Source organism: Ranitomeya imitator, chromosome 7 (genome assembly GCF_032444005.1).
Source record: "Ranitomeya imitator isolate aRanImi1 chromosome 7, aRanImi1.pri, whole genome shotgun sequence".
NCBI lineage: Eukaryota > Metazoa > Chordata > Amphibia > Anura > Dendrobatidae > Ranitomeya > Ranitomeya imitator.
In genome coordinates this window covers 220585881-220726436 of record NC_091288.1, presented here as the reverse complement: position 1 = coordinate 220726436, position 140556 = coordinate 220585881, and the positions used below count along the sequence as shown (strand labels likewise).

The following is a 140556-nucleotide window of genomic DNA, read 5'->3' as shown; positions in this document are numbered from 1 at the left end:
CTGGGTCCATAAAAAAAATGAAGGATTCAATGGCTAATCTGTCGAATCTTGTAGGTTTTCAACGTGGCTGGAAGTTTGAAGGAGACCGAACTGGACTACATGGAGGTGAGTGTTGTGTGGGCATTTGGTAGATCACTGGTCTACAATTCCTTCAGCCATACAGATGGACCTTGTTAGGATCGGGATGAGCGTTATACTGAAGAGGTCCTGAATCGACGTGTTTCTGTAGGGCCCGTCGGAGTGTATGGGTTCTTGAATGGTTTCTACAGGGATGTAGGACTGGCTAGTCACTGAATTATTTCTTGGTGCTCCGAATATATAGAGATGAGACTGAGGACTTGTTGGTTCCTCAGAATACGAGTAGATTCTATACTAAACCTTAAAATATATTTTGGAAATCTAATATCCAGGTCTAGTTCTTGATGGGATGTGATCGGTTCTTGAAGCTTCAAGAGCAGACTAGATACTTTGGAGGCAGACATGAAATTGTGACCACGCGGATGATCTAAAGAGGAATGTAACTGGCATTTAGAGATAAATGACTACTCCCTAGTGAAATATGGAGCCGATATGTTAGTCACTCTACAAGGCTGCAGGACTGGTTTGCTATGTCTGGTTGATAATGGACCCATATTTTGGATAACTGAAGAACAGGATCTACTGGCAGACAGAACTGGGAAAGTATCATTACTGGACCAGATTTGGATGTGTATGGAAAGTTGGGCTTTGACCTTCTACTGTAAGGTTTTCTATGAAATGAGTCACATGTGCTCGATTGTCCGATATACTCCAGAATATATCACGAGGTGAAGAAAGGTGATTCCGGCAGCTAAATAGGAAAGGGTTCTTTACAGTTGAGCAGTGAGACTGTGGAATACCGACCACAAGAGGTTGTAATGGCCGACACTATAACAGCTTTATACCAGGGCCGGATGATGTCCTAAACAGACAATACACTTAACGTTGGGGGTTATAGTTAAATTAGTGACAAAATGTACAATTGGTGGAGAGCGGGAGACCTTGATGGACGGGGAGCTGTTCTCAACCTATGTAAGGAGGTCTTTCAGAATTCATGTGAAAAGAGGGTTCCTCCAATAGGTTGTCTCCTCCTATACAATGGCTGGCATAGTTTAGACTGTCTGGACAGGGATGAATAGAAGGCTCCAATAGGTTGTGTCCTCAAAAAAAAATGGCTTATGTAGGTTTGATCGTGACGTCCATCAGAATGGGCATGAAATGGAGCTCCTTTGAAAAGTTGTGTCCTCCATAAAAAGGCTCATTTGGGATTGATCGTGAATAAGGTGAAGAGAGGGTTCCTCCAATTGGTCGTGTCCTCCATAAAATGACTGACAGTAAATTCTGAGGTCCTTCAAGATGAGTGTAAGTGTGTTCTGTGGTGCAACATTCCAGACTAATGATGATAAGTAATGAATGATACAACCTATGTTCTTTCAGATGTACCTCAACATGGGAGAGGAGTTTGGTTCTGAGCGGTTGCAGGTAGGTGACCCTGACCGGCCTGTAATCCGTTGATGATCGTGGTGGGTAGAGGGCGTGATTTAGGATGTAGGTTTCTGTATTCTCTGTAGCTCCATATTTCCTATTACTGACATTTCATGTATCTTGCTCCCTTCTGTATGCTAACTCAGTTCCTGGACATTTTAATCAGAGACTGGCATGACTCCGGCAACTGTGGAAGAGACGCAGCTCGGTTTTATATCAGTCGGGAAATCGAGGTATGAAAATCCATGAAGGCATCCTCCAAACATCTCAGTCCATACAGTATGAGCTCTGCCATGGTGACATTGGACTTTTCGGGGCATTGGCCTTGGTGGCAGCTCATGCCGTGTGGTCCATGAGGACTGATGGACATCTTAGACTATTGACCAAGACAACCACCAAATAGCTCACCGTAGCCCAATGCTACAGACTTTTATATTCCGTCTCCTGCTTTTCCCTCCCTGTTTTCGGAATATGAGATTTGATTTATCTAAGTTCTTATATCCATGTTAGAAACTCCAGAAAGGCCATAGCTACCCCAAAGTTTTATGGGGTCTGAAGAGCAGTCACACTCGTTGCTTCCTACTGCCGCATCCAGGAAAAGGAATTACTGGAGAAAGCCAAGGAAGACTTCAAGGTGAGGTCCTTCGACGTGGTGGTGATGGTGACCTTACTGGGGAGATTGGAAACTGATCCATGATGGAGGGAGATAAGAAATTTTGCTTGTGAGAAATGCCCCCAAATTATAGGCCATAATGCTTTTCTATCAAAAACTTTGCAGAAGCCTGTCCTGCGTTAGAGGAGTTCCATTCTGCAGAGTGCGGGATGGTGGATGAACACTGGGTTAGGGGGAGGTTACATCATGAGGACGGTGTCACGTTTTTAGCCTGTAACGTGATGGTTTTAATGTCTTATCCTAAGTCCTGATCCTAGAGTTAGTTCATGTATTATGATCACCCCTTACCTACCACCTGTAACATCTTCCTGACAGATATGGACGAGGATTTCCAGGAGAATCTGAGAATGTACGTGGCAGATGTGGTGCGGGGAGTGTGGCATCGGATTAAGATGAATGCGAGGGGAGACGTTCTGACCTGCAGCCACATTCCCTCCATGTTACAGGTAAAGTTGGAATTTTATGATTTCTCCATAATGTATCCCCAACATATTACTATCATCATGGAGAACAGGGTGGTGACAGCAGGGGTGAGGCAGAAAGGAGGGCAGTGACAGATGGAAAGTGGCAAAAGGAGCAGGCGGTGCCAGCAGGGGTGTGGCAAATGGCAGGGCTATGCCAGCAGGGGTGTGGCTGAGGGGCAGGGCTGCGTTATCTTGGGTGTGGCTGATGGGCAGGTCTACATGAACAGGGGTGTGGCTAAGGGGCAGGGCTGTGTCAGCAGGGGTGTGGCTGAGCGGCAGGGCTACATAAACTGGGGTGTGGCTGAGGGGCAGGGCTACATCAGCAGGGGTGTGGCTGAGGGGCAGGGCTACATAAACTGGGGTGTGGCTGAGGGGCAGGGCTACATCAGCAGGGGTGTGGCTGAGGGGCAGGGCTGCATAAACGGGTGTGACTGAGGGGCAGGGCTGCTTCAGAAGGGGTGTGGCTGAGGGGCAGGGTTGTGTCAGCAGGGGTGTTGCTGAGGGGCAGGGCTACATAAGCTGGGGTGTGGCTGAGGGGCAGGGCTGTGTCAGCAGGGGTGCGGCTGAGGGTTAGAGCTACATCAGCAGGGGTGGGCTGAGGGGGAAAAGCAGTGCAAGCAGAGGTGTGGCTGAGGGGCAGGGCTGTGTCAGCAGTGGTGTGGCTGAGGGACAGGGCTGTGTCAGTAGGGGTGCGGCTGAGGGTTAGAGCTACATCAGCATGGGTGGGCTGAGGGGGACAAGCAGTGCAAGCAGAGGTGTGGCTGAGGGGCAGGGCTGTGTCAGCAGGAGTGTGGCTAAGGGTAGGGTTGCGTCAGCAGGGGTGTGGCTGAGGGGCTGGGGTGTGGCTGAGGGGTAGGGCTGTGTCAGCAGGGGTGTGGCTGAGGGGCAGGGCTACATCAGCAGGGGTGTGGCTGAGGGGGACAGGCAGTGCAAGCAGAGGTGTGGCTGATGGGCAGGGCTGCGTAAGGGGATGTGGCTGAGGAGCAGGGCTGTGGTTCAGGGGTAGGGCTATATCAGCAGGGGTGTTATGGGGGTCCGCATTGATAGACAGCAGGGGTGTCATGGAGGGGTGAGTAGTGACAGCACTGCTGTCGAGTAGGGGCTATTTAACCATATCTATTATTGGACTATTGTGTTTCCAATTGACTATGTTTAACCCTCTAATGACCGTTTCTTATTTAGGTCTTTGTTGATGTTCTGGAGAAGCAGAACTATGGTTTCTCTACCCCAATGGAGGTGAGTGATGTCGTCTTTCATCTAGAATAAGCTGTGAAAAAAAGATGTCCCACCATGACATCAGACTGTCTGCTCCCGCTAATTATCAGGGGATCTTAGGGCCCATAAAACTCCTGTGCTGGAGGCCACAGGAGAGTGAGGAGAGCTGGTGGAAGAACCAGGGGAGTGGGCAGAGTTTTTCAGATGAGGAGATATGATGGAAGAGGCACAGAAGAGAGAGGAGCTTCCAAGGTAGGCAGAGCCGGAATTAGGGGCAGGCAGACCAGGCAGCTGTCTAGGATCCCCGCTCCTCCAGGGGTCTCCAGCTGAGCCAGTGGGGTGCCGCTAATAGCGGCACACCACACGGCCACTGAGGGACCAGGCGCCTCCCCTTATTGCTGATTTAACTTATCAGCATCTTAGACGCCCATACAATTGAAAGCAGTGATGGAGGAGAGAGTGTCCCTCTCACATCACTCCCTCTCTCCTTCTGACTCAGCGGGCGTGCAATGACATCACTTCATCGTGCGCCACACTGTGCCAGCAGTGGAGCTGATGAGACCGAAGCAGCCGAGCCTGGAGCAGCGCAGGGAACAAGGAGGAAGGGTGATCTTTCATCTTCATATTATGGGTGTGTCCGTTACTTGAGACTTGTGGAGTAATGTGTCAAGGTGTTGGGGAGACCACGATCAATATCCAACTAGCCAGTCTTTATAACACCATCCACACCATCCTTCCTTGCTGTATCTGTCGTTCATTTTTCACCTCACAGATGTTTTATGCCATCAAAAACCAAAAGGTCCTTGAAAGCATCAAAGATGAACTCCAGGAATTCCTGAAGAATCAGGTGAGTCACGTGTAAAACTGCGAAACACGCGTCACTGGTGGAGACCTCAGTTTGGGTGAAGCCATGTGAGATGTCGGGCATGTAGGTCCTAAGCCTGGAGGTTGTGATCATGGAAAGTAGACCTTGGTGATGAATCTCATCTTGTGTTCCTCTCTTCTTTACATAGCCGTATCACCTCCTGCCATCAACCATGAGGACCCTGGTCTCGGAGAAGTCGGCAGAACTTGCAGCAAAGTTCAAAGACTCTCTCCTAGGTCCCAACCTGTCTCATCACAGCGAGCTTCAGGCAGAGCTGGCGTCCCATCTTCAGGAGGAGCAGGAGAAGTTTTGCTCCGGTTACACCACTCGTTTCACATGCAACGCTGTCACGTTGGGCGTCACTGCCGGTCTTGGGATATATGGGGTGGTTGGGGCAGCTGCAGCCAGGGGGACTGTCGTCATGGCTCAGCCGGCGGTGGCAGCAGTGGAGAGGACGGTGGCTACGGAGGTAGCATCAACGACAGTCTCTCTGCTGAAGACGGGGTTTTCTGCACTCGTGGCCAGGTTCTTCCGTTGACCCTACAATACGGCCTTTTGTTTATTGCAGTGTCACAGGTTCCTCCACTCTGGGGCAAGATCCTAATAATAAAAATCTGCACGAATCCCAGAAGACCCCGCTATCATGAGAGTGCGTGACTTTAGGACTGGTAAATCAATTGACCCCATCTATTACATGGACAAAGACGAGGGCCGTCTCCCTTGCGAATCCCCTTAATAGGAGCTGCCCTTCCCGGATGGCCAGATTGGTATACTTTACCCCATATTTGCATCCTGGAGAAGCTTATTTAACATTTCTGGAATAGTTGTATCCCTCCGGCCCATTTTCCAGCCCTCCGTGTCTTTATCCTGCTGAGATACCCGGGGTCTGAATCTTTCCAGAATCATTGGATTCTCAGACGTTTTGGGCCTTTGCAGAGAATTGCTGACATGTGGGGATCTCATCCTTTTTGGGAGGCAGTTGCCATTTATGAGTAAGACAAAAACCCAAGAGTTCGGGAGGAAGGTCGTCACACAGTGGGCTATTAAACGGCAACAACATTTACTGATCATGTAGGAGCCTAAGATGCACATATGTGAGGGGTCCTGGAGGAATTGGACCCCCGAGGCTGATACACTTCTATGGTGAGCTAGGTTCATTTTGTTACTGAGGGGTCTTGTGCTCGTCATACAGATGACCCTATAACATGGCGCATTACTGGGCATGGGACTTTAATTACATCCGGAGCTGTAATCACAATTCTGCTGATTTCCGCAGCTGTTCTGTAAAGTATACTCTTGGAAGAGAACATAAAAGCACTGAATGCAACTCTGGCAGTAACTGGAGGATAAAATCCGATACGAACTGGGCAAAAAAACGTAAAATAAATGTGTAGAATTAACCAGGAGTGTGGGTCCTGTTACTTCTGTGACAATTGTTTGTGAAATTCATCAAATAAAAGATCCAAACTTGACAGAGCGACCCTTGTGGATTCTTACTGAGCCCCTCTGCTGATGATGCCTCCCCTCCCCCGCCCCACATACTGTAGGTTCTCATTCTCATGTGTTCGAGGTCCCCAGAGCTGGAGGCGAAACATCCCCAGAGGTGAAATACGCCAGATCTGCAATAATAAGAAGATCGGGGTTCACCCCTCCCCATTATTCCACCAGATTACACAGTCCTGAGATGTGACGTTCTCCGGCCAAATCAGAATTCTGGCCATAAAGACAAAAAAACAGAATGAAGTAATATCCTGCACCCTAACGGAAGTCTGAACTGCAGCCAGAGAATCACCTGTGTCATTACTGGAACATACCAATGGTGACAGCACAGAAGAAGCACCTCAGAAACGTGCTAAACTACAGTACTCCAGAGCTGCACTCACTATTCTACTGGTGCAGTCACTGTGTACATACATTACATTACTGATCCTGAGTTACCTCCTGTATTATACTCCAGATCTGCGCTCACTATTCTGCTGGTGCAGTCACTGTGTACATACATTACATTACTGATCCTGAGTTACCTCCTGTATTATACTCCAGAGCTGCACTCACTATTCTACTGGTGCAGTCACTGTGTACATACATTACTGATCCTGAGTTACCTCCTGTATTATACCCCAGAGCTGCACTCACTATTCTACTGGTGCAGTCACTGTGTACATACATTACATTACTGATCCTGAGTTACATCCTGTATTATACCCCAGAGCAGCACTCACTATTCTGCTGGTGCAGTCACTGTGTACATACATTACATTACTGATCCTGAGTTACATCCTGTATTATACTCCAGAGCTGCACTCACTATTCTACTGGTGCAGTCACTGTGTACATACATTACATTACTGATCCTGAGTTACATCCTGTATTATACTCCAGAGCTGCACTCACTATTCTACTGGTGCAGTCACTGTGTACATACATTACATTACTGATCCTGAGTTACCTCCTGTATTATACTCCAGATCTGCGCTCACTATTCTGCTGGTGTAGTCACTGTGTACATACATTACATTACTGATCCTGAGTTACCTCCTGTATTATACTCCAGAGCTGCACTCACTATTCTACTGGTGCAGTCACTGTGTACATACATTACTGATCCTGAGTTACCTCCTGTATTATACCCCAGAGCTGCACTCACTATTCTACTGGTGCAGTCACTGTGTACATACATTACATTACTGATCCTGAGTTACATCCTGTATTATACCCCAGAGCAGCACTCACTATTCTGCTGGTGCAGTCACTGTGTACATACATTACATTACTGATCCTGAGTTACATCCTGTATTATACTCCAGAGCTGCACTCACTATTCTACTGGTGCAGTCACTGTGTACATACATTACATTACTGATCCTGAGTTACCTCCTGTATTATACTCCAGATCTGCGCTCACTATTCTGCTGGTGCAGTCACTGTGTACATACATTACATTACTGATCCTGAGTTACCTCCTGTATTATACCCCAGATCTGCGCTCACTATTCTGCTGGTGCAGTCACTGTGTACATACATTACATTACTGATCCTGAGTTACCTCCTGTATTATACTCCAGAGCTGCACTCACTATTCTGCTGGTGCAGTCACTGTGTACATACATTATATTACTGATCCTGAGTTACATCCTGTATTATACCCCAGAGCTGCACTCACTATTCTGCTGGTGCAGTCACTGTGTACATACATTACTGATCCTGAGTTACATCCTGTATTATACTCCAGAGCTGCACTCACTATTCTGCTGGTGCAGTCACTGTGTATATACATTACATTACTGATCCTGAGTTACATCCTGTATTATACCCCGGAGCTGCACTCACTATTCTGCTGGTGCAGTCACTGTGTATATACATTACATTACTGATCCTGAGTTACATCCTGTATTATACCCCAGAGCTGCACTCACTATTCTGCTGGTGCAGTCACTGTATACATACATTACATTACTGATCCTGAGTTACCTCCTGTATTATACCCCAGAGCTGCACTCACTATTCTGCTGGTGCAGTCACTGTGTACATACATTACTGATCCTGAGTTACATCCTGTATTATACCCCAGAGCTGCACTCACTATTCTGCTGGTGCAGTCACTGTGTACATACATTACATTACTGATCCTGAATTACATCCTGTATTATACCCCAGAGCTGCGCTCACTATTCTACTGGTGCAGTCACTGTGTACATACATTACATTACTGATCCTGAGTTACATCCTGTATTATACTCCAGAGCTGCACTCACTATTCTGCTGGTGCAGTCACTGTGTACATACATTACATTACTGATCCTGAGTTACATCCTGTATTATACCCCAGAGCTGCACTCACTATTCTGCTGGTGCAGTCACTGTGTACATACATTACTGATTCTGAGTTACATCCTGTATTATACTCCAGAGCTGCAACCACTATTCTGCTGGTGCAGTCACTGTGTACATACATTACATTACTGATCCTGAGTTACCTTTTTTATTATACCCCAGAGCTGCACTCACTATTCTGCTGATGCAGTCACTGTGTACATACATTACATTACTGATCCTGAGTTACCTCCTGTATTATACCCCAGAGCTGCACTCACTATCCTGCTGGTGCAGTCACTATGTACATACATTACATTACTGATCCTGAGTTACCTCCTGTATTATACCCCAGAGCTGCACTCACTATTCTGCTGGTGCAGTCACTGTGTACATACATTACATTACTGATCCTGAGTTACATCGTGTATTATAATCCAGAGCTGCACTCACTGTTCTGCTGGTGCAGTCACTGTGTACATACATTACATTACTGATCCTGAGTTACATCCTGTATTATAATCCAGAGCTGCACTCACTGTTCTGCTGGTGCATTCACTGTGTACATACATTACATTACTAATTCTGAGTTACATCCTGTATTATACCCCAGAGCTGCACTCACTGTTCTGCTGGCGCAGTCACTGTGGACATACATTACATTACTGATCCTGAGTTACATCCTGTATTATACTCCAGAGCTGCACTCACTATTCTGCTGGTGCAGTCACTGTGCACATACATTACATTACTGATCCTGAGTTACCTCCTGTATTATACCCCAGAGCTGCACTCACTATTCTGCTGGTGCAGTCACTGTGTACATACATTACATTACTGATCCTGAGTTACCTCCTGTATTATACCCTAGAGCTGCGCTCACTGTTCTGCTGGTGCAGTCACTGTGTACATACATTACATTACTGATCCTGAGTTACATCCTGTATGATACTCCAGAGCTTCACTCACTATTCTGCTGGTGCAGTCACTGTGTACATACATTACATTACTAATTCTGAGTTACATCCTGTATTATACCCCAGAGCTGCACTCACTGTTCTGCTGGCGCAGTCACTGTGGACATACATTACATTACTGATCCTGAGTTACATCCTGTATTATACTCCAGAGCTGCACTCACTATTCTGCTGGTGCAGTCACTGTGCACATACATTACATTACTGATCCTGAGTTACCTCCTGTATTATACCCCAGAGCTGCACTCACTATTCTGCTGGTGCAGTCACTGTGTACATACATTACATTACTGATCCTGAGTTACCTCCTGTATTATACCCTAGAGCTGCGCTCACTGTTCTGCTGGTGCAGTCACTGTGTACATACATTACATTACTGATCCTGAGTTACATCCTGTATTATACCCCAGAGCTGCACTCACTATTCTGCTAGTGCAGTCACTGTGTACATACATTAAATTACTGATCCTGAGTTACATCCTGTATGATACTCCAGAGCTTCACTCACTATTCTGCTGGTGCAGTCACTATGTGCATACATTAAATTACTGATCCTGAGTTACACCCTGTATTATACCCCAGAGCTGCACTCACTATTCTGCTGGTGCAGTCACTGTGTACATACATTACATTACTGATCCTGAGTTACATCCTGTATTATACTCCACAGCTTGCACTGACATAGTATCGACTGTACATTATACTACATGGTTGACTATGGGCTGTGCATTATACTATATGGAGAAAAATGGGCTGTGCATTATACTATATGGAGAACTATGGGCTGTGCATTATACTATATGGAGGACTATGGGCTGTGCATTATACTATATGGAGGACTATGGGCTGTGCATAATACTAAATTGAGAACAATAGGCTGTGCATTATACTATATGGAGAACTATGGGCTGTGCTTTATATTACATTGAGGACTATGGGCTGGGCATAATACTATATTGAGAACAATGGGCTGTGCATTATACTATATGGAGAACTATGGGCTGTGCATTATACTATATGGAGGACTATGGGCTGTGCATTATACTATATAGAGGACTATGGGCTGTGCGTTACACTATATGGAGGACTATGGGCTGTGCATAATACTATATGGAGAACTATGGGCTGTGCATTATACTATATGGAGGACTATGGGCTTTGCATTATACTATATGGAGGACTATGGGCTGTGCATAATACTATATTGAGAACAATGGGCTGTGCATTATACTATATGGAGGACTATGGGCTGTGCATTACACTATATGGAGGACTATGGGCTGTGCATTATACTATTTGGAGAACTATGGGCTGTGCATTATACTATATGGAGAACTAGGGGCTGTGCATTATACTATATGGAGAACTAGGGGCTGTGCATTATACTATATGGAGGACTATGGGCTGTGCATTATACTATATGGAGGACTATGGGCTGTGCATTATACTATATGGAGAACTAGGGGCTGTGCATTATACTATATGGAGAACTAGGGGCTGTGCATTATACTATACTAGATTGTGGCCCGATTCTAACGCATCGGGTATTCTAGAATATGCATGTCCCCGTAGTATATGGACAATGATGATTCCAGAATTCGCGGCAGATTGTGCCCGTCGCTGATTGGTCGAGGCAACCTTTATGACATCATCATCGCCATAGCAACGATTATGACCTCTACGTCGATACTGTGCCCGTCGCTGATTGGTCGAGGCGAATTCGCGGCAGACTGTGCCCGTCGCTGATTGGTCAAGGCAACCTTTATGACATCATCATCGCCATGGCAACCATTATGACATCTACGTCGATACTGTGCCCGTCGCTGATTGGTCGAGGCAAATTCGCGGCAGACTGTGCCCGTCGCTGATTGGTCGAGGCAACCTTTATGACATCATCATCGCCATGCTGTGCCCGTTGCTGATTGGTCGAGGCCTGGCCTCGGGTATTCTAGAATATGCATGTCCCCGTAGTATATGGACAATGATGATTCCAGAATTCGTGGCAGACTGTGCCCGTCGCTGATTGGTCAAGGCAACCTTTATGACATCATCGTCGCCATGCTGTGCCGAATCAGAAACGTGGGATTTCTTCGTCCTTTATGACATCATCGTCGCTGTGCCCGTTGCTGATTGGTCGAGGCCTGGTGGCCTCGACCAATCAGAGACGCGGGATTTCTACGTCGATGCTGTGCTGGTCTCTGATTGGTCGAGGCCTGGCGGCCTCGACCAATCAGAGAGCAGGGATTTCCAGGACAGACAGACAGACAGACCGACGGAAAAACCCTTAGACAATTGTATATATAGATGGAGGGCTATGGGTTGTGCATTATACTATATGGAGAACTATGGGCTGTGCATTATACTATATGGAGGACTATGGGCTGTGCATTTATACTATATGGAGGACTATGGGCTGTGCATTATACTATATGGAGGACTATGGGCTGTGCATTATACTTTATGGAGAATTATCGGCTGTGTATTGCACTATATGGAGTACTAAAGGCTGTGTATTGTACTATATGGAAAACTATGGGCTGTGCATTATACTGTATGGAGAACTAAGTGCTGTGCATTAAACTATATGGAGATCTATGGGCTGCGCATTAAACTATATCAAGAACTATGGGCTGTGCATTATACTATATGGAGGACTATGGGCTGTGCATTATACTATATGGAGGACTATGGGCTGTGCATAATACTAAATTGAGAACAATAGGCTGTGCATTATACTATATGGAGAACTATGGGCTGTGCTTTATATTACATTGAGGACTATGGGCTGGGCATAATACTATATTGAGAACAATGGGCTGTGCATTATACTATATGGAGAACTATGGGCTGTGCATTATACTATATGGAGGACTATGGGCTGTGCATTATACTATATGGAGGACTATGGGCTGTGCGTTACACTATATGGAGGACTATGGGCTGTGCATAATACTATATTGAGAACAATGGGCTGTGCATTATACTATATGGAGGACTATGGGCTTTGCATTATACTATATGGAGGACTATGGGCTGTGCATAATACTATATTGAGAACAATGGGCTGTGCATTATACTATATGGAGGACTATGGGCTGTGCATTACACTATATGGAGGACTATGGGCTGTGCATTATACTATATGGAGAACTATGGGCTGTGCATTATACTATATGGAGAACTAGGGGCTGTGCATTATACTATATGGAGAACTAGGGGCTGTGCATTATACTATACTAGATTGTGGCCCGATTCTAACGCATCGGGTATTCTAGAATATGCATGTCCCCGTAGTATATGGACAATGATGATTCCAGAATTCGCGGCAGATTGTGCCCGTCGCTGATTGGTCGAGGCAACCTTTATGACATCATCATCGCCATAGCAACGATTATGACCTCTACGTCGATACTGTGCCCGTCGCTGATTGGTCGAGGCGAATTTGCGGCAGACTGTGCCCGTCGCTGATTGGTCAAGGCAACCTTTATGACATCATCATCGCCATGGCAACCATTATGACATCTACGTCGATACTGTGCCCGTCGCTGATTGGTCGAGGCAAATTCGCGGCAGACTGTGCCCGTCGCTGATTGGTCGAGGCAACCTTTATGACATCATCGTCGCCATGCTGTGCCCGTTGCTGATTGGTCGAGGCCTGGCCTCGGGTATTCTAGAATATGCATGTCCCCGTAGTATATGGACAATGATGATTCCAGAATTCGTGGCAGACTGTGCCCGTCGCTGATTGGTCAAGGCAACCTTTATGACATCATCGTCGCCATGGCAACTATTATGACATCTACGTCGATACTGTGCCCGTCGCTGATTGGTTAAGGCAACCTTTATGACATCATCGTCGCCATGCTGTGCCGAATCAGAAACGTGGGATTTCTTCGTCCTTTATGACATCATCGTCGCTGTGCCCGTTGCTGATTGGTCGAGGCCTGGTGGCCTCGACCAATCAGAGACGCGGGATTTCTACGTCGATGCTGTGCTGGTCTCTGATTGGTCGAGGCCTGGCGGCCTCGACCAATCAGAGAGCAGGGATTTCCAGGACAGACAGACAGACAGACCGACGGAAAAACCCTTAGACAATTGTATATATAGATGGAGGGCTATGGGTTGTCCATTATACTATATGGAGAACTATGGGCTGTGCATTATACTATATGGAGGACTATGGGCTGTGCATTTATACTATATGGAGGACTATGGGCTGTGCATTATACTATATGGAGGACTATGGGCTGTGCATTATACTTTATGGAGAATTATGGGCTGTGTATTGCACTATATGGAGTACTAAAGGCTGTGTATTGTACTATATGGAAAACTATGGGCTGTGCATTATACTGTATGGAGAACTAAGTGCTGTGCATTAAACTATATGGAGATCTATGGGCTGCGCATTAAACTATATCAAGAACTATGGGCTGTGTATTGTACTATATGGAGAACTAGGGGCTGTGCATTATACTATAAGAAGGGCTATGGGCTGTGCATTATACTATATGGAGGACTATGGGCTGTGCGTTATACTATATGGAGGACTATGGGCTGTGCATTATACTATATGGAGGACCATGGGCTGTGCATTATACTATATGCAGAACTATGGGCTGTGAAATATACTATATGGAGAACTTGGGCTGTGCATTATACTATATGGAGAACAATTGGCTGTGCATTATACTATTTGGAGGACTATGGGCTGTGCGTTATACTATATAGAGGACTATGGGCTGTACATTATACTGTAAGGAGGACTATGGGCTATTCATTATACTATATGTAGAACTATGGGCTGTGCGTTATACTATATGGAGGACAATGGGCTGTGCATTATACTATATGGAGGACTATTGGCTGTGCATTATACTATATGGAGAACTATGGGCTGTGCATTATACTATATGGAGGACTATTGGCTGTGCATTATACTATATGGAGGACTATGGGATTTTCATTATACTATATGGAGGACTATGGGCTGTGCATTTTACAGTTTGGAGGACTATGGGATTTTCATTATACTATATGGAAGACTATGGGCTGTGCGTTATACTGTATGGAGGACTATGGGATTTTCATTATACTATATGGAGGACTATTGGCTGTGCATTATACTGTATGGAGGACTATGGGCTGTGCATTATACTGTATGGAGGACTATGGGATTTTCATTATACTATATGGAGAACTATGGGCTGTGCATTATACTATATGGAGAACTATGGGCTTTGCATTATAGTATATGGAGGACTATGGGCTGTGCATTATACTATATGGAGGACTATGGGCTGTGTTTTACACTGTATGGAGGACTATGGGCTGTGCATTATACTATATGGAGAACTATGGGCTGTGCATTATACTATATGGAGGACTATAGGCTGTGCATTATACTGTATGGAGGACTATGGGCTGTGCATTATACTATATGGAGGACTATGGGCTGTGCATTATACTGTATGGAGGACTATGGGCTGTGCATTATACTATATGGGGGACTATGGGCTGTGCATTATACTGTATGGAGGACTATGGGCTGTGCATTATACTATATGGAGGACTATGGGCTGTGCATTATACTATATGGAGGACTATGGGCTGTGCATTATACTGTATGGAGGACTATGGGCTGTGCATTATACTATATGGAGAACTATGGGCTGTGCATTATACTATATGGAGAACTATGGGCTGTGCATTATACTATATGGAGGACTATGGGCTGTGCATTATACTATATGGAGGACTATGGGCTGTGCATTATACTATATGGAGGACTATGGGCTGTGCATTATACTATATGGAGGACTATGGGAGTGCATTACACTGTATGGAGGACTATGGGCTGTGCATTATACTATATGGAGGACTATGGGCTGTGCATTATACTATATGGAGGACTATGGACTGTGCATTATATTGTATGGAGGACTATGGGCTGTGAATTATACTATATGGAGGACTATGGACTGTGCATTATACTGTATGGAGGACTATGGGCTGTGCATTATACTATATGGAGGACTATGGGCTGTGCGTTATACTATATGGAGGACTATGTGCTGTGTAAGTGAATTCTTTGGCATTGTCCTGTACCTATGCTTCTTATCTGTCCATCATGAATCGTGGTTTGTGGTAAAGGGGCCACTGAGACTCTTTCGCTTGGGGTCCATGAAAACCTGGAGTCGGCCCTGTGTGAGGGCTTGTGTTGTGTTTTGTGCAGATAATGCTGGAGCCCCCTGTTTGCTCCAGGACTGGGGTATAAATGCTGCACCCCCACAGTGAGGTCGCCGGGAGCTGCAGCCTGACGACACTTGGACTTGTGCTGTCGGCGGTGCTGTCGGTGTCAGTGTCGCTGCTGTCACTTCGTACAGTCTCAGACTTGGCCCCAATGTTTAGTCTGTTCCCAGACACTTGGATACAAACTCTAATTACATCATATTCTGCAGAACATTCCCCCAGCGCTCTGCGGTCTGCGCAGCATTATCTGCTTAACCGTGTGTCTGCCAGCGCCAACGGGATACTGTCTGCTGAGCCATGTATCTAATCCTATCCTGTGTGATACTGTGTGCTGAGCCGTGTATCTAATCCTATCCTGTGTGATACTGTGTGCTGAACCGTGTATCTAATCCTCTCCTGTGTGATACTGTCTGCTGAGCCGTGTATCTAATCCTATCCTGTGTGATACTGTGTGCTGAGCCGTGTATCTAATCCTATCCTGTGTGATACTGTGTGCTGAGCCGTGTATCTAATCCTCTCCTGTGTGATACTGACTGCTGAGTCGTGTATCTAATCCTATCCTGTGTGATACTGACTGCTGAGCCGTGTATCTAATCCTATCCTGTGTGATACTGACTGCTGAGCCATGTATCTAATCCTCTCCTGTGTGATACTGACTGCTGAGCCGTGTATCTAATCCTATCCTGTGTGATACTGACTGCTGAGCCGTGTATCTAATCCTCTCCTGTGTGATACTGACTGCTGAGCCGTGTATCTAATCCTCCTGTGTGATACTGACTGCTGAGCTGTGTATCTAATCCTATCCTGTGTGATACTGACTGCTGAGCCGTGTATCTAATCCTATCCTGTGTGATACTGTCTGCTGAGCCGTGTATCTAATCCTCTCCTGTGTGATACTGACTGCTGAGCCGTGTATCTAATCCTCTCCTGTGTGATACTGTCTGCTGAGTCATGTATCTAATCCTCTCCTGTGTGATACTGACTGCTGAGTCATGTATCTAATCCTATCCTGTGTGATACTGTCTGCTGAGCCATGTATCTAATCCTATCCTGTGTGATACTGACTGCTGAGCCGTGTATCTAATCCTCTCCTGTGTGATACTGACTGCTGAGTCATGTATCTAATCCTATCCTGTGTGATACTGACTGCTGAGCCATGTATCTAATCCTATCCTGTGTGATACTGACTGCTGAGCCGTGTATCTAATCCTATCCTGTGTGATTGGCTGCTGAGCCGTGTATCTAATCCTGTCTTGCAGTGGTCCCATGTTACACATCCTCTGGACTCAGTGTTGGCGGTACATCCAGCAGGTTTCTCAGTGCTGATGCTGAGGATACACTGAGATCGGATACAAGCATGAGAAGGAGGAAACGGAGGAAAATCGGAGCAGAATCCATAACCAGCGATTACTAACTCTAAAGAAAGGATTATTCCACAATCCTCCGTATACAGAGGTGGCTGTGATGTGTATCATGTACAAGAAGAGTCACGAGGAAGAGGATCAAGTGAGAACAGTAAATGAAGAGTCTTGAGAAGGAGGATCTGGTGAGGATCATCCATGAAGAGTCACAAAAAGGAGGATCAGGTGTGGATCATACATGAACAGTCAAGAGGAGAATTAAGTGAGAATCATACCTGAAGAGAGGCACGAAGAGGAGGCCATACATATAGAGTCACAAGGAGGACACGTGATGGCCTTACATGAACAGTTATGAGAAGAATGATCATGAGAGGACCATAAATGAAGCATAATGAGGGGGAGGATTGGCTGTAGATAATCCATGAGGAGTCACAAAAAGGAGGATCAGGTGCGTATCATACATAAAGCATTTGACAAAGTATCTCACACAATCCTTATTGAAAAAATGACTAAGTATGGAATGGACAAGGTAACTGTTAGGTGGATTCATAACTGGCTTAGTGATGGGACCGAAAGAGTGGTCGTAAATGGCTGCACATCCAGTTGGAAGAATGCCTCAAGTGGGGTACCACAGGGTTCTATCCTGGGCCCTGTATTGTTCAATATCAATGATTTAGATGAAGGAATTGAGGGTACACTGATAAAATTTGCTGATGACACAAAGCTAGGAGGGATAGCTAATACTAGAGAAGAGAGAGAGGATTCAAAAATATATAAATAAACTGGAGCAGTGGGCAGCAACTAACAGAATGGTTTTTAACAGGGAAAAATGCAAAGTACTACATCTGGGCAATAAAAATGAAAAAAAAAAACATATACAGAATGGGAGGAATAGGGCTAAGCAACAGCACATGTGAAAAAGACTTGGGTATACTAATAGATCACAGACTGAACATGAGTCAACAGTGTGATGCAGCAGCAAAAAAGGCAAATACAATTCTGGGTTGTATTAACAGAAGCATATGTGGCGCCCCAGGGTCCTGGTCATCACAGTGGCATTGCTTTCCTCACGGGAAGAGTGATGCTACGTTCGGTGACAAGAAAGGATAACTGTAACCAGGTACCACAAACATGCAACACATTCACACTCCAGGCCACCAGGGGGAGCTTTTGATCCTATTTACTAGGTGACTCCCCATATATATAACTGGTAGTCTGTAGGGAAAGTGAGTCTGTTCCAGACATCCGTCTGAGGAGGACAGAGGGTTTACAGAGCTGTGCATACCCTAAGACCTGCAGCTCCCGGAAAGAGACATTTTGAAGGCAGAATTGATTGCAGCGAGTGTGCAGGAGAGGAAGCACAGGAGAGGATACCAGAAGCGGATTAGCCTCGAGCAGGCTGCCTCCTTCTGAGGCGCAGAAACATTGGTAGCAGGAACACCGAGGTTGTGAGGACCTCCACGCCTTACATCAGAGACCGGCAGGACAGCTAATTGCACGTTACCTGTCCGCACCCACACCCAGGAGGCAAAGTGACACCCCACAGAGCCGGGTCATCTAAGAAACTCTATGAACAGGCTCAAGTCACCAATCCTACAGGTTTTGTCCTATCCTATCTGGGGGACAGAGAGAGAGATAACATCTGTGCGGACCTTATGTGAAGCTTAGCAGTAAGGGACTACAACACTACAGCGCAAAGGAAGGCTTCTATTCTCCACCTGGATAAGGGGACTCTCGACTTGCCTCCGAACCGGCCGGACTCTGCCTGGGAAAGACTAGAAGCAATGGGATAAAACTGAATCGGAGGAGGCACAGATTAGATATTAGAAAAAACTTTTTGACAGTGAGGGTGATCAATGAGTAGAACAGGCTGCCACAAGAGGTGGTGAGTTCTCCTTCAATGGAAGTCTTCAAACAGAGGCTGGATAGACATCTGTCTGGGATGATTTAGTGAATCCTGCTTTGAGCCGGGTCTTGGACCTGATGACCCAGGAGGTCCCTTCCAACTCTACCATTATAGCATTCTATGATAAAGTGTCATAAGGAGGAGGATCAGGTGAGGATTATAAGAAGCATCAAGAGTAGGAGGATTGGGAGAGATCAACCAAGAAGACTCACAAAAAAGTAGAATCAGGTGAAGATCATACATGAAGAACCAGGAAGAGGATCAGGTGAGGATCATACATGAAGAACCAGGAAGAGGATCAGCTGAGGATCATACATGAAGAGTAATGAAGCAAGGATCAGGTGAGGATCATATGTGAAGAATTAGAAGAGAAGGATCAAATGAGGATTATACATGAAGAGTTCGAGGAGGAAGATCAGTGAGGATCATACATGAAAAATTAGAAGAGAAGGATTGAGTGAGGATTATACATGAAGAATCACGATGAGGAGGATAAGGTGAGTATCCTACATGAAGAGTCACAACCAAGTGGCGGATCAGGTGAGGCTCAAACATGAAGAGTATTGAGGAGGAGGAGGATCAATGAGGATCATCCAAGAAGAGTCACTAGAAAGCGGATCAGGTACGGATCATATATAAAAAGTAATGAGTGCAAGGATCAGGTGAGCATCATACATTGAACAGTCACATGAACGAAGATCAGGTGAGGGTCATTCATGAAGAGTCATAACGAGCAAGAGGATTGGGTGAAGATCATACATGAAGAGTAATGGGGAGAAGGATCAGGTGAGGATCATACATGAAAAGTCCCAAAGAGGATCAGGTAAGAATTATAAAAGAAGAGTCATTAGGAGGATCGTGTGAGGAACATCCATGAAGAGTCACAAAAAGGAGGATCAGGTGCGGATCATCCATGAAGATTTATGAAGAAGATGAGGTGAGAGCCACACATGAATAGTCACGAGGGCGAGAATTAGGTTATGATGTCACATGAAGACTTTAACATTGCAGACACAACCAATGATAACAGAAAGTCACAGGCTGGAAGCTTCATACACATTTTACAAGTTGACCTCTCAACTCTTGGCTCCATGTACAAATCATAACGAAACACCATAAATCATCCACGACAGAACTGGCAGGCGCCCAGAAACTTTTAGATAGGAAACCACCAGGGATCGGGCATCGATGAGCGGGACAGGAAGATGTGAAGCCAAGGGAACAAGTCACAGAGTTCACAGCATCTTCTCCATAAGGTTTGGTCCTTTATTGATGACGTCAGGACATTTCTTGGCGTTTTGCCCTTAATGACCTCTGAATACAAATCAGAAGAAAACCAGGACAAACAACCAGAGCTAGAAACTTGTCCCATCATTTTCTGGTTTTGATGAATATTTCCAGCGTCTAATAATTCATCAACACAGATATGTATATTAAGGGTCATCCCCACGACCAGCTGTAGATGCAAGTATATATCCAAAATGCATGAAAAATATGAAGAGTTTGCAAAGACCTCAACCCTGTGGTAACTTCTTATGGTCTATCTCCATGGCCCCCAAGTCTTAGAGCTAGAATGATCTTTCTTTCTCCAGAGTTTCTGGTCCATTGTGTGTTGAATCTTCATATTTCTTCACAATTAGTGTGATTATCCATCTTGACACTAGTCATCATCTTCCCCTTTTCTTGAACTTTCTCCAATGCTACAGTCTTCTCCAATAAACGGTATCTCCTCGTAATGTCCCAGGAGAGGATGAGGCTTCTTGTGATGGAAATGTTCACGGTCTTGATTTTTTCCACCCATAGTAGATGTATCGTTACACATCTACTCTTTCTTCATCAAGCTCCTTGAGTGGAGGCTTTTTTGCCTTCATCTTAACCTGTTGAGTTTCCAACCCTTCCATCTTTCTTCTCCGCTATATTTTATATTTCAACTAGTGTTTTTTTTAAGGTTCTTTGGTCCTTTTGCACAAACCTCCATCATAAGGATCACATCCTACTTTATGGGAGCCAAACCACAGTCAGGTGAAAGGTTTTTGGACTCTTATATCTTGTAGGATGGGTGACTCTAAATATTGCATGGTAGGTGGGCAGGCCTCTGTATCGCTCTATCACCTCGCAATTAGAGGTCTGAATTGTTGGACCATTTGTGGTTATGCTATAGAGCTCTCCTTTGTCCACAGTTGCCTCCTCTGGCCCTGGTGGGATTTTTCTGTTTTTCTCTACTCTTTTCGTGGTTTGTGGTTCCCACCTTTCCTCACTATCTGCCTGGACCATCCTGTTATGAGTTGCTCCACGGTTCTTGATCGAGAGTGTCGGACCATTTTTAATATAGCTATGGAGTTATCCTTTGTCCCCAGTTGCCTCCTCTGGTCCCAGTAGGATTTTTCTATTTTTTCACCTTTTTCATGTTTTGTGGACCCCACCTTTCCTCACTATCAGCCTGGACTATCCTGATATCAACTGCTCCATGGTTGGTGGTCAGGAGGGTTGGACCATTTGGTGTTCTGCTATGGAGATCTCCTTTGTCCCCAGTTGCCTCCTCTGACCCTGGTGGGATTTTTCTATTCTTTCACCTCTTTATGAGTTCTTTTCTTGCTATCACCCTGGTCCATCCTGTCATGTGCCGCCCACGGTTGGGGTCAGAAGTATTGGACCATTTTTGATATTTCTATGGAGGTGTCCTTTGTCCCTAGTTGCCTCCACTAGCCTCAGTGAGATTATTCACTTATTTTGCCTCTTTTAACGTTTTACGGCCTCCACCTTTCCTTATTCGCAGCCCAGACCATCCTGTTATGTCCTGCCCACGGTTGGTGATCCGGAGTGTTGAACCATTTGTGGTATTGCTATGGAGTTCACCTTTGTCCCCAGTTGCCTCCTCTGGTCATGGAGGGATTTTTCTCAAATTTTTGCCTCTTTTCATGCTTTGTGGTCCCCACCATTCCTCGGACCATCCTGTCATGTGCTGCCCATGGTTCGTGATCCGTAGTGTTGGACCATTTGTGATATTGCTATGGTGTTCACCTTTGTCCTCAGTTGCCTCCTGTGGTCCTGAAGAGATTTTTCTTTAATTTTTGCCTCTTTTCATATTTTGTGGTCCCCACCTTTACTCAGACCATCCTGTTATGTGCTGCCCACGGTTGGTGATCCGTAGTGTTGGACCATTTGTGATATAGCTATGGTGTTCAACTTTGTCCTCAGTTGCCTCCTCTGGTCCTGGAGGGATTTCTCTCTAATTTTTGCCTCTTTTCATGTTTTGTGGTCCCCACTTTCCTCGGACCAGCCTATCATATGCTGCCCATGGTTTCTGGTCCGGAGTGTTGGACCATTTGTGGTATTGCTATGGTGTTCACCTTTGTCCCCAGTTGCCTCCTCTGGTCCTGGAGGGATTTCTCTCTAATTTTTGCCTCTTTTCATGTTTTGTGGTCCCCTCCTTTCCTTGGACCATCCTATCATGTGCTGCCCATGGTTTGTGGTCCGGAGTGTTGGACCATTTGTGGTATTGCTATGGTGTTCACCTTTGTCCCCAGTTGCCTCCTCTGGTCCTGGAGGGATTTCTCTCTAATTTTTGCCTCTTTTCATGTTTTGTGTTCCCCTCCTTTCCCAGGACCATCCTGTCATGTGCTGCTCACTGTTTGTGGTCTGGATTGTTGGACCATTTGTGGTATTGCTATGGTGTTCACCTTTGTCCTCAGTTGCCTCCTCTAGTCCTGGAGGGATTTTTCTCTTATTTTTCACCTCTTTTCATGTTTTGTGGTCCCCACCTTTCCTTGGGCCATCCTGTCATGTGCTGCCCATGATTTGTGGTCCGGATTGTTGGACCATTTGTGGTATTGCTATGGTGTTCACCTTTGTCCTCAGTTGCCTCCTCTAGTCCTGGAGGGATTTTTCTCTTATTTTTCACCTCTTTTCATGTTTTGTGGTCCCCACCTTTCCTTGGGCCATCCTGTCATGTGCTGCCCATGGTTTGTGGTCCGGATTGTTGGACCATTTGTGGTATTGCTATGGAGTTCACCTTTGTCCCCAGTTGCCTCCTGTGGTCCTGGAGGGATTTTTCTCTTATTTTTCACCTCTTTTCATGTTTTGTGGTCCCCACCTTTCCTTGGGCCATCCTGTCATGTGCTGCCCACAGTTTGCGATCCGGAGTGTTGGACCATTTGTAGTATTGCTATGGCTTTCACCTTTGTCCCCAGTTGCCTCCTCAGGTCCTGGGAGGATTTTTCTCAAATTTTTGCCTCTTTTCATGTTTTGTGGTCCTCACCTTTCCTCGCAATCAGTCCAGACCATCCTGTCATGTGCTGCCCATGGTTTGTGGTCCAGAGTGTTGGACTATTTGCGGTATTGCCATGGTGTTCACCTTGTGCCCAGTTGCCTCCTCTGCTCCCGGAGGGACTTTTCTCTTATTTTTCACCACTTTTCATGTTTTGTGGTCCCCACCTTTCCTCGGACCATCCTGTCATGTGCTGCCGAGGATGCACATGTACAGGGCTGGAAAGTGGCATCACAACCCCGCATCCTGTGCGCACCATTTTCACATCCCCCCTGTCTCAGTCCTCCCTTCACATCCCTGGAGCAGGGGAGGCTGTGGAAGGAGGGGGCCCAGGACCAGACGCACCATATAAATACAAGACCTTAAATAGCAGCCTCACACTACACGGGACACAGCGGACATGGAGGTAAGGGGGAGCGCCTCTGTGGGGGGCACCGGGGATGAATGTGGCTTAGGGGGCTCAGATGAGGCTGGCATGAAAATGGGGTCACCGCAGGACTTAATGGGTCGTGTGGGGGGGGACAATGCATCTTAAAGGGATAGTACATGTTGACCAGGACTTGTTGTGTTGCAGGCTGCGGGGCGCCTTGGACACTACATCATCCTCCTCCTGCTGGTGGTCCTCAGCTCGGTGGGGAGTCAGCAATCAGGAAAGCAGAACGGGGATCATTGTAAGTCATCCCTACATTGTAAGATGGCCGGAGACACAGACAGCGCACCGACTGATGCAGCAGAGCTGAATGTGTCATTTCATTCGTTACAGCTCCATTGTTGGTGCATTCATAGTCCCAGAGAGAACCCACTCCTCGAAAGGGCACTTACTTTGCTACTTTTGACAAACTTAACTCAACTACATCTGGCAAACTCTATCTCAGCTACTTCTGAACATTTCAGATCTGCTTAATCTAACAAATTCATTTCTGCAACATGTGACACACTCAGCTCTGCTATATCCGACACACTCGGCTCTGCTATATCTGACACACTCGGCCCTGCTACATCCGCACTTCTTTGTATAGTCGTACACAGGTGGTTGGCATCTGCTGTAGTGCCCACGGCGGTGTAGCAGAGCTGGGGTGTAGTGTGGGGGAATGGGATCTCACCATGACCTCATATTCCTCGCTCACATCTGCAGCCAGATTCCAGCAGATCCCTGCCTGACACTTCGCGTTCCCTACCTGCGCCCCTGTCTACCCCCCACCCCGGGAGACCCCGACTTTCCAGCTGGTTTCCTGCCCCGGCGCTCGCACCTGTTCTCAGTCATGGACTATTTATACCGTGAGGTCAGGGCCGGATTTCGAGGGATTCTCCAAGGATTCCACATTTCTCACAGAGATTCCCAGACATTTATAATCCGCTCACTGGATACAATGTAGCAATCACATCCGTTGTCTCCATCCCTCATTCTATGCTCCAGTCACCTCCAAATCTGCAGCAGTGTCTTCACTGTTGTATGGGCAGAGGCACCTTAAAGGGGTTGTCAGGTCTCGGAAGAAAAGGCTGCAGCTTTCTATGTGATTGCAGACTGTCACGATTCCTCTATAGAGGGCAATGACATGACAACTAGACGTCTGCAGACCTCTTCTAACGAGAGAAGCAGAAGAGTGAGTGCAGCTCTGGAGTATAATACAGGATGTAACTCAGGATCAGTAATGTATGTACACAGTGACTGCACCAGCAGAATAGTGAGTGCAGCTTTGGAGTATAATACAGGATGTAACTCAGGATCAGTAATGTAATGTATATTCACAGTGACTGCACCAGCAGAATAGTGAGTGCAGCTCTGGAGTATAATACAGGAGGTAACTCAGGATCAGTAATGTAATGTATGTACACAGTGACTGCACCAGCAGAATAGTGAGTGCAGCTCTGGAGTATAATACAGGATGTAACTCGGGATCAGTAATGTAATGTATGTACACAGTGACTGCACCAGCAGAATAGTGAGTGCAGCTCTGGAGTATAATACAGGATGTAACTCAGGATCAGTAATGTAATGTATATTCACAGTGACTGCACCAGCAGAATAGTGAGTGCAGCTCTGGAGTATAATACAGGAGGTAACTCAGGATCAGTAATGTAATGTATGTACACAGTGACTGCACCAGCAGAATAGTGAGTGCAGCTCTGGAGTATAATACAGGATGTAACTCAGGATCAGTAATGTAATGTATATTCACAGTGACTGCACCAGCAGAATAGTGAGTGCAGCTCTGGAGTATAATACAGGAGGTAACTCAGGATCAGTAATGTAATGTATGTACACAGTGACTGCACCAGCAGAATAGTGAGTGCAGCTCTGGAGCATAATACAGGATGTAACTCGGGATCAGTAATGTAATGTATGTACACAGTGACTGCACCAGCAGAATAGTGAGTGCAGCTCTGGAGTATAATACAGGATGTAACTCAGGATCAGTAATGTAATGTATATTCACAGTGACTGCACCAGCAGAATAGTGAGTGCAGCTCTGGGGTATAATACAGGATGTAACTCAGGATCAGTAATGTAATGTATGTACACAGTGACTGCACCAGCAGAATAGTGAGTGCAGCTCTGGAGTATAATACAGGAGGTAACTCAGGATCAGTAATGTAATGTATGGACACAGTGACTGCACCAGCAGAATAGTGAGTGCAGCTCTGGGGTATAATAGAGGATGTAACTCAGGATCAGTAATGTAATGTATGTACACAGTGACTGCACCAGCAGAATAGTGAGTGCAGCTCTGGAGTATAATACAGGATGTAACTCGGGATCAGTAATGTAATGTATGTACACAGTGACTGCACCAGCAGAATAGTGAGTGCAGCTCTGGAGTATAATACAGGATGTAACTCAGGATCAGTAATGTATGTACACAGTGACTGCACCAGCAGAATAGTGAGTGCAGCTCTGGGGTATAATACAGGATGTAACTCAGGATCAGTAATGTAATGTATGTACACAGTGACTGCACCAGCAGAATAGTGAGTGCAGCTCTGGAGTACAATACAGGATGTAACTCAGGATCAGTAATGTAATGTATGTACACAGTGACTGCACCAGCAGAATAGTGAGTGCAGCTGTGGGGTATAATACAGGAGATAACTCAGGATCAGTAATGTAATGTATGTACACAGTGACTGCACCAGCAGAATAGTGAGGGCAGCTCTGGGGTATAATACAGGATGTAACTCAGGATCAGTAATGTAATGTATGTACACAGTGACTGCACCAGCAGAATAGTGAGTGCAGCTCTGGGGTATAATACAGGATGTAACTCAGGATCAGTAATGTATGTACACAGTGACTGCACCAGCAGAATAGTGAGTGCAGCTCTGGGGTATAATACAGGATGTAACTCAGGATCAGTAATGTAATGTATGTACACAGTGACTGCACCAGCAGAATAGTGAGTGCAGCTCTGGAGTATAATACAGGATGTAACTCAGGATCAGTAATGTAATGTATGTACACAGTGACTGCACCAGCAGAATAGTGAGTGCAGCTCTGGGGTATAATACAGGAGATAACTCAGGATCAGTAATGTAATGTAGGTACACAGTGACTGCACCAGCAGAATAGTGAGGGCAGCTCTGGGGTATAATACAGGATGTAACTCAGGATCAGTAATGTAATGTATGTACACAGTGACTGCACCAGAAGAATAGTGAGTGCAGCTCTGGAGTATAATACAGGATGTAACTCAGGATCAGTAATGTAATGTATGTATACAGTGACTGCACCAGCAGAATAGTGAGTGCAGCTCTGGAGTATAATACAGGATGTAACTCAGAATCAGTAATGTAATGTATGTACACAGTGACTGCACCAGCAGAATAGTGAGTGCAGCTCTGGAGTATAATACAGTACGTAACTCAGGATCAGTAATGTAATGTATGTACACAGTGACTGCACCAGCAGAATAGTGAGTGCAGCTCTGGGGTATAATACAGGATGTAACTCAGGATCAGTAATGTAATGTATGTACACAGTGACTGCACCAGCAGAATAGTGAGTGCAGCTCTGGGGTATAATATAGGAAGTAACTCAGGATCAGTAATGTAATGTATGTACACAGTGACTACACCAGCAGAATAGTGAGTGCAGCTCTGGAGTATAATACAGGATGTAATTCAGGATCAGTAATGTAATGTATATATACGGTGACTGCACCAGCAGAATAGTGAGTGCAGCTCTGGAGGATAATACAGGATGTAACTCAGGATCAGTAATGTAATATATGTACACGGTGACTGCACCAGCAGAATAGTGAGTGCAGCTCTGGAGTGTAATACAGGAGGTAACTCAGGATCAGTAATGTAATGTATGTACACAGTGACTGCACCAGCAGAATAGTGAGTGCAGCTCTGGAGGTGACTGGAGGATAAGACACGATGTAACCGCAGAATAGTGAGTGCAGCTCTGGATGTGACTGATGTGTGACCCTGTGTCACCCTCCGATGTCGTTGCAGTGTGTTCCACCTCTGACCAGTATCCTGTAGATTGTGAAGATGTGTGTGAAAACGGAGACGAGGATAGCGGCCCATATGTCATCTACCCGGCCGGACCAGGCATCGCGGTGCCCGTGTACTGTGACATGAGCACGGACAGCGGAAAGTGGACGGTGGGTCCTGGCTCTGAGAGTTCTCCGGGTCTCGTCTGCTGGCTGTGCTGATACAATTCATCTGTTTTGGGCCCAGGTCATCCAGAGGAGGTTCAACGGCACGCTGGGCTTCTACCGGGGCTGGAATGACTATAAGATTGGCTTTGGGAGAGCGGACGGAGAGTATTGGCTGGGTGAGTGAATGTCCTCCTTTGACCACCTATGTGGCCACCAAGGTGGACAGGAGGGGGCCCCTGTGCTGGGCCAGTGTGGACCCCTCAATGTTTCATCATTTTCCACCATTATGTGCTGTTTGGGGGCCCTTGTACGTCTGCACTGGTTGCACCAGTAGTATGTCTATCACCAATATGGCCACCATTATGTGCCCTCGGTGGGCTCTGCCCATCCTTTCCAGACCACTGATTGGCAAATCTCCTTGTGTCTCAAGTGATCTCCCCAACCCAAAGTAAGTGTAAATCAGGAGCCTGGGAGCACCTTGGGGTGGTCCACAGAGGGATCAATCCTCCATTATACAGCTGTCGTCACGTAGGATGGGGTAACTCATCCTCCAGATTACTGCAGAGCATCGCTCCTCCGCAGAGCATCGCTCATTCCCACCATATCTCATCCCATAGGGCTACACTACATGTATCTCCTCACTCTCCGGAATAAGTATGAGCTGAGGATCGACCTGGGAGACTTCGAGAACAACATGACCTTCGCCAGGTACTCGGAGTTCTCCATCTCCCCATACAGCCTCAATCCAGAGGAGGACGGCTACACGCTGCACGTGGATGGCTTCAGTGACGGAGGGGCAGGTAACCAACGCAAGGAGTCATGGGTAATGGGGTGGTGTGCCTCCACTTCTGGGAGCAGTGGTAGAGGTGGTCTGTTACAACTTCTAGGGGCAGTGGTAGGGGTGGTCTGTACCCATTTCTCTAGGCAGAGGTACGAGTAGTCTGCACCTCCTTCAAGGGGCAGTGGTAAGGGTAGTCTGTACCAATTTCTAAGGGCAGAGGAATGGTGGACTGCATCCTTTCCTGGGGTAGTTGCAGGGGTAGTCTGTACCCATTTATAGAGGTAGTGATAGAGGTGGCTTCTAAGGGCAGTGATGGAGGTGGTCTGCACTCACTTTTAGGTGCAGTGGTAGGAGTAACATAGTTATTATTAATATTGTTAGTAGTCTTTACTCACTTTCAGGGTTAGTGGTAGCGGAGGTCTGCACTGACTTCTAGGAGCAGTTGAAGGAGTCATTTGTCCCAACTTCTAGGGGCAGTTGCAGGGGTAATCTGTACCCATTTATAGAGGTAGTGATAAAGGTGGCTTCTAAGGGCAGTGATGGAGGTGGTCTGCACTCACTTTTAGGTGCCGTTTTAGGAGTAGTCTTTACTTACTTTCAGGGTTAGTGGTAGCGGAGGTCTGCACTGACTTCTAGGAGCAGTTGCAGGAGTTATTTGTCCCCACTTCTAGGTGAAGTTGCAGGGTTAGTCTGCACTCTGTTCTGGGGCAGTGGTAGTGGTATTGTGAGCCCATGTTTGGGATAGGGTTATTCTGCACCAACTTCTAACCACCTTCCTCCTCATTATCTGCAGGTGATTCTCTGTCCTACCACAATGGAATGAAGTTCTCTACGTATGACAGTGACCGTGATGTCTATCTCCAGAACTGTGCTGCGCTCTTCACCAGTGGCTTCTGGTACAGAGCATGTCATCTGGCCAACTTGAATGGCGCTTATCTCCCTGGCGCTCACCTGTCCCTCGGTAGTGGCATCATCTGGTCTCAGTGGAGAGGTCTTTACTATTCTCTGAAGACCACGGAAATGAAGATAAGACGGCAGTGATGTCCTCCTGATTAGTGAAGATGATTACTGTTTCATCGTATGGATGATTAATAGAATCTTGTGATGCCAGGATAGTCATGTAATCCTTAATCTGTAACCTAAACCTAAAGTAAGACTTGACCCTTTCTACCTGTGCTTGGATGTTGTAGACCCCCAGCCGACTGATCTGCATGTGCCCAGCTGCTCAATCCTTGGTTTTCCAGTTACTGATCCTGTTACAGAGGTTTTTGTATCTCCAGAACTTGTAGTAAATGCTCAATAAACAGTGACACAATAAAATGTTCCTCATTGTAAGAGTTCATGTTCAAATTATCCATATCTCACAATGTCAGTATGTGGCAGACCATGATGTATGGCGGTGGAGCTGCCGATTCAGTCGTCGGTATATTGACGATGTCCCCAGCATTGACTTTATAAAGGGTTCTCCACTTTGAAGAATCATTCCTTGTTAGAAGGATAACTTGACCAAAAGCTGCTGGCAAAATGCCCCCCAGATCTTCTGTGACATGGTAGTATGTGTTGCATTTCACTTCATCACCACCAAAGGTTAAAATAAGTATTACACATAGATTCTTTACATCAATATCAAGAACCAAGAAACCGGTGCTACAGAGCGAGAGACACTTTATAAAACTGCTCTACAGTTTGAGCAAGAGATGAGGGACCTGAACAGAAGACCCTTTTAGTAAATCAGAAAGGCCTAAAACAGATTATGATCATCGTAGTTGGGTGGTAGAGCCACCACAGCAAGATCTGAAACATTTGTCCACACAGCAGCAAAACATGATGGCCACTCTTCATAATCATAGGGGTTGCGTAGGATTTAGGTGATCCTGTAGCCGGGTATGCTGCTGTGTAATGGGGCGACACAATGAAAGTGGAGACACGTTGTTCCGCTGCTTTCAGAGCGTTAGTCAGGGACTCGTTTTATGTAAAAAAAATTTACAAAAGCTTCCATCGAGGTTAACGTTATAAATCATGAATGTATGGTGCGAGGAGGATCCTCACCACCTAATTATGTAGGAAAAGAACAAGAAAAGGAGCCGCGGCTTCCCCGCTCCTTACACTAAGAGACGCGGGCCTGGAAATAAACCTGTGGGGTTCTGATACAGCATTATAGATCACACCCTGAGAATGTGGACCAGAAAAGAGCTTAAATAAGCCCATGTACAGGGTACGGTAAGCCGCCATATGTGCCGGAGTGCAGGGGCTGACTGGCACATAGGGTGCCAACCTCCGCTGTTAGGAAGGGTATATCAGGGTTTGGTAGGGTTTACTAGGGGTATATGCATATACCTTATTATTGTTTTTTGCAGTTTGCAGGTTTTGTAAGGGTTTTTTGTCTATTAAATTTTAATGGTTATTATTAAAAATGTCTGAGTCTCGCTCTATAGATGATGTCTCCTCCATCTCTCATCACACTGCTGCCTCCTGCTGGCTCAGCGTGACTAGAGCTGAGCTGTTTGTCTCCTTCAGGTCTTTCTGAAGAGGTTTGATGGCGGTGGTTGGGAAGACTGTAAGTTTACCTTTGGCCGAGCCTCTGGAGACTACTGGCTGGGTTACTGTTCCTTCCTTTCATTGGGTCATTGGCTTCACATTTCGAGGGGGACATGAAGTTGATTTCTACAGGTTTACTGACATTTTCCTCCAGACCCAGAAGAAGACCTACCGTACGTATCGCCATGGCAGACTTTAAGAGCGACACATGACATGTGACCTATGACTCCATCTCCCTCTCACCTCTGGCCACCAACCCTGAGGAGGACGGGAACAAGCTGGATACTGATGGGTTTAATGAGGGAGATTCAGAAGAAAGCCGCCATCTACTCATCATGGAGAACCCTTCGTTATCCTGAGGGAAGAATTTACAATTCCATTTGGGTCAGAGACTTTCCATATAAATCAGTAGCAGCCAAACTTGGGGCGGTTTCCTGTACTGTGGTACAACAAACGATAATGAAGATCTGCAATGTAGTAATATCTTACTTTACACAGACGAGAGGCCGCCATGTTTAGGTCACCAGTTGACCATCAGCTTAATCTGCAAAAATTCGGACTTGTAAGGCTTTTTTTTTATTGTTTCTATGACTTGTAGATTTGTGCCAATCAGACTTGCAGCCTACTGACCTCTCCTGAGATGTGACGTACATGTCCGTCACATGTGGAGTGCTGGGATGTGGAGCGGGCTGCATATATGAGGGTCTGCTGTGGTATACAGCCGGCACCTGCAGAAAGTGCTACAACCTCCGACCGCTGCAGTATGACGCCCTAGATGTTGCGATCAACAGGGACCATAGTATTTAAGTAGATAAACAATACAGAAGCAATGCAGCGTGTTCAACGTGACCGCAGGTGACATCAGGTTAAAATTTCTAAGAGGGACTAAGAAATGTAAAAAATGTGTTAAATAAAAGTATAAAAAATAGCATAAAAGTTCATGCTGGGAACGGGGAGGGTGGTCCTGGAAGGCCTGAAATAGAGATGGACAAATCGATTCTAACAAATGTATTTTGCTACAAATTTCGCCAAAACTTCATATTTGAACTATTCCAAATTTCGGGGGACTGAATTTGCAGAAAGATCTAGGCTGTGCCCAAAGTAACCTGCTGACCGGAGAGGAAGGATGGGAGCAGCGGGAGGCGGGCGAGGTGGCAGAGCAGGTATCGGAGGGCCAAGGAGAGGTGAATATCAAAAGGTTGTTGCTTTTTTTTTCTTTTGTAATTTATTACTTGCAAATTCATTTTTCTTCAAATTTATTGAATGCGAATTGGACAATTCAAGCTTTTCCCTGATGCCTAGAAGCTGGGCCCGGCAAGCCGCGGGAAGGCACCAGCTCATCCGCCATACTGTTTTAGTCCCAGTCCTGTTCGGATGTGCTTTGCTTCTGTTCCTTCTTCACAGTGATGTGATCCCTGCCCGTGATGTTCAGGGTATCACACCCCAGGTCTGTTTGGCCACCAAGAGGGGACTAGTTTAGCTGGGGCTGCATTTTGGGAGACATCTGCTGCGGGTGCCCAGTGAGTGGGCTACAGTGGAGACATCTACCAGCATTTTCCGCACTAGAGGGATAGAGAATGAATGACCCCTGGTGGCGAGACGAGGTCTGGTCCTGTGTCTTTCAGGGATCAGGCACTGTCCCCACGTAATCACATTTGAGGGGACACGACGCCGATCACTACACATTCATCTGTTCAGGTTTTCAGAACATTTTATTCCTGACCCAGAAGAAGACGTATCGTCTACTCATCGGCCTGGAGGACTTTCATAATGACTCACGACATGTGACCTATGAATTGACTTGTTTCTCAGCCCTGGTGAGGTATCCTGCAAGATCGACCGGTAGGTGATCGATTATCTGGTTGTAGCGAGATTATCTGACGTATCTTCATTTTTTTCATCTTTTTCTACAGTTGTCGACCTCGTGTTGGTGCCACCGATCACAGATGATTATCGGGAGTCTCATTTAGCAGGACTTCTTGTGAGGAGCTCATTTTCAGGGCTCCCTTCTAAAAGAGCACTCAAAATGGGAATAGTGTTAAAGCTTTTAACTGACGTAGTGCCAGAAATCCAAGATTAGCCCCTTGTGTTTGGTCTCCATCACCAGTTGTTGTAGCTACTAGTCGACTCATGAACCATCTTGATCAATTATCTCTGCAAAAAACAATGGATCCGAGATCACAAAAAGGGGTCGTGAATTAGTGGAGAGCAAATCTGCTGATATTCCAGCTCCGCAGATCAAACTTATGAGATGTAAATAAAATGAGACTTCTGCTCGGAGATCTCTCTAGGCACAAAAGCGTAGAAAAACCTGACCATTGTGCTCACCTGAGCCTCCAATTACCACCAGTCTACGGCAATAACTAGGCTTTGTGGTTGTGATGTCAGGCGGCTCATGTTGTCATGTCATGACTTGTGTCGTGATCTTAGAAGTCCAATCCATGCGGTTCTCCCATCACAGAGTGAAGATGGAGGAAGAGGAACCAATGTGTTGTGCAGAAGTAAAACAGAGGATGAAGGCTCAGCGAGGGGGCGGAAGCAGCGGAGTATGGTTTTATTGTTTTTCTTTTCCTCTTTCCCAGCTTTCTAGAAATTAATTTACACAAAATGAATCACAAAAAAAATCTGATTTTTTTGTAAAATTGAAGTAAATTTAATTCATTCATCTGTAGTCTAGAAATGTCCTCCTTCCAATCTTTCTTCCTCAGGACACTTTACAGGAATAGACCTTTTGAAAAGCCAAGACAGGCCTCAAGGTCTATGTTACCTTTTATCCACGTTGTGGTGGAGACCGAGCTGTTGAGGTGACGCCATGAGATGTGAGGGTCCTCGTCGGTCATCATATCTCCACTGGTTGTCTCCTCGTAAGTCTTTTTATGTTTCTCTGGAGCTTTCCGAGACTTGTTATTTTGACTGATCTTCCTCCTTACGTTTCTTTCTTTTGCAACTCGCACACATTCTTTACTTCCAGAAATTCTCATGGCCTGTAGTTAAAGCTTCTCCTTATTCCATTTTTCTTATGGAGTTTTCTTTGTGAGTTATTTATTCTCCTTTTTTTTTCTTTACTTCTGACATTTTGACTTCCTTTATCCAAGTACAAAAAAGTGCGTAAGGATGAAGTCTTGAAGTCTATTGTAAGCCCTCCTAGAAAGGCAGAGAGCCCCCATCGCACCTTTCCTTATCCTTCAGGACTACAAGGCCATAGCAAGGTTGACTATAACTGACTTCCTCTTGCCGAAGTTTAGGGAGAGGACCTCTTATTCCCAGCTTTCATCTGAGCTTCTTCCACCCCAGGGCTGGACAAGAACCTCAGTCTAGCCTGCGCTCCCATGAAGGAAGAACAATGGGTTGCAGGAAGGCGAGGGAACCTGATGGCCACACACCACTTATGGTTATTAGAGGGACATTTTGTAAGGGCACATGCACTGGCAATAACCTGCGCCTCTGTGCATTAAGGTCCATGTACCGGGAATCTGATCATCGGTTGTACTCATGGAGATAACTTGTGTCTTCTAATCCTTGAGTTGCCAGGGTTAGTAGCTCTGGTCGGTCAGGTTTTGTGGATTTCTCCTTGATGTTATCATTTCTTCTTCAGAACCACCACAACCTTGTAGCTGTGGATTGCAATGAACATGTCTGGATGTAACATGTGAACAGGAGTTTGTCCAGGAGCAGAACCTCAGAAAGTGAACTATAACCACAGTAATAAATCGTTACCCAACAGTCACGTTGTTGTCTATAAAACATCGAGATCTTACACTTGTGCTGATTCCACGATTTTATGTAACTCGTCTTAGATGTGTCTGAATCTGCTGAAAGTTTGCAACTTCTTTTCTACTTATCCGGATAAGATCGATGAGATGAGGTAAGAGATCTGCTTTGGGTTGTGAAATGGACCAAATTGAAGAAATATCAAGATGAGACCAAATTCAGGACCAAACTGATCGAAAACGAGGACTTAGGGGACCTAAAGAGACTGAACTCTGTGTGAAATGTGCAGATTTTCAGTCACTTTTGTAAGGAAATGTTGAGCGAATGGAAATGACACGTTTGCGGTTCATGTTCCAGAAACTAAAGAATTGGAGCTGCCGGCTGTAACCCAGGGGTCGGAGGCTTGGATCATCTCTATTAAAGTTGGTTTTAACACTGCATTTGATTCAGAACCAAATCGAATCTGTTTAAAACAAATTTTAGGAATCTCCCAGATTTTGATGGGGGTGAGCCATCCCTGTAATTGCACAAGCCCCTACTCTTCTCTCACTTCCGATAATTCTGGGCATTTATTTACCCTCTGCCAATTCTCCAACCTTCCAGGAAGTCCAGGATGAGGTAATATTGGATCTGACAATGACAACAACACGTGACCGCGTCCTTTATAAAGCCGAGGTCTGAGCACTGTCCACAGTCTGCAGGTATTCGCCACCATGAAGGTAAGAGCAGATCGGGGGAGGGGATCCTGTGAAACAATGTCACCTTCTGGAAGGTTCTAAGTCCTATCGTTGGCGACTCTCACATATCTCATTGTATTCTATCATCTTCCCCCATCAGAAGTTGCTGCTGATTGTCGTCGTCGTCCTCCTCCTGCATTCTGCTCATTCTGCGCCTTTGAACCAGGTTAATCGTGAGTACGGCATCACTTCTCTGCCCTGGTGATGAGACACTGATGGGAATTCTAAATCAATGGGTTTAGTGAGATTAGACAGAGATGTGGCTGCAGAAATTGATTACAATTTGGGAACCTCCGGACCGGGATCATGCCTCGCATGGTTGTTAGGTCATCTCTAAGGTTCCTTGGTTGTTCTGGGCTCAGGTATGACCAAATGGCCAGCAGAACATGGACCGGTGCTCAGGTCAGCCTTTATCGAGGGGTCTAACACACCTCCATTTATAATCCAGGTGTAGTCGGGCTCTGGACATTTCAGGCCTTCTCACTGGTAGCACTGACTCTGGAGTTCCCTACTCTTAGGACATGATATAGGACATCGTGTTTGATATGTGGCTGGCGATAGATGTTAGAGGAACGCCTGCCTTGTCCGGTAGGCCATAACCTCAGTATAATTTACAGGACGGCCCTGGCTGGAGATTCCCCACCGACTCTTTAACAGAAGAACATTTACTTACGAGGCACTTCTTGCTTAGATGCCACAGTAAAAGAGGCATAACATTATTTACACTATATTACAATGCGATTGATGGCTTCGGGGGCAGGAACGTGACCACAGTCCACCGCTCTCACACAATGAGCACAAGTCCAGGTGTGGGAGATGATAGCTCACAAATCAATCGGCCAGTCCTTCTTTCGCCAGAAGTCATTTGTAACCCTCTTACATGGCTGCTCCCTTTCAGTGACTGAAAGTTTACGGTAACTAAATGGACATTTCTATGGTGTAATGACAACGTTATATGAGCTCATCTTGTGCCCTCTCCTCCTAGTCAATATCTGCAGAGATACCTGCCACCCCCTCGACTGCTCGGATGTGTTTGCGCAGGGACTGACCTCGGACGGGGTGTACCTCATATACCTGGGCAGTGTGAGCTCCTCTCCTGTATCTGTGTATTGTGACATGAGCAGCGCTGGAGGACCCTGGACGGTAAGTAGCCGCTGTGACTTTGTGGTAGCACATTTCAGAGAGATGGTGCAGCATGAGAGAAGTCTTAGAAATGGTAATGGGAGGCTCAGGTTATGGAGGATGATAGTCTTAGATCATTGTGTGTCCCTATACTCTCATTGGATGCATGTAGTGGTGATGGAGGACCCTGGATGGTGAGTACCTGCTCCTCTGACATCATCTGACGCCCGTCCTACCAATGTCTGAGTCTCGCTCTATAGATGACATCTCCGCCATCTCTCATCACACAGATGCTCCCCGCTGGCTCAGTGTCTCTGGAGCTGAACTGTTCGTCTCCTTGCAGGTCTTCCAGAAGAGGTTTGATGGTGGTGTGGATTTCTACCGGGGTTGGGAAGACTATAAGTTTGGCTTTGGCCGAGCCTCCGGAGAATACTGGCTGGGTAACTGCTCCTTCCTCACTTTGGGGGCACTGGCTTCACATTTGGGGGCACAATGCTTATTACTTGTCAATCATGTATTTAGGTTTACAGAATATTTTCCTCCTGACCCAGAAGAAGACGTATGGTCTGCGCATCGACATGGAGGACTTTGAGAACAACACACGACATGTGACCTATGACTCCTTCTCCCTCTCACCTCTGGCCATCAACCCTGACGAGGACGGGTACAAGCTGGATATTGATGGCTTTAAGGAGGGAGATCCTGCAAAACGTGCTGGTATGTAATAGTGCCATACAGTGCATAATAATACTGCCATACAGTGCATAAATAATAATGCAATACAGTGCATAAATAATACTGTCATGCAGTGTATAAATAATACAGCTATACAGTGAATGAATAATAGTGCCAGACAGTGCATAAATAATACTGCAATATAGTGCATAAATAATACTGCCATACAGTGCAAAAATAATGCTGCCATATAGTGCATAAAATACTGCAATACAGTGCATAAATAATACTGTCATACAGTGCATAATAATACTGCAATACAGTGCATAAATAATACTGCTATACAGTGCATAATAATAATGTCATACAGTGCATAATAATACTGCAATACAGTGCATAAATAATACTGCAATATAGTGCATAAATAATACTGCTATACAGTGCATAATAATACTGTCATACAGTGCATAATAATACTGCAATACAGTGCATAAAATACTGCAATACAGCGCATAAATAATACTGCCATACAGTGCATAGTAATACTGCAATACAGTGCATAAATAATACTGCTATACAGTGCATAATAATACTGTCATACAGTACATAATAATACTACAATACAGTGCATAATAATACTGCAATACAGTGCATAAATAATACTGCTATACAGTGCATAATAATACTGTCATACAGTACATAATAATACTGCCATACAGTGCATAATAATACTGCAATACAGTGCATAAATAATACAGTGCATAAAATACTGCAGTACAGCACATAAATAATACTGCCATACAGTGCATAATAATACTGCAATACAGTGCATAAATAATACTGCTATACAGTGCATAATAATACTGCAATACAGTGCATAAATAATACTGCCATAGAGTGCATAATAATACTCTCATACAGTGCATAATAATACTGCAATACAGTGCATAAATAATACTACCATACAGTGCATAAATAATACTACCATACAGTGCATAAATAATACTGCTATACAGTGCATAATAATACTGCTATACAGTGCATAAAATACTGCAATACAGTGCATAAATAATACTACCATACAGTGCATAAATAATACTACCATACAGTGCATAATACTACTGTCATACAGTGCATAAATAATACTGCTATACAGTGCATAATAATACTGCCATACAGTGCATGAATAATAGTGCAATGCAGTGCCTAAATTACACTGCCATACAGTACACAAATAATACCGCCATACTGTGCATAAACAATAGCACCACACAGTAACTAAACATAAAAAGTAGTGTAGTATACAATCCAAAACAAATATTCATGCCATACGATGCCAGTATATAGTAATGGCGCCATTCAGGGTCCAAAGGAAAGAAAGATACTAAAGTTCTGCCCCAGGAAACGTATTCAGCTCAGTTTTCTAATTTCCAGGAAATTCTCTACCGAATCACAACCGGATGAACTTTTCTACCTACGACCGCGACCGAGACGTCTATGTCGGTAACTGTGCAGTGATGTATCACGGGGCCTTCTGGTACAACCACTGTCATGGCGCCAATCTGAATGGGAAATACCAGCAAGGCGTCACCGCGGAGTACGCCACCGGCGTTGTGTGGGCCACGTGGAAAGGAGCTTATTATTCATTAAAGAGGACTGAGATGAAGATCGCGCCCACTAAGTCAGAGCAACAGTGATGGCGGCACAAAGTCACATGATCTAAGTGAGGGAAACCACCAGAGAGTAGCGGATCACCGGCGCCAGTACAATGTACATACCTTCAATAATGCATGTAGTTATAGAACCGGACTTTATCATTACAAGGGTTTACCCACAAACAAGTTCATTTTAATCAAAAAACTCTTAACTTCTTACCGTTGAGTAGATGTGAATATTTTTCTTTATTTCCCTTAAAAAAATGTATTCTAGTGATTGGCTCCAAAGTCTCCACCAAATAAGGTTGTCTTTGAATCAGCTTTTGGTAGGGGTCCAATGTAGTATTAGAATTATGGTCAATCTGAGGATCTTCTGGTGATCGAATGGACCATGGACCAGTCCAATCCTGATCTTGCCCTCTAAGTACCTGAGTATGAGCCACATTGAACCAGATAATGGTTTGGTTTTGGGTATGGTGAAAGTTGGCAAGAGCCGACTGTTGGGTTGTTGAATGGGCAGGAATCAAGGAATGCCAAAATGTAGATAAATCCAGAAGCCAACTCGTTATAGGAGAGGGGGCTGGGTTTGTGTTTTCATTCAGAGAGAAATCTCTTCTAAGCAATAACCAGGACAAATGTCTGATCCATAGTCACGATGGAGATACAGATGATGATAATTGTGCTCGGATCTGTCATGGAGCCTCCTGGTACAACCAGTGTCACGGCACTAATCTAAATGGTTACTACCAGCATGGCATCACCGGTGGGTGAGATTCTGGCATCATACCTTACAGTGGACGGAGATGAAGATTGTGCCAACCTCTGGTGGTATCAGAAAACCATAACCATGATCTGTGACTACAACCAACCTCTACGTACATGACCCGACGAGACCGACCAACCGCCAGTCCTGATGTTCTTCTTCGTTAGAATGTAACAACTGGTGGAAATTCAAGCAGGAAGGAAACAATTAATTGTTATTGGACTTGTCGAAATGATCATAGTGAATGGACTCGTGAAGACCACAATCTAGATCGGGAGAATCCTCGGGATGTGGACGTTTCTGGTGTCTCATGTTGTGTTGTCTCGTGTATCTTGACTCATATTCAGAAATAATTATACACCGAGTGTAAATCAATTGTTCTCTATGTAATTGTCGCAGTAAAATAAATGTTAGGTTGTTACAAAAACCTTATTCCATCCGAAGTCCTGACATTCGCTCTTATTACTTCTCACATGTAGCTAAGATGTATCCTTCATTTTCAGGCCGAAAGTCAAGATCCTCAACTTCAAGCTGGGCAACCACATCAATGGTGGTACATGAGCAGTCTATTAGAGAGCGGTCCCACCAAGAGAACCCCTGTTAGCCTGTCCTATTAGGCCATGTGGATGACATATTGGGAACCTGTACGTGAAGCCCCCTTTATGAGCCAGAATAAGGAGTAGCTGAGGACAGGGTGGCTCCATGTCGACCAGACAAGACAATAATCATCCAGTAATCCAGTAATAATGCCCTCTCTAAAAGTAAGAAAACTCACCTAATTGGGGCTCTCGAGTCTTCTTCTCACCTCTACACAGAGAAGATGGCGCAATTCAGGACATCATTGTGCTGCCTGCACCGCCACGATGCCAACGTCTTGTAGACACACAGCGGCCTGCAGAACGGAGGGCACTATAGAGGGGCGTCTATGTCTCTATAACAGTCATGTTGCCATCACTACAGCTCACAGGTCCACCAGATCTTCAGCCATTTCTGAGGAGGACACAAAATGTCAAAAGAAAAATAAGTCATTTTTTTCTTGTTTTCTTCTGAAAGAATTGTGCACATTACACCATTGACTTGACCTATAGATGAGTGGACCTTGGATGGACCTTGGATGGATGGATGGATGGAGGATCTGACCATTATGTTAAGGGTCCAAGATTGGGCTGAATGTTTAAAAGTCTCCAAATCTTTTTATAAATAAATTAAAACCAGTTATACCCATGGGATGGGCTAACTAACCAATGTTTATGGGGGAGCTCTGACTGACCCTTGATAGTTTGGGCTTTTTTGTTTCCCAGGACATAAGTCGAAGAGATGTTGACCTGCAGGTTTCACCACTTTTTAGTTTGTAGGTGGAGAAATATCTTGGAAAAGCTTGTTTTTCCAGGCATTGGTTTCTTCTCCTCTAAGCAGGGGAAGAACTTTCTAGGTAAATCGTCCAATCAGATCATGCTGAGCAAATATTCACTCCTATGTTTCATCCTATATTATGATATATCCCTAGATAACAGTCCTAAGAGTCAGATATATAGATGTAGAGCAGCTCTGGGCACAGGGTGCTACAAGAAGTCAGGCGTTTATCTGCCAGGACTTAGGATGACGCTGACATCTTCAGATCAGGGCAACGTTCTAGAATGAAGACTAAGAAACATATTTCCTGTAAATGCACAAGCCCCGCTCTGTCTGCCCCTCTATAACTTCCTGAGAAGTCTGAAAGATTTCATTATCCTCTTCCTCGGCTCTGACCAGGAAGTCCACATCGGGTTAATATTGGGTCTGGCAGGCCGGTAATGACTTGTGACCTCGCCCTTTATAGAGAAGAGACCTGAACGCCATCTCTAGGGTGGAGATATTCCCGACCATGGAGGTAAGAACACAGTGGTGGTAGTGTCCGGTGATACAACGTTACCCGTGAGAGATGATTCCTGGTACGCTATGGGCTAATTATAAGTCCGGATATGAATAAACGATGTGACGAAGATCCTAATTATTGACAGATCAGATATATTACTGGCAACACTGACCTGTAATAACATTTATATACTTCTCCTCCAATCAGAAGCTGACGCTGAATTTCGCCTTTTTTTTGCTGCTGCAGAGCGGTTACGTGACCCCAGGATCTGCACTTCTGAACCAGAGTAGTTGTAAGTATAGCGCCACCCCTCTATTAAGGGGCATGGGAACATAGGAACTAGGTAAATCGGGGAAAATTATATTTTAAGGGATCATTTAAGAACCATGAGATCTGCAATTTTGCTGTAAGTAGAGATATTTTAATGATTGACTTTATAAAGAGTTTAGGGTGAAGTGTAATAACATCTTTAGATGCAATTGATCTACAGAGGCCTCTGACCGCGTCTTGTGTCCTCTCCTTCTAGTCGATACCTGCAGAGATACCTGCCACCCTCTTGACTGCTCGGATGTATTTGCTCAGGGTCTGACCTCAGACGGCGTGTACCTGATTTATCCTGGTGGTCTGAGCTCTCCCCCAGTACCTGTGTATTGTGACATGAGCAGCGATGGTGGACCCTGGACGGTGAGAAATAGGAGTGACGGGTAGTGGTAGACAGAGATGAGGAGGAGATGTAGGGTGGTGCAGCACTGAGGAGAGGACAGGAAAGTGGTAAGCAGAGATGAGGAGGAGATGTAGGGTGGTGCAGCACTGTGGAGAGGACAAGTAGGTGGTAGACAGAGATGAGGAGGAGATGTAGGGTGGTGCAGCACTGTGGAGAGGACAGGTAAGGAGGTAGACAGAGATGAGGAGGAGATGTAGGGCGGTGCAGCACTGTGAAGAGGACAAGTAGGTGGTAGACAGAGATGAAGAGGAGATGTAAAGCGGGGCAGCACTGTGGAGAGGACAGGTAAGGTGGTAGACAGAGATGAGGAGGAGATGTAGGGTGGTGCAGCACTGTGGAGAGGACAGGTAAGGTGGTAGGCAGAGATGAGCAGGAGATATAGGGTGGTGCAGCACTGAGGAGAGGACAGGAAAGTGGTAAGCAGAGATGAGGAGGAGATGTATGGTGGTGTAGCACTGTGGAGAGGACAGGTAAGGTGGTAGGCAGAGATGAGGAGGAGATATAGGGTGGTGCAGCACTGAGGAGAGGACAGGAAAGCGGTAAGCAGAGATGAGGAGGAGATGTAGGGTGGTGCAGCACTGTGGAGAGAACAGGTATGGTGGTAGACAGATGAGGAGGGAATGTAGGGTGGTGCAGCACTGTGGAGAAGACAGGTATGGTGGTAGACAGAGATGAGCAGGAGATGCAAACCGGTGCAGCACTGTGGAGAGAACAGGTAAGTGGTAAGCAGAGATGAGGAGGAGATGTAGGGTGGTGCAGCACTGTGGAGAGGGAGTGTAGGTGGCAGAGATGAGGAGGAGATGTAGCGCAGTGTAGCACTGTGGAGAGGATGAGAAGGTGGTAGACAGAGAAGAGGAGGAGATGTAGGGTTGAGCAGCACTGAGGAGAGGACGGGAAGGTGGTAGACAGAGATGAGGAGGAGATTTAGGGTGGAGCAGCACTGTGGAGAAGACAGGTAGGTGGTAGAGATGAGGAGATGTAGGTTGATGCAGCACTGTGGAGAGGACGGGTAGGTGGCAGAGATGAGGAGGAAATGTAGGGCGGTGTAGCACTGTGGAGAGGACGAGAAGGTGGTAGACAGAGATGAGGAGGAGATGAAGAGTGGTGCAGCACTGTGGAGAGGACGGGAAGGTGGTAGACAGAGATGAGGAGGAGATGTAGAGTGGTGCAGCACTGTAGAGAGGATGGGAAGGTGGTAGACAGAGATGATGAGGAGATGTAGGGCGGTGCAGCACTGTTGAGAGGACGGGAAGGTGGTAGACAGAGATGAGGAGGAGATGTAGGGTGGTGCAGCACTGTGGAGAGCACAGGTAGGGTGGTTGACAGATATGAGGAGGAGATTTAGGGTTGAGCAGCACTGTGGAGAGGACAGGTAGGTGGTAGAGATGAGGAGGAGAAGTAGGGCAGTGCAGCACTGTGGAGAGGACGGGAAGGTGGTAGACAGAGATGAGGAGGAGATGTAGGGTGGTGCAGCACTGTGGAGAGGATGAGAAGGTGGTAGACTGAGATGAGGAGGACATGTAGAGTGATGCAGCACTGTGGAGAGGATAGGTAGGTGGTAGACTGAGATGAGGAGGAGATGTAGGGCGGTGCAGCACCATGGAGAGGACGGGAAGGTGGTAGACAGAGATGAGGAGGAGATGTAGGGTGGTGCAGCACTGTGAAGAGGACGGGAAGGTGGTAGACTGAGATGAGGAGGACATGTAGAGTGATGCAGCACTGTGGAGAGGATAGGTAGGGTGGTAGACAGAGATGAGGAGGAGATGTAGGGTGGTGCAGCACTGTGGAGAGGACAGGAAAGTGGTAGACAGAGATGAGGAAGAGATGTAGGGTGGTGCAGCACTGTGGAGAGGACGGGAAGGTGGTAGACTGAGATGAGGAGGAGATGTAGGGTGGTGCAGCACTGTGGAGAGGACAGGAAAGTGGTAGACAGAGATGAGGAAGAGATGTAGGGTGGTGCAGCACTGTGGAGAGGACGGGAAGGTGGTAGACTGAGATGAGGAGGAGATGTAGGGTGGTGCAGCACTGTGGAGAGGACAGGAAAGTGGTAGACAGAGATGAGGAGGAGATGTAGGGTGGTGCAGCACTGTAGAGAGGACGGGTTGGGTGGTAGACAGATGTAGGGTGGTCCAGTTCACAGCTTTGTGGGTGAGAGTGATAAGTCTACATTGTTTTCTATAAGCATATATAAGCTGATGCACCAGACGAATTCTTGTCAGACTGTAGAAAACTTATTTATGAGAGAGATTGCAGGTTAAAAATAGTTTCAAACAACTAAGTCATGAATAGTGATGAGAGTTTGAGAATTCCATATGTTCAAGAAACATTAGTTAAGTTTCTTGCGTTTTCACATGTGGACCCATTAATGGTTGTCTCCTGCTCTCCAGGTGTTTCAGAAGAGGTTTGATGGGAGTGTTGACTTCTATCGTGGCTGGAAAGAATATAAGAAAGGGTTTGGGAATGCGAATGGAGAATATTGGCTGGGTAGGGTTTATAGTTTGTCTTTTATATATTCTTTTTACTTTTTAATCTTGTGATATGTATAACATCACAAATCCTCCTGCCATCATCTCCAGGTCTGCAGAACATTCACCTCCTCACCCAGAAGAGGTCCTATTATCTCCGGGTTGACCTAGTAGATTTTGACAATGATGCTCGGTATGGGATCTATGACACCTTCTCTTTGTCTCCGTTTGCCATTGATCAAGAGGAGGACGGATACAAGCTCTATATTGGTGCATTTAAAGATGGCGACCCCAACAAACCTATCGGTAAGAGGTTGACATCTTCAGTGGTTTTTAGGGTTCTTGGAAGTTCTTTGTTGTTTTTCTTTGGTACAGGTGAAAATTAAATCTTGTCTTCTACATCCCTGCCCAATACATCTTTACCCCTTTTGCTGCCTTCATTTTGATGATCTCTTTACAGTCTTATCCATTGAGGTCATTGTATTGTATAAGGAACAAAGCCTTAAAAAATGGGAAATATTATGTGAGGGTCACAAACTAAAAGATGGACGTAAGGTCAAGGCTGGTTTGAGTGTTGACCATAGATATTTTGCATTTCGTAATATTATCTTTGTCTACAATCTCAACAGGAGATTCACTGAAAACTCAGAACGAGATGAAGTTTTCCACTCATGACAATGACAGAGACAACAGTGCAGGTAACTGTGCAGCCAGTTTTCGTGGAGCCTCCTGGTACAACGCCTGTCACATGGCCAACCTCAATGGCCTATACCTGAAGGGCAAAAATGACCAAGATGCAAAGGGTATGACTTGGAAATCATGGAAGGGGCAACGCTACTCACTGAAGGCATGTGAGATGAAGCTTGCCATCAAAGTCTAAGTCCTGGATGTCTCATTCAGCTTCTAAAAATGAATCTCCACGAGGGCAGGAAAATTAGAAGAGTCAACAAAGACCTTGAAAAGCCACCAATGCAGTTGAATACCTTTACATCCATGGAACCAGACAGGTTTATGATCCTTGTGAAGAATATCCAAAACTCGTCTGCTTAATCTGCTTTAATTCTCCTACATGTGCCTACGGAATGGATAGATTTAGCTCTGTACTGTATCTGCAGGTCATGAGACTGTAAAATATCTGGGAAATCATGGTCAGCAAAGTCTTGGGAGGAAAATTTGGAGACTTAATTTACAAAACAAAGACTTTGATACTAACAAGCATAACAATATATAAAGAGTGGAATCAATAAAATACAATGTATTCAATAATAAAAGTAACAATTTAGCTTTTTCTCTCTTGTGTCCTGTATAAAAGTCTAATAAACATCAGTCTATAGATGAGACCTCCTATAATCTATAGATAAAGGTGTCCTTGTGGACATTACTGCAGATTTTGAGAGACCTTCATTACTTTAGCAAATGCAAGTAAACATTGTTAGTATCTAAGAGATGTCTATGCAGACCCATAGACGGGGGTGGAAGGTGGGGGGTAAATGGCTTTATCCTCGAGATCTTCTCATTGTTACACATGTGTCCCATAGGAAGCCCTGGACACATGATACTGGAGGAAGGTCTAGACACGTGCCACCATAGAAAGACATTGTAGTGACCAGTACAGGGTGGAGGCAGTGTAGAGACCGGCACAGGGTGGAGGCGGTGTGGAGAATGGCACAGGGTGGAGGCGGTGTGGAGAATGGCACAGGGTGGAGGCAGTGTAGAGACCGGCACAAAGTGGAGGCAGTGTAGAGACCGGCACAGGGTGGAGGCAGTGTGGAGACCGGCACAGGGTGGAGGCAGTGTAGAGACCGGCACAGGGTGGAGGCAGTGTAGAGACCGGCACAGGGTGGAGGCGGTGTGGAGAATGGCACAGGGTGGAGGCAGTGTAGAGACCGGCACAAAGTGGAGGCAGTGTAGAGACCGGCACAGGGTGGAGGCAGTGTAGAGACCGGCACAGGGTGGAGGCGGTGTGGAGAATGGCACAGGGTGGAGGCAGTGTAGAGACCGGCACAAAGTGGAGGCAGTGTAGAGACCGGCACAGGGTGGAGGCAGTGTTGAGACCGGCACAGGGTGGAGGCAGTGTAGTGACCAGCACAGGGTGGAGGCAGTGTAGAGACCGGCACAGGGTGGAGGCAGTGTAGAGACCGGCACAAAGTGGAGGTATTGTAGAGACTGGCACAGGGTGGAGGCAGTGTAGAGACCGGCACAGGGTGGAGGCAGTGTAGAGATCGGCACAGGGTGGAGGCAGTGTAGAGACCGGCACAGGATGGAGGCAATGTAGAGACCGGCACAGGGTGGAGGCAGTGTAATGACCAGCACAGGGTGGAGGCAGTGTAGAGACCGGCAGAGGGTGGAGGCGGTGTGGAGACTGGCACAGGGTGGAGGCAGTGTAGAGACCGGCACAGGGTGGAGGCAGTGTAGTGACCAGCACAGGGTGGAGGCAGTGTAGAGACAAGCAGAGGGTGGAGGCAGTGTAGAGACCGACACAGGGTGGAGGCAGTGTGGACACCGGCACAGGGTGGGGACAGTGTGGAGACCGGTACAGGGTGGATGCAGTGTAGTGGCTGGCACAGGATGTTGGCAGTGTAGAGACTGGCACAGGGTGGAGGCAGTGTGGACACTGGCACAAGGTGGAGGCAGTGTGGAGACCGGCACAGGGTGGAGGCAGTGTAGTGGCTGGCACAGGGTGGAGGCAGTGTAGAGACTGACACAGGGTGGAAGCAGTGTAGAGACCGACACAGGGTGGAGGCAGTGTAGAGACCGGCACAGGGTGGAGGCAGTGTGGAGACCGGCACAGGGTGGAGGCAGTGTAGAGAACGGCACAGGGTGGAGGCAGTGTGGAGACCGGCACAGGGTGGAGGCAGTGTAGAGAATGGCACAGGGTGGAGGCAGTGTACAGACCGGCACAGGGTGGAGGCAGTGTGGAGACCGGCACAGGGTGGAGGCAGTGTAGTAGCTGGCACAGGGTGGAGGCAGTGTAAAGACCGGCAGAGGGTGGAGGCAGTGTAGAGACCGGCAGAGGGTGGAGGCAGTGTAGAAACCGGCACAGGGTAGAGGCAGTGTGGACACCGGCATAGGGTGGATGCAGTGTGGAGACCGGCACAGAGAGGAGGCAGTTTAGTGGCTGGCACAGGGTGGAGGCATTGTAGAGACCGGCAGAGGGTGGAGGCAGTGTATAGAGCGGCACAGGGTGGAGGCAGTGTAGAGAACGGTACAGGGTGGAGGCAGTGTAGTGTACAGCACAGGGCGGAGGCAGTGTAGAGACTGGCAAAGAGCGGAGGCAGTGTAGTGTATGGCACATGTTGGAGGCAGTGTAGAGACCGGCACAGGGTGGAGGCAGTGTAGTGTATGGCACAGGGTGGAGGCAGTGTAGTGTATGACACATGGTGGAGGCAGTGTAGAGACCGGCACATGGTGGAGGCAGTGTAGTGTATGACACATGGTGGAGGCAGTGTAGAGACCGGTACATGGTGGAGGCAGTGTAGAATTAAGGCAGAACATGACTACTGTCCCACACCTCTGCGGGCCCTGATCCTCACGACTCACCTTCCGGACCCCGGCTTTGGCCAGTAGGTCCTTTTCCTTCGCAGCCTGGTGCCTGAGCTCTTCCTCCTGCTCTTTCTGTTCTCGTTGGAGCGCCCGCTGCCGGTGGTACTCCTGTTGGCTGATGACCTTGATTTGCTCCCCCTATGGCTGGGCCTCCCCTGGGAACTCGATCAGGTCAGTACTGGTATGGGTCCATTTGAAGGTCACCCACTCCCCCTGGATGTCCACAGTCCTTTTGATGGGCTGCCGCTTGGCGTCGGAGGTCTTCAGGGTCTCCCAGGGCCTTTCCCATTCTAGGCCGCTACTCACCCATCCGGGTGGTGGTGGTGGATCAACGGCCACTAACAGGGCGGTGTCCTCGGCTACCGGGGGAGGGTCAGTGTTATTACCTGCCGCTGCGGCGTCTCTGGTGCCGATCTCCTCCGCTGCAGGCTGGGGCTCCGATGGCTGGCTGCGCTGCCGCTCCTGGACGCTGGCGGCTGCACGGTATCATGACTTCCGGAGCTGGTGACACAGCTCCTCGACCTCCACGCCAAGAACCTCTAGGTTCATGAGTGACGACGGGGCCTTCTCTTCCTCCGATTTTTGCGAAGCACCACGGGCTTTCTCCCTCTCCTCCGGGTGACATCCGCTCACCATCTTGCCAAGCAGGTCTCTGTTGGCATCTTCCTGTGGTTCCGGCTCCTCGTGCAGGGCGGTTCCTTCTTCTCCCTCCACCATCCCAGACTAGGAGGCGGATCCCTTTTGTTGATGGGCATATCTTTCTGACATACAGTAGTAGTATTTGTGAGGGACGGCTTCCACTTTCGCGCCGTTCTTCCAGGCTATGCCCATGATGACACACCCCACTCCTCCTGCACGCCACATGATGCGTAATGGCGGTGGTTTTGCTGGCAATTTTGGCTGTCTTTTGCGATACACAGTCTCTCAGCACAAGGACAGTAAGGCACAGTCTTTTAGGCGCACATGACCCAATTTGCTGGATCAGTCCATCCTGTTCGTGATGCCAAGTTGGATCGCCCCGCAAGGGCAAGGGGGTACTCGGTACCGGGGTTCACATGGGGATGTCACGGTGGCTGACCCGGTCTGTGGCCCTGGGACGTCCGTGTAAAAGGCAAAGGTCTTTAAAGGGATAAAGTTTGTGTTCGTGACGCCACCTGCGGTATTCGATCAGGGTGACCAACGCTGCTTTAAGGGGTCCGCTAGGGTGATGTTATGGCAGCTAGATGGCATACCTTCCCACAAGTGAAGTGTATCCCCAGGGCTTCCCAGTGTATAGATGGTGAATGGTGAGTGGTGCGGATAAGAACGAGGACACAAGGTTGCAGTCTCTTTACCTTTACTGAAGACTTCAGCATCCACAGCCCAGGGCACCAGATCACAGGGCAGGTAGAGTCCGACCGGTTTGGAGGCAAATCCAGAGTCCCCTTGTCCAGGTGGAGAATAAAAGCCTTTCCTCTAGCACTGTGGTGGTGTAGTCCTTTACTGCTAAGCTTCTCATAAGGTCCTCACAGATGTTATCTCTATCTGTCCCCCGGATTGGATAGGACATACCCGTATGACTGGTGACATGAGGTGGTTTATAGGGACTCTAGCACGCCCCAGCCTCTAAGGTTGTCACTGTGCCTCCTGGGTGTTAGGTCAGACAGGTAACGTAGAGTTCAGCTGTCCTGCCAATCTCTAATGTACGTCATAGAGGTCCTTACAACCTCGGTGTTCCAGCTACCAGTCTCTGTGCCTCAGAAGGAGGCAGCCTGCTCGGGGCTGGTCCCCTTCTGATATCCTCTCCTGCGCTTCCTCTCCTGCATGCTCGCTGCAAACAATTCGGCTTTCCAATGTCTCTTTCTGGGAGCTGCAGCTCTGTGGGCATTCACAGCTCCGTGGACCCTCTGTCCTCCTCAGACTGATGTCTGGAACTCTCTCTAACTTTCCCTACAGACTACCAGTTACATATATGGGGAGTCACCTAGTAAATACAATCAAAAGCTTCCCCTGGTGGCCTGGAGTGTGAAGTGTTGCATGTTTGTGGTACCTGGATGCAGTTATCCTTCCTTGCCTCCAAACGTAATATCACTCTCCCGGGAGGAAAGCGACATTACTGCGACGACCAGGACCCTGGGGCGCCGCAAGTGCATTGGGCATGAGTGTGAGTAAGGTAAGAAGTGCATTGGGCATGGGTGGGGTAAGAAGTGCATTGGGCATGGGTGGGGTAAGAAGTACATTGGGCATGGGTGGGGTGGTGGCTGTGTCCTGTCACTTGTGCTTCTGATGCAGTGGTGGCCACATGGTTAGGAAAGTGCAGGACTGGCAATCCCATGATGACAAACAAAGTGGGGACCAGGAGAGATATCAACAGGTGGAACCATAACTTACCATCCTGGTTACGGATGGCGGTACACAAGCTTGCCGCTCTCACGTTTGCAGTACAGAGGCCCATGCTTCATTCATCAATTGACAGCAGCGGAAATCCTGGACTAGTGGCGTTCAGTTCCTTCCCAGGGCAGGCCTTGGAGTATGTTCACACAGGTGTTTTTTTTGTATGACCTTGTAGCAGATTCAGTGCCAAAATCTGCATAAGAAAAACACATGAAATCTGCTTGTAGCAATCCGCCCATTCATTTGGTTCCCTGCACTTTTTTCTGCAAGTTTTTTAAGCTGTGTTAAAAGGAGATTGCTGTTAATTCTTTGGTGCGTTTTCTGAGCATAAATTGTAGCCAAACAGAGCTTTTAGCTTCACTTTTTATTGTTGTTTTTTATTCATTTTTTTACATTTTTTTTTTTTGCAGAGAAACTACCAAAATGAAACCCCAACCTTTTGCTGCACCGAATATCACAGTTATAAAAAATCATCAAAAACCATTCAGGAAAACATGTCCACCAAAAACTGTATACAAAACACACATCTTTTAGAAGAGGTTTGTTTAGATGTGGATTTTTTGAGCCAGAAAAATCCACTCTGAAAAAGCTGAATGTGAAAGCTAATCTACGGGGTTAACCCTCTATACCCCATAGTGCAAGACAGTGCTGAGTTATGCTCCTTAATCCCGCAGTAAAAATGGATGTAACTGAACGTCCGCGCCGGAGTCTGCAAGTGTAAAGCTGTGTTACTCCACCGCTGGCAGCTACAATCGCTGCTGTTAACCATTTACATGCTGCTTTCAATCTCCGACAGCAGCAACTATATGGAGCAGTTGCCGGTGGACTTGCACACCAGCTTCCATCAGCCCCCGCACTATGATCACAGGGCGCCGTCAGTGAACCATGGCATCTGGAGCTCTCCTGAAGGCCCCCATGACTGCCATCTTGGTACTCCTGTGAATCCCAGCGACAGGCTGAGCTTCATCGGAGGCCACGATCCACACTACATACCGGTATTGCAGTATATAGAGGAAGTGAACGGATGACCACAAGTTCACGTCCCATAGACAAATGTAATAATGGCTCGAAATTAATGAGAATGGAGGATGGCGCCAGAATATGATGATCAGTAAAGTCTTGAGGGGGAAATCTCCAAACCTGTAACGGACGGGACTTTCTTTACAAAACAAAGACTTTTTGTCTGATTCTAAAAACACGAACATCTAAAAAGAGGAACAAGAAGATACAAATCTAAATGCTTTGAGGTTAGGTCTGAGCAGACACTTACTTGATGGGGTCTCTACATCTTCTGGATGGGGTCTTTGTATCTCTGGTTCCTTGTAAATAAAGGAAAACAAGAAGATATAATGTATCCAAGAATAAAAGATATTCTATGAAAGCCTCATGGATGTCCTCCTGTAGATGAAGGAGTCCCCGCTGTGGACATTTCTCCAGGCTTCTAGTTTCTCCACCATGTTGTCTGCTATGGTAGACGTCCATCCAAGTCCATGGATGGTGGGGATTGGGGGGTCTAGATGACGTCCATGGACTGATGGATCCTAATGGTTATTGTTGTCTTCTCTTCATCAATCAGCTGGAGAACGACTTCTGAGAACAGGAACGTTCCTGAGATATTTGTGACAACCTCAGCGATTCTTGAGTACAATGGACAGAGACCTTCTGGTTAGAACGCACCGTGGCTGGTTTTCCCCAAATGTCCCATCCCCCGATGTTCCCGTATTTACCCTTCTTCTGGTCTATATATAGTCACTATGTGGCAATGTCTCATCACATCAGTGAATCCTGGACACTCTCTACAATGAAGGTAAGAGATCGCACTTTTCCGTGTTTTCTAGAAAGCCATTTTCTCCCTCCATCCCCAGGTTATTAAAGTTACATTTCTGCAATCACTTTTAGTGCTGAATCCTGACAGTAGGCCGTGTGCACGCTGTCAGGATTCCTCACGTATCAACTACTAACTTTTCCAACTTTTCTCAATGTTCTGTTGAGAGAAGCAGATGAGGAGCTGGTGGACACGTGAGCGCCGCCTGGGGCAGAATCCTGACTGTGTGCACATGGCCTAATGTCAGGATCCAGAAATCTCCAGAAGGTCTCGTCTTCTCTTTGGGTCTTGATGCTTTCCAGTTTCACTGGCAATATGGAGGCTGCTCCTGTCCTGACTCTTGTTTTCTCCATCTTCCACCATCTTCTTCTGTGAGCCAAGTCTTCATGTTTCACTGAATGTCCAGAATTAGATGATGGCTCCATCCAGTCATCTGGTGGATACTCACCTGTTCTACCACCAGGAGGTCTCTTTGTTTCCACACCTTCCACAGCTGTGTGAGACTTTCTTGGCCACACACAAGATCGCTAGTGGAAAGCAGCAGGGGGCTTGGGCCTCCATTCGGACATTTTGTGGTGGTCCGGTGGGCAAACCCCAGTCCCTCTCATGATAAATGCAACAGCTGGGACACCTACAGTATGTAAGAGAAGGTGAAGAATCCACTGTTCTCACCTCCCACGTCACAGGTCTGAGGTCCTACTGTGGGGTCTGTATCTGCTCCCCCGATCTCTTGGCCCCTGATTAGGGCCCAGGACCTGTGCTGTCCCCAGGTCCATGTGATGGTTGTAGACATCTTCTCATTGTCTTCTAGATCGTCCTCGTTCTTGGGTTTTATCTTATTCCACAAGTCACCGGCAGCTGGAAGAAGTCTCCACCAGGTGAGTGATGTAAAGCAGGTGAGTGCGGACCACCCTGCGCCGTTACTGGGGTCACGGCCATCGCTGCTTGGTGCTGTAGTAGAGTTGGGGGGAGGAGGAACGGCTCTACATAAGGAGGCCAGTATATAAGGGGTCTTACTGGCAATGCTCCATGGGAAAATATGCAAATGAGCTCTCTACAGCGGGAAGAAATCATCTCACTAGTGTCAGGATAGTGAGGAAGACCCCCGAGAGACGCAGAAAAGCACGCTCACCACAGCATGTCCACTTATGTGTATGCTCACCATATACCGTATGTACGCTCACTACAATATGTTCATTATATCTGTATACTCACTATATACAGCACGTATGCTCACTACAGTATGCACACTCACTGTATGCAGTATGTATGCTAACTCTATACGTATGCTTACTACAAACATCCACACACAGATGAGCATGCTCACTACACAATGTATACTCACTATATACAGCACGTATGCTCACTACAGTATGCACACACTGTATACAGTGTATGTGCTTACTATATACGTATGCTCACTACAAACATCCACACACAGGTGAGCACGCTCACTACACAATGTATACTCACTACAGTATGTATGCTCACTTTATACAATATGTATGTCCACTATATACAGTATGCACGCTCACTGTATACACACACTACATATGCACGCTCACTGTATACGCACGCTCACTGTATATGCACATGTAGACGCACGTTCATGCTCCATGTGATCCTGGCCCCACACTAGTGACTGTTATCCCCTTCTCAGCTCTGCGGCCCCTGTGTGACGGTGGACGGCTTCCTGTAGACTGCCAGGATATTTGTGACTTACAAGGACCCCCTAGCGGAGTCTACATCATATATCCACAAGGGGCGCAGCGCCCCCTGCCAGTGTACTGTGACGTGACGGGTGACGGGCTGGTGTGGACGGTGAGTATTCCTGGGGGTGACGGGCTGGTGTGGACGGTGATTATTCCTGGGGGTGACGGGTGGGCTGGTGTGGACGGTGAGTATTCCTGGGGGTGATGGGTGGGCTGGTGTGGACGGTGAGTATTCCTGGGGGTGATGGGTGGGCTGGTGTGGACGGTGAGTATTCCTGGGGGTGACGGGTGGGCTGGTGTGGACGGTGAGTATTCCTGGGGGTGACAGGTGGGCTGGTGTGGATGGTGAGTATTCCTGGGGGTGACGGGTGGGCTGGTGTGGACGGTGAGTATTCCTGGGGGATGACGGGTGGGTTGTTGTGGACGGTGAGTATTCCTGGGGGATGACGGGTGGGTTGTTGTGGACGGTGATTATTCCTGGGGGTGACAGGTGGGCTGGTGTGGACGGTGATTATTCCTGGGGGTGACAGGTGGGCTGGTGTGGACGGTGATTATTCCTGGGGGTGACGGGCTGGTGTGGACGGTGAGTATTCCTGGGGGTGATGGGTGGGCTGGTGTGGACGGTGAGTATTCCTGGGGGTGACGGGCTGGTGTGGACGGTGAGTATTCCTGGGGGTGATGGGTGGGTTGGTGTGGACGGTGAGTATTCCTGGGGGTTACGGGCTGGTGTGGATGGTGAGTATTCCTGGGGGTGATGGGTGGGTTGGTGTGGACGGTGATTATTCCTGGGGGTGACAGGTGGGCTGGTGTGGATGGTGAGTATTCCTGGGGGTGATGGGTGGGCTGGTGTGGATGGTGAGTATTCCTGGGGGTGACGGGTGGGCTGGTGTGGACGGTGAGTATTCCTGGGGGATGACGGGTGGGCTGGTGTGGACGGTGATTATTCCTGGGGGATGACGGGTGGGTTGGTGTGGATGGTGAGTATTCCTGGGGGTGATCGGGGATGGGCTGGTGTGGACGGTGAGTATTCCTGGGGGTGACAGGTGGGCTGGTGTGGACGGTGATTATTCCTGGGGGTGACAGGTGGGCTGGTGTGGACGGTGATTATTCACGGGGGTGACGGGTGGGCTGGTGTGGACGGTGATTATTCACGGGGGTGACGGGTGGGCTGGTGTGGACGGTGATTATTCCTGGGGGTGACGGGTGGGCTGGTGTGGACGGTGATTATTCCTGGGGGTGACGGGTGGGCTGGTGTGGACGGTGATTATTCCTGGGGGTGACGGGTGGGCTGGTGTGGATGGTGAGTATTCCTGGGGGTGGGGCGGCGGGAGTGACGGTTGGGCTGGTGTGGACGGTGAGTAGTATTCCTGGGGGTGACGGGTGAGCTGGTGTGGACGGTGAGTATTCCTGGGGAAGGGGGGGAGTGATGGGTGGGCTGGTGTGGACGGTGAGTATTCCTGGGGAGGGGGAGGGGGGGGGGGGGAGTGACGGGTGAGCTGGTGTGGACGGTGAGTATTCCTGGGGGTGACAGGTGAGCTGGTGTAGTTGGCTTATACCATCCTTTTGCACTAACTGCCCCCTGACAGGTGTTTCAGAGGCGTCTGGACGGTTCGGAGGAATTTGGCCGCCCCTGGCAGGATTACGTGCGTGGCTTCGGGAGCGCGGACGGCGAGTACTGGCTCGGTAAGTGGTGGCGGTGCCGCAGCCTCACATGGAGGGAAGGTTGGACATCCCCAGGGGCCGAGGTCGGCGCGGGTGTTGGAGTTGGGCGCCATGCTGCCATTCTTGGGTTGTGGGTGCGGTGACTGTGGCGACACTGCATATGGGTGGCCGCGTCTTTACACGTTTTGACCTCTCCCCTCGGTACCAGGACTGCAGAATATTTACCGCCTGACCGTGAGCGGCGACTACGAGCTGCGGGTGGAGCTGGAGGATGCGGAGGGGACGCGGGTCACAGCACAGTACACCAACTTCAGCCTGTCCCACCACGCCCTGAACCCGGACAGTGACGGATACCGCCTGCACCTCGGGGCGTTCAGCGATGGAGGGGCCGGTGAGGACGACACTTACATGCAAACGTTTTGTTGAGATTATTTAAAGGGATTGTCCAGAATTAAAAAAAAATAAAAAATTACCTTTTAACCCCCACTTCCCATTCACCTCTGCTGCTCTGGGGGTCTCTGCAAACTTTCCTGCAGTTAAAGCAGTCTACCCACGTGACCGCTGCAGCCAATCACTGATCTCAGTCATCTCACACCAGAATCTGGAGGTCAATGATTGGCTGCAGCGGTCATATGGGCAGACGGCTGGGAAGTTCACTCACGAGGTCATGCACATAACATGGACAGTCCCTTTAAGCCGCCCTTGTCTTTGCAGGGGACGCGCTGAGCCTCCACGCCGGACACACGTTCTCCACGTATGACCACGACCAGGACGGACACGCACAGAACTGCGCGGAGTATTGGGGAGGAGGCTTCTGGTACCACACAGGGGGCTGCGCTGAGGCCGGCCTGAACGCTCGCTACCACATGACCGACCCCCTGCACCCCGCGTTCTCCTGGACCACCTGGGTGGATTACCCACTGACGCTGCGGGGGAGTCAGATGAAGCTGAGGAGGGTCTCGGCGTGATGAAGCCCCCCAATAAGCAGATATATACTGTAACCCTGGCAATAAAACATTTACTGGCAAATAAAGGTATACGATTTCCATGAATGTGTCCCCCGATATAGGTGGTGGTGCGGACCCCGCAGATGGCTCTTAAAGGCACAGTATCTCATTTTCATCTTACTGGTTACAAGCTGTCCCTTAGGGGGCACAGATTGCTCTGCTCATCCTGCGCCTCCTGCTTCATGCTAGAATGATGGTGATATTGGTGCATGAGAGGGTGAGCGGTGGTCCCAGGACCCTGACACACCCCGTTACCCATGAAGGAGACGTTCTTGTGCTTTTTTACTGAATCCAGATACATTTATTGAGCTCTGTAAGGTAATGACAAGGGGTAAGGGTCACGGCCGGCGCCAGGGACATGTGGGACAATAGTGGTGTAAGGAGCAGGAATGGCCTCCTGGTCACGGCACGTGGTGAAGGACCCTGAGGGGCCCCCCGTTCTTCCCCGAGTCGTTCAGGCAGGGGCAGAAGTAGGGGTAGATGGTCTCGGAGAAGGAGGTGACGAAGGTGTAGATGTGGGACATGTCGTCGGCATTGTAGAAGGACAGCTGGCCGCCCTCGTAGTCGAGGTAAATGCCCACGCGCTGCGGTTTGCTCCTCAGGGTCAGCGTCCGGTACGGGACGTCCAGGGCTTTGAACTCGTGGCCATTCCTGAGCCACAGTATCCAGAAGCCGTTCTCCGGGGACAGCGTGATCCCGCCCCGGCGGTTCACCGACTCTTTGGCCACACCGAGATTCCACTTGGTCTTGCTGCCGACGTCGATAGCCCAGTAATGGCGGCCGGAGGTGAAGCCTTCGGTGCCCAGGACGCAGCAGCAGTAGTCGAAGCGGCGCGGGTTCTCGGGTAACGACTGCTTGGTGTCGCTGTATCGGACGCTGGTCAGGTCCTCAGACAGCACCAGGTTCAGGTGGGCCGTGCTGGGGTCCATGATGATGTCCGGTAAGGCTGGAAAAGAAGGAGAGGAGTAAAGATGGTGCCGGGAGATGGCGACAGGGGCAGCAGTGTATGGGGGCACATACATACCAGGGGTCCCATATACAGCAGAGGTCTGTGGGGGGCGCACACATACCAGGGGTCCCGTATACAGCAGGTCTGTGGGGGGGGCGCACACATACCAGGGGTCCTGTATACAGCAGAGGTCTGTGGGGGGCACACACATATAGCAGGGGTGCTGTATACAGCAAAGGTCTGTGGGGGTCGCACACATATACCAGGGGTGCTGTATACAGCAGAGGTCTGTGGGGGGGCGCACACATATACCAGGGGTCCTATATACAGCAAAGGTTTGTGGGGGGCACACACACACACACATATACCAGGGGTCCCGTATACAGCAGAGGTCTGTGGGGGGCACACACACACGAGGGGTCCCGTATACAGCAGTGGTCTGTGCGGGGCGCACACATACATACCAGGGGTGCTGTATAGAGCAAAGGTCTGTGGGAGGCGCACACATACCAGGGGTCCCGTATAGAGAAAAGGTCTGTGGGGGGCGCACACATACCAGGGGTCCCGTATACAGCAAAGGTCTGTGGGGGGCACACACATACCAGGGGTCCCGTATACAGCAGAGGTCTGTTGGGGGCACACACATACCAGGGGTGCTGTATACAGCAAAGGTCTGTGGGGGGCGGGCGCACACATACATACCAGGGGTGCTGTATACAGCAGAGGTCTGTGGGGGGTGGGCGCACACATACCAGGGGTCCTGTATACAGCAGAGGTCTGTGGGGGGCCGGCGCACACATACCAGGGGTCCCGTATACAGCAGCGGACTGTGGGGAGCAAACATACATTTCTCACACCCCCTGCCCCAGCAGCAAACATGGCGGAGGAGTTGGTTTTCTCCTGTCAGATAACTGCTCCTTCACCCCAATCCCACTGCCACCCTCTGTTACCCTCCCTTCCTTTGAGGTGCACTCTGTGCGCATCTACTCCCCCTCCAACTGGCTGTCATCTACCGCCCCCCAGGGCCAGCCACCACCTTCTTTGACCACTTCACCACCTGGCTACTTCATTTCCTTTCTGCGGACATCCCCACTATCATCATGGGCGACTTCAACATCCCCATTGACACTTCCCTCTCAGCTGCCACTAAGCTTCTATCTCTCACTTCCTCCTTCGGCCTCACTCAATGGTCCTCTGCAGCCACTCACAAAGACGGTCACACACTGGACCTCATCTTCACCCGCCTCTGCTCCCTATCTAACCTCTCTAACTCACCTCTTCCTGACCACAATCTACTCACATTCTCTTACCTCTCCACTCCTTATCTACAATCCCCACCCCACAAACTTTCACACCCTCGCATAAATCTTAAACACCTTGATCTACACTCATTCTCTGAATCCCTCCTCCCTCTCACAGACATAAGTTCCATACACAATGTGGATGACGCTGCCGCTCTATATAACACAACAATAGCTGTAGCTTTGGAATCTCTTGCCCCTCTCACACATACCAAAGCTCGCAAAATCAACAGACAGCCCTGGCACACCAGCCTGACCAAAGAACTGAGGCGAGCTTCCAGGGCTGCAGAGTGGAGATGGAAAAGATCCCACTCCAACGAGCACTTCATCGCTTTCAAACAGTCCTTCACTACTTTGAAGACCACACTCGCCACAGCTAAACAAACCTACTTCTCATCTCTCATATCCTCACTGTCTTACAACCCCAAACAGTTATTCAACACCTTCAACTCTCTCCTCCGTCCCCCAGCACCTCCTCCCTCCCCACTCATCTCAGCTGAAGACTTTGCCTAATTTTTCAAGCAGAAGATTGATCGCATCAGAGACAGTTTTGAAAGACAACCACTAGAGCTCTTCCTCCCGACTTCCCAGCCCTTCACCTCCAAAACCAACTTCTCCACCATTACAGAAGATCAACTCTCCACTCTACTCTCAAGATCGCATCTCACCACCTGTGCACTTGACCCACTCCCATCCCACCTCATCCCAAACCTCACCACAGTCTTCATCCCAACCCTAACCCATCTCTTCAACCTATCACTAACAACTGGTGTTTTCCCCTCAAGCTTTAAACATGCCTCCATCACACCTATCCTCAAAAAGCCCTCTCTTGACCCATCCTCTGTATCTAGCTATCGCCCTATATCACTTCTCCCCAATGCCTCAAAACTACTGGAACAACACATTTACCTTGAACTGTCCTCCCATCTCTCTTCTTGCTCCCTCTTTGACCGCTTACAATCTGGCTTCCGGTCACACCATTCCACTGAAACTGCCCTAACTAAAGTCACCGATGACCTATTAACCGCCAAGAGCAAGCGACACTACTCTGTCCTCCTCGACCTGTCGGCTGCCTTTGACACAGTGGACCATTCCCTATTATTACAGACCCTCTCATCCCTTGGAATCACAGACTTGGCCCTATCCTGGATCTCATCATACCTAACAGACAGGACATTCAGCGTCTCCCACTCACACACCACCTCCTCACCTCGCCCTCTATCTGTCGGAGTCCCACAAGGTTCAGTCCTTGGGCCTTTGCTCTTCTCCATTTTCACCTTTGGCCTGGGACAGCTCATAGAATCTCACGGCTTTCAGTATCACCTCTATGCTGATGACACAGATCTACATCTCTGGACCAGATATCACCTCCCTTCTAACCAGAATCCCTCAATGTCCGTCCACTATTTCATCCTCCTTCTCCGCTAGATTTCTGAAACTTAACATGGACAAAACAGAATTCATCATCTTTCCCCCATCTAACGCGACCCCCCACAACGAACCTATCCATTACAGTAAACGGCTGCCCACTCTCCCCAGTCCCACAAGCTTGCTGCCTCGGGGTAATCCTCGACACTGATCTCTCCTTCAAACCACATATCCAAGCCCTTTCCACTTCCTGCCGCCTTCAACTAAAAAATATTTCACGGATCCGTACATTCCTCAACCAAGAATCTGCAAAAACCCTAGTCCATGCCCTCATCTCTCGCCTTGACTACTGCAACCTCCTGCTCTGTGGCCTCCCCTCGAACACTCTTGCACCCCTCCAATCTATTCTAAACTCTGCTGCCCGACTAATCCACCTGTCCCCCCGTTATTCCCCGGCCTCTCCCCTCTGTCAATCCCTTCACTGGCTCCCCATTGCCCAGAGACTCCGCTACAAAACCCTAACCATGACGTACAAAGCCATCCACAACCTGTATCCTCCATACATCTGTGACCTCGTCTCCCGGTACTCTCCTGCACGCAACCTCCGATCCTCACAAGATCTCCTACTCTACTCCCCTCTTATCTCCTCTTCCCACAATCACATACAAGATTTCTCTCGCACATCACCCATACTCTGGAACTCTCTACCACAACACATCAGACTCTCGCCTACCATCGAAACCTTCAAAAAGAACCTGAAGACCCACCTCTTCCGACAAGCCTACAACCTGCAGTAACCACCGATCGACCAAACCGCTGCATGACCAGCTCTACCCTCACCTACTGTATCCTCACCCATCCCTTGTAGATTGTGAGCCCTCGCGGGCAGGGTCCTCTCCTCCTGTATCCTCACCCATCCCTTGTAGATTGTGAGCCCTCGCGGGCAGGGTCCTCTCCTCCTGTATCCTCACCCATCCCTTGTAGATTGTGAGCCCTCGCGGGCAGGGTCCTCTCCTCCTGTATCCTCACCCATCCCTTGTAGATTGTGAGCCCTCGCGGGCAGGGTCCTCTCTCCTCCTGTACCAGTTATGACTTGTATTGTTTAAGATTATTGTACTTGTTTTTATTATGTATACCCCTCACATGTAAAGCGCCATGGAATAAATGGCGCTATAATAATAAATAATAATAATAATAATAATAATAATGATACATACCAGGGGTCCTGTATACAGCAGAGGTCTTGAGGGGGGAGGGGCACACATACCAGGGGTCCTGTACACAGCACAGGTCTCTGGGGGGCACACACACATATACCAGGGGTCCTGTACACAGCAGTGGTCTCTGGGGGGCACACACACACATATACCAGGGGTCCTGTATACAATACATGGGTGTATGGGGGGTTATTTTGTGGGCGCTGTAGTGTCGCTATCTTAGGGGGTCTGCTCACCGGGGCTGATATAAGACTTCATGTCCTTCCAGGCCGTATATTGGATCAGGTCCTTCACTCCTCCATAGCCAAAGTCTCTGGGAGCCACCACATTCTGTGCCGGGAAACCGTCCCTGTAGCCCCCATAACAGCTGATAACAGAGAGCGATAACGAGGTGGGTTAGATGGGGTCAGGGTGATGGGGCGCAGGAGACGGGGATGGGGCGCAGGAGACGGGGGAGCAGCAGATACTCACATGTCCATACACGACTTTATATCCTGCAAGAGAAGAAGAGAAAAGTCAGAGCAATGGACACAACCCCCCCTGGGACGAGCCCCCCGGGACCGCACCTAATACAGGGCTATGGCAGAGGTCACCTGGCTGCTCAAAAAATGGCTACTGTGAGAAGGCTCAGCACCAGCTACTCCGGTTACAGGCAGGAGGGATTTCTGTGGACTTCACCTTCTCACACGGGGAGCACAGTCAGCCGTTGGCTGCTCAGAACCAGAGGACAGCACAGAACAAAACCAGAAAGAAATGGCAGGAAGTGGACAGAGAAGAGGGCTAGAACCAAACATGGCAGCTACCGACAGTAAGCTGGGAGCAATAGTACCAGGAAGGTGCGGTGCCGATTACTCCAGCTGGACAGCACATGCACCAATACTGCAAGGCCGGATGGCACTACAGGTCCCAGCCACCCTAGTCCCAGAGGCTGGACAGAGCCTGCGCTTATGGGCCCAACATCGTCGCCCACAGAATGAATAAGGCAGCGCCTGGCGACAGAAGCAGACGGCACAGGAGGTGCAACAACAACGCCCCAGAACTACAACCCCCAGCATGCAGAGAGTGAGGAGACTTGTAGTTCTGCACAGTTAGTCTGACCCATCAATTACAGGACGTCTGTGTGTAGGGAGACCCCAGACCTGCTGCCAACCGCAAGGAGACCACCGTACAGAAGACACAAATGTGAGAACTTCCTCCCGTCCGAACAAAGTAGAGAAAAGTAAGAAAATCAGGAAAACCACAAAGCCGCTCAGGTGAGATGAAGTCGCCTAGAAGATGCCGGACCGGGGATCATGTAGGGGCCCCGTGTGAGGAGGGCGACCGCTCCCCCTGTGATGACGGGGTACTCACGGTGAGGAAGGGGACCGCTCCCCCTGTGATGTCGGGGTACTCACGGTGAGGAAGGGGACCGCTCCCCCAGCCCCATGTAGGGGCCCCTGTGTGTGGAGGGTGACCGCTCCCCCTGTGATGTCGGGGTACTCCCTGTGAGGAAGGTGATGGTTCCCCCTGTGATGTCGGGGTACTCACAGTGAGGAAGGTGACGGCTCCCCCTGTGATGACGGGGTACTCACGGTGAGGAAGGGGACCGCTCCCCCTGTGATGACGGGGTACTCACAGTGAGGAAGGGGACCGCTCCCCCTGTGATGACGGGGTACTCACGGTGAGGAAGGGGACCGCTCCCCCTGTGATGACGGGGTACTCACAGTGAGGAAGGTGACGGCTCCCCCTGTGATGTTGGGGTACTCCCTGTGAGGAAGGTGATGGTTCCCCCTGTGATGACGGGGTACTCCCTGTGAGGAAGGGGACCGCTCCCCCTGTGATGTCGGGGTACTCACAGTGAGGAAGGTGACGGCTCCCCCAGCCCCATGTAGGGGCCCCTGTGTGTGGAGGGTGACCGCTCCCCCTGTGATGACGGGGTACTCCCTGTGAGGAAGGGGACGGCTCCCCCTGTGATGTCGGGGTACTCACAGTGAGGAAGGTGACGGCTCCCCTAGCCCCGGGCTCATGTAGGGGCCCCTGTGATGTCGGGGTACTCACGGTGAGGAAGGTGACGGCGTCCTGCTCGTACAGCCGCGGCTGGGTGCTGCTGATGGTCTGGAGGATGCCCTGGCAGTTCTGCTTCATCTTGCTGAGACTTTCCTCCATCTCGGCCAGGATCAGGTCGCCCTCCTGTTGCAGCTCCCGCAGCAGTCGCTCCTCTCGCTCCCGCAGGAACTGGTGCAGCTTCTCGAACTCCAGACTCACGTGGTGCTTGGTGCTGAGGAGGTTCCCCTGCGAGAGAAGGAAGAGTCGTCAGTGGCCCTGGAAAAGCTGGGTGCCTCGGGCAGGGGGCTATCCTCCGGCGGGGGGAGGGGGGACTATCCTCCGGCAGGGGGAGGGGGGGGCTATCCTCCGGCAGGGGGAGGGGGGGGCTATCCTCCGGCAGGGGGAGGGGGGGGCTATCCTCCGGCAGGGGGAGGGGGGGGCTATCCTCCGGCAGGGGGAGGGGGGGGCTATCCTCCGGCAGGGGGAGGGGGGGGCTATCCTCCGGCAGGGGGAGGGGGGGGCTATCCTCCGGCAGGGGGAGGGGGGGGCTATCCTCCGGCAGGGGGAGGGGGGGGCTATCCTCCGGCAGGGGGAGGGGGGGCTATCCTCCGGCAGGGGGAGGGGGGGGGCTATCCTCCGGCAGGGGGAGGGGGGGGCTATCCTCCGGCAGGGGGAGGGGGGGGCTATCCTCCGGCAGGGGGAGGGGGGGGCTATCCTCCGGCAGGGGGAGGGGGGGGCTATCCTCCGGCAGGGGGAGGGGGGGCTATCCTCCGGCAGGGGGAGGGGGGGGGCTATCCTCCGGCAGGGGGAGGGGGGGGCTATCCTCCGGCAGGGGGAGGGGGGGGCTATCCTTCGGCAGGGGGAGGGGGGGCTATCCTCCGGCAGGGGGAGGGCTATCCTCCGGCAGGGGGAGGGCTATCCTCCGGCAGGGGGAGGGCTATCCTCCGGCAGGGGGAGGGCTATCCTCCGGCAGGGGGAGGGGGGGGCTATCCTCCGGCAGGGGGAGGGGGGGGGCTATCCTCCGGCATGGGGAGGGGGGGGGCTATCCTCCGGCATGGGGAGGGGGGGGGCTATCCTCCGGCAGGGGGAGGGGGGGGCTATCCTCCGCTCTCCATCATCTCCTGCCTTCTCATCACCATGTGTCAGGGCGGCCGCTCAGGAGTCAGTGAGGGCAGAGATGGCGGTGGCCCATGACCTGCTGTACGGTGGCCCATGACCCCCGCCATCACAGATCCTCTGACACTCGGGGTCCGCCATCACCAGTGCTTTGTACCCTGGGAGATAAATGGCGCCAGAAGCGCACAGGGTGGTCTCTCTCATTGGTCACCCCCTTACATCTTCATGGCGGGCCCTAACGACAAGGCCACATTGCGGCGCTCTGTAATGGTGAAACGAGAGCGGACCCCAGAGCCAGCGTGGACCCTCCTGTGCCCCCATTATACCCCGCCTGCTGCCGTCCTACCCGGTGCTGTGCGATCATCTGCTCCTGGGCGCACTGCATCTGCTGCAGCTCCTTCAGCCGAGCCTCCAGCGGTGCCATGGCCGACATCAGCTCATCCTGCGGGAGAGAAGACATGAATGGCGTGGAGCTCCCGGTGCGCACCACCACCTTCAGTGCCGCAGCCCTCACCTTGTAGCCGCCTACGGCTTCCTGTATGGGGATCATGGCGTGAGGCGGCTGCGGCTCGGTGGCCCCCCGGCAGCGCGGGCACAGTAACCGTCCGTCCTGCGTGGAGTACAGCTGCATCTTCTCGCCATGCTCCGCGCACAGCCCCCTCTGTACCCCGTCCGGGGTCTGCACTGGGGTGGGCCGGCACTTGGGGCAGGTCGGGTAGGTCTCCTGGCCCCTCCATGCCTGCTCCAGGCAGCCACGGCACAGGCAGTGCCCGCAGGCCATGGTGACGGGCTCCCGTGGCACATCGCGGCACACGGCGCAGCTCAGCGAGGGCAACAGGGGCAATGGGGTGGGAGTGGCGGACATGGCTGCACTAAGGCTGCTGTGGGGTCAGTGTGGACCCTTACCCCTGACCCCGACTCTGATGACCCTGACTGCACTGATGGCGTCCTGACTACACAAATCCCCCTGACCCCGGCTCTGGCCGCACAGCTCTCCCCCTGGCCCCGACTCTGGCCGCACAGCTCTCCCCCTGGCCCCGACTCTGGCCGCACAGCTCTCCCCCTGCCCCCGACTCTGGCCGCACGGCTCTCCCCCTGACCCCGGCTCTGGCCGCACAGCTCTCCCCTTGGCCCCGACTCTGGCCGCACGGCTCTCCCCCTGACCCCGGCTCTGGCCGCACGGCTCTCCCCCTGACCCCGGCCGCACAGCTCTCCCCTTGGCCCCGGCTCTGGCCGCACAGCTCTCCCCTTGGCCCCGACTCTGGCCGCACGGCTCTCCCCCTGACCCCGGCTCTCTAGTTCCTGGGTCCCTCTCGCCCCTATTTCCTCCCGGCCTCATGCGTCGCAGCTGCAGGAGGGAGGAGGACGGGGAGGAGGGAGGACACAAAAACCGGGAGGAGGAGGGCGGGGGAGGTGATGGAGGCAGCGAGGGGAGGCGGGGGCTGGAGACAAAGCCGGGGCGGGGGTTGCGGCGGGCGATCACCGGCGGCGGCTTATCTATGACACGAGACTACGGACCCCGAGCACCGGAGCCGCACACGCTGCAGGAGCCGGCGGCTACAATGTATCACTGCGGCGGCGGCGGCAGGGGTTAATGATGTGGAGGGAGGGGGGAAGGAGGAGGCGGGAGCTGCAGCGTGAGGCGAGGGGGAGGGGAATGGGGGATTACATCAAAGGAGGATGGAGGAAGCTGCTGGATCACAGAGCGGGGGAAAGAGGAGAGGAGGGGCAAATAGAGGAGGAGGGGAGATCAGGGGGCAAGAGGAGGAGAGGGGGTAAGAGGAAGGAGGAGGAGGGCAGGGGCAAGAGGAGGGGGAGCAAAGGACAACAGGAGGGAGAAACGGGCATAAAGAGGAGAGCAAGGGGTAAATGGAGAGGAGAGCAAGGACAAGAGGAAGAGGGGAGATGGGGCAAGAGGAGGAGGGCAGAAGGAGCAAGAGTAAAGGATAGTATGAACAAAAGGAGGCAAGATGGGGCAGGAGAAAAGCAGGGGCAAAATGATGGGGCAGAAGGAGGGGGAAGAAGGGCAAGATGAAGTCGAACCAGCGGAAAGAGGAGGGGAGATGGGGCAGGAAGAAGCGAGAGCAGGGGCAAGAGAAGTCTGCAGCGGCAGAAGGAGTAGGGGGAGCTAGGGCAAGAGGAAGAATGTAGATGAGGGAGGAGGAGGAGGAGGGGAGATGGGGATAAAGGGGGAGGGGCAAGAAGAAAAGAGACAGCAGGAGGTAGGGGCAACAAGAGCTGGAGAGAAAGGGCAGAAGGAGCAAAGTGAGGGTAGTGGCCAGAGGAAAAGAGATGGATCACAAGTAAGGAGCAGGAAGAGGAGGAAATATTATCCTATCACCGATACCGCTCATATCTCTGATCCTCATCATTCTGCCCCTATCACAGGTATCTGTCATGCTGCTCCCTTCTATCACCAGGATTCCTCACTGCACTCCTCTTTCATGAGAACTCCTCATCATATCCTTATCACCAATAATCCTCATCCTGATGCTCATCGGTACTCCTGATCCTGCCTCTGTTATCACCAGAACTCCTGATCCTGCCTCTGTTATCAGCAGAACTCCTGATCCTGCCTCTGTTATCAGCAGAACTCCTGATCCTGCCTCTGTTATCAGCAGAACTCCTGATCCTGCCTCTGTTATCAGTAGAACTCCTGATCCTGCCTCTGTTTTCAGCAGAACTCCTGATCCTGCCTCTGTTATCAGCAGAACTCCTGATCCTGCCTCTGTTATCAGCAGAACTCCTGATCCTGCCTCTGTTATCAGCAGAACTCCTGATCCTGCCTCTGTTATCAGCAGAACTCCTGATCCTGCCTCTGTTATCAGCAGAACTCCTGATCCTGCCTCTGTTATCAGCAGAACTCCTGATCCTGCCTCTGTTATCAGCAGAACTCCTGATCCTGCCTCTGCTATCAGCAGAACTCCTGATCCTGCCTCTGCTATCAGCAGAACTCCTGATCCTGCCTCTGCTATCAGCAGAACTCCTGATCCTGCCTCTGCGATCACCAGAACTCCTGATCCTGCCTCTGCGATCACCAGAACTCCTGATCCTGCCTCTGCGATCACCAGAACTCCTGATCCTGCCTCTGCGATCACCAGAACTCCTGATCCTGCCTCTGCGATCACCAGAACTCCTGATCCTGCCTCTGCGATCACCAGAATTCCTGATCCTGCCTCTGCGATCACCAGAACTCCTGATCCTGCCTCTGCGATCACCAGAACTCCTGATCCTGCCTCTGCGATCACCAGAATTCCTGATCCTGCCTCTGTTATCACCAAAACTCCTGATCCTGCCTCTATCACCAGAACTCCTCATCCTGCTCCTTCTATCATCAGAACTCCTCATTCTGCTCCTTCTATCACCAGAACTCCTCAAGCTTCCCTTCATCCTATTCCTCCTAACACGCATACGTCTCATTCTATCATTACTTCTCATCCTGCCCCTCCTATTGTTAACAGGTACAAAGATTCAACAGCGCAGACAATGGTACTTGAACCAAAACTATTTATTCAGCTCAATCAGAGGGGCACAATATTAGGGATTAACGACATCAAGCTTTCCCCTGTACCGGAAGTCCGCTGCCTCAGAGTAACCCTTGACTCTGCCATGTCCTTCAAACCGCACATTCAAGATCTTTCCACCTCCTGTCGCATCTGGCTCAAAAATATTTCCAGAATCCGTCCTTTCCTCAACCGTCAATGTACTAAAATTCTTGTGCATGCCCTCATCATCTCCCGCCTTGACTATTGCAACATCCTTTATTCGGACTCCCATGACAGCACTACGAGAGAGGGGATCCGCCCTTCAGGAACAGGAAATCTACAGATACAAAAGGGCGGTACCTCTCCCCTGCATCAGTTGGTTTCCTGTTCCTGAAGGGACAGGATCCTACAGAAAGTCGAAGCACCTTAAAACAAGGAGAATGGTCTCTGAACACAAAAATCTTCAACCGGATTGTCCGCATGTGGGGTCATCCAGAAGTGGACTTATTTGCCACCAAGCACAACAGAAAGACGATAAATTTCTGTTCCTTAAATCCCAGGGAATATCCACTGGCAGTGAATGCCTTCCTGATCAGATGGGATTTCCGATTGGCATATGCGTTCCCCCCGCTCAATCTATTGCCGCTGGTGGTCAGGAAGATAAGGGAGGATCAAGCGAGAGTCATACTGATCGCTCCGTTCTGGCCCAGAAGAGCTTGGTTTTCCTGGCTCAGGACCATGTCCGTGAAAGACCCCTGGGTACTGCCGGACATTCCGGACTTACTTCATCAAGGTCCGATCAACCATCCACAAGTGAAGGGTCTCCATTTGACGGCATGGTTTTTGAGAGGTCATTGTTGAAAAGCAAAGGTTTTTCTCCAAACCTAATTGATACCCTTATGAAGAGTAGGAAAAACATAAAAACTAAGATCTACTCTAGAACTTGGAGGAAGTTTCTGGCCTCTTCAAATTTTAATGTTGAAGAGGGTATACCAATCAACCAGATTCTAGAATTCCTGCAGAGGGGGCTAGAGCTAAATCTATCCACAAGTACTCTAAAAGTACAAGTCTCAGCCCTGGGGGCTCTATTTTCTTGTAACATTGCGGGTAACTACTGGGTATTAAGGTTTATCAAAGCAGCTAGTAGATCCAGACCTATACACAGGAATAGGTCAATGCCTTGGGATCTCAATCTAGTCCTTTCAGCCTTGACTAAGGAACCATTTGAGCCCTTACATTCAGCCTCACTTAAATTAATATCCCTCAAAACAGCGTTTTTGGTGGCAATTACATCTGCTCGTAGGGTAGGAGACATACAGGCTCTTTCTAGGCTGTCCCCTTATACAGAATTTCTACAGGACAGAGTAGTCCTCAGACCAGATCCAGCTTATTTACCAAAAGTGGCCTCAGATTTTCACAGATCTCAGGAGATAGTGTTACCGTCATTTCTCCCTAATCCTAATTCCAAAGAGGAGTTACTCCATACATTAGATGTTAGGAGATGTCTATTAGAATATATATCAGTCACTGATGCTTGGAAGAGAGAGGATGCGTTGTTTCTATCCTTCCAAGGTCCCAGGAAAGGTCTTAGAGTATCCAAGTACACGCTAGCGAAGTGGATTAGGGAGGCTATCTCTCTGGCTTATACTGCAGGTGGAGGTCCAGCTCCGCAGAATCTGAGGGCACATTCCACCCGGGCCATGGCTACATCCTGGGCTGAAAGATCTGGAGTTTCGATCGACCAGATATGTAAGGCAGCTACGTGGTCATCCCCTTCCACCTTTTTCAAGCACTATAGGTTGGACTTGGGGTTCTCTTCTGATCTCACCTTCGGGTTAAGGGTGCTACAGGCTATAGTCCCTCCCTAAGGTAGTTTACATCTCTGTAATTCTCTCGTAGTGCTGTCATGGGAGTCCGAATAAAGCATTAAGCTACTTACTGGTAGCGGCATTTTTCGGAGGCCCATGACGGCACCCTTAGTTCCCTCCCTATTCACGTGGGGGTTGCACTTCCTATAATGTATATAATGAGATAGATCTCACGTGTGGTATATAGTTCATTATGATGGATTATTTTTGTACATAAACTGTATATAATGTATATTTGTGTGCTACTAACCGCGGTAGTCCTCTCAGGCTCTGAAATACAACTGATGCAGGGGAGAGGTACCGCCCTTTTGTATCTGTAGGTTTCCTGTTCCTGAAGGGCGGATCCCCTCTCTCGTAGTGCTGTCATGGGCCTCCGAAAAATGCCGCTACCAGTAAGTAGCTTAATGCTTTTCTGTGGTCTCCCTGCTAACACCCTTGCACCCCTCCAGTCCATCCTTAACTCTGCTGCCCGACTAATTCATCACTCTCCTCGCTACTCCTCCACTTCCCCCCTATGCAAATCTCTTCACTGGCTCCTACTGCTTTAGCGTATCCAGTTCAAATTACTAATACTGACCTACAAAGCCATCCAAACCTGTGTCCTCCATATATCTCTGAACTAATCTCCCGATATCTTGCCTCACGTAATCTCCGATCCTCCCAAGACCTCTCTCCTCATTTATTCGCTCCTCAACCAACCGCCTCCAAGACTTCTCCCGAATATCCCCCATCCTCTGCAATTCTTTGCCCGACACGTCCGACTATCAACCACATTCAGATCCTTCAGACGGAACCTGAAAACCCATCTCTTCAGGAAAACCTACAGCCTGCACTGACCCTGTTGCCTCCTCACCACTACCGAAGCTACTGCCTCACCAACAACGGAACTCATGCAACCCTCAACCTATTGTCTCCATCACCACCATCCTGTAGAACAGTGTTCCCCAACTCCGGTCCTCAAGAGCCACCAACAGGTCATATTTGGGGACTTCCTTAGTATTGGACAGGCCATTGAATGCTTGCCTGTCCAGGTGATGCAATTATCACCTGTGCAATACTAAGGAAATCCTGAAAACGACCTGTTGGTGGCTCTTGAGGACTGGACTTGGGGAACACTGCTGTAGAATGTAAGCTCGCAAGGGCAGGGTCCTCGCCCCTCTGTATCAGTCTGTAATTGTTAGTTTGCTTACTGTAAGTGATATCATGTAACCCTTTCTCATGTACAGCACCATGGAAACAATGGTGCTATATAAATAATAATAATTAGGTATAACACAAACAGTCGTCGCTCTGCTGTGGCCTAGTCATCTCTCTCAGTTCTGACTCGGCTCAACTCTCCTGACTCGGATCTGGTTTCTTGCAATTGCGGCAATAAGCCAGCTCTCTGCAGCACACGTTCATCTTACTACAGGTTCAGATGCCAACTCCTCCCCTTCACTGACCTCCTTGGCCTTTTATAATTTTTCACTACACTACAGCTATCACCTGACCTGGGGTTTCCTCCAATCTCTTCCCCGAAGGAACATGCACTTCACTCTTGCACCTCATCGCTGTCTACTACCCTACCCGTCCTCTTCACAGTCCTGCACCGCCCTACATCTCATCTCTACCACCTACCTGTCCTCTCAGTGCTCCACATCTCATCTGTCTCTACCACTTACCTGTCCTCTCCACAGTGCTGCACTGCCCTACATTTCCTCCTCATCTCTGTCTACCACCTTCCCTTCCTCTCCACAGTGCTGCACCGCCCTACATCTCCTCATCTGTCTACCACCCTACCCGTCCTCTCCTTAGTGCTCCACTGCCTTACATCTCCTCCTCATCTCTGTCTACCACCTACCCGTCCTCTCCACGGTGCTGCACCGCCCTACATCTCATCTGTCTACCACCCTACCCGTCATCTCCTTAGTGTTCCACTCCCTTACATCTCCTCCTCATCTCTGTCTACCACCTACCCGTCCTCTCCACCATGCTGCCCCGCCCTACATCTCCTCATCTCTACCACCTACCCATCCTCTCCACAGTGGGGCACAATTCTACATCTCCTCATCTCTGTCTACCACCCTACTTGTCCTCTCCATTCTGCAACTGATCTAAGACTAACGTCCTTCATAATCTAAACCTTGCATCTCCATCTCAAAGAGTTCTCTAGTGCTGCATGAGTTTTCTAGAATCTACTCATCTTGCCCCACCCATCACGAGTTATCCTCATGCTTCTCCTCCCATCATCGGTTCTCATCCTGCTCTTACTATCTGTAACGAATGGAATTGGAGGCACAGGTGATGAAGTTCACATTCGTCTTTTATTTTTTGAGTGAAACCTCGGTCCGGGGGGCTCCGAAGTGGGCGTAACTAGTGAGCCCCAGGTATCCGTAGTAAGATCCCTCTAGCAGGACCAGAATGGAATAAAGGTTCTCCTCATCCTCCTGTCCCCGGTTCTCCTCATCCTCCTCCTGTCCCCGGTTCTCCTCATCCTCCTCCTGTCCTCGGTTCTCATCCTCCTCCTGTCCTCGGTTCTCCTCATCCTCCTCCTGTTCTCATCCTCTCCTTTCCCCGGTTCTCCTCATCCTACTGTCCCCGATTCTGCTCATCCTCCTCCTGTCCCCGGTTCTCCTCATCCTCCTCCTGCTCTCATCCTCTCCTGTCCCCGGTTCTCCTCATCCTCCTCCTGTCCCCGGTTCTCCTCATCCTCCTGTCCCCGGTTCTCCTCTGTAACTGGGTCTACCAAGCTGGGGTACGTCTTTCAGTATCACCCCGTGTTTCAGGAGGTCCACTCTGCTTTGGCTGGAGTCTGAATGAAGGATGCTGGCTGGAATTCCTTGATTACCTGGGAGCATATAAAATATCACTGCTTCTCCACGTATTTCTAGTCTGACATGACTATTCACAGGACACAGAATATATCACACAGATACAGGGGGCAGGCCAATAGAAAAGCAGCAGGCCAGACATACATTACAACAGCCGCAGGGGGCCGGAGCCTGCCGATTTTTACTGTGGGAATTACAAAGGTGGGGGGAGGACGAAAGGGGAATTTCGTGTCCCCTCTGCCCAGGGGCGCAGCCTGTGGGCTGATGCATTAGGGACATGCATCTCACATGGAACCTATTATACATACATATAACTGCACAACATATTCTGAGTGCTGAGTGGTTCCTTAACATGTAGCACGGCTCCCCTTTTCAGCGACGCGATCAGCATACAGTCTGATCCTTAACAGATCGGTTTGGGGATGACCGAAGTTTATGTGGTTGGTACAAGTTCCGTTTGTCGACTTAGTCCATCAGCATTACCGTTTTGTTTGCCGGGTCTGTAGTGGATGGTGAAGTCCAGAGGTTGTAGGGCTAAACTCCACCGCAGTAATCTGGCGTTGTCTCCGGAGACCTGATTAAGCCAGACTAGGAGATTATGGTCCGTTAGGAGAGAAAACTGTCGTCCATACAAATATGGTTGCAACTTTTTGAGTGCTCATACTACCGCCAGGCACTCCTTCTCGATGGCTGCATAGCTTACTTCACGGGGCAGTAGTTTCCGACTCAGGAAAGCTACCGGGTGTTCTTGGCCATCCTGCCCGACTTGGCTCATTACTGCCCCCAATCCAAGCATAGAAGCGTCTGTGTGAACAAGGAACCGTTTAGTTGGATCGGGTGCGGCCAATACAGGGGTATTGGTGAGGGCGTCCTTTAGTTGGCGGAAGGCTTCCTCACACTCTGGGGTTCAAGTTGCCTGGCGGGGTTGGTTCTTACGGGTCAGATCAGTGAGGGGCTTGGCTACGCTGATGTAATTGGGAACGAATTTCCTGTAATACCCCGCTGTCCCTAGAAACGCCATGACCTGGGTTTTAGTGTGTGGGGTGGGCCATTTGGCTATGGCCTCAATCTTGGCTGGTTCTGGTCTCTGTTTCCCACTTCCTACCCAATGCCCTAAATACTGAACCCCTGTTTTACACACGTGACACTTGTTTGGGTTCAGGGTTATTCCAGCCTTATGGATCCTGTCCAATAGTGTCTCTATGTGATTTAGATGCTCTTCCCATGTCGCGCTGTAGATGGCGATGTCGTCCAGGTAGGCACACAAGCATAGTCCTGGAGACCATCCAGAAGCCGGTCAGCCAGCCTCTGGAAGGTCGCCGGGGCATTCTTCATCCCGAATGGCATAACTCGAAACTGGAATAAAGGTACCTTCACACTCAGCAACTTTCCAACGAGAACGACAACGATCCGTGACGTTGCAGCGTCCTGGATAGCGATCTCGTTGTGTTTGACACGCAGCAGCGATCTGGATCCCGCTGTGATATCGCTGGTCGGAGCTAGAAGTCCAGAACTTTATTTGGTCGTCAGGTCGGCGTGTATCGTCGGGTTTGACAGCAACAGCAACGATGCCAGCAATGTTTTACATGGAGCTAACAACCAGCTACAACGATAAGTGAGTCGCCGTTACGTCACAGGATCGCTCCTGCATCGTTCTGGAGCTGCTGTGTTTGACGTCTCTACAGCGACCTAAACAGCGACGCTGCAGCGATCGGCTCGTTGTCTATATCGCAGCAGCGTCGCTGAGTGTGACTGTACCTTAAGCCGACCGGGGTGACAAATGCCGACTTGGGAATAGCGTCAGGACTAAGGGGAATAGCCTTTGCATAGATCGATGGTGGTCAAATACTTTGCCCCCGCCAGCCGGTCTAACAACTCATGCACACGCGGCATGGGATACGCATCCATCACTGTTTTCTCATTGAGCTTACTATAGTCTACACAAAACCGTGTAGTCCCATCCTTCTTGGGCACTAACACTACGGGGGATGCCCAGGGACTATCTGACTCTTCAACGACCCCTTAAACGCAACATCTCTTGTATCTCTTGTCGCATCCCCTCTCGTACAAACTCAGGGACGCGGAAGGGGTTTTATCGCAGGGGGGTCTGATCCTGGGTCTCAACCTTGTATTGTGCCAGGCGAGTGTACCCTGGTCTCCCCGAAAACATCCTCTGTTGCTGCCTCAACAACTCCACCTGCTGTCTCTCCCGGGGGTCTAGGTCTTCACCCAAGTGTACCTGGTCCCATGTTTTAGACTGAGTCCTTTCCCCTAAGACATCCGGCAAGGGAAATCCAGCTAAATCCTCTGCTTCAGGTGCACAGATGGCCACTACCTCTTCATGGCGCTCCCGGTAGGGCTTCAGCATATTCACGTGGAACATGCGGATAACCCTGGGTTCGTCACAATCGGCGACATTATAGGTTGTGTCGGCTATTTTCCCCACTACCTGGTAGGGCCCCTGCTATGCAGCTTGGAACTTGTTCTGCCTGGTGGGCTCTAACACCAGGACCTTCTGTCCTATTTCCAAGGTCCTCTGGCCATCAGATCAAACCATACATGCTGGCGCCGCTGGGCCACCTGCATGTTCCCACGTACAGCCTGGGTCAGCTCCTGTAGGCGGTCCCGGAATTCCAGGACATAGGGTACAATAGGCACCCCTTCTATGATTCCCTCCCCTTCCCAGTGTTCTAGCACTAAGTCTAGGGGTCCCCTTACCCGTCTCCTGTATACCAGTTCGAACGGGGAGAACCCCGTGGATTCTTGGGGCACCTCCCGATAGGCAAACAGGAGGTGAGGCAAGAATTTCTCCCAGTCCCTGTAGGTCCTGGTAAAAGTCCCAATGAGTTGTTTTAACGTCCTGTTAAAGCGTTCACACAACCCATTGGTTTGTGGGTGGTACGGGGCGCTTCTAATGGACTTTACGCCGCACAGCTTCCACAGTTGGTTGGTCATCTCTGCTGTAAACAGGGTACCCTGGTCCGAGATAATCTCCCGGGGAAATCCAACCCGTGAGAAAACCTGGAGCAGGGCAGCCGCCACCGTCTCTGCCAGTATGTTAGGTAACGCAACCGCCTCTGGATACCGTGTGGCATAATCTACCACTGTCAATATATACCTTTTCCCTGACGGACTGGGTTTGGCTAACGGCCCTATCAGATCGGCCGCTACTCGGCTAAATGGTTCCTCCACAATGGGGAGGGGGCGTAATTTGGCCTTGCATCGATCTTCCCTCTTGCCAATGCGCTGGCAACTGTCACAGGTCTGGCAGTACTGACGAACATCATAGGTTACCCCCGGCCAAAAGAAGTTTTGTGCCAGACGATGCCTGATGCGCCTGACGCCGAAGTGCCCGGCCAAGGGTATGTCATGAGAGATTCGCAGTAACTCCTGCCTATACTTCTTGGGAACTACCAGCTGTCATTTTATAGTGGGGCTCGTCCCTGTGTGGTGCTGCTCTGTGATCCGGTAGAGGAGTCCCTGCTTCCATACAAACAGTTCCCCTTCCAGTACCCCTCTCCCCTCCTGTGCCTTCCCACGATATCCCTCCAATGAAGGATCCTCAAGTAACTCCCTCTTAAATTCATCTGGGGTGGCCCAAGAAATGTGCCTGGCTATGGGAATACGTGTAGGGCTGGGATGTCTTACCTGGGCCTCCTCTGAGTGTGATTCCGCCTCCGCAGCTTGAGCTTGTCTCCGGGTGGTCACAGGATATGTCTCAGCCAGAGGGGCAACCGAGAAGGCAGACATGGGCCCCAAGTAATTTCCCAGCAAGACGACTGCGGGCAAATCCTCCATCAAGCTGACCTCAACAAGGCCATCCCCGACTCCCCAGTTCAGGTGAATCCTGGCAGTGGGCAGTCGATGTATGGCTCCCCCTGCTACATGGACTGCCACTGTCCGGTCCGTCTTCTCTTGGTCCCGGACGAGATGAGGCTTCACAAGGGTCAAAGTTGCCACTGAATCTCTTAGTCCCTGCAAACGTTTCCCATTAACCCACACGACCTGTCAATGCTGTTGTCGATTATCTGCCCGGGCTGCCTGCACAGGGTCCACTTCATGCAGCACTTCCTCCATCTCTTCCATCCCTTGGTTAGTCGTAGCCCCCAATGTCGGGTCAGCTTCGCCTTGGTAGCAGTGTACAGCGGCCCGGCTGAAGGCAGCTGTTCCCGCCTTTGGCCACTGGATATGCTGAGTCCGGTTGGGACATTGTCTTTGCAGGTGGCCCAGCTGACGGCAGGTGTGGCATCACGCCCCAGGGGAACTGTGGTAGGCCAGGTTTCTAGCTGGTCCCCCTACAATTTTCGGTGGTTTGGGGCCCTCCAAGTCCATGGGAGGACCCCTAGTGACCATCTTTGATCCGGACAACTGAGGCCTCCTGGCATCATGATGTTCATCGGCCAGATGAGCGGCTTCCTCAAGAGTCATTGGCCACCTGTCCCGAAGCCATTACTGTGTCTCGGGGGTTAGTTCATTAAAGAATCGTTCTAGCAAAACGAGCTGGAGGACGTCCTCCTTAGTGGTTGTTTGGCTCCCTTGTACCCACTGTAGCAGTGACCACCGTAATTTACCGGCCCATTCAGCGTGGGTATCGATTACTCGTTTTATAAGTCCGCAGAACTTTTGGCGGTATGCCTCTGGTGTCAGCGCATACCGGGCCAAGATCACTTCTTTGATCCGCCCATAGTCCATATAGTCCTCATCAGGTACCGTGCAATAGGCGTCCGCTGCCCGGCCTGTCAGCTTACTCGCCAGAATCTGAACCCGTTCCTCCGGCTTCACTTGATGAAGGGCACACTGCCGCTTAAAGTCCTGCAGAAAGCCATCAATGTCTTCCTCTGCCTCCCCCATCTGTCGGAAGGCATTATACTGGATCTTTTTGTGGCTTACAGTTGAAGGTACCTGGTCGGAGGCCAGAGCTCCCCCTGTTCGCTGACTCTCCTCTCTGCCATCTCCATCTTGGCCAGCTCCACTTTCGTCCGCTCTGCCATCTCCATCTTGGCTAGCTCTATCCTGGTCCGCTCGGCCATCTTTTCCTTCAGATCAGTACGCACATCAGCCATCACCTCTCGTATGATCTCTACTGCAGGGTTTGGGCCATAGAACGCCAGTCTGTTCTTTACCTCCCTCTGGAATTCAGTCTCCTCCACGTTCACATTGGGGGGCGCTGCACTGTCGTGTTCCATGATGGCTGCTATCAAATCCGCTTTTGTTTTGTTGCTGGTGATCAACCCTTGGGCTTCCACCAGATCTTTTAATGTAGTTCTGGTAGTTGTTTTACATTCATTGCTTTCCTCCTGTAGAAGGGGTATCATATCCCGCTGTCTGCCACCAGTGTAACGGGGTCTACCAAGCTGGGGTACGTCTTTCAGTACCACCCCGTGTTTCAGGAGGTCCACTCTGCTTTGGCTGGAGTCTGAATGAAGGACGCTGGCTGGAATTGCTTGGTTACATGGGCGCATATAAAAGATCACTGCTTCTCCACGTATTTCCAGTTTGACATGACTGTATTCAAAGGACACAGAATATATCACACAGATACAGGGGGCAGGCCAATAGAAAAGCAGCAGGCCAGACATACACTATAATAGCCACAAGTGGCCAGAGCCTGCTGATATTTACTGTGGGAATTACAAAGGTGGGGGGAGGACAAAAGGGGAATATCGTGTCCCCTCTGCCCAGGGGCCCAGCCTGTGGGCTGATGCATTAGGGACATGCATCTCACATGGAACCTATTATACATACATATAACTGCACAACATATTCTGAGTGCTGAGTGCTTCCGTAACACGTAACATCCTCATCCACCTCCTGTCCCCGGTTCTCCTCAACTTCCTCCTGTCCTCGGTTCCCCTCATCCTCCTCCTGTCCAGTTCTCCTTATCCTCCTGTCCTCGGTTCTCCTCATCCTCCTCCTGTCCTCCTCTCCTGTCCCTGATTCTCCTCATGCTCCTCCCGTCCCCGATTCTCTTCATCCTCTCCTGTCCTCGGTTCTCCTCATCCTCCTCCTCATTCTCCTCCTGTTCTCCTCATCCTCCTCCCGTCCCCGATTCTCTTCATCCTCTTCCTTTCTCCAGTTCTCCTCATCCTCCTCCTGACCCCGATTCTCCTCATCCTCCTCCCATCCCCGGTTCTCATCCTCCTCCTGTCCCCAGTTCTCCTCATCCTCCTCCTGTCCCCGATTCTCCTCATCCTCCTCCTGTCCCCGATTCTCCTCATCCTCCTCCTGTCCCCGGTTCTCCTCATCCTCCTCCTGTCCTCGGTTCTCCTCATCCTCTCTTATCCCCGATTCTCATCCTCCTCCTGTCCCCGATTCTCCTCATCCTCCTCCTGTCCCCGGTTCTCCTCATCCTCCTCCTGTCCTCGGTTCTCCTCATCCTCCTCCTGTCCCCAGTTCTCCTCCTGTCCTCGGTTCTCCTCATCCTCTCCTATCCCCGGTTCTCATCCTCCTCCTGTCCTCGGTTCTCCTCATCCTCCTCCTGTCCCCGATTCACCTCATCCCCCTCCTCTCCCCTTTGTCCTCTTGTCCCTGGTTCCTCAAGTTCCCGGTTATCCCTTTTCTTATCCTCCTCCTGTCCCCGGTTCACCTCATCCCCCTCCTCTCCCCTTTGTCCTCGGTTCCTCCTCTTCCCGGTTCTGCTCCTCCTCCTCCTGTCCCCAATTCTCCTCATCGTCTCCCCCTGTTCCCGGTTCTCCTCATCCCGCTCACTGCACCACTCTAGTAGTTTCCTTTCCATCCGAACAGTCACATGGTCACTTTGGCGGCCAAATGGTTGCTAGGCAGCAGGACACGCCCCTCAGTAGCGCATATTCACTCTTCCATTGGCTTTGTAGCTAAGAATCAGCAGCGGCCCCGCCCCGTGGTCACGGATTGGTGGAGCCGGAGCGCTCCCTAGACGCAGACTTCTCTGGCCACACCTCAGGTTTCTGCTCTACATCCGGGGACCTGGCCGCAGCTCGGCACTCGGCAGTCCCGCCGCGCTCTTCACTGACGCTCGTCTGAGGCAGGATCACGGCCCTGGTGAACTGGGCGTGGCCGGGAGCTGTCACATGATCTGACGCCAGGTTGTGTGTGTGTGTCCCCTCGTGTGTGGTGGTGTAACACCTCACGTGTGTGTCCCGTTGTGCCGCCCCTTGTGTTTAGCGTTGTGGCCCCTCGTGTGTGGCCCCTGGTGCGCCCCTTGTGTGTGTGGCCCCTGTTGTGCAGCCCCTCGTGTGTGGCGGTGGGGCTCCTCGTGTGCGTGTCCCCTGTTGTGCGGCCCCTCGTGTGCGTGTGTCCCCTGTTGTGCGGCCCCTCGTGTGCGTGTGTCCCCTGTTGTGCAGCCCCTCGTGTGTGGCGGTGGGGCTCCTCGTGTGCGTGTCTCCTGTTGTGCGGCCCCTCGTGTGCGTGTATCCCCTGTTGTGCGGCCCCTCGTGTGCGTGTGTCCCCTGTTGTGCGGCCCCTCGTGTGCGTGTGTCCCCTGTTGTGCGGCCCCTCGTGTGCGTGTGTCCCCTGTTGTGCGGCCCCTCGTGTGCGTGTGTCCCCTGTTGTGCGGCCCCTCGTGTGCGTGTGTCCCCTGTTGTGCGGCCCCTCGTGTGCGTGTGTCCCCTGTTGTGCGGCCCCTCGTGTGCGTGTGTCCCCTGTTGTGCGGCCCCTCGTGTGCGTGTGTCCCCTGTTGTGCGGCGCCTCGTGTGCGTGTCCCCTGTTGTGCGGCGCCTCGTGTGCGTGTGTCCCCTGTTGTGCGGCGCCTCGTGTGCGTGTGTCCCCTGTTGTGCGGCCCCTCGTGTGCGTGTGTCCCCTGTTGTGCGGCGCCTCGTGTCTGGCGGTGCGGCTTCTCGTGTGCGTGTCCCCTGTTGTGCAGCCCCTAGTGATGCGAAGCACTGTATATGATATTATGACCCCTCTTCCAGCTCAGGATGGAGGACAAGTCGTTGGGGGCCGCAGTGCCGGATGCGGAGCCCCCCAAGCTCCCTCCTTCGCGCTGCGCCTCCTCCACGGCCGCCAAGAACCTGGCCCTCCTGCAGCAGCGATCCTTCGACATCAACTTTGACGTTGGCGACGAGTATGAGATCATCGAGACCATCGGCACGGGCGCCTACGGCGTGGTGTCCTCCGCACGGAGGAAGGGCACAGGTGAGAGGGAGACACGGACTACAACTCCCAGCAGGCGGACCGCTCTCTATAGTGTCAGCTGTGTTCCCTTGTCCCTCCGTGTGGCAGGAACTGACACCAGAGAACAACAGCCACCAGATAGATATTAATATCGCTATTCCGGCACTGATAATTGCACCGACCCCTCAGCTGTGAGAAGTGTCGGCTCAGGATGAGGTTTTTCTGGTCGTAGCCCCTTCTCCCGCACTGACCACGCTCCTCCTCCGCTCTGCAGGTCAGAAGGTCGCCATTAAGAAGATCCCCAACGCCTTCGATGTGGTGACGAACGCCAAACGTACGCTGCGCGAGCTGAAGATCCTGAAGCACTTCAAGCACGACAACGTCATCGCCATCAAGGACATCCTGAGGCCTGATGTGCCCTACTGTGACTTCAGAGCCGTGTGAGCAGCACAGAGGATGTCAGGAGAGGGGGCACTGACCTTACAGGGAGGTCACAGATACATAGAGGAAGGTGTAGGGTCCTCAGCAGCACAGAGGATGTCAGGAGAGGGGCGCTGATCTTATAGGGAGGTCACAGATACATAGAGGAAGGTGCAGGGTCCTCAGCAGCACAGAGGATGTCAGGAGAGGAGGCGCTGATCTTATAGGGAGGTCACAGATACATAGAGGAAGGTGCAGGGTCCCCAGCAGCACAGAGGATGTCAGGAGAGGAGGCGCTGATCTTATAGGGAGGTCACAGATACATAGAGGAAGGTGCAGGGTCCTCAGCAGCACAGAGGATGTCAGGAGAGGAGGCGCTGATCTTAGAGGGAGGTCACAGATACATAGGGGAAGGTGCAGGGTCCTCAGCAGCACAGAAGATGTCAGGAGAGGGGGCACTGATCTTATAGGGAGGTCACAGATACATAGAGGAAGGTGCAGGGTCCTCAGCAGCACAGAGGATGTCAGGAGAGGAGGCGCTGATCTTAGAGGGAGGTCACAGATACATAGAGGAAGGTGCAGGGTCCCCAGCAGCACAGAGGATGTCAGGAGAGGAGGGCGCTGATCTTATAAGGAGGTCACAGATACATAGAGGAAGGTGCAGGGTCCCCAGCAGCACAGAGGATGTCAGGAGAGGAGGCGCTGATCTTATAGGGAGGTCACAGATACATAGAGGAAGGTGCAGGGTCCTCAGCAGCACAGAGGATGTCAGGAGAGGAGGCGCTGATCTTAGAGGGAGGTCACAGATACATAGGGGAAGGTGCAGGGTCCTCAGCAGCACAGAGGATGTCAGGAGAGGAGGCGCTGATCTTATAGGGAGGTCACAGATACATAGAGGAAGGTGCAGGGTCCTCAGCAGCACAGAAGATGTCAGGAGAGGGGGCACTGATCTTATAGGGAGGTCACAGATACATAGAGGAAGGTGCAGGGTCCTCAGCAGCACAGAGGATGTCAGGAGAGGGGGCGCTGATCTTATAGGGAGGTCACAGATACATAGAGGAAGGTGCAGGGTCCTCAGCAGCACAGAGGATGTCAGGAGAGGAGGCGCTGATCTTATAAGGAGGTCACAGATACATAGAGGAAGGTGCAGGGTCCTCAGCAGCACAGAGGATGTCAGGAGAGGAGGCGCTGATCTTATAGGGAGGTCACAGATACATAGAAGAAGGTGCAGGGTCCTCAGCAGCACAGAGGATGTCAGGAGAGGGGGCGCTGATCTTAGAGGGAGGTCACAGATACATAGAGGAAGGTGCAGGGTCCTCAGCAGCACAGAGGATGTCAGGAGAGGGGGCGCTGATCTTATAGGGAGGTCACAGATACATAGAGGAAGGTGCATGGTCCTCAGCAGCACAGAGGATGTCAGGAGAGGAGGCGCTGATCTTAGAGGGAGGTCACAGATACATAGAGGAAGGTGCAGGGTCCTCAGCAGCACAGAGGATGTCAGGAGAGGAGGCGCTGATCTTATAGGGAGGTCACAGATACATAGAGGAAGGTGCAGGGTCCCCAGCAGCACAGAGGATGTCAGGAGAGGAGGCGCTGATCTTATAGGGAGGTCACAGATACATAGAGGAAGGTGCAGGGTCCTCAGCAGCACAGAGGATGTCAGGAGAGGGGGCGCTGATCTTATAGGGAGGTCACAGATACATAGAGGAAGGTGCAGGGTCCCCAGCAGCACAGAGGATGTCAGGAGAGGAGGCGCTGATCTTATAGGGAGGTCACAGATACATAGAGGAAGGTGCAGGGTCCCCAGCAGCACAGAGGATGTCAGGAGAGGAGGCGCTGATCTTAGAGGGAGGTCACAGATACATAGAGGAAGGTGCAGGGTCCTCAGCAGCACAGAGGATGTCAGGAGAGGAGGCGCTGATCTTATAGGGAGGTCACAGATACATAGAGGAAGGTGCAGGGTCCCCAGCAGCACAGAGGATGTCAGGAGAGGAGGCGCTGATCTTAGAGGGAGGTCACAGATGCATAGAGGAAGGTGCAGGGTCCTCAGCAGCACAGAGGATGTCAGGAGAGGGGGCGCTGATCTTATAGGGAGGTCACAGATACATAGAGGAAGGTGCAGGGTCCCCAGCAGCACAGAGGATGTCAGGAGAGGAGGCGCTGATCTTAGAGGGAGGTCACAGATACATAGAGGAAGGTGCAGGGTCCTCAGCAGCACAGAGGATGTCAGGAGAGGAGGCGCTGATCTTATAGGGAGGTCACAGATACATAGAGGAAGGTGCAGGGTCCCCAGCAGCACAGAGGATGTCAGGAGAGGAGGCGCTGATCTTAGAGGGAGGTCACAGATGCATAGAGGAAGGTGCAGGGTCCTCAGCAGCACAGAGGATGTCAGGAGAGGGGGCGCTGATCTTATAGGGAGGTCACAGATACATAGAGGAAGGTGCAGGGTCCCCAGCAGCACAGAGGATGTCAGGAGAGGAGGCGCTGATCTTATAGGGAGGTCACAGATACATAGAGGAAGGTGCAGGGTCCCCAGCAGCACAGAGGATGTCAGGAGAGGGGGCGCTGATCTTATAAGGAGGTCACAGATACATAGAGGAAGGTGCAGGGTCCTCAGCAGCACAGAGGATGTCAGGAGAGGAGGCGCTGATCTTAGAGGGAGGTCACAGATACATAGAGGAAGGTGCAGGGTCCCCAGCAGCACAGAGGATGTCAGGAGAGGAGGGCGCTGATCTTATAAGGAGGTCACAGATACATAGAGGAAGGTGCAGGGTCCCCAGCAGCACAGAGGATGTCAGGAGAGGAGGCGCTGATCTTATAGGGAGGTCACAGATACATAGAGGAAGGTGCAGGGTCCTCAGCAGCACAGAGGATGTCAGGAGAGGAGGCGCTGATCTTAGAGGGAGGTCACAGATACATAGGGGAAGGTGCAGGGTCCTCAGCAGCACAGAGGATGTCAGGAGAGGGGGCACTGATCTTATAGGGAGGTCACAGATACATAGAGGAAGGTGCAGGGTCCTCAGCAGCACTGAGGATGTCAGGAGAGGGGGCGCTGATCTTATAGGGAGGTCACAGATACATAGAGGAAGGTGCAGGGTCCTCAGCAGCACAGAGGATGTCAGGAGAGGAGGCGCTGATCTTATAGGGAGGTCACAGATACATAGAGGAAGGTGCAGGGTCCTCAGCAGCACAGAGGATGTCAGGAGAGGAGGCGCTGATCTTATAGGGAGGTCACAGATACATAGAGGAAGGTGCAGGGTCCTCAGCAGCACAGAAGATGTCAGGAGAGGGGGCACTGATCTTATAGGGAGGTCACAGATACATAGAGGAAGGTGCAGGGTCCTCAGCAGCACAGAGGATGTCAGGAGAGGGGGCGCTGATCTTATAGGGAGGTCACAGATACATAGAGGAAGGTGCAGGGTCCTCAGCAGCACAGAGGATGTCAGGAGAGGAGGCGCTGATCTTATAAGGAGGTCACAGATACATAGAGGAAGGTGCAGGGTCCTCAGCAGCACAGAGGATGTCAGGAGAGGAGGCGCTGATCTTATAAGGAGGTCACAGATACATAGAGGAAGGTGCAGGGTCCTCAGCAGCACAGAGGATGTCAGGAGAGGAGGCGCTGATCTTATAGGGAGGTCACAGATACATAGAGGAAGGTGCAGGGTCCTCAGCAGCACAGAGGATGTCAGGAGAGGGGGCGCTGATCTTAGAGGGAGGTCACAGATACATAGAGGAAGGTGCAGGGTCCTCAGCAGCACAGAGGATGTCAGGAGAGGGGGCGCTGATCTTATAGGGAGGTCACAGATACATAGAGGAAGGTGCATGGTCCTCAGCAGCACAGAGGATGTCAGGAGAGGAGGCGCTGATCTTAGAGGGAGGTCACAGATACATAGAGGAAGGTGCAGGGTCCTCAGCAGCACAGAGGATGTCAGGAGAGGAGGCGCTGATCTTATAGGGAGGTCACAGATACATAGAGGAAGGTGCAGGGTCCCCAGCAGCACAGAGGATGTCAGGAGAGGAGGCGCTGATCTTAGAGGGAGGTCACAGATACATAGAGGAAGGTGCAGGGTCCTCAGCAGCACAGAGGATGTCAGGAGAGGGGGCGCTGATCTTATAGGGAGGTCACAGATACATAGAGGAAGGTGCAGGGTCCCCAGCAGCACAGAGGATGTCAGGAGAGGAGGCGCTGATCTTATAGGGAGGTCACAGATACATAGAGGAAGGTGCAGGGTCCCCAGCAGCACAGAGGATGTCAGGAGAGGAGGCGCTGATCTTAGAGGGAGGTCACAGATACATAGAGGAAGGTGCAGGGTCCTCAGCAGCACAGAGGATGTCAGGAGAGGAGGCGCTGATCTTATAGGGAGGTCACAGATACATAGAGGAAGGTGCAGGGTCCCCAGCAGCACAGAGGATGTCAGGAGAGGAGGCGCTGATCTTAGAGGGAGGTCACAGATGCATAGAGGAAGGTGCAGGGTCCTCAGCAGCACAGAGGATGTCAGGAGAGGGGGCGCTGATCTTATAGGGAGGTCACAGATACATAGAGGAAGGTGCAGGGTCCCCAGCAGCACAGAGGATGTCAGGAGAGGGGGCGCTGATCTTATAAGGAGGTCACAGATACATAGAGGAAGGTGCAGGGTCCTCAGCAGCACAGAGGATGTCAGGAGAGGAGGCGCTGATCTTATAGGGAGGTCACAGATACATAGGGGAAGGTGCAGGGTCCCCAGCAGCACAGAGGATGTCAGGAGAGGAGGCGCTGATCTTATAAGGAGGTCACAGATACATAGAGGAAGGTGCAGGGTCCTCAGCAGCACAGAGGATGTCAGGAGAGGAGGCGCTGATCTTATAGGGAGGTCACCGATACATAGGGGAAGGTGCAGGGTCCCCAGCAGCACAGAGGATGTCAGGAGAGGAGGCGCTGATCTTATAGGGAGGTCACAGATACATAGAGGAAGGTGCAGGGTCCTCAGCAGCACAGAGGATGTCAGGAGAGGAGGCGCTGATCTTATAGGGAGGTCACAGATACATAGAGGAAGGTGCAGGGTCCCCAGCAGCACAGAGGATGTCAGGAGAGGAGGCGCTGATCTTAGAGGGAGGTCACAGATACATAGGGGAAGGTGCAGGGTCCCCAGCAGCACAGAGGATGTCAGGAGAGGGGGCGCTGATCTTATAGGGAGGTCACTGATACATAGGGGAAGGTGCAGGGTCCTCAGCAGCACAGAGGATGTCAGGAGAGGAGGCGCTGATCTTATAGGGAGGTCACAGATACATAGAGGAAGGTGCAGGGTCCCCAGCAGCACAGAGGATGTCAGGAGAGGAGGCGCTGATCTTAGAGGGAGGTCACAGATACATAGAGGAAGGTGCAGGGTCCTCAGCAGCACAGAGGATGTCAGGAGAGGAGGCGCTGATCTTATAGGGAGGTCACAGATACATAGAGGAAGGTGCAGGGTCCCCAGCAGCACAGAGGATGTCAGGAGAGGAGGCGCTGATCTTAGAGGGAGGTCACAGATGCATAGAGGAAGGTGCAGGGTCCTCAGCAGCACAGAGGATGTCAGGAGAGGGGGCGCTGATCTTATAGGGAGGTCACAGATACATAGAGGAAGGTGCAGGGTCCCCAGCAGCACAGAGGATGTCAGGAGAGGGGGCGCTGATCTTATAGGGAGGTCACAGATACATAGAGGAAGGTGCAGGGTCCCCAGCAGCACAGAGGATGTCAGGAGAGGGGGCGCTGATCTTATAAGGAGGTCACAGATACATAGAGGAAGGTGCAGGGTCCTCAGCAGCACAGAGGATGTCAGGAGAGGAGGCGCTGATCTTATAGGGAGGTCACAGATACATAGAGGAAGGTGCAGGGTCCCCAGCAGCACAGAGGATGTCAGGAGAGGGGGCGCTGATCTTATAGGGAGGTCACAGATACATAGGGGAAGGTGCAGGGTCCCCAGCAGCACAGAGGATGTCAGGAGAGGGGGCGCTGATCTTATAAGGAGGTCACAGATACATAGAGGAAGGTGCAGGGTCCCCAGCAGCACAGAGGATGTCAGGAGAGGAGGCGCTGATCTTAGAGGGAGGTCACAGATACATAGAGGAAGGTGCAGGGTCCCCAGCAGCACAGAGGATGTCAGGAGAGGAGGCGCTGATCTTATAGGGAGGTCACAGATACATAGAGGAAGGTGCAGGGTCCTCAGCAGCACAGAGGATGTCAGGAGAGGAGGCGCTGATCTTAGAGGGAGGTCACAGATACATAGGGGAAGGTGCAGGGTCCTCAGCAGCACAGAGGATGTCAGGAGAGGGGGCGCTGATCTTAGAGGGAGGTCACAGATACATAGGGGAAGGTGCAGGGTCCTCAGCAGCACAGAGGATGTCAGGAGAGGGGGCGCTGATCTTATAGGGAGGTCACAGATACATAGAGGAAGGTGCAGGGTCCTCAGCAGCACAGAGGATGTCAGGAGAGGAGGCGCTGATCTTATAGGGAGGTCACAGATACATAGAGGAAGGTGCAGGGTCCCCAGCAGCACAGAGGATGTCAGGAGAGGAGGCGCTGATCTTATAAGGAGGTCACAGATACATAGAGGAAGGTGCAGGGTCCTCAGCAGCACAGAGGATGTCAGGAGAGGAGGCGCTGATCTTATAGGGAGGTCACAGATACATAGAGGAAGGTGCAGGGTCCTCAGCAGCACAGAGGATGTCAGGAGAGGGGGCGCTGATCTTATAGGGAGGTCACAGATACATAGAGGAAGGTGCAGGGTCCCCAGCAGCACAGAGGATGTCAGGAGAGGAGGCGCTGATCTTAGAGGGAGGTCACAGATACATAGGGGAAGGTGCAGGGTCCTCAGCAGCACAGAGGATGTCAGGAGAGGGGGCGCTGATCTTATAGGGAGGTCACAGATACATAGAGGAAGGTGCAGGGTCCCCAGCAGCACAGAGGATGTCAGGAGAGGAGGCGCTGATCTTATAGGGAGGTCACAGATACATAGAGGAAGGTGCAGGGTCCTCAGCAGCACAGAGGATGTCAGGAGAGGGGGCGCTGATCTTATAGGGAGGTCACAGATACATAGAGGAAGGTGCAGGGTCCTCAGCAGCACAGAGGATGTCAGGAGAGGGGGCGCTGATCTTATAGGGAGGTCACAGATACATAGAGGAAGGTGCAGGGTCCTCAGCAGCACAGAGGATGTCAGGAGAGGAGGCGCTGATCTTATAGGGAGGTCACAGATACATAGAGGAAGGTGCAGGGTCCCCAGCAGCACAGAGGATGTCAGGAGAGGAGGCGCTGATCTTAGAGGGAGGTCACAGATACATAGGGGAAGGTGCAGGGTCCTCAGCAGCACAGAGGATGTCAGGAGAGGGGGCGCTGATCTTATAGGGAGGTCACAGATACATAGAGGAAGGTGCAGGGTCCCCAGCAGCACAGAGGATGTCAGGAGAGGAGGCGCTGATCTTATAGGGAGGTCACAGATACATAGAGGAAGGTGCAGGGTCCTCAGCAGCACAGAGGATGTCAGGAGAGGGGGCGCTGATCTTATAGGGAGGTCACAGATACATAGAGGAAGGTGCAGGGTCCTCAGCAGCACAGAGGATGTCAGGAGAGGGGGCGCTGATCTTATAGGGAGGTCACAGATACATAGAGGAAGGTGCAGGGTCCTCAGCAGCACAGAGGATGTCAGGAGAGGGGGCGCTGATCTTAGAGGGAGGTCACAGATACATAGGGGAAGGTGCAGGGTCCTCAGCAGCACAGAGGATGTCAGGAGAGGAGGCGCTGATCTTATAGGGAGGTCACAGATACATAGAGGAAGGTGCAGGGTCCTCAGCAGCACAGAGGATGTCAGGAGAGGAGGCGCTGATCTTATAGGGAGGTCACAGATACATAGAGGAAGGTGCAGGGTCCTCAGCAGCACAGAGGATGTCAGGAGAGGGGGCGCTGATCTTATAGGGAGGTCACAGATACATAGAGGAAGGTGCAGGGTCCTCAGCAGCACAGAGGATGTCAGGAGAGGGGGCGCTGATCTTATAGGGAGGTCACAAGATACGTAGAGGAAGGTGCAGGGTCCCCAGCAGCACAGAGGATGTCAGGAGAGGAGGCGCTGATCTTAGAGGGAGGTCACAGATACATAGAGGAAGGTGCAGGGTCCTCAGCAGCACAGAGGATGTCAGGAGAGGAGGCGCTGATCTTATAGGGAGGTCACAGATACATAGAGGAAGGTGCAGGGTCCCCAGCAGCACAGAGGATGTCAGGAGAGGAGGGCGCTGATCTTATAAGGAGGTCACAGATACATAGGGGAAGGTGCAGGGTCCCCAGCAGCACAGAGGATGTCAGGAGAGGAGGCGCTGATCTTAGAGGGAGGTCACAGATACATAGGGGAGGGTGCAGGGTCCTCAGCAGCACAGAGGATGTCAGGAGAGGAGGCGCTGATCTTAGAGGGAGGTCACAGATACATAGGGGAGGGTGCAGGGTCCTCAGCAGCACAGAGGATGTCAGGAGAGGAGGCGCTGATCTTAGAGGGAGGTCACAGATACATAGAGGAAGGTGCAGGGTCCTCAGCAGCACAGAGGATGTCAGGAGAGGAGGCGCTGATCTTATAGGGAGGTCACAGATACATAGAGGAAGGTGCAGGGTCCTCAGCAGCACAGAGGATGTCAGGAGAGGAGGCGCTGATCTTATAGGGAGGTCACAGATACATAGAGGAAGGTGCAGGGTCCTCAGCAGCACAGAGGATGTCAGGAGAGGGGGCGCTGATCTTATAGGGAGGTCACAGATACATAGAGGAAGGTGCAGGGTCCTCAGCAGCACAGAGGATGTCAGGAGAGGAGGCGCTGATCTTATAGGGAGGTCACAGATACATAGGGGAAGGTGCAGGGTCCCCAGCAGCACAGAGGATGTCAGGAGAGGAGGCGCTGATCTTAGAGGGAGGTCACAGATACATAGGGGAGGGTGCAGGGTCCTCAGCAGCACAGAGGATGTCAGGAGAGGAGGCGCTGATCTTAGAGGGAGGTCACAGATACATAGGGGAGGGTGCAGGGTCCTCAGCAGCACAGAGGATGTCAGGAGAGGAGGCGCTGATCTTAGAGGGAGGTCACAGATACATAGAGGAAGGTGCAGGGTCCTCAGCAGCACAGAGGATGTCAGGAGAGGAGGCGCTGATCTTATAGGGAGGTCACAGATACATAGAGGAAGGTGCAGGGTCCTCAGCAGCACAGAGGATGTCAGGAGAGGAGGCGCTGATCTTATAGGGAGGTCACAGATACATAGAGGAAGGTGCAGGGTCCTCAGCAGCACAGAGGATGTCAGGAGAGGGGGCGCTGATCTTATAGGGAGGTCACAGATACATAGAGGAAGGTGCAGGGTCCTCAGCAGCACAGAGGATGTCAGGAGAGGGGGCGCTGATCTTATAGGGAGGTCACAGATACATAGAGGAAGGTGCAGGGTCCTCAGCAGCACAGAGGATGTCAGGAGAGGAGGCGCTGATCTTAGAGGGAGGTCACAGATACATAGGGGAGGGTGCAGGGTCCTCAGCAGCACAGAGGATGTCAGGAGAGGAGGCGCTGATCTTATAGGGAGGTCACAGATACATAGAGGAAGGTGCAGGGTCCTCAGCAGCACAGAGGATGTCAGGAGAGGGGGCGCTGATCTTATAGGGAGGTCACAGATACATAGAGGAAGGTGCAGGGTCCTCAGCAGCACAGAGGATGTCAGGAGAGGAGGCGCTGATCTTAGAGGGAGGTCACAGATACATAGAGGAAGGTGCAGGGTCCTCAGCAGCACAGAGGATGTCAGGAGAGGAGGCGCTGATCTTAGAGGGAGGTCACAGATACATAGGGGAAGGTGCAGGGTCCTCAGCAGCACAGAGGATGTCAGGAGAGGAGGCGCTGATCTTATAGGGAGGTCACAGATACATAGAGGAAGGTGCAGGGTCCTCAGCAGCACAGAGGATGTCAGGAGAGGAGGCGCTGATCTTAGAGGGAGGTCACAGATACATAGAGTAAGGTGCAGGGTCCCCAGCAGCACAGAGGATGTCAGGAGAGGGGGCGCTGATCTTAGAGGGAGGTCACAGATACATAGAGGAAGGTGCAGGGTCCTCAGCAGCACAGAGGATGTCAGGAGAGGAGGGCGCTGATCTTATAAGGAGGTCACAGATACATAGAGGAAGGTGCAGGGTCCCCAGCAGCACAGAGGATGTCAGGAGAGGGGGCGCTGATCTTATAGGGAGGTCACAGATACATAGGGGAAGGTGCAGGGTCCCCAGCAGCACAGAGGATGTCAGGAGAGGGGGCGCTGATCTTATAAGGAGGTCACAGATACATAGAGGAAGGTGCAGGGTCCCCAGCAGCACAGAGGATGTCAGGAGAGGAGGCGCTGATCTTAGAGGGAGGTCACAGATACATAGAGGAAGGTGCAGGGTCCCCAGCAGCACAGAGGATGTCAGGAGAGGAGGCGCTGATCTTATAGGGAGGTCACAGATACATAGAGGAAGGTGCAGGGTCCTCAGCAGCACAGAGGATGTCAGGAGAGGAGGCGCTGATCTTATAGGGAGGTCACAGATACATAGAGGAAGGTGCAGGGTCCTCAGCAGCACAGAGGATGTCAGGAGAGGAGGCGCTGATCTTAGAGGGAGGTCACAGATACATAGGGGAAGGTGCAGGGTCCTCAGCAGCACAGAGGATGTCAGGAGAGGGGGCGCTGATCTTAGAGGGAGGTCACAGATACATAGGGGAAGGTGCAGGGTCCCCAGCAGCACAGAGGATGTCAGGAGAGGAGGCGCTGATCTTAGAGGGAGGTCACAGATACATAGGGGAAGGTGCAGGGTCCTCAGCAGCACAGAGGATGTCAGGAGAGGGGGCGCTGATCTTATAGGGAGGTCACAGATACATAGAGGAAGGTGCAGGGTCCTCAGCAGCACAGAGGATGTCAGGAGAGGAGGCGCTGATCTTATAGGGAGGTCACAGATACATAGAGGAAGGTGCAGGGTCCCCAGCAGCACAGAGGATGTCAGGAGAGGAGGCGCTGATCTTATAAGGAGGTCACAGATACATAGAGGAAGGTGCAGGGTCCTCAGCAGCACAGAGGATGTCAGGAGAGGGGGCGCTGATCTTATAGGGAGGTCACAGATACATAGAGGAAGGTGCAGGGTCCTCAGCAGCACAGAGGATGTCAGGAGAGGAGGCGCTGATCTTATAGGGAGGTCACAGATACATAGAGGAAGGTGCAGGGTCCCCAGCAGCACAGAGGATGTCAGGAGAGGAGGCGCTGATCTTAGAGGGAGGTCACAGATACATAGGGGAAGGTGCAGGGTCCTCAGCAGCACAGAGGATGTCAGGAGAGGGGGCGCTGATCTTATAGGGAGGTCACAGATACATAGAGGAAGGTGCAGGGTCCCCAGCAGCACAGAGGATGTCAGGAGAGGAGGCGCTGATCTTATAGGGAGGTCACAGATACATAGAGGAAGGTGCAGGGTCCTCAGCAGCACAGAGGATGTCAGGAGAGGGGGCGCTGATCTTATAGGGAGGTCACAGATACATAGAGGAAGGTGCAGGGTCCTCAGCAGCACAGAGGATGTCAGGAGAGGGGGCGCTGATCTTAGAGGGAGGTCACAGATACATAGGGGAAGGTGCAGGGTCCTCAGCAGCACAGAGGATGTCAGGAGAGGAGGCGCTGATCTTATAGGGAGGTCACAGATACATAGAGGAAGGTGCAGGGTCCTCAGCAGCACAGAGGATGTCAGGAGAGGGGGCGCTGATCTTAGAGGGAGGTCACAGATACATAGAGGAAGGTGCAGGGTCCTCAGCAGCACAGAGGATGTCAGGAGAGGGGGCGCTGATCTTAGAGGGAGGTCACAGATACATAGAGGAAGGTGCAGGGTCCCCAGCAGCACAGAGGATGTCAGGAGAGGAGGCGCTGATCTTAGAGGGAGGTCACAGATACATAGAGGAAGGTGCAGGGTCCTCAGCAGCACAGAGGATGTCAGGAGAGGAGGCGCTGATCTTAGAGGGAGGTCACAGATACATAGAGTAAGGTGCAGGGTCCCCAGCAGCACAGAGGATGTCAGGAGAGGAGGCGCTGATCTTAGAGGGAGGTCACAGATACATAGAGTAAGGTGCAGGGTCCCCAGCAGCACAGAGGATGTCAGGAGAGGGGGCGCTGATCTTATAGGGAGGTCACAGATACATAGAGGAAGGTGCAGGGTCCTCAGCAGCACAGAGGATGTCAGGAGAGGGGGCGCTGATCTTATAAGGAGGTCACAGATACATAGAGGAAGGTGCAGGGTCCCCAGCAGCACAGAGGATGTCAGGAGAGGGGGCGCTGATCTTATAAGGAGGTCACAGATACATAGAGGAAGGTGCAGGGTCCCCAGCAGCACAGAGGATGTCAGGAGAGGGGGCGCTGATCTTATAGGGAGGTCACAGATACATAGAGGAAGGTGCAGGGTCCCCAGCAGCACAGAGGATGTCAGGAGAGGAGGCGCTGATCTTATAGGGAGGTCACAGATACATAGGGGAAGGTGCAGGGTCCTCAGCAGCACAGAGGATGTCAGGAGAGGAGGCGCTGATCTTATAGGGAGGTCACAGATACATAGAGGAAGGTGCAGGGTCCCCAGCAGCACAGAGGATGTCAGGAGAGGAGGCGCTGATCTTATAAGGAGGTCACAGATACATAGAGGAAGGTGCAGGGTCCCCAGCAGCACAGAGGATGTCAGGAGAGGAGGCGCTGATCTTATAGGGAGGTCACAGATACATAGAGGAAGGTGCAGGGTCCCCAGCAGCACAGAGGATGTCAGGAGAGGGGGCGCTGATCTTATAAGGAGGTCACAGATACATAGAGGAAGGTGCAGGGTCCTCAGCAGCACAGAGGATGTCAGGAGAGGGGGCGCTGATCTTATAGGGAGGTCACAGATACATAGAGGAAGGTGCAGGGTCCTCAGCAGCACAGAGGATGTCAGGAGAGGAGGCGCTGATCTTATAGGGAGGTCACAGATACATAGAGGAAGGTGCAGGGTCCTCAGCAGCACAGAGGATGTCAGGAGAGGGGGCGCTGATCTTATAAGGAGGTCACAGATACATAGAGGAAGGTGCAGGGTCCTCAGCAGCACAGAGGATGTCAGGAGAGGAGGCGCTGATCTTATAGGGAGGTCACAGATACATAGAGGAAGGTGCAGGGTCCTCAGCAGCACAGAGGATGTCAGGAGAGGAGGCGCTGATCTTATAGGGAGGTCACAGATACATAGAGGAAGGTGCAGGGTCCCCAGCAGCACAGAGGATGTCAGGAGAGGGGGCGCTGATCTTATAAGGAGGTCACAGATACATAGAGGAAGGTGCAGGGTCCCCAGCAGCACAGAGGATGTCAGGAGAGGAGGCGCTGATCTTATAGGGAGGTCACAGATACATAGAGGAAGGTGCAGGGTCCTCAGCAGCACAGAGGATGTCAGGAGAGGAGGCGCTGATCTTAGAGGGAGGTCACAGATACATAGAGTAAGGTGCAGGGTCCCCAGCAGCACAGAGGATGTCAGGAGAGGGGGCGCTGATCTTATAGGGAGGTCACAGATACATAGAGGAAGGTGCAGGGTCCCCAGCAGCACAGAGGATGTCAGGAGAGGGGGCGCTGATCTTATAGGGAGGTCACAGATACATAGAGGAAGGTGCAGGGTCCCCAGCAGCACAGAGGATGTCAGGAGAGGGGGCGCTGATCTTATAAGGAGGTCACAGATACATAGAGGAAGGTGCAGGGTCCCCAGCAGCACAGAGGATGTCAGGAGAGGAGGCGCTGATCTTATAGGGAGGTCACAGATACATAGAGGAAGGTGCAGGGTCCTCAGCAGCACAGAGGATGTCAGGAGAGGAGGCGCTGATCTTATAGGGAGGTCACAGATACATAGAGGAAGGTGCAGGGTCCCCAGCAGCACAGAGGATGTCAGGAGAGGAGGCGCTGATCTTATAAGGAGGTCACAGATGCATAGGGGAAGGTGCAGGGTCCTCAGCAGCACAGAGGATGTCAGGAGAGGAGGCGCTGATCTTATAGGGAGGTCACAGATACATAGAGGAAGGTGCAGGGTCCTCAGCAGCACAGAGGATGTCAGGAGAGGAGGCGCTGATCTTATAGGGAGGTCACAGATACATAGAGGAAGGTGCAGGGTCCTCAGCAGCACAGAGGATGTCAGGAGAGGGGGCGCTGATCTTATAAGGAGGTCACAGATACATAGAGGAAGGTGCAGGGTCCCCAGCAGCACAGAGGATGTCAGGAGAGGGGGCGCTGATCTTATAGGGAGGTCACAGATACATAGGGGAAGGTGCAGGGTCCTCAGCAGCACAGAGGATGTCAGGAGAGGAGGCGCTGATCTTATAGGGAGGTCACAGATACATAGGGGAAGGTGCAGGGTCCTCAGCAGCACAGAGGATGTCAGGAGAGGGGGCGCTGATCTTAGAGGGAGGTCACAGATACATAGAGTAAGGTGCAGGGTCCCCAGCAGCACAGAGGATGTCAGGAGAGGGGGCGCTGATCTTATAGGGAGGTCACAGATACATAGAGGAAGGTGCAGGGTCCTCAGCAGCACAGAGGATGTCAGGAGAGGAGGCGCTGATCTTATAAGGAGGTCACAGATACATAGAGGAAGGTGCAGGGTCCCCAGCAGCACAGAGGATGTCAGGAGAGGGGGCGCTGATCTTATAAGGAGGTCACAGATACATAGAGGAAGGTGCAGGGTCCCCAGCAGCACAGAGGATGTCAGGAGAGGAGGCGCTGATCTTATAAGGAGGTCACAGATACATAGAGTAAGGTGCAGGGTCCCCAGCAGCACAGAGGATGTCAGGAGAGGGGGCGCTGATCTTATAAGGAGGTCACAGATACATAGAGGAAGGAGCAGGGTCCCCAGCAGCACAGAGGATGTCAGGAGAGGGGGCGCTGATCTTATAAGGAGGTCACAGATACATAGAGGAAGGTGCAGGGTCCCCAGCAGCACAGAGGATGTCAGGAGAGGGGGCGCTGATCTTATAGGGAGGTCACAGATACATAGGGGAAGGTGCAGGGTCCTCAGCAGCACAGAGGATGTCAGGAGAGGAGGCGCTGATCTTATAGGGAGGTCACAGATACATAGAGGAAGGTGCAGGGTCCTCAGCAGCACAGAGGATGTCAGGAGAGGAGGCGCTGATCTTATAGGGAGGTCACAGATACATAGGGGAAGGTGCAGGGTCCTCAGCAGCACAGAGGATGTCAGGAGAGGAGGCGCTGATCTTATAGGGAGGTCACAGATACATAGAGGAAGGTGCAGGGTCCTCAGCAGCACAGAGGATGTCAGGAGAGGGGGCGCTGATCTTAGAGGGAGGTCACAGATACATAGGGGAAGGTGCAGGGTCCCCAGCAGCACAGAGGATGTCAGGAGAGGGGGCGCTGATCTTATAAGGAGGTCACAGATACATAGAGGAAGGTGCAGGGTCCTCAGCAGCACAGAGGATGTCAGGAGAGGGGGCGCTGATCTTAGAGGGAGGTCACAGATACATAGAGGAAGGTGCAGGGTCCCCAGCAGCACAGAGGATGTCAGGAGAGGAGGCGCTGATCTTAGAGGGAGGTCACAGATACATAGAGGAAGGTGCAGGGTCCTCAGCAGCACAGAGGATGTCAGGAGAGGAGGCGCTGATCTTATAGGGAGGTCACAGATACATAGAGGAAGGTGCAGGGTCCTCAGCAGCACAGAGGATGTCAGGAGAGGGGGCGCTGATCTTAGAGGGAGGTCACAGATACATAGAGGAAGGTGCAGGGTCCCCAGCAGCACAGAGGATGTCAGGAGAGGAGGCGCTGATCTTATAGGGAGGTCACAGATACATAGAGGAAGGTGCAGGGTCCTCAGCAGCACAGAGGATGTCAGGAGAGGAGGCGCTGATCTTATAGGGAGGTCACAGATACATAGAGGAAGGTGCAGGGTCCTCAGCAGCACAGAGGATGTCAGGAGAGGAGGCGCTGATCTTATAGGGAGGTCACAGATACATAGAGGAAGGTGCAGGGTCCTCAGCAGCACAGAGGATGTCAGGAGAGGAGGGCGCTGATCTTATAAGGAGGTCACAGATACATAGAGGAAGGTGCATGGTCCTCAGCAGCACAGAGGATGTCAGGAGAGGAGGCGCTGATCTTATAAGGAGGTCACAGATACATAGAGGAAGGTGCAGGGTCCTCAGCAGCACAGAGGATGTCAGGAGAGGGGGCGCTGATCTTAGAGGGAGGTCACAGATACATAGAGGAAGGTGCAGGGTCCTCAGCAGCACAGAGGATGTCAGGAGAGGAGGCGCTGATCTTATAGGGAGGTCACAGATACATAGAGGAAGGTGCAGGGTCCTCAGCAGCACAGAGGATGTCAGGAGAGGAGGGCGCTGATCTTATAAGGAGGTCACAGATACATAGAGGAAGGTGCAGGGTCCTCAGCAGCACAGAGGATGTCAGGAGAGGAGGCGCTGATCTTATAGGGAGGTCACAGATACATAGAGGAAGGTGCAGGGTCCTCAGCAGCACAGAGGATGTCAGGAGAGGAGGCGCTGATCTTATAGGGAGGTCACAGATACATAGAGGAAGGTGCAGGGTCCCCAGCAGCACAGAGGATGTCAGGAGAGGAGGGCGCTGATCTTATAGGGAGGTCACCGATACATAGAGTAAGGTGCAGGGTCCCCAGCAGCACAGAGGATGTCAGGAGAGGAGGCGCTGATCTTATAGGGAGGTCACCGATACATAGGGGAAGGTGCAGGGTCCTCAGCAGCACAGAGGATGTCAGGAGAGGGGGCGCTGATCTTATAAGGAGGTCACAGATACATAGAGGAAGGTGCAGGGTCCCCAGCAGCACAGAGGATGTCAGGAGAGGAGGCGCTGATCTTATAGGGAGGTCACAGATACATAGGGGAAGGTGCAGGGTCCCCAGCAGCACAGAGGATGTCAGGAGAGGAGGCGCTGATCTTAGAGGGAGGTCACAGATACATAGGGGAAGGTGCAGGGTCCCCAGCAGCACAGAGGATGTCAGGAGAGGAGGCGCTGATCTTAGAGGGAGGTCACAGATACATAGAGGAAGGTGCAGGGTCCCCAGCAGCACAGAGGATGTCAGGAGAGGAGGCGCTGATCTTATAGGGAGGTCACAGATACATAGGGGAAGGTGCAGGGTCCCCAGCAGCACAGAGGATGTCAGGAGAGGAGGCGCTGATCTTATAGGGAGGTCACCGATACATAGAGGAAGGTGCAGGGTCCCCAGCAGCACAGAGGATGTCAGGAGAGGAGGCGCTGATCTTATAGGGAGGTCACAGATACATAGAGGAAGGTGCAGGGTCCTCAGCAGCACAGAGGATGTCAGGAGAGGAGGCGCTGATCTTATAAGGAGGTCACAGATACATAGAGGAAGGTGCAGGGTCCTCAGCAGCACAGAGGATGTCAGGAGAGGGGGCACTGATCTTATAAGGAGGTCACAGATACATAGAGGAAGGTGCAGGGTCCTCAGCAGCACAGAGGATGTCAGGAGAGGAGGCGCTGATCTTATAGGGAGGTCACAGATACATAGAGGAAGGTGCAGGGTCCTCAGCAGCACAGAGGATGTCAGGAGAGGGGGCGCTGATCTTATAGGGAGGTCACAGATACATAGAGGAAGGTGCAGGGTCCTCAGCAGCACAGAGGATGTCAGGAGAGGAGGCGCTGATCTTATAGGGAGGTCACAGATACATAGAGGAAGGTGCAGGGTCCCCAGCAGCACAGAGGATGTCAGGAGAGGAGGCGCTGATCTTATAGGGAGGTCACAGATACATAGAGGAAGGTGCAGGGTCCTCAGCAGCACAGAGGATGTCAGGAGAGGAGGCGCTGATCTTATAGGGAGGTCACAGATACATAGAGGAAGGTGCAGGGTCCCCAGCAGCACAGAGGATGTCAGGAGAGGAGGCGCTGATCTTAGAGGGAGGTCACAGATACATAGGGGAAGGTGCAGGGTCCTCAGCAGCACAGAGGATGTCAGGAGAGGAGGCGCTGATCTTAGAGGGAGGTCACAGATACATAGAGGAAGGTGCAGGGTCCTCAGCAGCACAGAGGATGTCAGGAGAGGAGGCGCTGATCTTATAGGGAGGTCACAGATACATAGGGGAAGGTGCAGGGTCCCCAGCAGCACAGAGGATGTCAGGAGAGGAGGGCGCTGATCTTATAGGGAGGTCACAGATACATAGAGGAAGGTGCAGGGTCCCCAGCAGCACAGAGGATGTCAGGAGAGGAGGCGCTGATCTTAGAGGGAGGTCACAGATACATAGGGGAAGGTGCAGGGTCCTCAGCAGCACAGAGGATGTCAGGAGAGGAGGCGCTGATCTTAGAGGGAGGTCACAGATACATAGAGGAAGGTGCAGGGTCCTCAGCAGCACAGAGGATGTCAGGAGAGGAGGCGCTGATCTTATAGGGAGGTCACAGATACATAGAGGAAGGTGCAGGGTCCCCAGCAGCACAGAGGATGTCAGGAGAGGAGGCGCTGATCTTATAGGGAGGTCACAGATACATAGAGGAAGGTGCAGGGTCCCCAGCAGCACAGAGGATGTCAGGAGAGGAGGCGCTGATCTTATAGGGAGGTCACAGATACATAGGGGAAGGTGCAGGGTCCCCAGCAGCACAGAGGATGTCAGGAGAGGAGGCGCTGATCTTATAGGGAGGTCACCGATACATAGAGGAAGGTGCAGGGTCCCCAGCAGCACAGAGGATGTCAGGAGAGGAGGCGCTGATCTTATAGGGAGGTCACAGATACATAGAGGAAGGTGCAGGGTCCTCAGCAGCACAGAGGATGTCAGGAGAGGAGGCGCTGATCTTATAGGGAGGTCACAGATACATAGAGGAAGGTGCAGGGTCCTCAGCAGCACAGAGGATGTCAGGAGAGGGGGCACTGATCTTATAAGGAGGTCACAGATACATAGAGGAAGGTGCAGGGTCCCCAGCAGCACAGAGGATGTCAGGAGAGGAGGCGCTGATCTTAGAGGGAGGTCACAGATACATAGAGGAAGGTGCAGGGTCCCCAGCAGCACAGAGGATGTCAGGAGAGGAGGCGCTGATCTTATAGGGAGGTCACAGATACATAGAGGAAGGTGCAGGGTCCTCAGCAGCACAGAGGATGTCAGGAGAGGGGGCGCTGATCTTATAGGGAGGTCACAGATACATAGAGGAAGGTGCAGGGTCCTCAGCAGCACAGAGGATGTCAGGAGAGGAGGCGCTGATCTTATAAGGAGGTCACAGATACATAGAGGAAGGTGCAGGGTCCTCAGCAGCACAGAGGATGTCAGGAGAGGGGGCGCTGATCTTAGAGGGAGGTCACAGATACATAGAGGAAGGTGCAGGGTCCTCAGCAGCACAGAGGATGTCAGGAGAGGAGGCGCTGATCTTATAGGGAGGTCACAGATACATAGAGGAAGGTGCAGGGTCCCCAGCAGCACAGAGGATGTCAGGAGAGGAGGCGCTGATCTTATAGGGAGGTCACAGATACATAGAGGAAGGTGCAGGGTCCCCAGCAGCACAGAGGATGTCAGGAGAGGAGGCGCTGATCTTATAGGGAGGTCACAGATACATAGAGGAAGGTGCAGGGTCCTCAGCAGCACAGAGGATGTCAGGAGAGGAGGCGCTGATCTTATAGGGAGGTCACAGATACATAGAGGAAGGTGCAGGGTCCTCAGCAGCACAGAGGATGTCAGGAGAGGAGGCGCTGATCTTATAAGGAGGTCACAGATACATAGAGGAAGGTGCAGGGTCCTCAGCAGCACAGAGGATGTCAGGAGAGGGGGCGCTGATCTTATAGGGAGGTCACAGATACATAGAGGAAGGTGCAGGGTCCTCAGCAGCACAGAGGATGTCAGGAGAGGGGGCGCTGATCTTATAGGGAGGTCACAGATACATAGGGGAAGGTGCAGGGTCCCCAGCAGCACAGAGGATGTCAGGAGAGGGGGCGCTGATCTTATAAGGAGGTCACAGATACATAGAGGAAGGTGCAGGGTCCCCAGCAGCACAGAGGATGTCAGGAGAGGAGGCGCTGATCTTATAAGGAGGTCACAGATACATAGAGGAAGGTGCAGGGTCCTCAGCAGCACAGAGGATGTCAGGAGAGGAGGCGCTGATCTTATAAGGAGGTCACAGATACATAGGGGAAGGTGCAGGGTCCTCAGCAGCACAGAGGATGTCAGGAGAGGAGGCGCTGATCTTAGAGGGAGGTCACAGATACATAGGGGAAGGTGCAGGGTCCTCAGCAGCACAGAGGATGTCAGGAGAGGAGGCGCTGATCTTATAAGGAGGTCACAGATACATAGGGGAAGGTGCAGAGTCCTCAGCAGCACAGAGGATGTCAGGAGAGGAGGCGCTGATCTTATAAGGAGGTCACAGATACATAGAGGAAGGTGCAGGGTCCCCAGCAGCACAGAGGATGTCAGGAGAGGGGGCGCTGATCTTATAGGGAGGTCACAGATACATAGAGGAAGGTGCAGGGTCCCCAGCAGCACAGAGGATGTCAGGAGAGGAGGGCGCTGATCTTATAAGGAGGTCACAGATACATAGAGGAAGGTGCAGGGTCCCCAGCAGCACAGAGGATGTCAGGAGAGGAGGCGCTGATCTTAGAGGGAGGTCACAGATACATAGAGGAAGGAGCAGGGTCCCCAGCAGCACAGAGGATGTCAGGAGAGGAGGCGCTGATCTTATAAGGAGGTCACAGATACATAGAGGAAGGTGCAGGGTCCCCAGCAGCACAGAGGATGTCAGGAGAGGGGCGCTGATCTTATAAGGAGGTCACAGATACATAGGGGAAGGTGCAGGGTCCTCAGCAGCACAGAGGATGTCAGGAGAGGAGGCGCTGATCTTATAAGGAGGTCACAGATACATAGAGGAAGGTGCAGGGTCCTCAGCAGCACAGAGGATGTCAGGAGAGGAGGCGCTGATCTTATAAGGAGGTCACAGATGCATAGAGGAAGGTGCAGGGTCCTCAGCAGCACAGAGGATGTCAGGAGAGGAGGCGCTGATCTTATAGGGAGGTCACAGATACATAGAGTAAGGTGCAGGGTCCTCAGCAGCACAGAGGATGTCAGGAGAGGAGGCGCTGATCTTATAAGGAGGTCACAGATACATAGAGGAAGGTGCAGGGTCCCCAGCAGCACAGAGGATGTCAGGAGAGGAGGGCGCTGATCTTATAAGGAGGTCACAGATACATCTATAAAGGAGCAGGGTCCCCAGCAGCACAGAGGATGTCAGGAGAGGGGGCGCTGATCTTATAGGGAGGTCACAGATACATCTATAAAGGAGCAGGGTCCCCAGCAGCACAGAGGATGTCAGGAGAGGAGGCGCTGATCTTATAGGGAGGTCACAGATACATAGAGGAAGGTGCATGGTCCCCAGCAGCACAGAGGATGTCAGGAGAGGGGGCGCTGATCTTATAGGGAGGTCACAGATACATCTATAAAGGAGCAGGGTCCCCAGCAGCACAGAGGATGTCGGGAGCGGTTTCCCACCTGCCGGTACAGTTGTGCTCATTGCTGACTTGCGTTGGTCTCTGCCCTCAGGTACGTGGTGCTGGACCTCATGGAGAGCGACCTCCACCAGATCATCCACTCCTCGCAGCCGCTCACGCTGGAGCATGCCCGCTACTTCCTGTACCAGCTGCTGCGGGGGCTGAAGTACATCCACTCGGCTAATGTCCTCCACCGCGACCTGAAGCCGAGTAACCTCCTGATCAACGAGAACTGCGAGCTGAAGATCGGGGACTTCGGGATGGCACGGGGGCTCTGCACCAAACCTGACGAGTACAAGTATTTCATGACAGAGTATGTGGCCACCCGCTGGTACCGCGCCCCGGAGCTCATGCTCTCGCTGCATGAGTACACCCAGGCCATCGACATGTGGTCCGTGGGCTGCATCTTCGCTGAAATGCTGGGGCGCAAGCAGCTGTTCCCCGGGAAGAACTACATCCACCAGCTGCAGCTCATCATGATGGTTCTCGGGACACCGTCCAGCCAGGTCATCCGTGCCATTGGTGCCGAGAGAGTTCGAGCCTACATCCAGAGCCTGCCCACCCGCCAGCCGGTGCCATGGACAGACTTGTACCCACAAGGAGACCGCAAAGCCCTCGACCTCCTGTCTAAAATGTTACGGTTCGACCCGCGTGAACGAATTTCCGTCGGGGAAGCTTTACGTCACCCTTTCTTGTCCAAATACCACGACCCCGACGATGAGCCCGAGTGTATACCTGCCTTTGACTTTGGCTTTGACAAGAAGGTTCTGACCAAAGAGCAGATTAAAGAGGCCATCGTGACCGAGATAGACAGCTTCCACCGCCGCCGAGAGGGCATCCGCCGGCAGATCAGCTTCAAGCCCGCCCTAAAACTCGCCGTCGAAGGGCCAGTACCAGAGGCCGCGGTGAGAGAAGAGGACTTCCACTCACCACCACTTCCGCCACCCTCGGAGGGATTAGATGTGGACATGCCCAGTGCCAACTCTGCCAGAGACCGGGTAGACTTTCATATGGAGTCACCCAGAGTCGCGGAGAAGCTGGAGACCATCGACCTGACATCTCCTGTGGAGAGCAGAGACCCAGAACCACAGTCGGTGAAGGAAGAGGCGAAAGACGAGGCACCCGCTATCAAAGCTGATCCAGAGCCTGTGCCGAAACGAGAGGGCGCCATATCCGATGACACCAAGGCAGCACTAAAAGCTGCTCTCCTGAAATCAGCCCTGAGGAATAAATCCAAAGGTGAGAACCCCACATCAACAAACATAACCCTGACCTCCTCTATAAGGGGCAGTATTATAGTAGTTATATTCTTGCACATAGGGGCAGTATTATAGTAGTTATATTCTTGCACATAGGGGGCAGTATTATAGTAGTTATACTCTTGTACATAGCAGCAGTATTATAGTAGTTATATTCTTGTACATAGGGGCAGTATTATAGTAGTTATATTCTTGTACATAGGGGGCAGTATTATAGTAGTTATATTCTTGTACATAGGGGGCAGTATTATAGTAGATATATTGTATATAGGGGCAGTATTATAGTAGTTATATTCTTGTACATAGGAGCAGTATTATAGTAGTTATATTCTGGTATATAGAGGCAGTATTATAGTAGTTATATTCTTGTATATAGGAGCAGTATTATAGTAGATATATTCTTGTACATAGGGGCAGTATTATAGTAGTTATATTCTTGTACATAGGGGCGGTCTTATAGTAGTTATATTCTTGTACATAGGAGCAGTATTATAGTAGTTATATTCTTGTACATAGGGGCAGTATTATAGTAGTTATATTCTTGTATATAGGAGCAGTATTATAGTAGATATATTCTTGTACATAGGAGCAGTATTATAGTAGATATATTCTTGTATATAGGGGCAGTATTATAGTAGTTATATTCTTGTACATAGGAGCAGTATTATAGTAGATATATTCTTGTATATAGGGGCAGTATTATAGTAGTTATATTCTGTACATAGGGGCAGTATTATAGTAGTTATATTCTTGTATATAGGAGCAGTATTATAGTAGATATATTCTTGTATATAGGGGCAGTATTATAGTAGTTATATTCTGTACATAGGGGCAGTATTATAGTAGTTATATTCTTGTACATAGGGGGCAGTATTATAGTAGTTATATTCTTGTACATAAGGGCAGTATTATAGTAGTTATATTCTGTACATAGGGGCAGTATTATAGTAGTTATATTCTTGTACATAGGGGCAGTATTATAGTAGTTATATTCTTGTACATAGGGGGCAGTATTATAGTAGTTATATTCTTGTACATAGGGGCAGTATTATAGTAGATATATTGTATATAGGGACAGTATTATAGTAGATATATTCTTGTATATAGGGGCAGTATTATAGTAGTTATATTCTGTACATAGGGGCAGTATTATAGTAGTTATATTCTTGTATATAGGAGCAGTATTATAGTAGTTATATTCTGTACATAGGGGGCAGTATTATAGTAGTTATATTCTTGTACATAGGGGGCAGTATTATAGTAGATATATTGTATATAGGGGCAGTATTATAGTAGATATATTCTTGTATATAGGGGCAGTATTATAGTAGTTATATTCTGTACATAGGGGCAGTATTATAGTAGTTATATTCTTGTATATAGGAGCAGTATTATAGTAGTTATATTCTGTACATAGGGGCAGTATTATAGTAGTTATATTCTTGTACATAGGGGCAGTATTATAGTAGATATATTCTTGTACATAGGAGCAGTATTATAGTAGTTATAGTCTTGTACATAGGAGCAGTATTATAGTAGTTATATTCTTGTACATGGGAGCAGTATTATAGTAGTTATATTCTTGTACATATGGGCAGTATTATAGTAGTTATATTCTTGTACATAGGAGCAGTATTATAGTAGTTATATTCTTGTACATAGGGGCAGTATTATAGTAGTTATATTCTTGTACATAGGAGCAGTATTATAGTAGTTATATTCTTGTACATAGGGGCAGTATTATTATAAACAGTCGTGTTGCCGCTCTGTACCGCTGTGCAATAATATCCTCTTCTGCAGATGCTCCATGTTTAGTTAATGAGACGTCAGATTTGAAGAAGCCAATAACGGCTCAGGAACGTCAGCGGGAGCGGGAAGAGAAAAGGAGAAGACGTCTGGAACGTGCTCGAGAGAAGGAGAAGAAGCAGAAAGAGAAGGAACGTCGGGATATAAAGAAAGCGGAGGGGTTCGGGGGGCTCGTGCTGAGCGAGAACGATAAGAACCTTCTGGAACGTTGGAATCGAATGATCGATCAGAACCTGCAGCAAGTTCTGCCTCCTTCCGGCCAAAACACTCCAGCGCCTAAACCCGCAGTGATGGGCCCTGACGTGTGCCCGGCCGCCCAGCCTCTCCCACCACAGTCGGTCTTTTCTATGACGAAACTTAATCCTGTTCCTGAAGTCAGTACCCAGCAGAGCGGCACCCTCCCTGCCCCTTCTGTGGCGCCCAACATTCAGTTCGTGCCCCGCTGCCTAAACCCTTGCCCTGTACCCAACCTTCTGCACTACGCGGCTCCAACCTCTGCCCCTTTCCAGATGGGCCCGGTGATGTTGACGCCTCATGTGAAGCCGGTGACAGCTCCCGTCCCCTCTCAGCTCCCTCCTGACGTCAAGTTTGTGGCGGGGGGACCCGTTTTACCCGCTACTTTCCCTGCTCCTGTTAGGCTCACCCCTACATGGCACAGAGCCGGACATCAGGATGGCGTCTGGCCTGCACCCGACACCGGAGACGGGAAGAGCAGTGCTGTCACCGTGGATCCTGCAATGTTCCTGCGCAGCACTGTCGACCTCGAGCGCCCCCCGCAGCAAGTTACAGGGATGTCATACCCTGGACGAGTGGCAGCGGCGAAGCTCCAGGATCTGTCAGCATCCACCTTCGCGATCACGGACACCAACACGATGTCTACAGATATCAACCTGGTGACGCAGCAGCTGTCGAGGTCGCAGGTCAGACCAGCGCTGCGGCCCCCTGTTGTACTGTCCTCCCCCTCATTAAATAGACCCTTTGTCCCTGATCACTCACTTGTTTCGTTCACAGGTGGAGGACATGTTGCCCCCTGTTTTCTCCGTTACCCCTAAGGGCAGTGGCGCCGGGTATGGCGTGGGCTTCGACCTGGAGGAATTTTTGAACCAGTCCTTCGAGATGCCTCCAGAGAATCGCGAAAGGTGATGCAGCGCGGAGTAAAGCGTGAGACTCCTGCTATCGGACCACACTCTTCTAACGCTCGTCTTTTTATCTTCCAGCCTGGTGGACTCCACGCCGCTGTCGGCGTCGCTGCTGGCCGACTGGTTGGACGTTCATCGTATGAACCCTGCAGATATGGCCTCCCTCCAGGAGGACCTACAGCTGGGATCTCCCATGAGCCTGTCTGACATCCCGGACCTCCATGATGGGTGATTGGGGAACGGCGAGACAGTCGTTATCATCGTTACACTATGGGGTGACATTTGTTTGTGTAGGCGTCCTGCATGAGATGCAGCGGCCGCACCACGCATCGGTCACCGCACAGACTCCACATCTGCAGCTGTCAATGAACCTACGCGTGGACTTGAGTTCTGCAGCTGCTGACTACACCGGGGACTGAGCTCTGCACTGCCTGCAACCGCTAACTGTGGCAGGGATTGAGCTCTGCGCTGGCTGTAGCCGCTGACTACATCGGGGACTGAGCTCTGCGTTGGCTGTAGCCGCTGACTACATCGGGGACTGAGCTCTGCGCTGGCTGTAGCCGCTGACTACACCGGGAACTGAGCTCTGCGCTGGCTGTAGCCGCTGACTACACCGGGAACTGAGCTCTGTGCTGGCTGAAGCCGCTGACTACATCGGGGACTGAGCTCTGTGTTATCCGCACCGACCTCCTCATCACTTGCACTTTCCTGGCCGTGGGTCACAGCGCTGAGGTCGGGGACGATTCGATTTTGTTTTGTTCTGATTTTTCATAAATTGGAAATAAATTTTTATTTATTTACTGAGGTCTCATCTATGAAAGAGGAGGAAGAGAAGAACCTGCGGCAAGACATTGAGGAGCTGTTGTCCTCTGTTATCAGCGGTCATTTTTCTGTTGGCACTGATCGCCCCGTTCCTGGCTGATTACATATGTAACACTGCAGACCATTATGTCTGGCTACCTAAGGTGCGATCAAGGAGGCGGTGTCTGCTCTGTGCCCTCCTGCCATTGTATCGTGTTCTGACCCTTCTCTGGACTGGTGGCCTCTTTTTGGGGCAGCATCATAATGTCTCTGAGGTGGTGAGTCTGGTCTATGCGCTCTCTGGGGCATTAGAGGAACGGTTAAACGATTTGGGAATATTTAGCTGCATAAAAAGGTGAAGAGGAGACTTAATAGCTGTCTACAATATCAATAGCTGTCTACAATATCAGAAGGGCTGTCACAGTGTAGAGGGATCAATCGTTCTCATTTGCACACGAGAAGGAATGGAATGACACTGAAAGGGAGAAGATACAGATTAGACAGTGAGGGTGATCAATGAGTGGAACAGGCGGAAACGAGAGGCGGTGAGTTCTCCTTCAATGGAAGTCTTCAGCGACTGAATAGACATCTGTCTGAGATGGTTTAGTGACTCCTGCATTGAGTAAGGGGGTTGGGCACGAGGACACTGGAGGTCCCTTCCAAATCTTACATTCTAGGATTCTATGATTAGTATCGCTTCTTTTGTCTGGAATGGTGGAATCTGGAATCCTTTCTCGCCTTCTCTTTGGGGTGGCGGGATTGTGCCCTCTTCCTTTTGGGGTGGTGGTATTGTGCTTGCTCTCTTTGGGGCTGCCGGATCATGCCCTCTTTCTTTTAGGGGTGGTGGTATAATGCTTGCTGTCTTTGGGGCGGTGGGATCGTGCCCTTTTTCCTATTGGGGTGGCGGGTTTGTGCCTGCTCTCTTTGGGATCACTGTATCGTACCCTCTTCGTTTGGGGGTGCTGGTATTGTGCTTGGTCTCTTTGAGGCAGCTGGATCGTGCCCTCTTTTGGGTGTGTCGGTATTATGCTTGCTTTCTTTAGGGCGGTGGGATCGTGCCCTTTTTCCTATTGGGGTGGCGGGTTTGTGCCTGCTCTCTTTGGGATCACTGTATCGTACCCTCTTCGTTTGGGGACGCTGGTATTGTGCTTGGTCTCTTTGAGGCAGCTGGATCGTGCCCTCTTTTGGGGGTGGCGGTATTATGCTTGCTTTCTTTAGGGCGGTGGGATTGTGCCCTTTTTCCTATTGGGGTGGTGGGATTGTACCTGCTCTATTTGAGATGACTGTATCGTACCCTCTTCCTTTTGGGGCCGCGGTATTGTGCTTGCTCTCTTTGGGGCGGCGGATCGTGCCCACTTCCTTTTGGGGCGGCGGTATGGTGCCTGCTCTTTTTCGGACAACTGTATTGTACCCTCTTTCTTTTGGGGGCGGTGGTATTGTGCTTGCTGTCTTTAGGGCTGCCGAATCGTGCCCTCTTCCTTTTGGGGTGACGGTATGGTGCTTGCTCTCTTTGGGGCGGCGGGATGGTGCCCTTTTCCTTTTGGGGCGGCGGGATGGTGCCCTCTTCCTTTTGGGGTGGCGGGATGGTGCTTTCTCTCTTTAGGGCTGTGCGGGATGGTGCCCTCTTCCTTTTGGGGTGGCGGGATGGTGCTTGCTCTCTTTAGGGCTGTGCGGGATGGTGCCCTCTTCCTTTTGGAGCGGCGGGATGGTGCTTGCTCTCTTTGGGGTGGTGAGATGGTGCCTGCTCTCTTTAGGACGACTGTATGGTGCTCTCTTCCTTTTGGGGCCGCAGTATGGTGCCCTCTTCCTTTTGGGGCGGTGGGATGGTGCTTGCTCTCTTTGGGGCGGTGGGATGGTGCTTGCTCTCTTTGGGGCGGTGGGATGGTGCTTGCTCTCTTTGGGGCCGCAGTATGGTGCTTGCTCTCTTTGGGGCGGCGGTATGGTGCCCTTGTCTTTTTGAGGCGGTGGGATGGTGCCTGCTCTCTTTGGGGCGGTGGGATGGTGCTTGCTCTCTTTGGGGCGGTGGGATGGTGCTTGCTCTCTTTGGGGCGGTGGGATGGTGCCTGCTCTCTTTGGGGCGGTGGGATGGTGCTTGCTCTCTTTGGGGCGGTGGGATGGTGCTTGCTCTCTTTGGGGCCGCAGTATGGTGCTTGCTCTCTTTGGGGCGGCGGTATGGTGCCCTTGTCTTTTTGAGGCGGTGGGATGGTGCCTGCTCTCTTTGGGGCGGTGGGATGGTGCTTGCTCTCTTTGGGGCGGTGGGATGGTGCCTGCTCTCTTTGGGGCGGTGGGATGGTGCTTGCTCTCTTTGGGGCGGTGGGATGGTGCTTGCTCTCTTTGGGGCGGCGGTATGGTGCCCTTGTCTTTTTGAGGCGGTGGGATGGTGCCTGCTCTCTTTGGGGCGGTGGGATGGTGCTTGCTCTCTTTGGGGCGGCGGTATGGTGCCCTTGTCTTTTTGAGGCGGTGGGATGGTGCCTGCTCTCTTTGGGGCGGTGGGATGGTGCTTGCTCTCTTTGGGGCGGTGGGATGGTGCCTGCTCTCTTTGGGGCGGTGGGATGGTGCTTGCTCTCTTTGGGGCGGTGGGATGGTGCTTGCTCTCTTTGGGGCGGCGGTATGGTGCCCTCGTCTTTTTGAGGCGGTGGGATGGTGCCTGCTCTCCTTAGGATGACTGTATGGTGCCCTCTTCCTTTTGGGGTGAGTGATGCTGACCTGAGTCATTAACCCTTTCTCGATGCGGCCAGTTTTTCTTTTCCCTTCTCTCCACTTTGCGGTTCTGATTGTTGCGGCCCGTTATTCAGGTACCGTCCTGTGGTCAGAGTGACCCGGACCCTGCGCCGTCTCTGCCTCCTGGTGGTGTTTCCCGGTGCTCCATGATGTACGGAGAATGATCGCCGCGGTGTCGGTTTTCTCAGCCCCGCGGCCGTGCCCCTTCGTGCCAGGAGTCGGGGGGTCTCGCTGACCTTTCTTATTCCGGGTCTTCACATTTTGATGGATTGCTGTGATGGTTGGACAGACCCCTTTTTACCGTTCGGGGTCAGCACGCGGGTCACATTATTATTGGACATTTGTAGCTGTGATAACTAATAAGTATCATTTTATGTTCATATATTACAACTACCCTAACATTAAATTAAATCTAGTCATTAACCCTTCCCCGTCTGGATGACTGTCTTGCTCATGCATTACCCTGCCCTCCTCATACAGCGGCTCTGCGCACTGCTGATGGTTTCCGGGACCCGTCAGTACAGGGCCCCGCTCTCCGTATGGGGGGACAGGCGGCGCTAGGACCCAGCGCCTCTCTCCACCCGCAGATACCCGCTCTGTTAGCCCCGCCTTCGGCCTCCCGCTGAGGACCACACTTCCCAGCATGCTCCGCGCCCCTGGCCCCGCCTCTTCCGGCGGTCGCTGTGTGACTGGGGGCTGCGGACCACACTTCCCAGCAGGCTCCGCTCCCCTGGCCCCGCCTCTTCCGGCAGTCGCTGTGTGACTGGCGGCTGCGGACTACACTTCCCAGCAGGCTCCGCTCCCCTGGCCCCGCCTCTTCCGGCAGTCGCTGTGTGACTGGGGGCTGCGGACCACACTTCCCAGCAGGCTCCGCTCCCCTGACCCCGCCTCTTCCGGCGGTCGCTGTGTGACTGGCGGCTGCGGACACGTCAGCTGTAGGTGAGGATGGCGGCGGTGGCTGTGCAGGTCCCCGGCTGGGAGCGTGCGGCGCGGCTCCTGCTCTGCGCTCTGGGCATCGCCCTGTCGGTGTACGCCTATCATGTGGAGACCTCCCGGGAGAACGACGCCGAGTACCGGGCGCTGTGCGACATTAACCCGTCCATCAGCTGCTCCAAGGTGTTCACCTCCAGGTGAGTGCCGCATCTCTGCCTTGTGGGGTCGCCGCTCTCCCCTGTGTGTTGTGGGGTCGCCGCTCTCCCCTGTGTGCTGTGGGGGTCGCCGCTCTCCCCTGTGTGCTGTGGGGGTCGCCGCTCTCCCCTGTGTGCTGTGGGGTCGCCGCTCTCCCCTGTGTGTTGTGGGGTCGCCGCTCTCCCCTGTGTGCTGTGGGGGTCGCCGCTCTCCCCTGTGTGCTGTGGGGGTCGCCGCTCTCCCCTGTGTGCTGTGGGGTCGCCGCTCTCCCCTGTGTGCTGTGGGGTCGCCGCTCTCCCCTGTGTGTTGTGGGGTCGCCGCTCTCCCCTGTGTGTTGTGGGGTCGCCGCTCTCCCCTGTGTGCTGTGGGGTCGCCGCTCTCCCCTGTGTGCTGTGGGGTCGCCGCTCTCCCCTGTGTGCTGTGGGGTCGCCGCTCTCCCCTGTGTGCTGTGGGGTCGCCGCTCTCCCCTGTGTGCTGTGGGGTCGCCGCTCTCCCCTGTGTGCTGTGGGGGTCGCCGCTCTCCCCTGTGTGTTGTGGGGTCGCCGCATCTCTGCCTTGTGGGGTCGCCGCTCTCCCCTGTGTGTTGTGGGGTCGCCGCTCTCCCCTGTGTGTTGTGGGGTCGCCGCTCTCCCCTGTGTGTTGTGGGGGTCGCCGCTCTCCCCTGTGTGCTGTGGGGTCGCCGCTCTCCCCTGTGTGCTGTGGGGTCGCCGCTCTCCCCTGTGTGCTGTGGGGTCGCCGCTCTCCCCTGTGTGCTGTGGGGTCGCCGCTCTCCCCTGTGTGTTGTGGGGTCGCCGCTCTCCCCTGTGTGCTGTGGGGTCGCCGCTCTCCCCTGTGTGCTGTGGGGTCGCCGCTCTCCCCTGTGTGCTGTGGGGTCGCCGCTCTCCCCTGTGTGTTGTGGGGTCGCCGCTCTCCCCTGTGTGCTGTGGGGTCGCCGCTCTCCCCTGTGTGCTGTGGGGTCGCCGCTCTCCCCTGTGTGTTGTGGGGGTCGCCGCTCTCCCCTGTGTGTTGTGGGGGTCGCCGCTCTCCCCTGTGTGTTGTGGGGGTCGCCGCTCTCCCCTGTGTGTTGTGGGGGTCGCCGCTCTCCCCTGTGTGTTGTGGGGTCGCCGCTCTCCCCTGTGTGTTGTGGGGTCGCCGCTCTCCCCTGTGTGTTGTGGGGTCGCCGCTCTCCCCGGTGTGCTGTGGGGGTGGCCGCTCTCCCCTGTGTGCTGTGGGGGTCGCCGCTCTCCCCAGTGCCGGGATGATGTGGGGTCGCCGCTCTCCCCGGGGTGTTGTGGGGGCCGCCGCTCTCCCCGGTGCCGGGATGATGTGGGGTCGCCGCTCTCCCCGGTGCCGGGGCGTTATGGGGTCGCCGCTCTCCCCGGTGCCGGGGCGTTATGGGGTCGCCGCTCTCCCCGGTTTTTCACCCACTCTTCTTTCTTCCAGGTGGGGCCGAGGCTTCGGGCTGGTGGAGCACGTCCTGGGGGCGCAGAGTCTCCTGAATCAGCCCAACAGCGTTTTCGGGGTCCTGTTCTACGCGCTGCAGATTGTGCTGGGTACGTAATGGCTGATACCAGAGAACAGATGCACGCTGTCCGCCCCTGGACCCCGGCGGTCCCATTATGTCCGCTCCCTGCGCCTGCAGACTAGGAGCTGTTAGTTACCCAAAGGGGACCTCAATGTACCAGCATGGCAACAGCTTAACCCTTTCCTGTCATACTGTACTTTTCCCATCACCTGCATTGGCAAATAGAGGGTGCCCGGTATTAGGCCCCCTCCCTGCAACGTGGCAGGCGTCAGTTCTCTCCGAGTGGCCCCCTCTCTGCGTCGTAGCTGGCGTCAGTTCTCTCCGAGTGGCCCCCTCTCTGCAACGTAGCTGGCGTCAGTTCTCTCCGAGTGGCCCCCTCTCTGCGTCGTAGCTGGCGTCAGTTCTCTCCGAGTGGCCCCCTCTCTGCGACATAGCTGGCGGCAGTTCTCCGAGTGACCCCCCCCCCCCCCCCTCGCTGCGACGTAGCTGGAGGCAGTTCACTCCGAGTGGCCCCCTCCTTGCGTTGTAGTTGGTGGCAGTTCTCTGAGTGGCCCCCTCTGCGAATGTAGCTGGCGGCAGTTCTCTCCGAGTGAGCCCCCTCCCTGCGTTGTAGCTGGCGGCAGTTCTCTCTGAGTGGCCCCCTCGTTGCAATGTAGTTGATGGCAGTTCTCTGAGTGGCCCCCTGTGCGAATGTAGCTGGTGGCAGTTCTCTCCCGAGTGGGCCCCCTCCCTGTGACGTAGCTGGCGGCAGTTCTCTCCGAGTGGGCCCCCTCCCTGCGACGTAGCTGGCGGCAGTTCTCATCCTTACTCTCTGCGCTCTTCTTCCTCCTCCAGGGTTTTCGGGGCTGGCTGCGGCCGCGGTGACGCTGCTGGTGACGTCGCTCGTGTCTATCGCTGGCTCGCTGTACCTCGCTTACATCCTCTTCTACGTCTTGGAGGATTTCTGCGTCATCTGCATCACCACCTATGTTATAAACTTCATCCTCCTGCTCCTCAACGTCAAGAGGCTGCAGTGGCTGACAGCGAGCACGCCGCCAAAGAAGAGGAAGAAGAACAAGAAGAAGAAAAACTGATGCGTATGGCCCCTGCTACATTTCCTGCATTATATCACCGATAGGTCACGGGCTGCGAGCGCTGCGCTGCTGGTCTCTAGCGCTTCATGGCGGTGTTACATTACTGGTCCATGTTTACGGTTTTTAGGATTTTCTCCTTTTTCAGAGTGGCGCCAGTTTTCGCTCACTGGTTACAACTCGTGTGACTGATCGTGCGTCATCGGAAGGTGAAAGCACCAAATAAAAAAAGCTGTGACGTCTGGGAATAAATGATCATTTGTACCAAACCTCTGCGTCAGCGCTGCAGCGTGAGATGTGCGAGAAGTCAACGCTCTCAGGGAATAAACCGCAACAGTTACGCAGTGTTTCTAAACAATGGCAGCAGAAATCGTCTTGGGAGATGTGGAAATGTCTCGCTGGACGCCTCACTTTGCGTGATCGACACTACAGGGTGCAGCCATCGGAACAAAAGACGACGAGCGTCCATCCCGCGGGTCCGACCATCGGCAGCTCCACATGGAGCTGCTCCTTCATCATTCCATTTCCTATGGGATTTTATAATAAAGGGAATGTTTTTACATATCGTTTTGTTTCCTTTTGTCTCTGTTACTGGATTTTGCCGTTTTCTGCTCTTCATCCTCTGGGGTGATGACCATTGTGTCACTTCCTGGGACTCGTGGAGTGTATCAAGGATGTATCGCTGGTCTACAACCAATGATGGCCGCCCGCTGGGGCTGTGCCAAACTCAGACTGCCCCCTGGATGTTTGCTGTTTGCCTTCGGGTTAATCTTTGCTGCAATTTTTGGAAAAATCTGCAGAATTTCCTGCTAAAACCCTAATTAATTTACATGCCACTCATAGAAGCCGTTTTGAAGTCTTTGATGGGGAAGGGGAGACATAATTGTCGGTAGCACATCTGATATCTGAATAGCTGGCATCTGGCCATATCGGCAGATTTTAATGGTTTATTCTCGGCTGGCCTTCGGAGGCAGAGAGCTCCTCTGCATTCTGGTTCCCTGTGACAGAGCACTCCTAAATATCCAGTTTGCACCATTGCAGCACTGGTGCCAGTTTCAGATGCTGCTTTGAGGCAGTTCTGCTTTTGTAGCATCAGAAGATCGCAGGGATCTCGCCACCTAAAAGCAACACTCATTGCCTAGGAGACAGGCCACTTCTGATAAACTGTAGAAGTAACCTAAGCAATGCGCAGTAAACAAAATTTAAAAATCCCTTTTTTCTTTAACAGATAGGATTTAAGTAAGTTTCCTAAGCTGCTGCTTTTTACAAGCTACGCCGCTCGCCTGGTGGGACAGGTGGATAAAAGGCCACTAGAAAATAAGTGACTTTATTAACCTGATGAAGGCTGTCTGCAGCCGACTGTTAGCCACATGTCCAACCACGGGAGAGCCGTAGCACCTGGTTTTACTTCCCCTTTGTGGCTGGCCACTGGTCGAGCTCTTCATGGTGGAGACTCTGCAGCACGTCAGTTTTGCTGCCCCTGGACGAACCACATTATTTCTCCCCAAATGCTGCATGACGTTATTCCCTGGTTTGCACAAGTAGGTGCGCCTCTGCATTCGATTGCTGCCTATAATGAGCAAGTCAATCTGCTCATATTTGAGGGTTACACCATGATCACATTAAGTTTTGGCACCACAGAGTATTTTTGCAAGATCTGTACACCCCTTATAGAAGAATGCAGGGAAAACTCACATCACAGGCATCTCGATAACCAGATAAAACCTCTTTTTATTAGGGTTTAAAGGGACTCTGTCACCTGAATTTGGCGGGACTGGTTTTGGGTCATATGGGCGGAGTTTTCAGGTGTTTGATTCACCCTTTCCTTACCCGCTGGCTGCATGCTGGCTGCAATATTGGATTGAAGTTCATTCTCTGTCCTCCATAGTACACACCTGCGCAAAGCAATCTTGCCTTGTGCAGGCGTGTACTATGGAGGACAGAGAATGAACTTCAATCCAATATTGCAGCCAGCATGCAGCCAGCGGGTAAGGAAAGGGTGAATCAAACACCTGAAAAGTCCGCCCATATGACCCAAAACCAGTCCCGCCAAATTCAGGTGACAGGTTCCCTTAACATCAGCAAATTCAGAAAGTTGTAATATTGGGATCTATAGAGCCTGCTTTCTTGGCTGGGGTCAACGATGCAGATAACACATTCATTAGAGTTGTGAAAAATCGATTTAGGACAATAGCCTAGTCCTGGTGACTCTTAACTATTGTCAAGGTCCAACCCCCCCCCCAGCATCCCCTGACATGGCTGTAGACACTCCTCTTACGGCGGTCATATAGTCGTGCTTAGTCTGAAGATACCCAGGTAACATAATTGACTTCCTCTCGTGAGCGAGTGGCGCCTCGCTGGGAAGCTGAAACTTGCTGCACTTCTAAAGCACCAGATGATGGACTACAGGCTAGAGACCACTTTTATAGATACTAAGATGATGTCAATGTTTGTACAGAAGTTGACTTAGATCACTAGAGAATGAGTCCAATTTACAAGAGTTGGAGAGGAAGTGAAGAAATCTCCTTCTGGTTGGATCTTCTGGATGAAAACATGATGTCCTCGCTGGTCTAAACCTCTAGAGTAGACATTCACCTCATGTTGAAGTATTCCTTCAGGTTTTGGAGCGCCTGCTCTTTAGTGATCTGAGACCATTCTTCGGGCAGCTCAGCCGGCTTAGCATTATAATAATCTGAAAACGTTTTATTATACATATTAAAGACAAATTTCCAATAATCTGAAGCCCCGATGGTGGTGTCGGGCTGTATGCTCCAGTCTGGGTAAAACTTGCGGTATTCTTTGAAGAGGCAAGGCTTCCACTCTGTGTCTGAGTTTATAAAGGTTGTGTTACCGACAACATCGGTGGAGCATATGGAATGGGACAGCACTTGAGACTCCTTGCACCTGTATGTTCCTAACCCTTGTGGTCGGTGAACGGAGGCAAAATGCTCCTTGTGGTTGACCGCTCCGGCCTCACAGGGGACCTTACAGAATGGACACTGCTTCCCACAACCAAACACCTTCTTGAACAACTCCTCCTGAGGCTTCACCGATGCCTTAGAGAGGATGTGACTGATCGTAAAATGTCTCATTTCTGTTGTAATTTGTATTTCTACTCCCAGAAGAAACATTTCAATGTCTGCTGAGAACTGCACGGGACTAGCATTATTCTGAAATATGACGACCTTCATCTCATTCTGTGCTATGACCAAGTCCTTCTTCAGCATCGAACAAAAAGTCTTCAAACATTGTGACACGCTAGAACTCTCCCTCACATTTGGGTCTCTAAGAACTTGTCTTATCTTCCTCATGATGGAAACCAAGATGTTTGATTTTAAGGTTTCCAGAGAGGTGGACTCCTTATACTTGTCAATGATGTATTTTATTATCCAAGCCTTCACGAAAGTCTCGTAATGGTTGTACTTTATGTACTGAGTGAAATCTGAGTTTTCTAGGAGCTCCTTGAGCAGCGTGTACTGGAAGAAGGTTCTGCTGCTGTACTGGATGGAGTCGCCACTCGTTAATATATCATTCACGATTTCTCCACCCAAGTTTTTATACACGTAGTCTGTGATAGAAGGCTTCAGACAAGCCTCACAGAACCGCTGCGCTCTGAGCTGAGACTCATCCTTTTCTTGGTAAACATTTTTAAACATAGCAAAGTATTGAGGTTTCAGGCTATCGAGACATAACCTTGTGTTGTTCTCTTGGAAGAAACCATCATGTTTCTCCTGGAATAAAGGGGCAGCTTGACCCAAGAGTTGAAGTTTCAGGTCCAGCTCAAATAATGCAGTGAGGTGGAGGGCTTTAATATCATTTTGGTTTAGTCTTTCGGTTATGGTGTTTAGAAGCTCCTGGCTGTAGGTCTGGTGGTAATCCTTCATTGTGTTCACTTGCTCGGCTACATGCCTACTGCACTGATCTTTTAAGGAGGCCACAAGATCATTTACTTTTTCCCAGTATTCTGTAAGAGATTCTTTTGGCATGCTTTCATAATAGCTGGGTTGAACATATTTCTTATCCAGACTCAACCCATCTTGCCCAGGGTCATCCACACTTTGTATCTCATTGAGCTTCTTGTTGATATATCCAGCTTTGTGTCTCATGTCTTTCCTCAACTGTTCTACCATCTCTCGACTGACATCATGTTTCTTTAAGCTGCTCATCTGTAATCCTGGTAAGGTTTTATTCCAAATGTTTTCAAACTCAGACTCGAGTTCTTCATTGCTCAGTTGACATTTGATATTCTTGTAGTTATCCAGGAGGCCGGCAGCTTTCTTTTCGATGATCTTCAAGTAGCTGTTCTGAACGAACTGTATCTCATGCTTTCTTCTCTGTATGCGGATCGCTTCCTCACATTTAATCTTTAAATTCTCTTCCATTTCATTTCTGAGAGTCAACACACTTTTAAGAAAGTCTTCTTTATACCTTTCTACCAAGTGTGCGTACTTGTTGCCACTATCAAAGTACTTCTCCAGGTCTCCAAGCATATCCCTTTCTTCTGCCTGTAGCGTTTCTTGCATGTCATCCTTGATTCTGGTCCATATTTCAGTATCCAATTCTGAACCAGATTGGTTTGATATCTCATTCTCTGTCTCGATCATCCACTTGTACATTGTTTTATGGAATTTCCACTCCAGCTCTGAATATTTCATCGCAAGTTGGTTATACGCCTCGGCCACCAGGCTGTTTCTGAAGCTGAAGATAAAATGTTCATATTTTACAGCATTCCACAAACTTTTTAGCCACTTTATGAAATCTGTTATCCTCTGAGATTTTCTTGATAGTTGCTGTTTTTTCAATGTTTCAAAAAGATGTTTTTTCAGTTCAAAAATGCTCTCGCTGTACCCGGTGTTGACCGAAGCCATTGGTGGAACTCCGTGCCAAAGTCCAGGAACATACCAGCTGTGTTCCTCGGGATCATAGTCCATGACATCAGAGAACTTTGTCACATTATCGTTTTCTTCCATTCTTGAAGCTATTCTTGTCATTTCATCTAATTGTTCCAGAAGTTTCTGCCTATCTCTCATATTCTTGTCATGTGCGGACACATCACTCACGTTCTGATGGACAAACTGACAGTTGGGTTTCTTGCCAACTTCTTTCATCCTTAGAAATGCATGGACCACAATCTGTAAGATATCTTTCATTTCCACTGTATTTTCCATGGCTGTATTGACTATGGTGATGTCACTTAACCCAGTGACTAATGTGGCTAATTCATTGTCGTGTTCAAAACTGTCATCGAGAGAAGTCAGTTCTGGAGCTTTCAGCCCTTCAGTGTCAATTACCATAAGGAAGTCACAGCCTAGTTCTTCCTGGAAGTTCTTCTTCACTTTAATCAGATTCATGAAGGCTCCTCGTGTGCATCGACCGCTGGTCACAGGGAACTGTAGACCAAACATGGTGTTCAGGAGGGTGGACTTCCCCGTACTCTGCACTCCTAGCACAGTTATCACCCTCATCCTGGATTGTCCTCCAGTCTTCTTATCCAGCTCAGTCAGGACATCAGTTATCCACTGTAAGGGAATGTTGGAGACATCTCCATCAATCAGCTGTAATGGGAACCCATCCAACAGGAGATCAGCGGCAGTTCCTGGAATTTGATTCAATGCTGTCTCACACCCAATACAGTTGTTTGCCACAGAACACTGGGCCTCATAAATCTGTCCCACCTCCCTGATAAAATGTTCTATCCCTAACGAGCTGTTTAGTAATATCTGATCCAAGTCTTTCAACTTGTCTGCGTTGGCACTGGAGTTATAGCAGTGCTCCTTGTACTCTGCCTGTATGGATCTCATGTGCTTCCGAGAGATGCAGTCAAGATTAAGCTTCATCCACTTCAGAAAGTAAAGTTTCTCAACTCTGGTTAAGTCCTTGATTGCTGTGATGAACCTTACTATCTCCTCCGTAAGACCAAGTTCTCGTTGTTGCTTGCGTAGATCAGAACATTTCTTGGTCAGTTTTATTTTGTAGTCCTCGGCATTGCTGCTGCCCAGCCCTTTCATCCTACACATCTCCTTTTCATTGTTTTCCAGCTGTCGGCACAGATCACCTTGTAATCTCATGGTTTCCTTTTTATACCGGACAACATCCTTAATGTTCTTTGTAATGTCGAGAGCGAGCTTCCTGGTGTTCTGATGCTCCTCCGAGCTTTCGTCCACAGGTATCCCTAAATCTTCTGCAATATGAGACATTTCCTCCAGAGTTATATAGTACGTGGAAGACTTGATAACATCGGCAATAATTGACTGTAATTTTTTCACCAGTTCTGTATCATTTACTGAAATATTCTTCACCAAGACATGTTTCCTGTTGATCTTAAGTATAGGGTACAACATCTTTACGAATGTTTGTGTCTCCCCACTTATGCCTCGTGATTGTGGAGCTATGATAATGAAGTAGTTTGTGTTTGTTTCCTCCACGTTTGCTAGCAGTCGGTACTGTGTCTCATCAATATGCTCTATAAAGATGAAAACTGCAGTAGACACCTTGGTTAGAAAGCTAAACTGTTCCCAGTTGGACTCAAGGTCACCTCGGAGATTGGTCACTGCAATTGGTTCTGAGAATATGTCTAAGTTTTCTTGCCCACCAGGAAAGAACCAAGCAATTTCCAAAATTCCATCTGATACTTCCCGTAAAATATTGGCACCATCCATGTTCTGGTGGACAAAGAAATCGTGATGTCTATGAGCCGAACTTAGAACACCGTTTAAAATTCTCGATTTGGACAAATTGCATTGTCCCAACCTGACAAAAGAGAAGACTGGCAAAGGGATGTTCACCAAGTTGTCTTCTTGGAATCCTTTACTATCAATCATGAATTGAGGTCTCCATCGTTTCACAATCTCTCTCATTGACCACAACATGAATGTATTACCGGAACCATCTCCAGTGGGAAGAAGAAGAGGGAGCGCAAACTGGCACATGGACATTTTGGTGACAAGTTCTTGCTGCAGGAAGCTGTCGGAGCAATGTAGGAGGATGCACAGAATATCCAGCGGGTGGACGGAGCTCGAATTGTTCATATCATCCATGAAATCCATATCATCGTCCTGCTGCAAGCTAAGATTTGTATCCAGGGATTGGTTCAGTCTTGTATTTCTTGCGCTGCTGTTCAAAGCCATAAGTTTTTGCAGAAAACACCAAGGGACTTCTTCAAATCTCTGAGGAATGATCCTTCTTAGATCTTCTTGTCCGACCTTCAAGACGTCCATGAGACTGAGCTTCGACAATTGGAACTTTTCCATATTAAATTCCTTCACTTTTTTCTTGAATGCTTCTGATTTTGCTGTGGATAGAAATAAAGTATTAGTGATACGTTGTGGCATATGTAAATATAGAAAGAGAAGCTGTCGCCAGTGGAAGCGTTTAGTCCCTGGAGGTGGATGAAGTCAGGAGGTGGAAGCCATTAAAGCTTCGATCTAGTTTGTCTGCACAGAGCTTGATTTGATGCTTTAAAAATTGGCAGAGAAAATTGCATTGTTAAAGGTATCTGATAACAAGCGGTCAACTGCTTCTACTAAGAGCTGGCAGAATTGTGAATGCTGCTCTTGTCATGTAACCATGGTGGGTAGACATAGTTGCACACTCCCTCTCTTAACACACTGTCTTTTGCATCCTTTTTCTCGTGCTAGGTGGGGTGCAGTGGTTGGACCCCCAACCAATCCTACATTTGCCACGTACTCTGCAGATAAGTTACGCGCTGCTCGCGGGAAAACCTTTTTAAAAAGTGACAATTTTACATAACTAGACCAGAGATGAATGTTCACCCTGTACTTGGCCCTCATCCTTCACCCTCATTCTTGACCCTCATCATTGATCCCCATCCTTGATCCCTCATTGTTGACCCCAATCCTTGACCCTCATCCATGATCCCCTAATGCTGGAAAATGAGATGTCTTGTGTTGCTTGTTACTTACAGTCCAACGTGAACCTGGGCAGGTATGGCATCAGGATGTCAGATATCATCTCCTCCAGGGTCACGTCCACCTGCTGATGGTTGGATGGATCCCATGCTCGTGTGACTGCGTCTATGGGATTCCCTTCATTCACAGATTTATTTGTCTTTTCTGGTCTGTCTGACCCCTCGAAACAACCGTCCTCTCCCTCTGTGTCCATGTTGCTTGTGAGCAGTCGGTCACCCTGGAAGGCATGCACAGTTACATGTATGACCCTTCATACTCTAGTTTCATTACTTTGCTAATTGCACAATAGTTTTATAATTTTTGTCATTTTGCAGTTTATTACATGTATCTGTACTGGAAACAATCTAAATAGCCTGTGACTTATTTCTTCATATGAATAAGTTCTGACTCATTATTGTAACTTCACATGAATACCAGCACATAGCAATTCAATAAGCAAGCGTTCATATGTGGTTAGCGGAGTCCTTCCAATATGGAGGAGCATCAATGGCAGTATAGACACAAATCTTTAGCCCTGAGATGTCGCTAGACAGGAGGTGTGATGAGCGTCCATACAACTGACATGTATCCATGTGTGTGGATCCCATTTAGCAGAGTCTCATCGCTAAAGTTTTGTGTCTATGCGGCCATTGATGCTCCACCATATTGGAAAAACTCCATGCACCAGGGGTGAAAGTTAATTACTTTTTACTTATTGCATTTCTATTTGCTGGTGTGTGTGTGTGTGTATAATATAGAATCATAATTATGTATCAAAACTTTGTTTGGGATTTGACTTTTTTATATGATACATGATGATGGAGAGAACCCAGTTGCATAATGTCAGGTGGTGAATCCATTGCGGGTTTTTATACAAAGTAGATGGCCTGACTTCTGACATTTGTGCATCTGCAGGGTGAGAGCTCAGTGGGTGTTCCCTGCAAAGCACTAATACAGTATTCAGAAGTTACACAAAGCACCAGAACATCAGCCCTGACAATAAAGATTATCTCCTACTGCCCCTCATGGGTGGATGGAGAAAGGGATATGTATGAATAGATACATTGTAGGGGCACGGTGTATTAACACATGTTGGTTATAGAGCAGGGAAAGTGTATAGATATACTGTGCTGTATACATACAGATCTGGAAGGAGAGCTCTGCAGGAAGAGCTGTGTCTGCAGCCGTATGCTCAGAGGCAGTGAGTGAGCCCTGCAGGGAGATGGGAGAGCTGTGTCTGCAGACGTATGCTCAGAGGCAGTGAGTGAGCCCTGCAGGGAGATGGGAGAGCTGTGTCTGCAGATTTATGCTCAGAGGCAGTGAGTGAGCTCTGCACAGAGATGGCAGAGCAGTGTTTGTAGCCGTGGGCACGCTTAAAACAATGGGGATTAATTGTATTAACCTCGGTAGTGCATTCCAAAGAATTGGCGCAGCACGTGAAAAGTCTTGGAGATGGGAGTGGGAGGTTCTGATTATTGAGGATGCTAACCTCACGTCATTAGCAGAACGGAGAGCACGGGTAGGTTGGTAGACTGAGACCAGGGAGGAGATGTAGGGTGGTGCTGAGCCATGGAATGCTTTGTGGATGAGGGTAATAGTTTTGTACTGGATTCTGGAGTGGATGGGTAACCAGTGTAATGACTGGCACAAGGTAGAGGCATCGGTGTAACGGTTGGTGAGGAATATGATCCTGGCTGCAACATTCAGGACAGATTGGAGCGGGGAGAGTTTGGTAAGAGGGAGGCCGATTAGTAGAGAGTTACAATAGTCCAGACGAGAATGAATAAGAGAAACAGTAAGAGTTTTTGCAGAGTCGAAAGTAAGAAAAGGGCGAATTCTAGAAATGTGATCGGATGTTTGGGGTGAATGAAAGCTCGGAATCAAGGATGACCCCAAGGCAGCGGGCATGTTGCTTGGGAGTAATGGTGGAACCGCACACGGAGATGGCAATGTCAGGCAAAGATAGGTTAGTAGAGGGAGAGAACACAAGTTCAGTTTTTGACAGGTTCAGTTTCAGATAGAGGGAGGACATGATGTTGGAGGCAGCGGTAAGAGAATCACTGGTATTTTCTAAAAAGACTGGCGTGATATCAGGAGAAGTGTATAATTGGGTGTCGTCAGCATAGAGATTGTACTGGAAACCAAATCTACTGGTTGGTGCAGAATCCAACCAGAGGAGCAGCACTTTTAGACCTAATACTATCTAATAGACCTGACAGAATAACAAATCTGCAGGTGGTCGGGCATTTAGGAAATAGCGACCACAATATTGTGCAGTTTCACCTGTCTTTCACTAGGGGGACTTGTCAGGGAGTCACAAAAACACTGAACTTTAGGAAGGCAAAGTTTGACCAGCTTAGAGATGCCCTTAATCTGGTAGACTGGGACAATATCCTCAGAACTAATAATACAGATAATAAATGGGAAATGTTTAAGAACATCCTAAATAGGCAGTGTAAGCGGTTTATACCTTGTGGGAATAAAAGGACTAGAAATAGGAAAAACCCAATGTGGCTAAACAAAGAAGTAAGACAGGCAATTAACAGTAAAAAGAAAGCATTTGCACTACTAAAGCAGGATGGCACCATTGAAGCTCTAAAAAACTATAGGGAGAAAAATACTTTATCTAAAAAACTAATTAAAGCTGCCAAAAAGGAAACAGAGAAGCACATTGCTAAGGAGAGTAAAACTAATCCCAAACTGTTCTTCAACTATATCAATAGTAAAAGAATAAAAACTGAAAATGTAGGCCCCTTAAAAAATAGTGAGGAAAGAATGGTTGTAGATGACGAGGAAAAAGCTAACATATTAAACACCTTCTTCTCCACGGTATTCACGGTGGAAAATGAAATGCTAGGTGAAATCCCAGGAAACAATGAAAACCCTATATTAAGGGTCACCAATCTAACCCAAGAAGAGGTGCGAAACCGGCTAAATAAGATTAAAATAGATAAATCTCCGGGTCCGGATGGCATACACCCACGAGTACTAAGAGAACTAAGTAATGTAATAGATAAACCATTATTTCTTATTTTTAGGGACTCTATAGCGACAGGATCTGTTCCGCAGGACTGGCGCATAGCAAATGTGGTGCCAATATTCAAAAAGGGCTCTAAAAGTGAACCTGGAAATTATAGGCCAGTAAGTCTAACCTCTATTGTTGGTAAAATATTTGAAGGGTTTCTGAGGGATGTTATTCTGGATTATCTCAATGAGAATAACTGTTTAACTCCATATCAGCATGGGTTTATGAGAAATCGCTCCTGTCAAACCAATCTAATCAGTTTTTATGAAGAGGTAAGCTATAGGCTGGACCACGGTGAGTCATTGGACGTGGTATATCTCGATTTTTCCAAAGCGTTTGATACCGTGCCGCACAAGAGGTTGGTACACAAAATGAGAATGCTTGGTCTGGGGGAAAATGTGTGTAAATGGGTTAGTAACTGGCTTAGTGATAGAAAGCAGAGGGTGGTTATAAATGGTATAGTCTCTAACTGGGTCGCTGTGACCAGTGGGGTACCGCAGGGGTCAGTATTGGGACCTGTTCTCTTCAACATATTCATTAATGATCTGGTAGAAGGTTTACACAGTAAAATATCGATATTTGCAGATGATACAAAACTATGTAAAGCAGTTAATACAAGAGAAGATAGTATTCTGCTACAGATGGATCTGGATAAGTTGGAAACTTGGGCTGAAAGGTGGCAGATGAGGTTTAACAATGATAAATGTAAGGTTATACACATGGGAAGAGGGAATCAATATCACCATTACACACTGAACGGGAAACCACTGGGTAAATCTGACAGGGAGAAGGACTTGGGGATCCTAGTTAATGATAAACTTACCTGGAGCAGCCAGTGCCAGGCAGCAGCTGCCAAGGCAAACAGGATCATGGGGTGCATTAAAAGAGGTCTGGATACACATGATGAGAGCATTATACTGCCTCTGTACAAATCCCTAGTTAGACCGCACATGGAGTACTGTGTCCAGTTTTGGGCACCGGTGCTCAGGAAGGATATAATGGAACTAGAGAGAGTACAAAGGAGGGCAACAAAATTAATAAAGGGGATGGGAGAACTACAATACCCAGATAGATTAGCGAAATTAGGATTATTTAGTCTAGAAAAAAGACGACTGAGGGGCGATCTAATAACCATGTGTAAGTATATAAGGGGACAATACAAATATCTCGCTGAGGATCTGTTTATACCAAGGAAGGTGACGGGCACAAGGGGGCATTCTTTGCGTCTGGAGGAGAGAAGGTTTTTCCACCAACATAGAAGAGGATTCTTTACTGTTAGGGCAGTGAGAATCTGGAATTGCTTGCCTGAGGAGGTGGTGATGGCGAACTCAGTCGATGGGTTCAAGAGAGGCCTGGATGTCTTCCTGGAGCAGAACAATATTGTATCATACAATTATTAGGTTCTGTAGAAGGACGTAGATCTGGGGATTTATTATAATGGAATATAGGCTGAACTGGATGGACAAATGTCTTTTTTCGGCCTTACTAACTATGTTACTATGTTACTGATTGTTTGTCCAATAGAGGCAGTATACAAAGAGAAGAGGAGGGGGCCTAGAACTGATCCTTGAGGAACCCCAACAGTAAGGGGAAGGTGAGAGGAGGAGGAACCAGCAAAACATACAGTGAAGGATCGGTCAGAGAGATAGGAGGAGAACCAGGAGAGAACGGTGTCCTTGAGGCCGATGGAGCGGAGCATAGTGAGGAGGAGCTGATGATCCACAGTATCGAATGCTGCAGAGAGATCCAAGAGAATTAGCATGGAGTAGTGACCATTAGATTTAGCTGTTAGTAGATCATTAGAGACTTTAGTGAGGGCAGTTTCAGTAGAGTGTTAAGAGCAGAAACCAGATTGAAGAGGGTTGAGAAGAGTTATCTGAGAGATAGCGGGTAAGACGGGAGTGGACCAGGCGTTCGAGGAGTTTAGAGATGAAGGGAAGAATAGAGACAGGTCTATAGTTAGCGGCACAGTTTTGATTGAGGGATGGTTTTTTAAGTAATGGATGTATGATGGCATGCTTAAATGAGGAGGGAAAAATACCGGAAGAGAGAGAGAGGTTGAATATTTTTGTTAGATGAGAGGTGACAGTAGGGGAAAGGGACTGGAGATGTGACGGAATGGGGTCACTGGTGCAAGTGGTTGGGCGAGAAGATGCAAGGAGCCTGATTACTTCTTCTGTTCAAAGTCAGAGAGTGAACTAGATGCAGTGGGGGAGGGAGGACAGTGCATGGTTTGAGGGGATTGGGAGATAATTTCCTGTCGGATGTGGTCAATTTTTTCTTTGAAGTAATTGGCCAGATCGTCAGCGCGGAGATCTGTGGTTGGGGCCTGTGCTCTTGGGTTTAGTAGGGAATGAAATGTGTCAAAGAGACATTTAGGCTTATTGGACAGGGAGGTGATGAGGGTGTTGAAATAGGTTTGTTCGGAGAGGTGAAGGGTAGAGTTGTATGTTTTAAGCATAAATTTATAATGGATGAAATATTCGGGTAGATTAGATTATCTCCACAGACGTTCTGCGCACCTGGAGCACCGCTGTAGGAAACGTGTTTGCAGCGTGTGCCACGGTTGTCGTCGCCGTCATCTGTGCTGAGTTGCTCTATGTATAGGAGGTGCAGCTTCATCCAGGGCACTTTGCAGGGTTTCATTGTAATGCTTCAGAGCAGAATCAGGACATGAGATGGAGGAGATTGGGGCCAATGATGACTCCAAGTTCTTCATAAGTTTCTGGGTGTTAATGGCCTGTATGTTTCTATAAGTGTGGAAAGTGAGGGTGACCTGGGCGGGATGGCAGTTCTTGATAGAGAATGAAAGAAGGTTGTGGTCAGAGAGCGGGAAAGGTGAGTTTGTGAAATTGTCCACTAAGCAAAGCCGGGAGAAGACCAAATTGAGGGAGTTTCCATCTTCATGCGTTGAAGAGTTAGTATGCTGCGAGAGGCCAAAAGAGGAGGATAGAGATAAAAGGTGAGAAGCAGATGGGGAGAGGGGAGAAGCAATGGAGATGTTGAAATCACCCATGATGAGGGTGAGGATGTCACAGGAAAGAAAGTGAGGAAGCCAGGTGGCAAAGTGATCCAGGAACTGATGAAAGGGGTCGTGAGGACGATACACCACTGCCACTCGCATGGAGTTGGGGATGTAGAGTCTGACAGCATGGACCTCAAAAGAAGGGAAGACAAGTGAGGGTACTTGGGGGATAACTTGGAAGGTACATTTGGGTGAAAGGAGCAGACCAACACCTCCATGTGCTTTGTTTTCCGATCTTGGGGTATGAGAAAAGTGTAGTCCACCATATGAAAGAGCAGCAGCAGCGGTGGTGTCTGACTGCTGGATCCAGGTTTCAGTAAGCCAGAAGGTTAAGAAAATTAGAAAGGAAGAAGTCGTGGATGAAAGGGAGTTTATTATTACACACTGAGCGAGAATTCCAAAGGGCACAATTGAAAGAGACAGAAGGCATGCAGGGAATATTAATAAGGTTAGAGGGGTTTCTGAGTGTAGCAGTTGGGAGGTTTGACTTGCTATAATATGGGGGGCCAGGATTTGGAGAGATGTCTCCTGCGACTAAGAGAAGGAAGATAGAAAGAGTGAGCAGATGGTTAAGTGATTTGTGAGAGCATCTCGTGTATTGGATGGTGGGACTGAATGGATCTGCGCTGTTAAGCAATGTGAACAAAGTGTGAGTGCAATACATAGGAGAGCAAAGGACAGAGGGGCCGATATGGATGGAGTGTAAAGAGTTAATGCAAGGGCGGTGAATGTGATTGAATGCAGCAGCCAGCATATAGAATATACAAATACATATGGTGAGTATTTGTTCTGTTCCAAATGTACAGGGAATAGAATTATTTAATGGTCTTGCCTGTCTCCTGCCCTGTCTAACTGCCATGTTGTAACTGCCAGTACTTTGATAAATGTACTTAGATTAAATATGCACGAATAAAAGTGCACATATGCGCAATTTCCTTGCATACAAGTAGTCGTCCTCCTCTCACCAGAACTGGAGGAGGGGTGAAGGGCGTGGACGGGACCCTTTATAATATCCAGAAAACTCCTGGTCAGATCCAGATTGTTGTAGATTTGTCCCAACTCCTGCGGCGTCTCCACCTGAACCTCACAGATCCCCTGCGTAAGACATTTCTCTCTTTAATCTGTACATTTTTGTTCTTATGTTGCTTTTGCCGTCTTTTTGTTGTCTCATCTTGTAACTTTCTGAGTTATGGGCTTTCCTTAATAAATAAAGTATAAATTTAATAGGTTTGTTCTTTTATGCTCTAAATGTACCCACAACCTCAAAGAGGGAACGTATTGCCTGGTTGAACTACCTGTGTCACCCTGGGCAGGCGTTTCTCTGGACTATCCAAACGGCGAGCAGTGGCAGCAAGGAGTGTGGTGGTGGATGTGTGACTGCCTGTGGGGGGCGCTGCGCTAATGCTCACCTTATAGGGATAGGCGAGTGGACATTGCTCGTGACATTTATACTTATACCAGGAGGTGATAACATTTATAGTAGAGGTGATGTTACATTCACGTCAGTGTTTTACATCTTTTTATTTCAAACAGCAAAAAAATCTCGTTTGCTTTGCCGGCTGCTGCCTGACATTGACATTTGTTCCATATTCCTTATTGTAAATGCATCAAATAAAAAGACCCAACAGCAGCCGCAGCGTTACTGCCATTATCGCGTTATCTTGTCGTATCTGTAATGGGACTATGTAATCTCAGTGTTTGGCGCGGCTCCCTGACATTCGCAGGTGTTCAGTCTTTGGCAGGCTGCCCGGTATATTAGCCCTTATCCTGGCGGCTGACATTCACTGTAATTTATCATCGGTCTGATAACATTCCAGGAATAAATTACTCTGCTGAAAATGAAGCCAAAAATGGTCCCATATGTGCGCTCTGCTCCACCGGACGCTGGATCTGGGGTCATTATTATATTTGTGGGGGGTTTTCAGCTCCTTATTATTTTTACTGGATAGAAATTAATCACACGATTGATTGATTGAACTTCCTGCTGATCTGATCGGACTGGTGACATTTCAGGTGAGCATGTTACTGCCGCTCAGCCTGTGATCTGCACTAAACTGCATTTACTCCTCACTTATGAGCTCTTCTGGGGGCCGCTCACTGCATACAGAGCCGTGACTGATGGCTTCATAAATGAGGTGAGTGCTCCCTAGTGGTTAATAAAATGACAGCCTCTGTGTATACATTTCTATCATGTCTTTGTATAAAGCCTCCTTCTCAGACCCTGGTATGGTGCACCCACATACGGAGAATGGCAGTGCCCAGAGCAGAGTCAGGAATGGGCCCTCGTCTCTTCTCAGACCCTGGTATGGAGCACCCACACACAGAGACTGGGCAGTGCCCCAGAGCAGAGTCAAGAATGGGCCCTCGTCTCTTCTCAGACCCTGGTATGGTGCACCCACATACAGAGAATGGGCAGTGCCAAAGAGCAGAGTCAGGAATGGGCCCTCGTCTCTTCTCAGACCCTGCTATGGTGCACCCACAGAGAATGAGCAGTGTCCCAGAGCAGAGTCAGCAATGGGCCCTCGTCTCTTCTCAGACCATGATATGGTGCACCCACAGAGAATGGGCAGTGCCCCAGAGCAGAGTCAGCAATGGGCCCTCGTCTCTTCTCAGACCCTGCTATGGTGCACCCACAGAGAATGAGCAGTGTCCCAGAGCAGAGTCAGCAATGGGCCCTCGTCTCTTCTCAGACCATGATATGGTGCACCCACAGAGAATGGGCAATACTGCAGAGCAGAGTCAGCAATGGGCCCTCGTCTCTTCTCAGACCCTGCTATGGTGCACCCACAGAGAATGAGCAGTGTCCCAGAGCAGAGTCAGCAATGGGCCCTCGTCTCTTCTCAGACCCTGCTATGGTGCACCCACAGAGAATGAGCAGTGTCCCAGAGCAGAGTCAGCAATGGGCCCTCGTCTCTTCTCAGACCATGATATGGTGCACCCACACACAGAGAATGGGCAATACTGCAGAGCAGAGTCAGCAAAATCAAAAAGGTATCCTTTATTAATTCAAATACAACACTTGATATTACGAGCTGGATTTTGTCATATACACGTGACTGCCTTCTCACCTCTTGCTTTCCCAGGTCATATTGTGGACCTGCAACCCTCCCTTGTGTACCTGTTTCCTCCATTTTCTTATTTGTTTTGTGGTTACACATTTTTTGTGTTGTATTTGAATTAATAAAGGCTACCTTTTTGATTTTAGTGTTTCTCTAGTTACTCCTTTTCTCTTGGTGTTTATCATATTGTTGGAGGACTCCACTTTTTCTAACATACATTTACCGTGCTCGCGGCCTATTTATATATAACGTGATTTTTGATTATTGTATCTGTTTGACATCAACTAAACTGCAGCAAACAGAAGCAAAAACACCTTTCGTTGAGCAGCAGCCACAGGATGTAGCACAGTGTCATATCAGATAGCGTGGCGGCAGGACCACCACCTGTTTTTCGGAACCTAATTGCTCCAGCTTCTGCTGCAGTTCTGGTCATGTGGATCTCATGTTCTAAACGCATTCTGTTGTGCTCTGAAGTTTTTATAACCATCTAGCCAAATCAGACCTCCACTTTGCACCGATGAGGGGCGAACAACCCGAAACACGTGTCTTCAAATAGAGTGTCTAATTTGGCTTCTCATCCTAAGGTTTTTTAAAGGGTTAATATTCACTTTTAGGATTGCTACATCCAATGGGTGGCGCTAGAGATCCAGTCCTCTTCATTTCTAAGGCTGCCTTCACACTACCAGTAATGGTCAGTATTTGCATCAGTATTTATGTGCCAAAATCAGGAGACAAACAATCAGAGAAAAAGTATAATAGAAACACGTCGCCACTTCTGTGTTATCACATCTCCTGGTTTTGGCTACAAATACTGATATAAAATACTGACCAAATACTGTTAGACCAGAGTGTAAGGAGAATATTAGCAAATAACCAGATAAAGTGATCGGCATAAAGTGGTGCATTCTTCACAGTGACCACTAGAGAGCAGCAGAGGAAGCACAAATGTCCATCACATGGAAACAAAAAGTTTGTGATCGGTTCTAAAGTTATAAATTCCTGGAATTGATTTACAAAAGTGTCTTAGAAAACTGAACAATTTATTATTTACTTTCTTATACTTTTTGCAAACAATTTTGAAAACTATTAAGAAAATAGATGCCGTTAGTATATTGGTAAATGCGCCAAATTTATTACCGCAAAGTAACAAGTTTTAGTAAAAGAAAATACAGGTGTGAAGTGAAAATGTAATTAGAAGCTCTGAGATGGAGGGTCTCGTAAAACCATGCATCCTATGACCCTACTGGTAAGCCTGCGTATGGAGTGACTCCATGCCTGCAGATCAATCACCGCTGCTGCTAATCTCCCTCCACATATCCCCCCTCCAATAAGGATATTATAACGTACCTCAGAAGGAATCCTGCAGGATGAGGGACCCCCAGAGCTGGTTTCTTGGGGGCAGGGGATATTCCTTCACAATGTGAGGATCAACTGGATTCTCTGACCGTCCGTGTACAACTCACAAGGATCTGCCTCCTCCGAGCCGCATATCATCATCATCGTCATCAGTAACATAGCGCTTATCATTCTTACCGCTTATAGAAATGAACGCGGCCTGTGGTGATAGCGTCTCCTGTGTCTGAACATGTCAGGAGGGAGGAGACCAGGTCTAATGTGCTGAGATCAGGAGGCAGAAACAAGAGAAAGATGCAATAATGCCCGGAGAAACAGCCCAGAATACAAGTATATGAGTGTATGGATGAGCAAAGGAAAAAGGGACTTTCCTAAAAAAACAAACATCATTCTGTGAGGACAAAAACATAAATAAAGTGACTTCTGCAGTGGTGGCTGCATATATATGTAGTGAGCTCCCCCTAGTGGTTGCTGTATAAATCTGTATGTAGTGAGCTCCCCCTAGTGGTTGCTGTATAAATCTGTATGTAGTGAGCTCCCTCTAGTGGTGGCTGCATATATATGTAGTGAGCTCCCCCTAGTGGTGACTGTATAAATCTGTATGTAGTGAGCTCCCCCTAGTGGTTGCTGTATAAATCTGTATGTAGTGAGCTCCCCCTAGTGGTGGCTGTATAAATCTGTATGTAGTGAGCTCCCCCTAGTGGTGGCTGTATAAATCTGTATGTAGTGAGCTCCCCCTAGTGGTTGCTGTATAAATCTGTATGTAGTGAGCTCCCCCTAGTGGTGACTGTATAAATCTGTATGTAGAGCACTCCTCTAGTGGTAGCTGTATAAGGCCGGCCTCACACTCAGCGTATAAAAATACGGTCCATTTTTTACGGCCGTAATATGCAGAAAAGTCCCCAAAATAGTGGTCCGTATGTCATCCATAGGCAGGGTGTGTCAGCGTATTTTGCGCATGGCATCCTCCGTATGTAATCCGTATGGCATCTGTACTGCGAGATTTTCTCGCAGGCTTTCAAAACCGACATACAATGGATCCATGTTCTCAAAAAATCGTAAAAACATATATTATATATATATGTATATGTATATATATGTATATGTGTATATATATATATATATATATATATCAGTGAGACACATATGTATATATATTAATATTTCATCGAGCGCGATATAGCCTTAAAGCCGGTAATTCAATTACCGGCTTTTGCTTTCTCATTCCTAAACCCGACATGATATGAGACATGATTACATACAGTAAACCATCTCATATCTCCATTTTTTTTTTGCATATTCCACACTACTAATGTTAGTAGTGTGTATGTGCAAAATTTGGCCGTTCTAGTTAGTAAATTAAGGGGTTAAATGGTGGAAAACATTGGCGTGGGCTCCTGCGCAATTTTCTCCGCCAGAGTGGTAAAGCCAGTGACTGAGGGCAGATATTAATAGCCTGGAGAGGGTCCACGGTTATTGGCCCCCCCCCTGGCTAAAAACATCTGCCCCCAGCCACCCCAGAACAGGCACATCTGGAGGATGCGCCTATTCTGGCACTTGGCCACTCTCTTCCCATTCCAGTGTAGCGGTGGGATATGGGGTAATGAAGGGTTAATGTCACCTTGCTATTGTAAGGTGACATTAAGCCAGATTAATAATGGAGAAGCTTCCTCCATCTTTCTTTCTTATGTTGTTTTCTGTCCTTTGTCTTTTCACATTTGAATTCATCCAGATCTCCTCCTCCCCAGGTTACCTCACCCAAGGAGAGAAGAAACATTTTATTAATACACGCGCACATACACACTTCATACCAAACCTGACAAAGAAAACTCTGCTCCATCGCCCAAAAAGAAACACTATAGCCACCTGGCTTAAGCACATCTATCTAAAACACACACAAAAAAAAAGTTTTTTATTTTTTTAATTTATTTTTTTATTTTTTATTTCATTTTTGTTACACAGCAAATACAACTACAAACAACCTAGCACCAAACCCCTCCATCCCACCCAAAAAAAAAAACACAATAGAAAAATAAGCTCACCGAGGAACTCATAACCTCTTGCTTACAAGACAGGTGCATTAACCCTGTAAGCCACAGGATCATCACCTCACATTACAATATAATGCTACATAACTCTCTATATTACAACACTTACCCAGAGCCAGGATTGGTGCCTGTAAGCCCTATATCAGTAATTCACTTCTGCAAAACAAAAATCTGATCGTGAAAAGCCCCAGCCCGCCACCGGGAAACCGGAGATGACAGGCTTCTACCCTAGCAATCCTTACTCTACCAGCCGTCCCTACCTGTCTAGATATCTGCCCCTATTTTTTCTAACTACCTTTCCCTGTCTCTCCCTGCCTGACCCTACTACCCTACCTAACTCACCGCGTGCCTACCTAACTGTCCCTGGGCTGTCCCTGTCCTGTCCCTAACTATCTACCTGTCCCTACTGAAGCTATCTACCTGTCCCTACCATTTACCTGCTTATCTAAGCCCTAGGTACACTAAATGAGAACCCTCTCCAGAGAAGAGAGGCCCTCGCTGCACCTAGCCTGTCATACTCCAGAGAGCGCACCTTCACCAGGCCACCCAGAATGTTCCGAACAACCTCGTCCCGGGGGAGGATTTTCTGCTGAGTTGACACTAAGCACCGTGCGTTCCACGTGTAAAACCTGATGACTAAACTGACTAGAAATAAAGTGCCCCGATCTCGGCCACCCAGGGATCCGAATGCCCCATACGCCCACTCCGCATAGGAAAGGTGTGCCAGCCGAGGCCAGCCTATGGAAGCACCCACCCTGTTGTAGACCCCTGTATTAAAAGGACACTGAAGGAGGAAGTGCTCCATGCTTTCCAGCGTGTCGCAACACCCCTCACGGGGATCTATCGCAAACACGTATACCAGCGGGCTCAATGGACAGCCCTGGCGGACAACAGACCCAACCTCAAAAGGGTGGCCAGACCAACCATTCACGAGCGGGAAAGTCTCTGCCCCCGCGGAAACAAGATCTTTAGCCAATTTACAAACCCCCCAGGCAGACCGTACCTCAGAAGGATGGACCAGAGGTAATCGTGGTTAACCCGATCAAAAGCCTTCGCCTGGTCTAAAGACAGCAAGTACCCCTTCCAGTGACCCACCCTGCCCTGCTTCACTGCCTCTCGGACACCGAGCACAGCACTAAATGTACTGCAGCCTGGAACAGAGCAGTGCTGGACCCCCGAAAGGAGCCGGGGTGCAAACTTCACCAGCCGTTTGAACAGCACCTTTGCCAGAACCTTCCAGTCCGTATTGAGAAGCGCTATGGGACGCCAATTCTCAATACGGGACGGGTCCTTACCCTTTGACAGGATAATCAGGGCCGACTGCCTCATTGACCGGGAAAGAGCACCCAAGGAGAGACAATCGTTAAACACCTCAGTCAAGAGGGGGACAAGGAGTCCCTAAAGGTCTTATAAAACTCAGATGTTAAGCCATCCGGACCTGGCGATTTCTTAGGCCAAAGCCCATCAATGGCAAGTCGCATTTCCTCTTCCCTGATTGGTTCTGTCAAAACGTGAAGCGAGGGGTCATCCCCTGGCTCAGGGATGGCCTCGGCCAGGAAAGCTGACATCACGTTCCGATCCAGATCCCTCTTCCCCAAGAGGTGTGAGTAGAAAGATCTGATCACCTCCAGGATCCCTGATTTGGATCTGTTCAGGGAACCCGTATCGTCGACCAAACCTGTCACCACCTTACAAGTCACTGACATCTTACAGTTTCTGTAGGGGTTAGGCGAGCGGTACCTCCCGAAATCCCTCTCAAAAACCAAAGATGTGTGCCTATCGTGCTGACACCTCTTGAGTAAAGACTTCACTCTGGAGATCTCCTCACGGTGCTCCTCCATGCTATTAAGAGTATTACTATCATAAGCCAGCCGGTCAATGGAGCCTCCCTTATCACGAAGCCTTGTGACAGTATTAAAGTCACCTCCAAAGACCACCTGCTGACTCGTAAAAAGATAGGGCTTAATCTTCAGGAAGAGACATTTACAGTCCCACTTTGACTGCGGACCATAGATGTTAATGAGCCGAAGCTCCTGTCCCCTCATGAAGATGTCTAAGACCAGGCACCTCCCCATTTCTACCTCGATAACTCTCCGGAATTCAACCGATGCAGTCTTAAAAAGGACTGCCACCCCGCTACACGGTTCGACCGCAAGAGACCAGTACGAAGACCCGCACCTCCACTCGCTCTCCGCCTTGCGTATGGCCCCCATATCCGTAAACCTGGTCTCCTGCAAAAACAAAATTTAAGCCTCAAATCGGGTGAGAAAATCAAAGGCCGCAAATCTAGCCGCATCAGACTTTAACCATTAATGTCGCTAGAGTCAACGGGGTGGGTGCCGCCATTATGAGTGATCGAGTTAGATGGCCTTTTTCTTAGCCCGCTCATCACCGGACGATGAAGCCCCCCCTCTTCTTTTCAGAGAGACAGAGGTATCCATCCCTCCCACCTCTTTCTCATCTCCGGACCCAGGGTTGTCCCCACCTCCCGAGGAAAACACACCCCCTGGAGAAGGGACTCCCCCACTTCCCAAAGGCCCTCCCGATGTTACCTCCGGAACCTCACCCCCGACTCCCGTCACAGCAAGGTCGTCAAGGGCTTGGAACTGGTTGGAGAGAGGGATCAGAGGGGAATCGGTGGGACCTTCCTTAGGCACCTTGGTCAGGGAAGAAGATTTCCACCTTTTTTCTTCTTTTTTTTACTTTTGGCACTCTTGGCACTCTTGGTACCCTTGTCACCCATTTCTTTTGGCTGTTCCCCTCCACCCTCATCAAAACTTTCATATTGGAAGGCATCAGAGATCAGCCACTTCCTCATTCTCCATCCATCTGATCTCATTCACTGCTTCCTCCCCCGGGGCCCAAGTGACATGGGCCGTCGCTTCGGAGGAGGGGGCAGCCATTACCCCAGTTTCCCAAGACTCCTTCTGCCCCCTGCCGCCTTGCCTGCCTCTGCTGGTAAGAGGGGCCCCTAGCCCTGCCATTCCTCATCAGCCCCTCAGCTCCTCCCCCACTGCCACCTCCAACCTCTGCAGAAGTTGCACCGCCAGGAACTTCCTCACGGCTCCCCTTCGCCTGGCTGGCCATGGCATTAGAGAAGGAACGAGGGCAGCGGCTGAACAGGTGACCTAGATCACCACAGAGGTGACACAAAATGACACCACAGGATGTGGCGAAGTGACCTACCTCGCCACACAAGGCACATTTCTGCACCTTGCAGCCCGCACTGTAGTGGCGAGGATCATCGCACCTGTGGCATACCTTCGGCTGCCGCTGGTAGAAGACCAGAATCCGATCCCTTCCCAGGAAAGCCGAGGAAGGGATGTGGGTGACAGTGCCACCTGAAAGCTTCAACTTTACCATGAAGGTCCAGCCTCCTTGCCAGATGCCAAAATCTTCCCAGTTCTTCTTAGGGACCTCCACAACCTCGCATTACCGACTCAACCAGGTCATTATGTCAACGCCAGAAAGAGACTCATTACATGTTAAAACGGTCACTTTCTTCGGCCCACTTTGGCGAGAATTTAGTCCATGATGAACCCTCGCCAGCCCGGCTCCTCTTATACCAGCTCATAATTCGACCAAAAAAGCTCCAAGCCCTCCGGCCAAACAAAGCTGATATCAAAAGGTGGAGGTCCCAAAAGGATGTATCAGAGCAAGGATGCCAATAGCCCTGAAGTCCATCTTCATGAGCAGCTTCACCACATTTGTCCTGGATGGACACGCTTCATCGCCCCTCCAGCGAAGACGAACCACATTTCTCCTGGAGACCCCCTGCCCGGCTGTCGGGAGGAACCACACGGTCTACCCCTCCCTTTTCTCTTGGAAGGGAGCTAGACCAAAATTTTCTAGCCAGTAGGACAACACCACCTCTCTCCCCTCTACATTGATCGTCCGCTCCCCTTTTTTGAGGGCCTCCAGGAAACGGCGGCAAAAAGCTTCATTCTCTGGGTCCGGAGAGCCCCCTGTGGAACCCCAGCAGCAGCAGCCGCATAACTAATGGCGGCTGCAGGTGAGGGGGACGATGGACCAGCCCCTATATTCCCTGAACCCTCAACCTCACAGTCAACCATCTCCACCTCACTTACCTCAGCCTCACCATTTTCACTAGTAGAAGTCCCCGCACTGGCACCATTCACACCATCCATACCTCCAGCAGAAACCGCCCCTGACCCGTCACCATTATCACAGACACTATTCACACCACTTGCACCACTTCCATTCTTAATTACATTTTTATTTGCATTTTTTTACTGCTTTCTGCTGGGGGGTTGCTATTTGCAGTGCAACTGACCCTTTTGCACAGACATCATACATCAGATGTATTCCGACATGATGAGACAATTTAACACTGGTGAAGGGCGGCTTGCCAAGACATGCAGACCAGAGGACAGTTATGTTCTGCAAGTGCAAGCGTCTCCTGCTGAATCAGCAGATCCCTGGTGTCTCCAGATAACTATCAGAATGAGAGCAGATACTGAGTGTGGGAAATATCTCTCATGCATCTTCATTCCACAGGAACAAAGAAGCTACCGAGATGTAATAAAACTACACACACCAGCTACCTGTAAACAGAGATACATAAGAACCAGTCTGCAGCCACCACTAGGGGGAGCTCCCTGTATACAGAGATACATGATAAGATCCTGTCTGCAGTCACCACTAGGGGGAGCTCCCTGTATACAGAGATACATGATAAGATCCTGTCTGCAGTCACCACTAGGGGGCGCTCCCTGTATACAGAGATACATGATAAGATCCTGTCTGCAGTCACCACTAGGGGGAGCTCCCTGTATACAGAGATACATGATAAGATCCTGTCTGCAGTCACCACTAGGGGGATCTCCCTGTATACAGAGATACATGATAAGATCCTGTCTGCAGTCACCACTAGGGGGAGCTCCCTGTATACAGAGATACATGATAAGATCCTGTCTGCAGTCACCACTAGGGGGAGCTCCCTGTATACAGAGATACATGATAAGATCCTGTCTGCAGTCACCACTAGGGGGAGCTCCCTGTATACAGAGATACATGATAAGATCCTATCTGCAGCAACCACTAGGGGGAGCTCCCTGTGTACAGAGATACATGATAAGATCCTGTCTGCAGCCACCACTAGGGGGAGCTCCCTGTATACAGAGATACATGATAAGATCCTGTCTGTAGCCACCACTAAGGGAGCTCCCTGTATACAGAGATACATGATAAGATCATGTCTGCAGTCACCACTGGGGGGAGCTCCCTGTATACAGAGATACAAGAAAAGATTCTGTCTGTAGCCACCACTAGGCGGAGCTCCCCGTATACAGAGATACATAAGATCCAGTCTGTAGCCACCACTAGGGGGAGCTCCCTGTAAACAGAGATACATAAGATCCAGTCTGTAGCCACCACTAGGGGGAGCTCCCTGTAAACAGAGATACATAAGATCCAGTCTGCAGCCACCACTGGGGGGAGCTCCCTGTATACAGAGATACATGATAAGATCCTGTCTGCAGCCACCACTAGGTGGAGCTCCCTGTATACAGAGATAGATGATAAGACCCTGTCTGCAGTCA

The 140556-nt window shown here is 50.2% G+C and overlaps 10 protein-coding genes across 11 annotated transcripts in view; 7 read left to right on the top strand and 3 right to left on the bottom strand.

Moving 5' to 3' along the window:
• LOC138645648 (RING finger protein 112-like) overlaps positions 1 to 6192 on the top strand; it is a 9162-nt gene extending 2970 nt beyond the window's left edge. Inside the window, exons 6-13 of the mRNA XM_069735094.1 lie at positions 55 to 105; positions 1456 to 1500; positions 1650 to 1736; positions 2014 to 2137; positions 2492 to 2622; positions 3823 to 3876; positions 4628 to 4702; positions 4869 to 6192. Of these exons, the coding sequence (XP_069591195.1) occupies positions 55 to 105; positions 1456 to 1500; positions 1650 to 1736; positions 2014 to 2137; positions 2492 to 2622; positions 3823 to 3876; positions 4628 to 4702; positions 4869 to 5258 (957 nt within the window). The 3' untranslated portion in view covers positions 5259 to 6192. The remainder of the gene's footprint in view (positions 1 to 54; positions 106 to 1455; positions 1501 to 1649; positions 1737 to 2013; positions 2138 to 2491; positions 2623 to 3822; positions 3877 to 4627; positions 4703 to 4868) is intronic.
• Positions 6193 to 23500: 17308 nt separating this feature from the next.
• On the top strand, positions 23501 to 30008 carry LOC138645647 (microfibril-associated glycoprotein 4-like). Its single transcript, XM_069735093.1, has 6 exons — positions 23501 to 23702; positions 23871 to 23967; positions 27755 to 27906; positions 27983 to 28079; positions 28521 to 28703; positions 29478 to 30008. The coding sequence occupies exons 1-6, from the start codon at positions 23697 to 23699 to the stop codon at positions 29723 to 29725; spliced, it is 783 nt and encodes a 260-aa protein (XP_069591194.1). The 5' UTR covers positions 23501 to 23696; the 3' UTR covers positions 29726 to 30008.
• Positions 30009 to 35536: 5528 nt separating this feature from the next.
• Positions 35537 to 40317, top strand: LOC138645646 (microfibril-associated glycoprotein 4-like). Its single transcript, XM_069735092.1, has 6 exons — positions 35537 to 35652; positions 35771 to 35843; positions 36656 to 36813; positions 37136 to 37232; positions 37315 to 37509; positions 38902 to 40317. Exons 1-6 carry the CDS (start codon positions 35647 to 35649, stop codon positions 39162 to 39164), a joined length of 792 nt encoding a protein of 263 aa, XP_069591193.1. The 5' UTR covers positions 35537 to 35646; the 3' UTR covers positions 39165 to 40317.
• Positions 40318 to 41626: 1309 nt separating this feature from the next.
• On the top strand, positions 41627 to 46210 carry LOC138645645 (microfibril-associated glycoprotein 4-like). 2 transcript variants are annotated; one of them, XM_069735089.1, is made up of 6 exons: positions 41627 to 41755; positions 41948 to 42032; positions 42267 to 42424; positions 44852 to 44948; positions 45041 to 45235; positions 45559 to 46210. In XM_069735089.1, the coding sequence occupies exons 1-6, from the start codon at positions 41750 to 41752 to the stop codon at positions 45807 to 45809; spliced, it is 792 nt and encodes a 263-aa protein (XP_069591190.1). In that variant the 5' UTR covers positions 41627 to 41749; the 3' UTR covers positions 45810 to 46210. The 2 variants fall into 2 exon arrangements, with proteins under 2 accessions (XP_069591190.1, XP_069591191.1); XM_069735090.1 differs by having other exon boundaries at positions 41641 to 41755; positions 41987 to 42032; positions 45559 to 46209.
• Positions 46211 to 52623: 6413 nt separating this feature from the next.
• On the top strand, positions 52624 to 57065 carry LOC138645643 (microfibril-associated glycoprotein 4-like). The gene is made up of 6 exons (XM_069735087.1): positions 52624 to 52652; positions 53482 to 53548; positions 54331 to 54491; positions 55969 to 56065; positions 56253 to 56435; positions 56759 to 57065. The coding sequence occupies exons 1-6, from the start codon at positions 52647 to 52649 to the stop codon at positions 57010 to 57012; spliced, it is 768 nt and encodes a 255-aa protein (XP_069591188.1). The 5' UTR covers positions 52624 to 52646; the 3' UTR covers positions 57013 to 57065.
• Positions 57066 to 57329: 264 nt separating this feature from the next.
• On the bottom strand, positions 57330 to 66060 carry TRIM69 (tripartite motif containing 69). Its single transcript, XM_069735085.1, has 6 exons — positions 65542 to 66060; positions 65374 to 65469; positions 63924 to 64157; positions 62358 to 62380; positions 62123 to 62253; positions 57330 to 57997 (listed from the first exon to the last, which is right to left on the bottom strand). Exons 1-6 carry the CDS (start codon positions 65890 to 65892, stop codon positions 57453 to 57455), a joined length of 1380 nt encoding a protein of 459 aa, XP_069591186.1. The 5' UTR covers positions 65893 to 66060; the 3' UTR covers positions 57330 to 57452.
• Positions 66061 to 80116: 14056 nt separating this feature from the next.
• MAPK7 (mitogen-activated protein kinase 7) lies at positions 80117 to 108154 on the top strand. Its single transcript, XM_069735078.1, has 7 exons — positions 80117 to 80254; positions 81080 to 81302; positions 81556 to 81721; positions 103203 to 104389; positions 106210 to 107135; positions 107227 to 107354; positions 107433 to 108154. The coding sequence occupies exons 2-7, from the start codon at positions 81086 to 81088 to the stop codon at positions 107584 to 107586; spliced, it is 2778 nt and encodes a 925-aa protein (XP_069591179.1). The 5' UTR covers positions 80117 to 80254; positions 81080 to 81085; the 3' UTR covers positions 107587 to 108154.
• Positions 108155 to 109754: 1600 nt separating this feature from the next.
• Positions 109755 to 110870, bottom strand: LOC138646213 (serine/arginine repetitive matrix protein 1-like). Its single transcript, XM_069735675.1, has one exon. It carries the CDS (start codon positions 110868 to 110870, stop codon positions 109755 to 109757), a length of 1116 nt encoding a protein of 371 aa, XP_069591776.1.
• Positions 110871 to 111760: 890 nt separating this feature from the next.
• Positions 111761 to 115140, top strand: LOC138645644 (vitamin K epoxide reductase complex subunit 1-like protein 1). Its single transcript, XM_069735088.1, has 3 exons — positions 111761 to 112006; positions 113427 to 113536; positions 114343 to 115140. Exons 1-3 carry the CDS (start codon positions 111822 to 111824, stop codon positions 114579 to 114581), a joined length of 534 nt encoding a protein of 177 aa, XP_069591189.1. The 5' UTR covers positions 111761 to 111821; the 3' UTR covers positions 114582 to 115140.
• Positions 115141 to 117026: 1886 nt separating this feature from the next.
• LOC138645628 (up-regulator of cell proliferation-like) lies at positions 117027 to 133042 on the bottom strand. Its single transcript, XM_069735074.1, has 3 exons — positions 132942 to 133042; positions 122501 to 122723; positions 117027 to 121869 (listed from the first exon to the last, which is right to left on the bottom strand). Exons 2-3 carry the CDS (start codon positions 122697 to 122699, stop codon positions 117170 to 117172), a joined length of 4899 nt encoding a protein of 1632 aa, XP_069591175.1. The 5' UTR covers positions 122700 to 122723; positions 132942 to 133042; the 3' UTR covers positions 117027 to 117169.
• Between the last annotated feature and the right edge of the window lie 7514 nt (positions 133043 to 140556).

Coding starts and splice junctions, on each gene's coding strand:
- LOC138645647 (XM_069735093.1), top strand. Junction 27,907..27,982: donor CGGACAGCGGAAAGTGGACG/GTGGGTCCTGGC, acceptor TTTTGGGCCCAG/GTCATCCAGAGGAGGTTCAA. Junction 28,704..29,477: donor CTTCAGTGACGGAGGGGCAG/GTAACCAACGCA, acceptor CATTATCTGCAG/GTGATTCTCTGTCCTACCAC.
- LOC138645646 (XM_069735092.1), top strand. Junction 37,233..37,314: donor CTCCGGAGAATACTGGCTGG/GTAACTGCTCCT, acceptor TCATGTATTTAG/GTTTACAGAATATTTTCCTC. Junction 37,510..38,901: donor AGATCCTGCAAAACGTGCTG/GTATGTAATAGT, acceptor TCTAATTTCCAG/GAAATTCTCTACCGAATCAC.
- LOC138645645 (XM_069735089.1), top strand. Junction 42,033..42,266: donor ACTTCTGAACCAGAGTAGTT/GTAAGTATAGCG, acceptor CTCTCCTTCTAG/TCGATACCTGCAGAGATACC. Junction 42,425..44,851: donor GCGATGGTGGACCCTGGACG/GTGAGAAATAGG, acceptor CCTGCTCTCCAG/GTGTTTCAGAAGAGGTTTGA.
- LOC138645643 (XM_069735087.1), top strand. Junction 56,066..56,252: donor GGACGGCGAGTACTGGCTCG/GTAAGTGGTGGC, acceptor CCTCGGTACCAG/GACTGCAGAATATTTACCGC. Junction 56,436..56,758: donor GTTCAGCGATGGAGGGGCCG/GTGAGGACGACA, acceptor TTGTCTTTGCAG/GGGACGCGCTGAGCCTCCAC.
- TRIM69 (XM_069735085.1), bottom strand. CDS start 65,892: ATGTCCGCCACTCCCACCCCATTGCCCCTGTTGCCCTCGCTGAGCTGC. Junction 62,254..62,357: donor ATAAAGTCGTGTATGGACAT/GTGAGTATCTGC, acceptor CTCTGTTATCAG/CTGTTATGGGGGCTACAGGG. Junction 57,998..62,122: donor GAAGTCTTATATCAGCCCCG/GTGAGCAGACCC, acceptor CTTCTTTTCCAG/CCTTACCGGACATCATCATG.
- MAPK7 (XM_069735078.1), top strand. CDS start 81,086: ATGGAGGACAAGTCGTTGGGGGCCGCAGTGCCGGATGCGGAGCCCCCC. Junction 104,390..106,209: donor CCTGAGGAATAAATCCAAAG/GTGAGAACCCCA, acceptor CCTCTTCTGCAG/ATGCTCCATGTTTAGTTAAT. Junction 107,136..107,226: donor AGCAGCTGTCGAGGTCGCAG/GTCAGACCAGCG, acceptor TTTCGTTCACAG/GTGGAGGACATGTTGCCCCC.
- LOC138646213 (XM_069735675.1), bottom strand. CDS start 110,870: ATGACTCAGGTCAGCATCACTCACCCCAAAAGGAAGAGGGCACCATAC.
- LOC138645644 (XM_069735088.1), top strand. CDS start 111,822: ATGGCGGCGGTGGCTGTGCAGGTCCCCGGCTGGGAGCGTGCGGCGCGG. Junction 112,007..113,426: donor TCCAAGGTGTTCACCTCCAG/GTGAGTGCCGCA, acceptor TCTTTCTTCCAG/GTGGGGCCGAGGCTTCGGGC. Junction 113,537..114,342: donor CGCGCTGCAGATTGTGCTGG/GTACGTAATGGC, acceptor TTCCTCCTCCAG/GGTTTTCGGGGCTGGCTGCG.
- LOC138645628 (XM_069735074.1), bottom strand. CDS start 122,699: ATGGACACAGAGGGAGAGGACGGTTGTTTCGAGGGGTCAGACAGACCA. Junction 121,870..122,500: donor GCCCAGGTTCACGTTGGACT/GTAAGTAACAAG, acceptor TTCTATCCACAG/CAAAATCAGAAGCATTCAAG.